Consider the following 144,179-nt stretch of genomic DNA (forward strand, 5'->3'; position numbering starts at 1 on the left):
CAACCACCTTGTATTCAGCAGTATACTGTCTCAACTGATGATGGATGGGCACCACACAAACATTTTAGATGATGTCAAATAGGGTATAAGCTACAATATTTGTCAAATGAGAGGTGACCATAACACTTCTTACCGTTTCCCCTGTAATGATCCAATATGCCTTATCATCTTGAGTGTAGGTTATACAGCTGGAGACTACAATTGACCATTTGGTTGACTTGGGTGTTGAGAGTTCGTACCACTGCGTAAGAGGAGTATGTGGTGCAATTTGTCCTCCAATACAAATTCCGGTGAATCAAGAGTTGGGCTGTTTCTATGTGCTCTTAAATGGTTTACACTTTTATATTGAAATGTGATCTCTACATATACACAGATCTTTCCTTTCAATGAAGCCCTAGACAACCAGGAATTGGAAGTTCCTTACTAATTAGTGACCTTAATTCATCAATCAAGTACAAGGGTGAAGCGAAACTCCCAGGGTCTCTGTGGAATGAGTTTGAAACCTTTGCAGTATATGTTCCAAATAAATGTCCCTTGGAAACAGCTGAAGCAAATGCGGCTACTTTGTTGTTATTCTGACTGCACTTTTTGACTGTAAATTAGCCGTAGTTGGTTAGCTAGCAAGGAAGGCATAAGAACGTTGCCAGCAAGAATGGCAATGGTACATTTAGAACAAACGACTGGGTCGCATCCATAGATACAGAAACTGAACGACTGCGTCACGTCTCTCGCAACCGAACCTATAGAATGAACAACCAGCCGGCTTGGTTAGCAACCCTAGATTTGTGTCGGGACTATATATTGTGGAAGGATGAAATAGTATGAATAAATTCATCAAAATAACGTTTTTAACGAAAATATGTCAATTATTTGAATATGTTTGTAACCCGTGGTATAAAAGTGCTTAATGCCCTCGAAGCCGATGTTGGAGGGTATATTGGCATGGTTTGGCAAATATTGGCCAAAATATCCTCCAAACACTGGCTTCGAGGGTATAATTGAGCAATAAGGCACGAGGATGTGTGATATATGGCCAAAATACATACCACGGCTAAGGGCTGTTATAACATTGGGAGAGGAATGTACGACCACATTGCCAAATTGGGCTCCATAAATCACCCTGTTTTATAAATCCAACTGAGATGCAGGGGAGTAGGTGTGTCCAAACGTTTGACTGGTAATGTACCAGTCAAAAGATTGGACACACCTACTCATTTTTACATTGTAGAATAATAGTGAATATATCAAACTATGAAATAACACATGGAATCATGTAGTAACCAAAAAGTGTTCAACAAATCAAATCGATTTTATATTTGAGATTCTCAACCAGCTTCATGAGGTAGTCACCTGGAATGGGTTTCAAATAACAGGTGTGTTTTGTTAAAAGTTCATTTGTGGAATTAATTTATTTCCTTATTAATGCGTTTGAGCCAATCATTTGTGTTGTGACGAGATAGGGGTAGTATACAGAAGATAGCCATATTTGGTGAAAGACCAAGTCCATATTATTGCAAGAACAGCTAAAATAAGCAAAGAGAAACGACAGTCACTACTTTAATAAGACATGAAGTTCAGTCAATGCGGAAAATGTCAAGAACCTTGAACGTTTCTTCAAGTGCGGTCGCAAAAACTATCAAGCTCTATGATGAAACTGGCTCTCATGAGGACCACCACAGGAAAGGAAATGCGGCTACTTTGTTGTTATTCTGACTGCACTTTTTGACTGTAAATTAGCCGTAGTTGGTTAGCTAGCAAGTAAGGCATAAGAACGTTGCCAGCAAGTATGGCAATGGTACATTTAGAACAAACGACTGGGTCGAATCCATAGATACAGAAACTGAACGACTGCGTCACGTCTCTCGCAACCGAACCTATAGAATGATCAACCAGCCGGCTTGGTTAGCAACCCTAGATTTGTGTCCGGACTATATATTGTGGAAGGATGAAATAGTATGAATAAATTCATCAAAATAACGTTTTTAACGAAAATATGTCAATTATTTGAATATGTTTGTAACCCGTGGTATAAAAGTGCTAATGCCCTCGAAGCCGATGTTGGAGGGTATATTGGCATGGTTTGGCAAATATTGGCCAAAATATCCTCCAAACAGTGGCTTCGAGGGCATAATTGAGCAATAAGGCACGAGGATGTGTGATATATGGCCAAAATACATACCACGGCTAAGGGCTGTTATAACGCAGGACGCAACGTGGAGTGCCTGGATACAGCCCTTAGCCGTGGTATATTGGCCATACTTTATACCACAAACCTCATAGGTGCCTTATTGCTAGTATACGCTGGTTATCAACGTAATTATAGCAGTAAAAATAAATATTTTGTCATACCCATGGTATAGGTCTGATGTACCACGGCTGTCAGCCAATCTGCATCCAGTGCTTGAAACACCCAGTTTATAATCATTTAAATAGATCTATGCAACTTCAAATACAAGTTCAAAACGAACATAGGCCATTAGATTTTCGATAGAAAGTGTGTATATAATAAATATTGTCTATTTAGCCATGGATATCTCTTGATTAGTGTCTGGAAGAAACATGAGGATACAGTACTGTTCCAAAACTGGTTGAATCAACGGTGTTTCCACGTCATTTCGACCACAAAAATCTATGTGGTGACGTTGAATTAACGTGTAAAACTAACTGGATTTGAGAAGTCATCAATGCAATGACATTTCGTATTTTTTTCAATAAACTTTTAAACTAAATCCAATGACATTGTGAAATGTTTTGCTGATTCACCTTTAATTCAACAACTCAAACAAATGTAAATCAAATATAGAGGTCGAACTGATGTCTGTGCCCAGCAGGGCGCTTTTTAATTTACCCAGCTATCATATCAATTAAAATAATTGGATTGCATAATTTTATTTTCCAAGTAGACTTTATTGAAAAAATACACAAAAGTTAACAGTGCACGATGAAAATAAATGAAGAAAAAAGTTAGTTACAATCCAAAATGGTGAGCATCACAAGCGTACCTGGGCACAGGGTACTTCAAATAACAGTGAGGCGGTGGGTCGGCAAAACGAGGAGCAGCGTTGGGTCTGGAGTATTTCAAGATGGATTCGATGGAGAAAGGACTGCTAAAGTTCACCTCATTATTATTCTGCATTTGAGGGCTGGCGAGGGTTGGTTTTGGTGAGAAGACCGCGGCAGAGCGTTCTGATATCTGTTCTGCCTCCATTCGCACTTTGGTGGCCAACTCGGGGAACAAGTCCAGTATGCCCTTGAAGTGGCGTCTTGCCATCTTCGCTGTTATTTGCCTCTCGTCGAATTTCCAGAAGTTCTTTTTTGAGTTTGACATATATGGACTGACTGGAACCTGAAATAGATAAACACGATCAACAAATGAATGTCTGTTGATCTCAGGGTGGTTGAATAAAAGATACAATAAGTACGGTCTGATACAGTTGATATAATTATTGTGGACATACCTTGACAAAACAATCGTTGGATGATAAGCAGACCCTGATGTTGTTCTCGATGCCTTTTCTGTCTCCTGAGAGGAAAGCTCCCAACTTGTCCATCAACTACAAATGATAACACTCCATATTAGCACTCGTCATTAATTAAGGACCAGTAATTCCTTTTCAGAACACAATTGAAATTACACCCTGGGTGATCAAATATATTGGTTTTACCTGAGTAAATGTGAGCATCTTGTCTGGAGAGTCCTGTATGACATAAGCAATCAGTCCCAGATAGGTTGTGCTCTTCCTCTTGCCATAACGTTGGTTCTTACTTCGCTGAACAACGTTGGACGGAGCCTGTGGAGGTAGGAGAGTTCCCATGATGTTCTCTGTTACGTTCTGCATCTTTTTCGTTGTAGAGTTCTTCTCACACCAAGTGTCACACAGAGCACTGATATCAGGACCTTGCTCAGTGGAACTGTTAACCTGGGCTGACCTCTGGATATATGTCCTGCTAGAACAATAGGACAAAAATTCTACATTAACTAGGCCTATAGGACCTTTTCATACTGAGAGAAGGTGTTAAGGGGCGGGGCGCTGAGGGGGGACATGTACAGTTTGTCCTTCTCTTTAGGATTTTCTTATTTTTATTTGACCAGGGTTCGACTATAATGTTCGTTATTATTAAGTAATCAGTTATATGACAAACGTGCAGCCTGTTTACTCAAAATGCTGATATTGTCCAGTACTAGTTCATGCGTTTTGTATGCTTTATTGTTCCCCATTATAAGTCGGTAGAGTCCCACTGTTGCCCTGGCATGATTTAAGACTTTTAACCCCTTGTAAACATTGTGTGGTTGAGCTACATACTTCTGGGTTGTACCACTGGATTCGTCTAGTGTGTCTGGGTCAACCATGTGATTAACTGAGCTAGAGCGGTGATGGTGAGACAAGGGGGCTGGGTCTTTTTTGTTGTTGACAAAAACGTATGTAGAGTCAGAATTAAAAGCTATTCAAAGTTATGTAAAGCTGACACTCTCACGAACATGCATGCAGCATGCTTTGGTCAATTAGGCTCACAAGCTACAGAAGAGTAATTAGTAGATACGAGGTTCTTCATAGAAGATCCTAGGAAATCCTAGAACATAGTTTCGATAATATTGTAATATTATAAATAGTTGCTATCACAAACCCTTAACTCCCAACAACAAAACTCCACAGAGTTGTCACTGACTATATTCATCTCTGTCTGAGCAAACCATTTCTGTACTTACAGCATTCGGGAAAAAATCATTTGAATCAGATTTTTACTGTGGCTGACCTTTTTTAAATGTATTGACATTTGTCAATGAAACTGATGAATGCAATTATTTATGTCTGTGTAGTTGTAGCTAACTGGTGGTGAAGGCATATGAGTATTTCCTTTGATAACAAATTCTTTGAAAGTGGCCCATGTAGCAGTACCTTAATAAATCTTCCACTAAGACTTTAACCTTCTTTGACATATAACTATACTCTACCAGCCCTGGCTATGTGTCTATTGTGTATTGATTCTGTAACATTCCTGTGTGATTTTATTGGGCTTTTAAAATACATAACCAAGCAATTTATTGGTCAGTCACACTCAGAAAACTATCTAAATGAATCAAATCTATAAAATCCATTCTTCTTAGAGTAATATGTACACTCCAACATCCACAGTCACAGCACTCACCACCATGTGCCCCTTCTAACCTTGAAGACAATGTGATGGGGAAAGAGAAAGACTACTATTAGCCAGAAATTGAACACTGAGGCCTTTAATCATAGGACATATTAAATATATGCATGGGTGTTTAATATATATTTGACATATACAATAGTAGTAGGCCTAAGTAATGATATTATGTTTAAATATACAGTATATTAAGCTACATATGTTTAGTAACATGATGTAAATGTAAACCCAGGATAGCCCTCTCCTTTGCTGAACAGCTCTGATTCACAAACTGTCTCACTGTATAGACTCCACTGTCCTGTAGTTCTCAGTGTTAAGTGATTCTGAGTGTTAACATTGGGAGAGGAATGTACGACCACATTGCCAAGTTGGGCTCCATAACAGGCTCACCCTGTTTTATAAATCCATCTGAGATGCAGGGGAGTAGGTGTATCCAAACGTTTGACTGGTAATGTACCAGTCAAAAGATTGGACACACCTACTCATTTTTACATTGTAGAATAATAGTGAATATATCAAACTATGAAATAACACATGGAATCATGTCGTTAACCAAAAATTGTTTAACAAATCAAATCGATGTTATATTTGAGATTCTCAAACAGCTTCATGAGGTAGTCACCTGGAATGGGTTTCAAATAAATGTACTAACATTTTAAATGGTACCACAAAGATGTTTTTAGGTCCACACATCAGAGAATGTTGACTTGAGTGGGGATATCCATTGTTATAAATTCAACTGTCAATCTTCCATAGGAAACGGATTGAAATAATAGAAATATAGACAATAGAATAAACATTCCCATTCAAATTGACATTTGAAAATGGGTGGACCAGCCGCCATCTTTCTGGTAGTAATTGGAAGTTACAGTTTTAATTCAATTTAAATGTCAATGGTTTACCAGCTAAATTTCAGGCGTCTGAAAGGATAGGCCAATTCTATGAATTCGATGTCTATGATTTAACTGACAACCACCTTGTATTCAGCAGTATACTGTCTCAACTGATGATGGATGGGCACCACACAAACATTTTAGATGATGTCAAATAGGGTATAAGCTACAATATTTGTCAAATGAGAGGTGACCATAACACTTCTTACCGTTTCCCCTGTAATGATCCAATATGCCTTATCATCTTGAGTGTAGGTTATACAGCTGGAGACTACAATTGACCATTTGGTTGACTTGGGTGTTGAGAGTTCGTACCACTGCGTAAGAGGAGTATGTGGTGCAATTTGTCCTCCAATACAAATTCCGGTGAATCAAGAGTTGGGCTGTTTCTATGTGCTCTTAAATGGTTTACACTTTTATATTGAAAAAGATTGGACACACCTACTCATTTTTTTTGTAGAATAATAGTGAATATATCAAACTATGAAATAACACATGGAATCATGTAGTAACCAAAAAGTGTTCAACAAATCAAATCGATTTTATATTTGAGATTCTCAACCAGCTTCATGAGGTGGAATGGGTTTCAAATAACAGGTGTGTTTTGTTAAAAGTTCATTTGTGGAATTAATTTATTTCCTTATTAATGCGTTTGAGCCAATCATTTGTGTTGTGACGAGATAGGGGTAGTATGCAGAAGATAGCCATATTTGGTGAAAGACCAAGTCCATATTATTGCAAGAACAGCTAAAATAAGCAAAGAGAAACGACAGTCACTACTTTAAGACATGAAGTTCAGTCAATGCGGAAAATGTCAAGAACCTTGAACGTTTCTTCAAGTGCGGTCGCAAGAACTATCAAGCTCTATGATGAAACTGGCTCTCATGAGGACCACCACAGGAACGGAAGACCCAGAGTTACCTCTGCTGCAGAGGACAAGTTCATTAGTCACCTGCCTCAGAAATTGCAGGGTATTAAATGCGGAAATCTGTCCTTTGGTCTGATGAGTCCAAATTCGCAATTTTTGGTTCCAAGTGCCATGTCTTTGTGAGACGCAGAGGAGGAGAACAGATTACCTCTGCATGTATGGTTCCCACCATGAAGCATGGAGGAGGAGGTGTGAAGGTGTGGGGGTGCTTTGCTTGTGACACTATCAATGATATATTCAGAATTCAAGGCACACTTAACCAGCACGACTACCAAAGCATTCTGCAGTGATACGCCATCCCATCTGGTTTGTGCATAGTGGGACTATGCATTCCAAGTGACTACCTCATGAAGCTGGTTGAGAGAACACTTTTTTTGGTTACTGCATGATTCCATGTGTTATTTCATAGTTTAGATGTCTTCACTATTCTACAATATAGAAAATAGTAAAAACAAAGAAAACCTTGAATGAGTAGATGTGTCCAAACCTTTGACTGGTACTGTATGTTGATGTTAGGAAAGGTAGGACACTGTAGAACAGGTAGGACACTGTCATTGTAAATACGGGTAGGACACTGTAGGACAATGTAGGACACTGTCATTGTAAATACGAATTTGTTCTTAACTGACTTGCCTAGATTAAATAAAGGTTAAATTTAAGAAAAATAAATCAATATTATCAGGTAGAACAGAAAAACAGCAGGTTCCTGACCTCGTGGGAGAAGAGTTGAGTACCCCTGGTTTAGACCCCTGTCCCTAAAGACAGACAAACTGTGAACAAAAATGTAAATAATCTGTGGATGGGTCAGGGCGAAGTCAAAACTGTGATTTGCAAACGTTCCAATGTTATGGCCCTGTGATAAACGATTTGCTGCATGTGAATGGTACAGGTGGCCTCATCAGTAAGCCTTTTGCCCCTGGACAATGGAACTGATAGATCTAAATGGGGGAGACTATTTGGACTATAGGTAGGGCCTTCAGACTCCAGTTTTGTAGAAAGTAGTAGTCTAGCCACATTAGATAATTAATCCCTTGGATAAATATTTAGTAGACTGGATACGTAAGTACGTTTACATTTTATTCCGTATAGGATTACATATTAAATTAACTTCAAATGTATATTATTTTCAAACGATTTAGACTACTGGCTATATGTAGAAGGAAGGTTTTAAAAAACAGCGTCGTTAATCTCATGTAAGGCTTATCTATTTAAAGTCTAACACAGTTATTTGAGTAGAATGAATGAAAATAAATAGTCTATTTGAGCCAACAATATTGAAAGCCTACTCGATGATTACAAAACAACGTGGACTGCACTGACTGTTTTATCAAATGACGTGTGAATTATAAGACGTGTTTACGAAGATGTCCTGAACTTCAGGGATAGATCTTGCATTGATAATTTCGACCATTATTGTTTTAAAATAACCATATAATGAATCAATGAAACCAAGTTAAGTCTGAGGGACATTTTCTCAGGGCCCCGCCCGCTGTTTACCACCTTATCCTGGTATGAAAAGGTCCTATAGGCCTCGTTAACCTGGAATGCACACCTGTACGTGTAGTAGTAACCTGTGCCTACATATGCTTATGATGATCACCATTTTACATGGAGAAAAAAACGTTTTTCACTTCACAATATGCACCTTTAAGCCGTTTTTGCCTCATTAAAGTTTATAACAACTTAATAAGCTACTTTTACGCATTCATATGCTCCCATCCCTGATTAAATTGGTAACATTTGTGTATACATTGTTAATCTATAACCTAGACAATGTCAATGTATGCTTTTATAAATGTCTGTTGATACAGTTGGAACCTCTCATTTAAAGAAAACATTTTTGTTATTTAAATTTCGTTGTATACAAAGGGCCTGACCTCATTGAAATTATGTTCACCTCACTCATCTCTTCCATTGTCCCAGCTAATGCGTTCTGTATAACAAGGAATTCTGTGGCATTTGCATCCACTAAATATGTATTAGACATTCATTGATTGACTCCGCCAGGACAGCGGAGTCAATCACCACCTTCCGGAGACACCTGAAACCCCACCTCTTTAAGGAATACCTAGGATAGGATAAGTAATCCCTCTCACCCCCCCCCCTCCTTAAGTTTTAGATGCACTATTGTAAAGTGACTGTTCCACTGGATGTCATAGGGTGAATGCACCAATTTGTAAGTCGCTCTGGATAAGAGCGTCTGCTAAATGACTTAAATGTAAATGTAATGAATGCTGTGAAGTGCTGCCTTGCCACTCACAGTTTTAGCCTATGTTTGAAAAGCAGATAAACAGGGGACTGTTTTCTAAATGTTTTTTTTCTTGCCTGTGTATAGTTTAGGCAATCCTGCTTTGTATAGCGTTCTCCATCCTAACATTCGATTGGATGTGATTCAACAATTCTTCACTAGATGGAAATGTTGGACAGGAAATGAACTACTGTTCAGCGAAAAGTAACCTCAAATCTAGGACTACACTGAGATATTTTGTAGGCTGATTGATAGGCCAGGGCTGCCAATGCAGTTTCAATACAGCGTGCTACTTTAGGTTAACCCTGCAGTGATGTCCAGTCTATAAATAATTTACATTGTTTTTTTTATTATTTTTTTCACGACTATGAAGATTGTGTTTTTGGAAAGCTCTCGGTAATATTAAATGGGCTCGGCCTAAATGGGCTTGAACCGGCTTGAACTCATCACATTAGTAGGCTATAATAGGGCTTCAGAGAAATATCCATTGTCATCTCCAAGTCCTGTGCATTTGACATTTTAAAAATATTTATTTAACTGAGCAAGTTTTTTTTTTTTATCTAAGCAAGTCGGTTAAGAACTAATTCTTATTTACAATGAAGGTCTACCCCAGCCAAACCCTAGCTATGCTGGGCCAATTGTGCGCCACCCTATGGGACTCCTAATCACGCCGGTTGTGATACAGCCTGGAATCTAACCAGGGTCTGTAGTGACGCCTCTAGCACTGAGATGCAGTGCCTTAGACCGATGCGCCACTCGGGAGCCCATCTGATGGTCCACAGCATAGAGTTTGTGTAGCCCAGTCCAGCCGGCGATTCGAATTCCCGCTATAACGACTTCATGCTTTTCCCATTTGTCCCGAAATCATGCATTCAGAATCTTGACTGACGCACGTAGTTAGTGGGATGAACGTCAGTGCACATGAACCCAATACTCCACCTTGGACCTACCGGTAGTATCAGCAAGAAAACGACTGGTGAGTAAACGACTCATCACAAACCGACACCAGTAGGCTAATAACTTGTTTAGACACCACTCTATTGACAAATAGTCTATTGCCGGCCAGACTGCTGCACATAGCTCGAAATATAACGTTATGACAATTTCCAACAGCCATGCGCTGAGATCGCTATGCAATTCATGCGTTCTGCCTGCGACAGTGCTGGGTGTCTTCCTGCTTCTTGGTCAGGGTAGCTTGGCAACATTAGCTATAGCCTATTAAATTAGTGGCAAGCCAGTTTGAAATGATAACGATTGATTCAAACAGTCTAAACATGATTCCACGTCTCTTGTTCTGTTATCTCTTTTTTTTGTTGTCGAAGTAGCAACAATGCGATACAATGTAACATTTGAGTGGAAGGATCGTGTAATGTCTTGCTACTTTGTAACCACCATATAGACTACATTATGTCCAAATGTATAGTGGGCGATGGACATTTGCAGCATTGTTGCAATCATTGAAGGCAGAAGTAGGGCAGTTCTTGCAGGTTATTTTATTCTTCAATCATGAAACTAACGTCGATAGTAAGTAAGGTCATTCCATATGATTTCAATCACTTTCTGACTGCTTCCCTTTGACTTTAACGAAACCTTCCGTAGGCCTACATGTTTGCCCCATAGTAGAAGTGGTGGACCTGAATGCCAAAACATTCCTGAGATAGAGGTGCTCAAATTGACCCATTTTCAATACCCCATCCATGTCTTCATCACTGGAAAATATAAAGGGTTGATATCATTTGAAAGCTGACAAACAGGCTTCTTAAACTGTTTTATGATTTATATTTAAACATTTACATTACATTACATTTAAGTCATTTAGCAGACGCTCTTATCCAGAGCGACTTACAAATTGGTGCATTCACCTTATGACATCCAGTGGAACAACCACTTTACAATAACAAATACTTGTGTCTTTTTAAAAACTTTAACAGCAAATATAAAAAAAAGTGTACAAAACATTTTTTTAAACCCGCTCTTTCCATCACAAATTGACCAGGTGAAAGTTATGACCCCTTATTGATTCCACTGATTAAATCCAGAATGGTCCACCACCCAAAGGACATCCAGCCAACTTGACACAACTGTGGGAAGCCTTGGAGTGAACTTGGGCCAGCATCCCTGTGGAATGCTTTCGACACCTTGGACTATTCCCTGATTTATTGAGGCTATTCTGAGGGTCAAGGGGGGGTGGGGTGGGGGTGTATGTTGTAACTTGGACCCTATTTTACATAAATTGAAGTGTTTGTTGTGCCTGCCACCACCATAAAGAGTGCCCCAAAGAGAAAAATGATGCCAGCTGTGCCAACTGTGGCGGTGCCCACCCATCGGTCTCCAGACAATGCCCCACCTACCTAGCCCTCACCACCACCAAGCCCACCAGGACTACTACCACCATCAGCACAGCCACTACCAACCATCTCGCAACACCAAGCCTCTCCGGCTCCCAGCCTCTCACCAGCACCACTCACCTGCAGGAGGATCTGAAAGGAATATGCGGAGATGAAGAAATGGTAAAGAGAGTTATGGACAGCATAAGGAAACACATAGATGGCCCCCCCTCTTAAGGCTGTAGAAGGCGATTCCAAGTTAAATCCACTCCAAACCAAATGGCTACTCCAATAAATGTTCTACATATCAACATCAGAGGGTTAAGGAAAAACGAGCAGGAGCTGAAGCAACTTCTTCTAGAAAAGCAAACCAGCATTGCCTCTATCAAAGAAACCTTCCTAAGTACTAATGCAAGACTCCGTATTCCTAGCTTTAACATTCTAAGGAAGGAGCGACTAGAGGGATGCAGGGGGGGGGGGTGTGGCACTGCTTTTAAAAGAAGGAATAGAGTACTCCCACCTCTTTAAGGAATACCTAGGATAGGTTAAGTAATCCCTCTCACCCCACCCCCCCTAAGTTTTAGATGCACTATTGTTAAGTGACTGTCCCACTGGATGTTTAAATGCACCAATTTGAATAAGAGCGTCTGCTAAATGACTTAAATGTAATGTAAATGTTAAATGTAAATGTACTCTGAAGCTGTTTTCAACCTCACCAAAGAAGAACTCAACAACAACGAGTACACTGCAGTGAAAATACTCCTAAATGCACAAACAACTCTTGTGGTAGCCACCATATACTGTCCACCCGCAACAACACCCTCTGAAAAATTGATCGCCACCCTTGCAGACAACAACTGCCACACCATCATAATGGGAGATTTTAATGCCAAACACATCGACTTCAACTGTAATACTACAAACACATCGGGAAGAGTACTAAGGGATATCCTCGACAGCACAAACCTGGCCATCCTCAACACCAACGAGCCTACACACATCCATTCTGCAAACTCCACGGTAGACATCCTTGATCTTGTCCTCTGCTCCCCGGACTTGGCTGCTAAACTTCTTAGCTTCTCGGTCAGCCACGACGTGGGAAGTGACCACCAACAAGCACCCAACAAGCACCTGAAAAGCAAAGATACAACTACAAGAAAGCTGACTGGGAAAAATACAGAAATTGCATTACAGACAAGATAACAAATATTGCAGTACCAACACAGAACCCCAAAGATCTGGACCAGCTGACTGAGAGAATAGGGAGTATCCTCATCCAGGCCCGGGAAGAGACCATCCCACTTACCACCACCAGACCACCACAACAACTCCCACCACACATTCTCAGTCTCATCAAGCAGAAAAGAAAGATCCGGAGAGACTTTATCAGAACAAGAGCACCCAACCTGAAAACAGAAGTTAATCGGTTGCAGAATCACATCAGACACCAACTCACCCTCCACAAACAGAAACAGTGGACTGCCTTCTATCACCAGCTAGATACAGACACCAACCCCCGGACCTTCTGGCAAAAAAATCAAAACAATCAACGGAGACAAAACCAATAACATCATACCTGTGCTAAAGTCCCAAAACCAACTCATCGAAGACAACAAAACAAAAGCAACACTATTCAGAAACCACCTACAAAATGTTAATTCTTGTCTCAACGATCCTCTCTTTGACAAAGACTGGAAAACCATCGTCGACAGAGAAATGCAGAAAACAGTGTACACCTCAAATCCGACACCAGTAGACCATCCCCTCACCCGCTCTGTGAGCATTGAAGAAATCAAGACCCACCTGAAAAAAAAAAAACAAAGCACCAGGGGAAGACAACATTGACAGCACACTCATCAAACAAGCACCTGATGAATACCTGCACCTTCTTTCCAACCTCTTCACAGCATGTCTCACGGAAGGCTACTTTCCCCTACCCTGGAAATCTGCAGTTGTCACAATGATTCACAAACCTAGCAAAGACCCATACAACATCACAAGTTACAGACCAATCAGCCTCCTCAGCCATGTCGGGAAGCTGTTTGAGCGAGTACTCACCCAAAGACTGAGCGGCCACACCGAGGAAATGGGCCTCCTTGGAATCCACCAAGCTGGCTTCAGGAAAGCAAGATCAACCACCGATAACATTCTAAGACTGTCAGAGGACATCCTTCGGAACTTCAAGAAAAAAGAACTTACCCTGGCTGGCGGCTTTCTTTGACATAGAGAAAGCATTTGACAAGATGTGGCACAACGGACTATGTTACCGGCTTGCAGATTCTAATCTCAAATTACCGCTCTCCATCAGAAACCTCATCACCAGCTTTCTCCACAACCGTACAATTAAAGTGAAGGTCTCCACAGCAATATCATCACCTTTCACCCCGGAGGCAGGTGTCCCACAGGGGGCAGTTCTAAGCCCGCTACTTTTTCTACTCTACATATCAGATATCTACTACCCTCCACCCACCGTAGGACAAGTCTCACAGTTTGCCGATGACCTCTGCTACTGGTCCAGCTCCAAATGTCCTCAACTTGCTGCAAAAAACTCCAGAAGTCTATTGAAATGATCGAGTCGTGGTCCAACATGTGGCGAGTAAAATTGAACCCACAAAAGACCCAATGTGTCCTCTTCACAAAAAGCACAGGGAAAAAAAATAGGAAACCCATAGATCTCAAACTCAACGGGAAACAATAAAAGTAGGAAAAGAAGCAAAATTCCTTGGAGTCACCTTCCAGAAGAACATGAGCTGGACAACCCATAAAGCGAACATAGAGAGAGGGGGACGAAAAAGACGAAACCACCTAAAAACGCTGTGCGGAAGAAAATATGGAGCCTCACCTCAGACAGTGCTGAAAGTCTACATCAGCTACATCCGTCCCCTCTTTGAATACGCCCTGCCAGCCTGAATAACAGCTTCACTGCAGCAGATGAATCAGCTACAGATAGTCCAAAACATGGCAGCAAAAATGGCTTACAGACTACCAAGATACATCAGCAACCACTACGATCATCAACAGAGCCACTCACAACCCATCATTGAAGGAAGCCGTGGGACAGGCAAAATGGTACACAGATACACCCATGTCCATAATGCTAAAGCTGACCTAGAAGAGAGGAAAAAAAATAATAATAATACAAAAAAAAAATACAAAATACAAAAAAATATATAAAAAAATAAAAGTGTGTGTATGAAAATGTGTATATATATGTGAATGCACTCCTTAGCACCCTGACCCCTCTCCCCATGCTCAGCTGTGAGCTACAATTTTAATGAAGTCCTTTTATCCCCCTTTTATTCCACTTTTTTTCCCCTTTTATTTTTTACCTCTATTTTTAAAACAAAACACCACGAACTAATGCCGGGAAAAGCAAAAAGGTGAAACTAACCGTTCTGATAAAAACCTTAGGGCATTCAGCCTCGGGGGATGCCCTGCTGACCATACCCTTCTTCCTTGTTCCTGGCCTGCCCTGCCTCTTCCACTAATCCAATTGTTTCCTATGGACAGAAAAGAACAGAGGCTCTGAGCTGTCCGATCAGTTCCATTGTCTACTTGTCCTGCCATCAGTTGAGACATGGCATACTCTTGAATACAGGGTGGGTGTCATGTTTTGGCTAATAAATGTACTAACATTTTAAATGGTACCACAAATATGTTTTTAGGTCCACACATCAGAGAATGTTGACTTGAGTGGGGATATCCATTGTTATAAATTCAACTGTCAATCTTCCATAGGAAACTGATTGAAATAATAGAAATATAGACAATAGAATTTTCGTTACCACTGCGTAAGATGAGTATGTGGTGCAATTTGTCCTCCAATACAAATTCCGGTGAATCAAGAGTTGGGCTGTTTCTATGTGCTCTTAGACATATCAGTGTGGATGACGGATCACCACCTCAAGCTGAACCTCGGCAAGACGGAGCTGCTCTTCCTCCCGGGGAAGGACTGCCCGTTCCATGATCTCGCCATCACGGTCGACAACTCCATTGTGTCCTCCTCCCAGAGCGCCAAGAACCTTGGCGTGATCCTGGACAACACCCTGTCGTTCTCAACTAACATCAAGGCGGTGGCCCGTTCCTGTAGGTTCATGCTCTACAACATCCGCAGAGTACGACCCTGCCTCACACAGGAAGCGGCGCAGGTCCTAATCCAGGCACTTGTCATCTCCCGTCTGGATTACTGCAACTCGCTGTTGGCTGGGCTCCCTGCCTGTGCCATTAAACCCCTTCAACTCATCCAGAACGCCGCAGCCCGTCTGGTGTTCAACCTTCCCAAGTTCTCTCACGTCACCCCGCTCCTCCGTTCTCTCCACTGGCTTCCAGTTGAAGCTCGCATCCGCTACAAGACCATGGTGCTTGCCTACGGAGCTGTGAGGGGAACGGCACCTCAGTACCTCCAGGCTCTGATCAGGCCCTACACCCAAACAAGGGCACTGCGTTCATCCACCTCTGGCCTGCTCGCCTCCCTACCACTGAGGAAGTACAGCTCCCGCTCAGCCCAGTCAAAACTGTTCGCTGCCCTGGCCCCCCAATGGTGGAACAAACTCCCTCACGACGCCAGGACAGCGGAGTCAATCACCACCTTCCGGAGACACCTGAAACCCCACCTCTTTAAGGAATACCTAGGATAGGTTAAGTAATCCCTCTCACCCCACCCCCCCTAAGTTTTAGATGCACTATTGTTGAGTGACTGTCCCACTGGATGTCATAAGGTGAATGCACCAATTTGTAAGTCGCTCTGGATAAGAGCGTCTGCTAAATGACTTAAATGTAAATGTAAATGTAAATGGTTTACACTTTTATATTGAAATGTGATCTCTACATATACACCTTGCTGCATTTCTTTGGGATTCCAGTGAGAATTGCTTGGCCACAAAGCTCTTCTACACATCCACCACGAGAGAGACCTCACAAGGAAGCTATACCAAGTGCTTTGGTCCTACCTGTAGAGCCACTGAGAATTCCCGAAAGGGTCCACATGACCCCCTGTCCCCATGCCAGAGACAGGAGCAGTGGTTTTCTCCACTCAGTCGAAATGACATTCGAGATGCTTCCAGACGTCTAGTTATGGTTGTTTTTGAGGTCTGGTCTTGGCCAGATGCCTGCTGCTCCGTTTAGGACGGGGTCGTATTCAGTAGACGCATAATGGTATAAAATAATGTGAAACAGGGAGATACTACCTTCAACTTTACAATGAGAAACACTTGTTTTTGTTTTCTCTTGTGCCCTAATGGAGCGTTTCCCAAACTCGGTCCTCGAACTTGATGATGAGTTGGCTATTTGAATCAGCTGTGTAGTGCGAGGGCAAAAAACAAACTGTGAGGGAGGCCCCAGGACCCAATTTTGGAAACCCTGCCCTAATGAACACAACCCTGTTATTTTAGCCTAATTTAGCCTGTTTCTGCATTTGTACTCTACATTCAGCTCTGTACCTTTCCAATGAGAAACACGTGTTTTCTTTCTCTTAGTCCCTAATGAACACAACCCCGTATTTAGCCCAGTTGTGAAGTTGCTGCTCAACATCTCGTCTTTCAGAAAATAAACAGCCACTTCCACAAAATCAGTGGGTCGTTCCACCTCAAAGCACAGGAGGATTTTGACTCAGATTGTGTTGGAATTGATTTGTTCGTCAGAAACAGATAAGATTAGTGTTCCTGAAACATTATTTTGTAGAAATATAATTTGATCGGGGAGATTAAGCTAGTTGATTGCACCCAAATGAGTTATTTTAATTTATAGGATTCATATAGTATTAATTAAATCTAGTACCTAACATCTAATTCGGACCAAACTTCTTCCTATCATTAAGTAAGACATGGGGAATTCAATAAACTGATCAAAAGCCACCCACAGACCTCCGTGCTAATCCAACCAGAACAACTAGTATATAGTATCAGTTCTCTATGTCTGACAAGTAGTATGTAGCTGTGGCTTGGAGTATTGCTTCTTTATACTATGTCATGTATTCCCTGTGAATCTGGTCATTCAGAGAAATTAGCCATTGAAGTCACATGCATTATTTATTATTTACCATAGTAAATTAGTTTGAAATGAACAGAATGTGCCCCCTAGATGCTGCTGTACCTGCCACTCCCTTTTATCGATGTTGTCTTTTGTGTTTATTATATAGATCACAACATTTTCTTTGCAACTTTGGGTAGAAAACCAATAGCTTTTGTTCATGATGACAATAAATTGTGTGTTCAACCTCACAATTTAAGCCAGTCCTCCATGAAAGCAATTCAGTTTGTCCTTCTCTGAGGCTAAATCTGTGTCCAGGAAACGTCCCCTGTGTGTGTGGTTTATTCCCTTCAAAAAAGTTCTCTCTCTCTCCCCCTGTCTCTCTTTCTCTCTCTCCCCTTGTCTCTCTCTCTCTCCCCCTGTCTCTTCTCCCTGTCTCTCTCTTCTCTCTCTCTCTCACTCTCTCTCTCTCCCCTGTCTCTCTCTCTCCCCCTGTCTCTCTCTCTCCCCCTGTCTCTCTCTCTCCCCCCTGTCTCTCTCTCTCCCCTGTCTCTCTCTCTCCCCTGTCCCTCTGTCTCTCTCTCCTCTCTCTCCCCTGTCTCTCTCTCTCTCTCTCTCTCTCTCTCTCTCTCTCTCTCTCTCTCTCTCTCCCTGTCTCTCTCTCTCCCCTGTCTCTCTCTCTCCCTCTCTCTCTCTCTCTTCTCTCTCTCTCTCTCTCTCTCTCTCTCTCTCTCTCTCTCTCTCTCTCTCTCTCTCTCTCTCTCTCCCTGTCTCTCCTCTGTCTCTCCCTCTCTCTCTCTCTCCTGTCTCTCTCTCTCTCTCTCTCTCTCCCCCCTGTCTCTCTCTCTCTCTCTCTCCCTCTCTCTCTCTCCCTCTCTCTCTCTCTCTCTCTCTCTCTCCCCTCTCTCTCTCTCTCTCCCCCTCTCCCTCTCTCTCCCCCCTGTCTCTCTCTCTCTCTCTCCCCTGTCTCCTCTCTCCCTCTCTCCCCCTGTCTCTCTCTCTCCCCCTGTCTCTCTCTCTCTCCCCCCTGTCTCTCTCTCTCCCCCTCTCTCTGTCTCTCTCATTCAAATTCAAGCTGCTTTATTGGCATGAAAAACATTGTGTCAATATTGCCAAAGCAACAATGTATACAATATACATTGTAACAAAATGATAAATGATAGCAAATAATAATATAAAATGGTAGTAAATAATAATACAAAATTAAATACAAAAATAATAACAATAAAATGGTAACAGTCAATAGTAGAAATGTAATAAATATAAAATCAAATAAAAATGAAACTATAACTAACTTATAACTAAATAACGGTCATCTTCTTCTTTATATCAATACTACAACTACAATCATCATTACTACGACTACTACTACCATCACTAAACTGTTATCACTATAATACTGTTATCACCATATTTGGAATGATAAACATTAATAATTATAGTAATAACAATAATAGTAATAATAAGTAAGTTACTGTTTACTATGCAGATGTTATTATTCAGTGTCCCTCAGGCTATGGCAGGAAAATACATATTTGGCTGCAAGAGGAGCCATTGCTCCTTCACCCATGAGTATTCTTAGTTTTTCCTCTGGGTTCAATTTGTAAAAATTTGGAATATATGTAGTCATTTCTGTGAATAATGAATCTCTTTGTGAGGAATATATCTCACAGTAAAGGAGAAAGTGCATCTCTGTCTCTACCTCCCCTGTCATGCAGTGACCACATACACGCTCCTCTTTGGGTAGCCATGTCTTTTTATGTCTGCCGGTTTCTATTGCCAATCGGTGGTCACTCAGCCTGTACTTGGTAAGGATCTGTCTCTGCTTCGTATCTCTGACTGAGTAGAGATAATCAGAAAATTCATATTCTCTGTTTAGGGTCAGATAGCAATTTAGTCGGCTTTGGGATTTTGTTTCGTTTTTCCAGTATTGTAAATATGATTCCTTTGATTGGTTCATGATTTTGCTTATTGGAATTCTTTCTTTTGAAGCAGTGCTGGTGTCTGCTTGGTTGGTGAGGTCCAACAACAGCTGACTGAGAGGACTCGTTTCTGGGCTCAGCTCTTGGGCTTGAAGTGCTTTAAATTGCAGACTCGAATTTGGACTTGAATTTAGATGTAGCCAAAATTTTAATGATCTTTTCTGTATCTTCATTATTACTGGAAAACGGCCCAATTCTGCCCTACATGCATTCGTTGGTGTATTTCTCTGGACTTGTAGAATTTTCCGACAGAATTCTGCATGTAGGGCTTCAATTGGATGTTTGTCCCACATTTTAAAATCCATTTTATTGAGTGGCCCCCAAACCTCACTTCCATAAAGTGCTATTGGTAGGATTACACTGTCAAATATTTTATTCCAAATTTTCATTGGGATGTTGATTTTGAATAATTTCATTTTTATTGCATACATTGCTCTGCGGGCTTTTTCTTTGAGTGCATTCACTGCCATATTAAAGTTTCCCGATGCAGATATGGTCAGACCAAGGTAGATGTCATTTTTTGTGTGTTCAATTAAGGTATTGTTCAGGGTGAATTTACATTTGTGTTTCTGACATCTCGGTTTTTTTTGGAAAATCATGATTTTAGTTTTTTGGAAATTTACTGCCAGGGCCCAATTATGGCAATATTGCTCCAGAATATTAATGTTTTGTTGAAGACCTTCTTTGGTTGGTGATAGAAGTACCAAGTCATCAGCATATAGCAGGTATTTCACCTCTGTGTCAAATAGTGTGAGTCCTGGGGCTGGAGATTGGTCCAACATGTCTGCTAATTCATTGATGTAAATGTTGAAAAGATTTGGACTCAAATTGCAGCCTTGTCTCACACCTCGACATTGTGAAAAAAATTATGTTCTTTGGTTTTTGATTTTTATTGCACACTTGTTTTCTGTGTACATACATTTTATTAAGTCATACACCTTACCACCAAGCCCACTTTGTAGAATTTTGTAGAATAGCCCTTCGTGCCAAATCGAATCAAATGCTTTTTTAAAGTCAATAAAGCAAGCAAAGATTTTGCCCTCTTTTTTTTGGTGGACGTTTTTTATTAATTAGTGTGTGTAAGGTGTATATATGATCAGTAGTGTGGTGGTGTTTATTAATTAGTGTGTGTAAGGTGTATATATGGTCAGTAGTGTGGTGGTGTTTATTAATTAGTGTGTGTAAGGTGTATATATGGTCAGTAGTGTGGTGGTGTTTATTAATTAGTGTGTGTAAGGTGTATATATGGTCAGTAGTGTGGTGGTGTTTATTAATTAGTGTGTGTAAGGTGTATATATGATCAGTAGTGTGGTGGTGTTTATTAATTAGTGTGTGTAAGGTGTATATATGATCAGTAGTGTGATGGTGTTTATTAATTAGTGTGTGTAAGGTGTATATATGATCAGTAGTGTGGTGGTGTTTATTAATTAGTGTGTGTAAGGTGTATATATGGTCAGTAGTGTGGTGGTGTTTATTAATTAGTGTGTGTAAGGTGTATATATGGTCAGTAGTGTGGTGGTGTTTATTAATTAGTGTGTGTAAGGTGTATATATGATCAGTAGTGTGGTGGTGTTTATTAATTAGTGTGTGTAAGGTGTATATATGATCAGTAGTGTGGTGGTGTTTATTAATTAGTGTGTGTAAGGTGTATGTATATATGGTCAGTAGTGTGGTGGTGTTTATTAATTAGTGTGTGTAAGGTGTATATGGTCAGTAGTGTGAGGTGTATATATGATGTAAGTAGTGTGGTGGTGTTTATTAATTAGTGTGTGTAATTAATTAGTGTGTGTATATATATATGTCAGTAGTGTGGTGGTGTTTATTAATTAGTGTGTGTAATATGGTCAGGTGTATATATGGTCAGTAGTGTGGTGGTGTTTATTAATTAGTGTGTGTAAGGTGTATATATGGTCAGTAGTGTGGTGGTGTTTATTAATTAGTGTGTGTAAGGTGTATATATGGTCAGTAGTGAGATGGTGTTTATTAATTAGTGTGATGGTGTAAATTAGGTGTATATATGGTCAGTAGTGTGATGGTGTTTATTAATTAGTGTGTGTGTTTATTAGGTGTATATATGGTCAGTAGTGTGATGGTGTTTATTAATTAGTGTGTGTAAGGTGTATATATGGTCAGTAAGTGCGGTGGTGTTTATTAATTAGTGTGTGTAAGGTGTATATATGGTCAGTAGTGAGATGGTGTTTATTAATTAGTGTGTGTAAGGTGTATATATGGTCAGTAGTGTGATGGTGTTTATTAATTAGTGTGTGTAAGGGTGTATATATGGTCAGTAGTGTGGTGGTGTTTATTAATTAGTGTGTTAATTAGTAAGGTGTATATATGGTCAGTAGTGTGGTGTTTATTAATTAGTGTGTGTAAGGTGTATATATGGTCAGTAGTGTGATGGTGTTTATTAATTAGTGTGTGTAAGGTGTATATATGGTCAGTAGTGTGGTGGTGTTTATTAATTAGTGTGTGTAAGGTGTATATATGGTCAGTAGTGTGATGGTGTTTATTAATTAGTGTGTGTAAGGTGTATATATGGTCAGTAGTGAGATGGTGTTTATTAATTAGTGTGTGTAAGGTGTATATATGGTCAGTAGTGAGATGGTGTTTATTAATTAGTGTGTGTAAGGTGTATATATGGTCAGTAGTGTGATGGTGTTTATTAATTAGTGTGTGTAAGGTGTATATATGGTCAGTAGTGTGATGGTGTTTATTAATTAGTGTGTGTAAGGTGTATATATGGTCAGTAGTGCGATGGTGTTTATTAATTAGTGTGTGTATATATGGTCAAGGTGTATATATGGTCAGTAGTGTGGTGTTTATTAATTTATTAATTAGTGTGTGTAAGGTGTATATATGGTCAGTAGTGTGGTGGTGTTTATTAATTAGTGTGTGTAAGGTGTATATATGGTCAGTAGTGTGATGGTGTTTATTAATTAGTGTGTGTAAGGTGTATATATGGTCAGTAGTGTGATGGTGTTTATTAATTAGTGTGTGTATTAATTAGGTGTATATATGGTCAGTAGTGTGGTGGTGTTTATTAATTAGTGTGTGTAAGGTGTATATATGGTCAGTAGTGTGATGGTGTTTATTAATTAGTGTGTGTAAGGTGTATATATGGTCAGTAGTGTGATGGTGTTTATTAATTAGTGTGTGTAAGGTGTATATATGGTCAGTAGTGTGGTGGTGTTTATTAATTAGTGTGTGTAAGGTGTATATATGGTCAGTAGTGTGGTGGTGTTTATTAATTAGTGTGTGTAAGGTGTATATATGGTCAGTAGTGTGGTGGTGTTTATTAATTAGTGTGTGTAAGGTGTATATATGGTCAGTAGTGTGATGGTGTTTATTAATTAGTGTGTGTGGTGTTTATTAATTAGTGTGTATGTATATGGTCAGTAGTGTGGTGGTGTTTATTAATTAGTGTGTGTAAGGTGTATATATGGTCAGTAGTGTGATGGTGTTTATTAATTAGTGTTTATATAAGTTGATGGTGTTTATTAATTAGTGTGTGTAAGGTGTATATATGGTCAGTAGTGTGATGGTGTTTATTAATTAGTGTGTGTAAGGTGTATATATGGTCAGTAGTGTGATGGTGTTTATTAATTAGTGTGTGTAAGGTGTATATATGGTCAGTAGTGTGATGGTGTTTATTAATTAGTGTGTGTAAGGTGTATATATGGTCAGTAGTGTGATGGTGTTTATTAATTAGTGTGTGTAAGGTGTATATATGGTCAGTAGTGTGATGGTGTTTATTAATTAGTGTGTGTAAGGTGTATATATGATCAGTAGTGTGGTGGTGTTTATTAATTAGTGTGTGTAAGGTGTATATATGGTCAGTAGTGTGGTGGTGTTTATTAATTAGTGTGTGTAAGGTGTATATATGGTCAGTAGTGTGATGGTGTTTATTAATTAGTGTGTGTAAGGTGTATATATGGTCAGTAGTGTGATGGTGTTTATTAATTAGTGTGTGGTGTTTATTAATTAGTGGTGTATATATGGTCAGTAGTGTGATGGTGTTTATTAATTAGTGTGTGTGGTGTTTAAATTAGGTGTATATATGGTCAGTAGTGTGATGGTGTTTATTAATTAGTGTGTGTAAGGTGTATATATGGTCAGTAGTGTGATGGTGTTTATTAATTAGTGTGTGTAAGGTGTATATATGGTCAGTAGTGTGATGGTGTTTATTAATTAGTGTGTAAGGTGTATATATGGTCAGTAGTGTGGTGGTGTTTATTAATTAGTGTGTAAGGTGTATATATGGTCAGTAGTGTGATGGTGTTTATTAATTAGTGTGTGTAAGGTGTATATATGGTCAGTAGTGTGATGGTGTTTATTAATTAGTGTGTAAGGTGTATATATGGTCAGTAGTGTGATGGTTAGGAAGAAAGCCAATTTGACATTTACTTATTACATTTTTTTCTTGAAGAAAGGTTTGAATTCTTGAATTCAAAATACTACAGAAAATCTTTCCCAAGTTACTGTTGACGCAAATTCCCCTGTAATTATTGGGGTCTGATTTGTCTCCACTTTTGTGGATAGGGGAGATGAGCCCCTGGTTCCAGACATCAGGGAAGCAGCCAGAAGTTAAAACCATGTTGAACAATTTAAGCACAGCATTTTGCAACTCAGGTGTGCTGTTTTTCAGCATTTCATTTCTGATGTTGTCTAGACCACAAGCCTTTTTTGATTTAATAGATTTTAGCTTTTCATTTAGTTCTTGTTGGGTTATTGGGTCATCTAATGGATTTTGGTTGTTTTTAATGACTGATTCAATGATGTTCAATTTTTCTTTAATTTCTAATTGGTTCTGTTGTAAGTCGTTTTGTGGGATGTTTTTGTATAGATTATCAAAATAAGTTTTCCAAATTCCTACATCTTGTATGACTAATTATTGTGGCTTTGTTGTGCTTAAATTGTTCCACATGTCCCAGAACTGATTTTGGTCAATTGCGTTTTCAATTTCATCAAGTGTCTTGTTGGTATAATTCAATTTCTTGCATTTCAGTGTTTGTTTCTAGTGTTTCAGAGTTTCACAGTATTCATATCGTAGCTCTGGGTTGTTTTGCTGCTTATGTTTTTTGTTTTGACATTTGTCTTAGGTGTTTTCTAATTGTTTTACATTCATTATCAAACCATTTGTCAGAAACATTTTGATTTTTGCTTCTGATGTTGCATTGCTTTGGTTTTCTCAAATATGCAGTTGATGTTTTGGGTAGCTGAATTGACACCATCTTTATTGTTGTGGTACTGTGAGTTATTGAAAAACTGTATAGAGTTCATCATTTCATTTGAGTTCAATGTTTCAATGAATGTCTCTGCACTGTTTGGAGCCCATCTGTATGATTGGTTTATGTTGTAAAGTTTATTGGGCTGTTTTTTTGAATGAATATTGCCGGTTAATTTCTTCAGAACCACGTTGATCTGACTGTGATCTGACAATGGTGTCTGTGGTCTGACAGTGAATGCACTAATGGAGGAGGGGTCAATGTCAGTGATGGCATAATCGACTACACTTGTCCCAAGAGCTGAGCAGTAAGTAAACTGACCTAAAGAGTCCCCTCTGATTCTACCATTAAGCATGTACAGGCCTAAGGCTCTCTCTCTCTCTCTCTCTCTCTCTCTCTCTCTCTCTCTCTCTCTCTCTCTCTCTCTCTCTCTCTCTCTCTCTCTCTCTCTCTCTCTCTCTCTCTCTCTCTCTCTCTCTCTCTCTCTCTCTCTCTCTCTCTCTCTCTCTCTCTCTCTCTCTCTCTCTCTCTCTCTCTCTCTCTCTCTCTCTCAATTCAATTCAATTCAATTCAAGGGCTTTATTGGCATGGGAAACATGTGTTAACATTGCCAAAGCAAGTGAGATAGACAACATACAAAGTGAATATATAAAGTGAAAAACAACAAAAATTAACAGTAAACATTACACATACAGAAGTTTAAAAACAGTAAAGACATTACAAATGTCATATTATATATATATATATATACACAATGTACAAATAGTTAAAGGACACAAGATAAAATGAATAAGCATAAATATGGGTTGTATTTACAATGGTGTTTGTTCTTCACTGGTTGCCCTTTTCTCGTGGCAACAGGTCACACATCTTGCTGCTGTGATGGCACACTGTGGAATTTCACCCAAAAGATATGGGAGTTTTTCAAAATTGGATTTGTTTTCGAATTCTTTGTGGATCTGTGTAATCTGGGGTAAATATGTCTCTCTAATATGGTCATACATTGGGCAGGAGGTTAGGAAGTGCAGCTCAGTTTCCACCTCATTTTGTGGGCAGTGAGCACATAGCCTGTCTTCTCTTGAGAGCCATGTCTGCCTACGGCGGCCTTTCTCAATAGCAAGGCTATGCTCACTGAGTCTGTACATAGTCAAAGCTTTCCTTAATTTTGGGTCAGTCACAGTGGTCAGGTATTCTGCCGCTGTGTACTCTCTGTGTAGGGCCAAATAGCATTCTAGTTTGCTCTGTTTTTTTGTTAATTCTTTCCAATGTGTTAAGTAATTATCTTTTTGTTTTCTCATGATTTGGTTGGGTCTAATTGTGCTGTTGTCCTGGGGCTCTGTAGGGTGTGTTTGTGTTTGTGAACAGAGCCCCAGGACCAGCTTGCTTAGGGGACTCTTCTCCAGGTTCATCTCTCTGTAGGTGATTGCTTTGTTATGGAAGGTTTGTGAATCGCTTCCTTTTAGGTGGTTGTAGAATTTAACGGCTCTTTTCTGGATTTTGATAATTAGTGGGTATCGGCCTAATTCTGCTCTGCATGCATTATTTGGTGTTACACGGAGGATATTTTTGCAGAATTCTGCGTGCAGAGTCTCAATTTGGTGTTTGTCCCATTTTGTGAAATCTTGGTTGGTGAGCGGACCCCAGACCTCACAACCATAAAGGGCAATGGGCTCTATGACTGATTCAAGTATTTTTTAGCCAAATCCTAATTGGTATGTTGAAATTTATGTTTCTTTTGATGGCATAGAATGCCCTTCTTGCCTTGTCTCTCAGATCGTTCACAGCTTTGTGGAAGTTACCTGTGGCGCTGATGTTTAGGCCAAGGTATGTATAGTTTTCTGTGTGCTCTAGGGCAACAGTGTCTAGATGGAATTTGTATTTGTGGTCCTGGTGACTGGACCTTTTTTGGAACACCATTATTTTGGTCTTACTGAGATTTACTGTCAGGGCCCAGGTCTGACAGAATCTGTGCATAAGATCTAAGATCTTATATCATAAGATATAAGATCTCTCTCTCTCTCTCTCTCTCTCTCTCTCTCTCTCTCTCTCTCTCTCTCTCTCTCTCTCTCTCTCTCTCTCTCTCTCCTCCTCTCTCTCTCTCTCTCCTGTCTCTCTCTCTCTCTCTCCTCCTGTCTCTCTCTCTCTCTCTCCTCCTGTCTCTCTCTCTCTCTCTCCTCCTGTCTCTCTCTCTCTCCTGTCTCTCTCTCTCTCTCTCCTCTCCCCATCTCTCTCTCTCCTCTCCCCATGTCTCTCTCTCTCTCTCCCCTCTCCTCTCTGTCTCTCTCTCTCTCTCTCTCTCTGTCTCTCTCTCTCTCTCTCTCTTTCTCCCTGTCTCTCCCTCTGTCTCTCTCTCCTCCCTGTCTCTCTATCTCTCTCCCTCTCCTCCCCCTGTCTCTCTCCCTCTCTCTCCTCTCTCTCTCTCTCTCTCTCTCCCCATGTCTCTCTCTCTCTCCCCTGTCTCTCTATCTCTCTCTCTCTCCCTCCCCTGTCTCTCTCTCTCTCTCTCTCTCTCTCTCTCTCTCTCTCTCTCTCCCCTGTCTGTCTCTCTCTCTCTCCCCTGTTCCCCTCCCTCTCCCTCTCTCTCTCTCTCTCTTCTCTCTCCCCCTGTCTCTCTCCCTGTCTCTTCTCTCTCTCTCTGCCCCTGTCTCTTCGCTCTCTCTCTGTCCCCTCCCCCTCCCCCTTCTGTCTCTCTCTCTCTCTCTCTCTCTCTCTCTCTCTCTCTCTCTCTCTCTCTCTCTCTCTCTCACTCTCTCTTTGAAAAGTAGTTCAAATTTGGTCAGTACAAATCTAAACTTATCATAGAAGTTTGGATAGTACAGTAGAGCACAGTAAAGTAGAGTATAGGTCAGTACAATACAGTACTGTAGAGTTTAGTACAATATAATTTGCTGTATTGTACTTTACCTTACTGTACCTAACTGTACTTTAATGTACTGCACTGAACTCCAACTTTAAGGAAGCAGAATACATACTTATTTGTATGGCAGAGAAGTGGGGTGAGGATGGGGGTAGGTTTACTCTCCCTGGTCTTTCCTCTCTCTCATATTGCGCATCCCATATGTCACCCTATTCCCTATATAGTGCACTACATTTGACCAGTGCCCTATGAGCCCTCGTAGGGAATAGTGTTACATTTGAAATGCAGACATGGTGTTTTCTTTGCAGATTGGGGCACCGGCTGTGACTATCTGAAACAGGAAGCTCCGTGACATTAGCCTAGCTTTGTGTGTGTCATTTGAAATCATCCAGCTGCAGGGAATGGGAATATCCCTTTGAACACACAGCCAGAATGTGAGCCGCTTCCTTTGGTTTCTGAATCAAAGCTGTGGTGTTGCCCAAAGCCGGAGCAAGTGAGTGGAGTAGGACAATTTTGGATGTGTGATGAGGCGATCCCTCTGCGATGGTGTGTGACGAGGCGATCCCAGAGAAGCCTGAGCAGCTCTTAGTGTAGCTTGACCACTTGAGCCAAGTAGTTCAACTACCAGGACTTTCCTTAGCGCACAGTTGACCCATTACTGACAACATGGGGGGGGACTCACCAAAACCACGATGGGATAGTCCTGACCTACTGATAGCTGTGGGAATTCTGACTCCCAGAGCAACTAGGGGAAAAAGAGATTTTATAATGTCAAATAAAAATACATACAGAGAGAGAGAAATCTCTTGTTGCCAAATCCCCAGCCCTTTCATTCTAGCCTACATTTAGCTCATCTCTTTCACTGTCTTTCCTTTCTCTGATCCCTCTCTCTCTCGCTCCCTCTCAATTTCTTTCATATTCTGGAATGATCTCACTCTCAATCAGTCTCTTTCTCCCTCTTCCTATAATCTATTTTCCATCCTCCTTGCTTTCAGTTCACCTACCTACCTACCTACCTACCTACCTACCTACCTACCTACCTACCTACCTACCTACCTACCTACCTACCTACCTACCTACCTACCTACCTATCTAAAGCTAGGGGAAGTGGTGCTCTGCTGTTGTTGAGTATAGTGTGTGTGTCTGCCTGTAACTCTGGACCTGTTCTTCTGCATCAATAGCCTTGGCTTTGACACAGTTCACAGTCAAGTGAACACAAGGTTAAAAACAATCTTGATTCAAAACAATGACTGGAATCGGGTCAGATTTATCTGTGGAGAACAACAGTTAGTGACTGTGATGGACGTTCAACATGTACACTACATGTAAATTTGCTCATTTAAAGGCCTATAGCCAATGTTTACTTAACCAAAAGGCACGGCCAGGCTGGTAGGCACCTCTGTTCAAGTGCCAGCACTAATTTGCAAACCGATTCTATATGTAGAAACGGGCACAAATGATGTCTGTCTGTTTCCCCCTGGCGGTCACTATAACACACCGCGCAGACAGCAAGCGAACAGACAGCAAACGGACTGACTTTTAATGTGGTGTGTTTTCTCCATAACATAGCATCTGCATTCAGTATGTTGTGATAAATGAGTGGTCTTTAAACACCCATCCTCTAATTTTAGTTTGATTTGAATTCCCTCTTCTCAGAGCCCTCAAATGGTTTAGGTTACGATTGGAGGAGGGGAAGCTGATCCTAGATCTGTACATAGGGGAAACTTCAACAGAATTGGTTCAGGGCTGTAAAGATGCACTGCTTGCGGCTGTGATTGGACCCAGAGGAGCTGCTGTGAGGGTTGTCGTGAGCACTGTCAGAGAAATCTGTTTGACAGACAATTCTGTAATAGCTGACTAAATTACAATTCAGGGAAACGAGAGCGAGATTGGTAGAGGGAGGGAACGGGAGGGACTCCTGGTGTCTGTGTTTAGTCACGACTCAGCCTGACTGACCTGTTTTCCTCAGACTCTACGTAACGCAGGAATTACACACACACACACACACAGAATGATTCACTGTGCCACCTAGACACCCAAAGCCCCCCTGCTTAACAGTAACACACACCTAGTCATTGTGGGGTGTTCTGTCTGAAAACGCCCGGCTGGCATTGGTGACAAATGCCAAGTAGTGGTTTTAATATGTGGTCCTGTGGCGTCTGAGGCACTTGGAAAAAACAGAAAGCCACTAGGCTATAGCTGCTAAGAAGATGGCGCTGACAGACATGGCAGCTCTGCTTCTAGCTCCTAAGCAACTTTGCAGTATTACATTATTAGCTCAGAATGTTTTTTATGTTATTACATAGACTACTGTTCAAAAGTTTTAGAACACCTACTCTTTCAAGAGCTATCCCTCCCCCACTTCACTTTTTTTGGTGACTACATGATTCCATATGTGTGATTTCATAGTTTTGATGTCTAGTAAAAATAAAGAAAAACCCTTGAATGAGTAGGTGTTCTAAAACCTTTGACCAGTAGTGTACAGCCGGAAATAACTTTTGGATATCACCAGCAGTACGACCAGAAATACAACTTTCCCCAATTGGATCCTTTGTTCGTACCCCTCCAGGGCAATTGGACTTATCCCAGAGGCTGCTCCAAGATATGGAGAAGAGGTATTCGGAATGGATGTCACGTGTGCTCCCTCCCCGGCCTCTAGGGCATCAGGCTGCTCATTACGGTGCACACCTGTCACCATCGTTACTTACGCGCACCTGCGCGTAATCAGACTCACCTGGACTCCATCACTTCCCTGATCACCTTCCCTATATATGTCCCTCCCTTTAGTTCCTTCCCCAGGTGTTATTGTTTCTGTTTCATGTCTGTGCGTTGTTCGTGTTTCTTGTTTTGTATTATGTTGCGTTTATTTATTAAAACACTCACTCTCTGAACTTGCTTCCCGACTCTCAGCGCACATCGTCACAGAATAACGCCTCTTGAATGTCATCCTCCATGGCCTGGGTCTCAGCCACAGACAGAGGGTAGATATGTCTGCTCGGAGGTGTAGCACTGGAAAACAGGCCGATGGCACAGTCCCAGGGGCGATGAGGACGGAGACCGGTAGCGCTTGGAGAATCTTGATCCTGAGAATTGTTTGCTGTTTGGGGTTTTACTGGGTTTCTGTACAGCACTTTGAGATCAGCTGATGTACGAAGGGCTGATTTGATTCCTCCGGGATGTTGGGCTGGAGGGCAACCACAGGACTCTCAACAAACGTGGAACCACAGGGGACAGGAAAGCAGGTCTTCCGGCATTCAGGTGACCAGTCAGTGATTCTCATCCTCGACCATGAGATGGTAGGGTCATGCCGCTGAAACCAAGGTAGGCTGAGGATGATCTTGTGAACGGGTGTACTGGAGATGAAGAAGAGGATGTTTTCCTGGTGATTTGGCTCCACGGTGAGGGTCAGTGGTTGGGTGATGTGTGATGGTTCTTGATCCTAGAGGCTGACAGTCGAGACCTTGAACTGGAAAAGGAGAGGAGAGCGGGTAGGTAGTAATATTGAGAGAGGAGGCAAGGGTCTGTTCCCCGCGACGTCAGAATCCACTACATCTGTGTACACAGGGCATGAGGGACAGTCAGTCAGAGTGATGGGTACTAAAGAGTTTAACAGGAAGAGCAGAAGAGGGAATATTCACTCCTGGTCCAGGTGATGTAACATCACGTGACCATCCCTCTGTTCTAGTGGACCCCTGATTCTGAAGTAACGGACATGGCTGGCGCTTGTGTCCTCCCTGGCCACAGTACAGATAACGCCCCATCTGTATCCGTTTGCGTCGTTCCATTGCGGGAAGGCGCGTAACCGCTACCCCCATGGGTTCAGGCTCTGATCCCGAACATCCGCCGAAGGAGGGAGAAGTTATGTAGATGCCGACGCTCCCGGAGGAGATTATCCAGACAGAGGGCCATCCCAATGAGTGTGTCCAGGGTGAGGTTGTCATCCCAAGGAGTGCGTCCAGGGCGAGGTTGTCATCCCAAGGAGTGCATCCAGGGTGAGGTTGTCATCCCAACGAGTGCGTCCAGGGTGAGGTTGTCATCCCAACGAGTGCGTCCAGGGTGAGGTTGTCATCCCAACGAGTGCGTCCAGGGTGAGGTTGTCATCCCAAGGAGTGCGTCCAGGGTGAGGTTGTCATCCCAAGGAGTGCGTCCAGGGTGAGGTTGTCATCCCAAGGAGTGCGTCCAGGGTGAGGTTGTCATCCCAAGGAGTGCGTCCAGGGTGAGGTTGTCATCCCAAGGAGTGCGTCCAGGGTGAGGTTGTCATCCCAAGGAGTGCGTCCAGGGTGAGGTTGCCATCCCAAGGAGTGCGTCCAGGGTGAGGTTGTCATCCCAAGGAGTGCATCCAGGGTGAGGTTGTCATCCCAAGGAGTACGTCCAGGGTGAGGTTGTCATCCCAAGGAGTGCGTCCAGGGTGAGGTTGTTATCCCAACGAGTGTGTCCAGGGTGAGATTGTCATCCCAAGGAGTGCGTCCAGGGTGAGGTTGTCATCCCAAGGAGTGCGTCCAGGGTGAGGTTGTCATCCCAAGGAGTGCGTCCAGGGTGAGGTTGTCATCCCAAGGAGTGCGTCCAGGGTGAGGTTGTCATCCCAAGGAGTGCATCCCAAGGAGTCCAGGGTGAGGTTGTCATCCCAAGGAGTGCGTCCAGGGTGAGGTTGTCATCCCAAGGAGTGCGTCCAGGGTGAGGTTGTCATCCCAAGGAGTGCGTCCAGGGTGAGGTTGTCATCCCAAGGAGTGCGTCCAGGGTGAGGTTGTCATCCCAACGAGTGCGTCCAGGGTGAGGTTGTCATCTCGGCAGGCCAGTTCCATCTTGACCCCTTCGGGCAGACCTTTTCTAAATAACGTGCTGAACGCCAGCTCATTCCATCCACTGGAAGGTAAGCACATACTCAGCAGCCATCTGATTCCGCTGCTAGAGCTGAAGCAGACGCTCACCTCCAACTCTGCCCTCCGAAGGATGATCGAAAATACATTTAAACAGAGCCACGAACCCCTCATAAGACTCGAGCTCCTCCTCTCTTCCAGACGGCCGTAGCCCATTCCAATGCCCGCCCGGTCAGCAGAGAAAAAAGCCATGGCAACCTTAGACCTCTCGGGGGTTGGGGCTCCCATCTGATGTGCGAAATAGAGGGAGCACTGATGGAGGAAGCCACGGCATTTGGATGGTGTCTTGTCATATTTCTCCGGGAGGGATAAACAGGCATCGCCGACCTGAGCAGGTTGCTGAATGGGCTGGTGTGCTGACTCGTTGGGTTGACTGGTTCTAGAATATCCTTCGCTGACTCTTTGGGTAGACTGGCTCTAGAATATCCTCCGCTGACTCTTTGGGTAGACTGGCTCTAGAATATCCTCCGCTGTTGAGACGTTGTAGACTGTGAAGAACCTCTTTCATGGCCGTCCCCAGTTGAGCCAGCTGATCATGGTGTTGACGAAGAAGGTCACCTTGTTCATTGATCGTCTGGGAGATGTCCGGTTGTCCTCCCCGCGCAGACCCCTTCTAAATAACGTGCTGAGTGCCAGCTCATTCCATCCACTGGAAGGTAAGCGCATACTCAGCAGCTGCCTGGTTCCCATGGATCATCCCTTGGGTTGGCGTCCTGCGGCTGGAGCCGAACGCACCGGGGAGGGGGTAACGTCAGGTATGCTCTGTCTCCGGCGCTCTAGGTCGCCATGCTCCTGCGTCTCAGCCAGATTGACAGGTTTCCAGCGCCTCTGCAGAGGTGTCTGCTCCTGATCCCCGGGGTCGTCATTTTGGTCGACTTCCTGCGGCTGGAGCTGCGTGTCGGGGAGGGGGTACTGTCACTTGTGCTCCCTCTCTGGCCTTTTGGTCACCAGGCTGCTCATTATGGCACACACTTGTCACCATCGTTACGAGCACCTGCGCGTCATCAGACTCACCTGGACTCCATCCCTTCCCTGATTACTTTCCTTATATATTTCACTCCTTTTGGTTCCTTCCCCAGGCATTACTGTTTCTGTTTCATGTCTGTTCGTGTTTCTGTTTCATATCTGTTAGTGTTTCTTGTTTTGTATTATGTTGCGTTTTATTTATTAAAACACTCACTCCCTGAACTTGCTTCCCGACTCTCAACGCACATCGTCACAGTGGACTTCTAGTCCAACTCGAGGCGTGCACACCATCCACTGCTTCAGAGTATATGCATCCCGACTCTCAGCGCACATCGTCACAGTGGACTTCTAGTCCAACTCGAGGCGTGCACACCATCCACTGCTTCAGAGTATATGCTTCCCGACTCTCAGCGCACATCGTCACAGTGGACTTCTAGTCCAACTCGAGGCGTGCACACCATCCACTGCTTCAGAGTATATGCTTCCCGACTCTCAGCGCACATCGTCACAGTGGACTTCTAGTCCAACTCGAGATGTGCACACCATCCACTGCTTCAGAGTATATGCTTCCCGACTCTCAGCGCACATCGTCACAGTGGACTTCTAGTCCAACTCGAGATGTGCACACCATCCACTGCTTCAGAGTATATGCATCCCGACTCTCAGCGCACATCGTCACAGTGGACTTCTAGTCCAACTCGAGGCGTGCACACCATCCACTGCTTCAGAGTATATGCTTCCCGACTCTCAGCGCACATCGTCACAGTGGACTTCTAGTCCAACTCGAGGCGTGCACACCATCCACTGCTTCAGAGTATATGCTTCCCGACTCTCAGCGCACATCGTCACAGTGGACTTCTAGTCCAACTCGAGATGTGCACACCATCCACTGCTTCAGAGTATATGCTTCCCGACTCTCAGCGCACATCGTCACAGTGGACTTCTAGTCCAACTCGAGATGTGCACACCATCCACTGCTTCAGAGTATATGCTTCCCGAGCGCACATGGTGGACTTCTAGTCCAACTCGAGATGTGCACACCATCCACTGCTTCAGAGTATATGCTTCCCGACTCTCAGCGCACATCGTCACAGTGGACTTCTAGTCCAACTCGAGATGTGCACACCATCCACTGCTTCAGAGTATATTACTCGCTAATGTTCCATTTTTAAACATTTCTTTTTAACCTTCATTTAACTAGGCAAGTCAATTAAGAACAAAATCTTATTTACAATGACAGCCTACTGAGGAACAGTAGTTTAACTGCCTTGTTCAGGGGCATAACGACAGATTCTTACCTTGTCGGCTCGGGGATTCGATCCAGAAACCTTTTGGTTACTGGCCCAACGCTCTAACCACTAGGCCAGTGGTCACCAACCTTTTCTGAGTCGAGATCACTTTCTGAGTCAAAATGCAGGCCGAGATCTACTGCTCAGATTTTTTATTAATATGACTTTAAAAAATGTTAGCCGTTGCAACATTAACCAATTAAAAACAGTACTGTAGCAATGAGGTTTGTGCAGTAAGCTATAGGCCCAATACATTACCATCGCACACTGGTTGAATTTACCTGCCAATGCATTGTTGTTTCAAAATTTGAGGTAGGCTATATGATCACACTGGTGATAGATCCATTGTTGTATTACTTGTGAGGCACAGCTGAGTGAACATATATTTTAAATAATTCGCTTTTTATTTACTGGGCTGATGGTGCCTGCATCTGGTCAGTCTCAGTGGAGGGGGAGAGCAGCAGACTGAGGGTCCATCTCTCAACATCCCTCTGCTCTCCCATTCCTCCACTGACACTGACCAAAAAGGACACCTGATGGCGAAACTCGTGTCGCACCGCATTATTTCTGCTGCATGCGAAAATTGTTGTTGTTACTCCTATCACCAGAGAGAATGAAAGATTCCTTGCTATTAAAATAGACCCAAGCTGCTAATAATAACAACGCAAGCCAACAGATACACTTTCCTACTCGTTCATTACTGCTGCACTGCTTCTTGTAGCGCTGAGTGGAAATAGGACAAACACACATTTGATGGGTTATAAGTGTTGAATACAAAGTGTTGACAGTGCTGAGTAAGAACTGAAACACGAACTCACTCAGAAACAGCATCTCTTTGCTGTATTTGTTGACAGTCTCTCTAGTCATGGTTTTAAAATCTCAGGGTTACTCAACCTTGCACCTTAGAGGCTGATGCCTTATGTACATAGACATGGCATCACTGGTCACTTTAATAATGTTTACTCATGCCATATAATTGAAGTCGGAAGTTTACATACACCTTAGCCAAATACATTTAAACTAAGTTTTTCACAATTCCTGACATTTAATTCTAGTAAAAATTCCCTGTCTTAGGTCAGTTAGGATCACCATTTTATTTTAATGTGAAATGTCAGAATAATGGTCGAGAGTGATTTATTTCTTCACATTCCCAGTGGGTCAGAAGTTTACATACACTTAATTAGTATTTGGTAGCATTGCCTTTAAATTGTTTAACTTGGATCCAACGTTTCGGGTAGCCTTCCACAAGCTTCCCACAATAGGTTGGATAAATTTGGGCCCATTCCTCCTGACAGAGCTGGTGTAACTGACTCAGGTTTGTAGGCCTCCTTGCTCACACACACTTTTCCAGTTCCGCCCACACATTTTCTATAGGACTGAGGTCAGGGCTTTGTGATGGCCACTCCAATACCTTGACTTTGTTGTCCTTAAGCCATTTTGCCACAACTTTGGATGTATGCTTGGGGTCATTGTCCATTTGGAAGACCCATTTGCGACCAAGCTTTAACTTCCTGACTGATGTCTTGAGATGTTGCTTCAATACATCCACATAATTTTCCCTCACCATGATGCCATCTATTTTGTGAAGGGCACTAGTCCCTCCTGAAGCAAAGCACCCCCACAATATGATGCTGCCACCCCCTTGCTTCATGGATGGGATGGTGTTCTTCGGCTTGCACGCTTCCCCCTTTTTCCTCCAAACATAACGATGGTCATTATGGTCAAACAGTTCTATTTTTGTTTCATCAGACCAGAGGACATTTCTCCAAAAAGTACGATCAATTGTTGGAAAAATTACTTGTCATGCACAAAGTAGATGTCCTAACCGACTTGCAAAACTATAGTTTGTTAACAAAAATGTGTGGAGTGGTTGAAAAATGAGTTTTAATGACTCCAACCTAAGTGTATGTAAACTTCCAACTTCAACTGTATGTAAATTCTGTATTCTACTGTATTTTAGTCAATGCCATTCCGACATTGCTCATCCTAGTATTTATATATATACTTAATTCCATTCTTTTACTTTTAGATTTGTGAATTTGTGCGATATTGCTGCGCTGTTGGAGCTAGGAAATCAAGCATTTAGCTACGCCTGCAATAACATCTGCTAAATATGTGACCAATAACATCTTATTTTTTTTATTTTTTTATCCTCCTAAAAATATGAATGCTTAGCGTTGTGTAATATCAGTCACCTTTGAATTATGTCTAGTTACTCACATTAGGATGTTTTGGGTGGAAGGAGTAGATTGGCCTAGACTGTGGTAGTATATTTTTTCCCCCTTGACTGCTGGGATGCAGTGTCAGAAGTGAAATGATAAATGAGGTTAAATTAGGTTAAGTGGATCCTTGCTGTAAAGTAGTGGTTTCTAAAAACTCACTCCTGTCTGCAGAAGCCACTAACACCCACACAACAGGGGTGCGTAGAAATGATCTTTCTCCTGAAGTGTGCACTTGTTCACTTCCCTTCATGGATTTAAAAGGAAATGACTGGTATATGGAAACTCCCTCTAGCCCATTCTAACACCAATCCAATGCTTTTACATTTGTGGGGATCAGTGAACGAGTGCACACTTCAGGAGGAAGGAGAGATTATTTGGACACACCCATTGCCTCCCTCGCAGCAGGTCACAGACAATCTCCATAAAGGGCCTTAGCTTTGGGACACAACATCTGGAGTGTGTGCATTGGTCGAACTCCCAGTGTTGTGCATCGTTCTGGTGGTTAGCAACGGAAAATAACCATATCTCAATATAGCCGGCTTCACCTAAAACATTTTTTTTCCTGTCAACAAAAGCATATGTATATTCTCTAGGAACTGTATTTACCAGAAAAAGTGAAATATTTTATTTTCCCTTGCCAACCACCAGAATGATGAACAATACAGGGATACCACAGTAGGCAACCAAGCTGAGCCAGCCCAGACACACTGGTCCTAGGGCCTGTCTCCTGTCCTTTCTCCCTTCCTCATGTGTGTGTCACAGTAGACCCAGGGTCTGGTTCATTGATTGTGAGAATGGGGGAGGATGGAAATCATGATGAATCCATTTCCTCACAATAATACAGAGCTGATCAGAGAGCGAAGCAGAACATTGAACCCCAGACACTAGCAGTCTATCATTAGGTTGGGGTACAGATTATTTTATGCACAGAGTTTACCCCTCATATCAACCAGCAACAGGTTCCTGTACACTGAGTATACCAGACATTAGGAATACCTTCCTAATATTGAGTTGCACCCCCACTTTTGCCCTCAGAACTGCTTTAATTTGGACTCTACAAGGTGTCGAAACTGTTCAACAGGGATGCTGGCCCATGTTGACTCCAATGCTTTCCACAGTTGTCAAGTTGGCTGGATGTCCTTTGGGTGGTGGCACATTCTTGAATAAAAAGAAAATGTATCTTGGCCATTCACCCTCTGAATGGCACACATACACAATTTGTGTCTCAGGGCTTAAACATCCTTCTTTAACCTGTCTCCTCCCCTTCATCTATAATGATTGAAGTGGATTTAACAAGTGACATCAATAAGGGATCATAGCTTTCACCTGGATTCACCTGCTCAGTCCATATCATGGAAAGAGCAGGTGTTCCTAATGTTTTCTACATTTGGTGTATGTTGTGTATAGGCTAAGTGAAGTGTCTTGTGATTTATTTTATTTTGATTTATTAGGATCAGGTGCCAATAACGCCAATGGTGATAGCTAGTCTTACTGGGGTCCGATGTGATATGTATGTCTGGAACAAATGCATGTAAGGTTGCCAAGCAAATGTACCTATGGGACGATAAAGGATTCATTCATTAAAATCCCATACTTTGTGAAATCACGATGTAATGCAGCGGATGACGTTGGTATTGAGAATTCCAAAACCATATGGAATTAAATGACAAAAGCAGCTTCATTTTGATTGGATGTTGCATGCCATTGAAATAGTGCTTCAGTTCCTTCATGTATCAGCACAGTTGCTTGAGATGTCACTTGCAACCTGCAACTGCAACAAAAGTTGTGTGAAAGTTGCTTTGTTGCCTAACCATAACCATTAGCTGGGGGAATGCAAAACTGACTGAAGATCAGTGTTTGGAGCCATCATTACATTGATAATGTATTCAGTCATGATGGCTAATGTTTTTCACCGTGGGTTGCTTGCTGACCTACTCAGTTTCGCATGGAGGAAATGTTGTGTTCATGTGTTCAGGACATGGACATACCATTCCTGGAGTTTTGCTCCAGTTCTGTGTGCTGTTGATCGATGACAGATGTCTCTTTTGTTGCCCTCGTGATGACAGCCAGTGGAGGCCCAGCCTCGGTCGGGAAAGGTTCCACTCAAAGGTCAGGGATCAAGTTATGTAAATGTCGCACGAGGGACTTCAGGAGCCATGTTGAGGCAATGAAAATCAAAGCTCCCGCACTCCCCCAACTGGTAAATACGACTCAAAATGCTAACCCCTAATATGTGCCTGGCTGCATAAAGAGTTTTATGGTGTAGTTCACCTCAGTTCAGGGTCGTGTTCAGCAGGGCACACCGTAGCGGAACATTTTGCAACAGAACTGGAAAATGTGTGTGTTCATACTGGATAAATTCAGGTAGTCTACCTCCAGTTTCAAAACGTTCTCTCCCCTCTGGACACGACCCAAACAAGTCACACTCTGTACATGGAGCTCCCAGGTCGGTTGTAAACTTTCACACGTATGCTGACGTTTCAGGCCTATAGATGTGACGCTGGTTTGAAATGGTTTAGAGGCCACCTGCATTCCTCTAGGTGGATGTGTGAAATATTTCTGCTAATGACATCTGGGAGGGGGGGTGGCATTGACACCTTCTGAAGCACTGACTTCTGGGTAAGGGCTCTCAGCTGCTGCTCTACTGCTTCTTCTGTTTGGGTACCTCCGGTTGCGACCTTTAACCCTTAGTGGAATGGTGCTGCTTTGAAGTTGGATGTATAGGATATTCTCACCCCATTGCTGTGTTGTGTGTTACCCTGCTACCATGACAACAGTGTTACAATGTGAAGCTTGTTGTAGCAGACCTATTTAATGCATTTGAAGTTTGATTGTTACTCTTATTGGAACGATTGATATGCTGTGATTCTTGTTTTGGTAGTCTGTGTTGGTTACTGTAGGACATTAGTTAGGTATTTTGATAAATCAAGTTGTTGCAACTAATTTAATTTCCCCCTCCATATCAGTACCCATTTCCATGCCAATCATTTTTATTTCCTAATTTAGTATGGCCTGCCTTCTTAATTTTCAAATGGCAGTGGTCAGTGGATGGCCCAAAATTCATGAAGCACGTCTTTGATTTCAACACACACACACACACACACACACACACACACACACACACACACACACACACACACACACACACACACACACACACACACACACACACACACACACACACACACACACACACACACACACACACACACACACACACACACACACACACACACACACACGCAGCCTCTCTCCCCAACTCTCCCATGTTATGTCATACTGTGCAGCCCTCGGTTCTCTGTACCCACTGGCCTAAATGCATCAGAAAGCAGCTGGCAGGTTTATTTTTAGTTCAGTTTCAGTCGAGAAAGCATCAGGTCCCCACTCAGGGAAATCGCTTCACTGAAGTGCCTGGTGTCAAAACAGCCCTGTTGGACATGGAGGTTACACACTGAGACACACACACACACACACACACACACACACACACACACACACACACACACACACACACTGAGACAAAACACACTGAGACACACACACACACACACTGAGACAAAACACACTGAGACACATACACACACACTGAGACAAAACACACTGAGACACACACACACACACACACACACACACACACACACACACACACACACACACACACACACACACACACACACACACACACACACACACACACACACACACACACACACACACACACACACACACACACACACACACACGGAGACACATACACACACACTGAGACACATACACGGACACTGAGACAAAACACACTGAGACACATACACGGAGACAAAACACACTGAGACACACACACACACACTGAGACAAAACACACTGAGACACACACACACACACTGAAACAAAACACACTGAGACACACACACACACACACACACACACTGAGACACATACACACACACTGAGACACATACACGGACACTGAGACAAAACACACTGAGACACACACACGGACACTGAGACAAAACACACTGAGACACATACATGGAGAAAACTCCCACATAAACACACACACAGGCCACATTCAGTCACAACCATCGCCCCGCTGCATGATGCTACACTCACTTGACCTCTCAAATTGTGTCTCCACAACGATTAAACCATAATTCTTTGAAGAGGTCACCGCCATAATAATAAACGGAAGAATTTTAAGGAGGCCACCATCTTGGCACAGTGAAATGACTTGGCATTTCCCGAATGGCGCAGCGGTCTAAGGCACTGCTAGCGGCATCACTACAGACCCTGGTTTGATCCTGGGCTGTATCACAACAGGCCATGATCGGGAGTCCCATAGAGCGGCGCACAATTGGCCCAGCGCCGTCTGGGTTAGGGGAGGGTTTGGCCAGGGTAGGCCGTCATTGTAAATAAGAATTTGTTCTTAACTGTCATGCCTAGTTAAATAAAGGTTAAATATTTTTGTACATTTTTTTTCTTCTTCAAAATAGCAACTCGACCTACTTGATCATCCATGCACCAAGTCTGAGTCTCCTCAAACTTCTGAGAACCAAGCCTGAACCGAGGCCTCCAGGCAGGCCCCTCTATGACCACAGCCAAGGTGCAGAAATAAATATCTCCAAATTCCAAGGGGACACGTTGCAACAACGTGACATGGGTGCTGAGTGCACGGCCACTAGGGATGCACATGAAACCCCCAATGTTGATCCGGGGTGGGCTGTTGGGCCCGGTGGCGGTGGCATCTTGAGGATGGATAGCAAATAGGCTCTCATCTCAAACCTTGTTGGTCCTGAAAGGTGTGCAGTCGACCCTCCACTCCCTGGTTTCCAGTTTATTTTTAAGTTCCATCATACCCAAGCCCCAGATGCCCACAGCTGCTCAAAAAATTGACAGTGTAAAAAAGAGCTGGGTAATTGTTCTGAAGAGACAGCCACTCCATATTATAATGGCATATAGACATCCGCTGGGCACAGATGTTAATTCAACATCTATTCCATTGAATGACGTGGGAACAAAGTTGATTCAACCAGTGTTGGGGGGGGGGGGGGGGCATTTCCGTCAAAAAGTACCCATGAGAACCAACATGTACCAACAAAAACTAGTTCAGAAGAGCATTTCAAATTGGGCTATTTTAAAAACAAAAAAATATGTTTTAAGTGAGAAGTAGGCATTGGTCTGAAGCTGAAAAAGAAAGGAAGAATTAACAAGTAAATGATTAGGATTAACATTATTAATGATAGACCTGACTATTAGTTAGTGATTTTACTGATATACATTTTGTGATTAAAATTTGAATTGGTAGCGGAATTATCAAAATCTCAAACTGAATTACTGCAACTGAAAAAGGCTATAATGGGAAATCATAATAGTCACAAACCACAATTGGGTCACCTGCTACTGTCCTCCCTTGCACTCGCATAATGTTATGTTCAGCAAAGCAATCTCTCTCTCTCTCGCAGTACAGTACATTGTAATGCACTGTACTGCACTCTACACTACTGCACTGTATGGAACTCTACCCTACTGCACTGTACTCACATTTACATTTACATTTAAGTCATTTAGCAGACGCTCTTATCCAGAGCGACTTACAAATTGGTGCATTCACCTTATGACATCCAGTGGAACAGTCACTTTACAATAGTGCATCTAAATCTTAAAGGGGGGGGTGAGAGGGAATACTTATCCTATCCTAGGTATTCCTTAAAGAGGTGGGGTTTCAGGTGTCTTCGGAAGGTGGTGAACTCTACCGTACTCTACTGCACTCTGCTGAACTCTACTGTACTGAACTCTATCCTACTGTGCTGTACTGTACAGAACTCTACTCTACTGCACTGTACTGAACTCTACCCTAATCTACTGTTCTGTGCTGTATTTTACTGCAATGTACTTTACTGTGTCTACTGTGCTGCGCTGTGATGTCCAAACTTGTGAAATGTGGAATTGCCCTTGGTGTGTCAACCATAGTAATAGAATGAAAACAAACTCATTCTAGTATAGCGGTGTCAAAAGTCCTTGATCCATTCGATCGGATCCTTACATTTTTCCAGTCAGTTCACGTGTTGTGTATGTGTGCATCCATCAACCTTGTACCTCCTGAGATTTACTGATCTCAACATCCCTGCCTCTCGCTTTCTCTCCTGTTGATTTCATGTGACCCTTGAGTCTAACCGGCACAAACACACAGCACAACACCACACAATTAAGCTCCACCATAGCTCCCACTTGTACTGACTTCTGGGAATTGGACCCTCAGGGACCTCAGCCTGTAATTGTGTGTTTCTGTTTGTTTAACTGCTGAGTCAATGCCCTGTGCTGCTCACCCACCTAGAATCTGTTTGTCACTTCACTTTAAGATTATGGGGTTGGACTTTACTGTTTTGATTGTCAGGGTGGTATAGAATAGGTTTGCAATTTACTTGCCTTTTTTTTAGATAAAAAAAAATCTGTATTTAACCAGGAAGGGCTCATTGAGATTTAAATATATTTTTCAAGAGCGCCCTGGCCAAGATAGGCAGCACCAAGTCATTACAAAAAAAATACAGACAGACAACATGAAAAACTACAAGTAATCTAGTAAAACCCATTGAATTCACAAGAGTATAAAACAGCAAATTAAAAACATTGACAGGTCAGTGAATCAGCCTCAAAATCCTTCATCAGTGATTTAAAAACACCAATCGGGACAAGTTCTTCCAGTTTAAAAGTATTTTGTAAGGTGTTCCAAGACGATGGTGCAGAGTACATAAAAGCCCTTTTACCAAATTCAGTTCGGACATTTGGAACAGTTAGCAGGATTAAGTCCAGCGAACGAAGAGAGTACCCACCACATGTCTGAACAATAAAAATGCACAAATAAAAAGGTAGTAAACCCAAAATGGCTTTGTAAATAAAAGTATACCAGTGACTGAGCCTACGAGTGACTAGAGAAGGCCAGCCAACCCTGGTATACAAAGTGCAGTGGTGCGTAAGGGTTTTGCAGTTTAAAATAAATCTCAAAGTGCCATGGTAAAGAGTATCAATTGATCTCAAACACTGAGCGGAAGCATTCATATATAAAATATCCCCATAGAGTCTAGTAAAGGCATAAATGTAGCTGATACTAGCCTCCTTCTGGCTTCAAAAGAAAATAGGCCTTATTCCTAAAATAAAATCCCAATTTCAGCTTCAATTCTTCTGCAAGTTGATGAATATGCAATTTAAAAGAGAGGCCGTCATCAATTAAAATTCCAATATATTTATATGAGGTTACAACCTCAATTTCCTTGCCCTGACAGGTAGTAATAGGTGAAAGTTTCAGATTTCTTGCATTAGAAAACACCTTTAGTTTTGTCAGTATTGAGGATAAGCTTCAATTGACACAAGGTATGTTGAACTGTATAAAAAGCAGTTTGCATGTTCTGGAAAGCTTTTGTTAGAGACGCAGGACAACAGTAAATAACAGTAGCATCAGCATAAAAATGAAGTTGTGCATTTGGGACATTTTTTGTCTAAATCATTTATATAAATAGTGTGTAAGAGGGGACCAAGTACAGAGCTTTGGGGCACACCATTCAAGACAGATTATTTAACAGACATAAGCCAATCAAATTGAGTGCATTGAGTTCTATCAGACAGATAGTTAGCAAACCATGCAACTGCATGCTCCGAAAGACCTACACTCGACAATATCTGCCTTAGAATAGCATGATCAACTGTATTAAAAGCCTTAAAGAGATCAATAAAAAGTGAGACACAGTGCTGTTTTTTGTCAATGGCTTCAGTGATATCATTTAAAACCTTCATGGCTGCTGTAATTGTGCTATGCTTCTTCCTGAAGCCTGATTGGTACATTGATAAAATAGAGTTAGTAAATAAAAACTATTTTAGCTGTTCACTTACAAGGGTTTCAAGTATTTTCACCAGGGGTGACAGCTTTGAGATTGGCCTATAAAAGTGGTAGGACAAATGCTGATTTCCAGATCTTTGGAATTTCATTACATTCCTGGGTTAGATTGAACAGAGATGTAAGTGGTTCAGCTATGAAATCAGCTGCCAGATTTAAAAAGCAGGGATCCAAAAGATCAGGACCTGCAGGTTTTCTCTGATCTAAGGATTTCAGGGCTTTATGTACCACCTGCACTGAGAATGGCAAAAAGCTAAAAGTAGTTGCTTGGGCATGCAAGGCAGGGAAAGGCTAGACCTAAGAGCTGTATGGCTATTGTTTAGAAAGGGGGGCTCGGGGGAAAGGGAGACCTGCTGGACAGACAAGGTAATGAATGGTGGCAATTAAAGCAAGATTGTGCCAAGCCAACTTGCCAGTATTTAAAAATAAATAAAACAAATTTTTCAATGTATTACATTATTAACTACAGCCGGAAATAACTTTTGGATATTAGATCGGCGGTCACTGAACAGCATTTCCACCAGAAATTCAACTTCCCTGAGTTGGATCCTTTGTTTGAATTCTAGGCCCGTTACAATTTGCATACAGCCCCAACAGATCCACGGAGGATTTGATCGCTATCACACTGCCCTCTCCCATCTGGACAAGAGAAATACACACACTGCCCTCTCCCATCTGGACAAGAGAAATACACACACTGCCCTCTCCCATCTGGACAAGAGAAATACACACACTGCCCTCTCCCATCTGGACAAGAGAAATACACACACTGCCCTCTCCCATCTGGACAAGAGAAATACACACACTGCCCTCTCCCATCTGGACAAGAGAAATACACACACTGCCCTCTCCCATCTGGACAAGAGAAATACACACACTGCCCTCTCCCATCTGGACAAGAGAAATACACACACTGCCCTCTCCCATCTGGACAAGAGAAATACATACACTGCCCTCTCCCATCTGGACAAGAGAAATACACACACTGCCCTCTCCCATCTGGACAAGAGAAATACACACACTGCCCTCTCCCATCTGGACAAGAGAAATACATACACTGCCCTCTCCCATCTGGACAAGAGAAATACACACACTGCCCTCTCCCATCTGGGCAAGAGAAATACATACACTGCCCTCTCCCATCTGGACAAGAGAAATACACACACTGCCCTCTCCCATCTGGACAAGAGAAATACACACACTGCCCTCTGCCATCTGGACAAGAGAAATACACACACTGCCCTCTGCCATCTGGACAAGAGAAATACACACACTGCCCTCACCCATCTGGACAAGAGAAATACACACACTGCCCTCTCCCATCTGGACAAGAGAAATACACACACTGCCCTCTGCCATCTGGACAAGAGAAATACACACACTGCCCTCTCCCATCTGGACAAGAGAAATACACACACTGCCCTCTCCCATCTGGACAAGAGACATACACACACTGCCCTCTCCCATCTGGACAAGAGAAATACACACACTGCCCTCTCCCATCTGGACAAGAGAAATACACACACTGCCCTCTCCCATCTGGACAAGAGAAATACACACACTGCCCTCTCCCATCTGGACAAGAGAAATACACACACTGCCCTCTCCCATCTGGACAAGAGAAATACACACACTGCCCTCTCCCATCTGGACAAGAGAAATACACACACTGCTCTCTCCATCTGGACAAGAGAAATACACACACTGCCCTCTCCCATCTGGACAAGAGAAATACACACACTGCCCTCTCCCATCTGGACAAGAGAAATACATACACTGCCCTCTCCCATCTGGACAAGAGAAATACACACACTGCCCTCTCCCATCTGGACAAGAGAAATACACACACTGCCCTCTGCCATCTGGACAAGAGAAATACACACACTGCCCTCTGCCATCTGGACAAGAGAAATACACACACTGCCCTCTGCCATCTGGACAAGAGAAATACACACACTGCCCTCTCCCATCTGGACAAGAGAAATACACACAGTGAGTGAGCTCCAATAGTATTGGGACAGTGAAATTTTGTTTGTCTCTTTACTCCAGCATTTTGGATTTGAAATTATACAATGACTATGAGGTTAAAATGCAGACTGTCAGCTTTAATTTGAAGGTATTATTTGAAGGTATTCGTCCATATTGGTTGAACCGTTTAGAGATTATATAACTTTTTGTACATAGTCCCCCCATTTTAGGGGACCAAATGTATTGGGACAAATTGACTTGTATGTGAATTAAAGTGGAACAGGCACTGTTTTAACTGCTTTGCAAATGTGAAACAAACAATCATATGTCAAAAATATCAAATTTATGTTTATGCCAGTTTATGCTACAAAACAGTTTATGCTACAAAACAGTTTATGCTACAAAACCAACTTTATAAAAATGTTCTAAAAATTGGTTCTATTTGTCTCAACATTCCATGACGTACACTAAGGCATTTTGGCAGAATAGATGCAGTTCAATGCATGATTAATAGAATTCACCAATACATTTCTTGGTAGTCTGCTAAATATTGATATCAGGTTGTAAATCACTGCTGGCTTGGTACATTGTTTGCTACCGCCATTGAGGATGCACTGTTTGTTTCAATTAAACATTTTGGGGGACAAAAACGGACAAATGTAACGAAGGCTGGGAATGTCAATACAATCAAACTAGTAAGGACAATGATCACAAGTCAGTCATAACGTGGTTAATATGCTACCGTATCTATTTATGTAGCAAGATAAAAACACAGCGCCTAACACTAGCTAGCTAGCTAACTAGATTGCTGCTAGGAGGACGTTATGTCATTGGAGGAGTGGGTGAGTGACTGACTTTTCCCCGTATCGTTTTTTGGCAGTTACACAGCTAGAGATTGGGGTGTCATTTGTTTAGCTAGCAATCTAGGCAAAAAAGTAATTGTTAGTCATGAACGCTCTGTAAAACATGTAAACAGCCTAACCAGCTCTGCTAAGACCAGTAAAATGGTCAGAATGAGATGTTCTCTCATGTGTTTCTGTAAGTAGCAAGCTAGCCAACTTTAGCCAGTTAGCTTGGGTGCTTGATTGGGACAACACATGCTGCAGAGGACGAGCAGGCTAGTCCCCATCATTTATCGGTGCAATTTTTTGTTGTTGTTGATCCAATTGGTAGTTACAGTCTTGTCCCATCGCTGTAACTCCCATACGGACTCTGGAGAGCCATGAGTCCTCTGAAACACGACCCCGCCAAGCTACACTGCTTCTTGACACACTGCTTGCTTAACCCGGAAGCCAGCTGCACCAATGTGTCTGAGGAAACACTGTACAGCTGTAGAACGTACAACTGGCGCCCAAGTGCCCAGCCGCCACAAGGAGTCGCTAGAGCTCGATGGGATAAGGACATCCCAGCCGGCCAAACTTTCCCCTAACCCTGACGATGCTGGGCCAATTGTGCGCCGCCTCATGGGTCTCCTGGTCGCGGCCGGCTGCAACACAGCCGGGAACAATCCCAGATCTGTAGTGATGTCTCTAGCAATGCAGTGGCGTAGACCGCTGGGCCACCCTATCAGTGAAATTGACGGCCAACTAGCTGTGTCACGCCTTGGTCATTGTATTTTGTGTTTTCGTTATATATTTGGTCAGGCCAGGGTGTGACATGGGGTTTTGTTGTTGTATTTCGTATTGGGGTTTTTGTATTATTGGGATTGCGGCTGATTAGGGGTGTTGTATAGGCTTGGCTGCCTGAGGCGATTCTCAATTAGAGTCAGGTGATTCTCGTTGTCTCTGATTGGGAACCTTATTTAGGTAGCCTGAGTTTCGCTTTGTATTTCGTGGGTGATTGTTCCTGTCTCTGTGTAGTGTTCACCACATAGGCTGTATTAGGTTTCACGTTCCGTTTGTTGTTTTTGTATTGAGTTATTTCATGTATCGTTTCGTTTTCATTCATTAAAGATCATGAGTAACAAACACGCTGCATTTCGGTCCGACTCTCTTCCTTCAACAGACGAACGCCGTTACAAGCTGAGAAAGCTTGAGAGGGTTTATCTAATGTTCCTTCATTAGATTTGAGCTAATCGTGCTCTAAGCTGGCATTAGTTGTTGATCTTGTTGTTGTTAATGTCCATATAGGGAAAGAGAGCTACAAATTTGCAGAAATCTATTCAAGTGTATTTTGTGGCTTTTGCTGAATGTGTTCTAATGATCTGAAGTTATGCTGTTGCAACTGCCTGTAAACACAGTCCAGTTCAAAGTGAATGATGGCAGGCCCTTGTAGCAAATTGCATTGTTTGCATAAAGGCCTACGGTACCTCTGACTGGCTATGGCGCACCGGTCTGCGTAGCTCCAGTCCTGCACAAGACAGATGTTTTTATTCACTTTTATTTCTTGCAGTGTCTATTAATTGTCCAAATGCACGGCCGCTTTCCCACTTTGTATTGCTATAGAAGTTTTACAAATACCTTAGTATACGCAATTCCCAAACATTCTAAGACTTTATGAAAACGTGAAAATGACTATATCTTAGTGCTCACTTGTCAGAAAATGTTTTAAAAATAATATAAAGTGTCGTTCTTCCTGGGGGTGTATATGAACAGATTTTAATAAGATAAAATGTTGCTAAAATGCTGGCGGTTCAATTTTAAAAGTAGTAATAAGTTAAGTAGCAAAAAGCAAATGCATCCAACAAATGTTTTGCCTTGCGTGCTATGAATATGTGACTGAAATGTAACTTTTTATTACTTTAATACACATATAAGTGAATTGGTCCCAATACTTTTGATCGCCAAAAATTGGGCGACTATGTACTTTCTAAACAGTTCACCCGATATGAATAAAAAATGTCCCTTAAAACAAAGCTGACAGTCTCCACTTTAAACTCATTTTCATTGTATCATTTCAAACCCAAAGTGATGAAGTACAGAGCAAAAAAAAAAAAAAAATGTGCCACTGTCCCAATACTTTTGGAGCTCACTGTATGTAAGAATGTTGTTCATCGACTACAGCTCAGTCTTCAACCCCATAGAGCCCCCCAAGCTCATCACTAAGCTCTGGACCCTGGGTCTGAACCCCGCCTTGTGCAACTGGGTCCTGGACTTCTTGATGGGTCGACCCCAGGTGGTGAAGGTGGGCAGCATGCTAATTGGTAAACTTGATGGCCACACACGTCTCCAACTCAATCATCAAGTTTGCCAACAACACAACAGTGGTAGGTCTGATGACCAACAACAACAAGACAGCCTACAGGAAAGGAGGTGAGGGCCCTGGCGGAGTCATGCCAGGAAAATAACTTCTCCCTCAATGTTAACAAAACAAAGGAGCTGATCATGAACTGCAGGAGACAGCTTAGGGCGCATGCACCCATCCACATTGATGGGGTCGCAGTGGAGAGGGTGAAAAGCTTCAAGATCCTCTGCGTGCAAATCGCTGACAACCGGAAATGGTCCATCCACACAGACGGTGTGGTGAAGATGGTGCAACAGTGCCCATTCAACCTCAGGAGACTGAAGACATTTGGCTTGGCCCCTCAGCCACCCGAGCCACGGCCTGTTCACTCTGCTACCATCTAGAAGGTGGAGACTGTACAGGTGCATCAACGCTGGGACTGCAAGACAGAAGCTGTTTCTCAATATTCAGGCCTTCAGACTGATAAATAGCCACCGCCAGGTGGCGTCTGCCCAGTAGCATCTGTTGGTCACAGATACCTTAAGTATAAAATGGGCCTCACAATAGGCCCCAGGATCTCGTCACAGTATTTCTGTGTATTGAAATTGACATTGATAAAATGCAATTGTGTTCGTTGTCCATAGTTTATGCCTGCCCATACCATAACCCCACCACCACCATGGGGCACTTTGTCCACAACGTTGACAACCGCAAACCGCTCGCCCACACGACACCATACATGTCGTCTACGGTTGTGAGGCCAGTTGGACGTACTTCCACATTCTCTAAAACAACGTTGGAGGCGGCTTATGGTAGAGAAATTCAAATCTAATTATCTGGCAACAGCTCTGGTGGACATTCCTGCAGTCAGCATGCCAATTGCACGGCTCCCTCAACTAGAATAATTTGTGGCATTGTTGTGTGACAAAACTGCGCATTTTAGAGTGCCCTTTTATTGTCCCCAGCCCAAGGTGCACCTGTGTAATTATCATGCTGTTTAATCAGCTTCTTGATATGCCACCCCTGTCAGGTCGATGGGTTATCTTGGCAATGGAGAAATGCCCACTTAACGGATGCAAACAAATTTGTGCACAACATTTGAGGTATACAGTGGGGCAAAAGTATTTAGTCAGCCACCAATTGTGCAAGTTCTCCCACTTAAAAAGATGAGAGGCCTGTAATTTTCATCATAGGTACACTTCAACTATGACAGACAAAATGATAAAAAAATCCAGAAAATTACATTGTACGATTTTTTAAATGAATTTATTTGCAAATTTATGGTGGAAAATAAGTATTTGGTCACCTTCAAACAAGCAAGATTTCTGGCTCTCACAGACCTGTAACTTCTTCTTTACGAGGCTCCTCTGTCCTCCCCTCGTTACCTGTATTAATGGCACCTGTTTGAACTTGTTATCAGTATAAAAGACACCTGTCCACAACCTCAAACAGTCACACTCCAAACTCCACTATGGCCAATACCAAAGAGCTGTCAAAGGACACCAGAAACAAAATTGTAGACCTGCATCAGGCTGGGAAGACTGAATCTGCAATCGGTAAGCAGCTTGGTTTGAAGAAATCAACTGTGGGAGCAATTATTAGGAAATGGAAGACATACAAGACCACTGATAATCTCCCTCGATCTGGGGCTCCACGCAAGATCTCACCCCGTGGGGTCAAAATGATCACAAGAACGGTGAGCAAAAATCCCAGAACCACACGGGGGGACCTAGTGAATGACCTGCAGAGAGCTGGGACCAAAGTAACAAAGCCTACCATCAGTAACACACTATGCCGCCAGGGACTCAAATCTGAACCCAATAAAATGTGATTTGATTTGAAAACAACAAATGGGAACATTAGATCACTTTACTCTCATTTGTTTATTTAGAGTGAAAATGACTGGCCAAACTTCATGGATTTATATGGTGCACTTTAAAAAGTAAAGGTTCCTTTAGGAGTTCTTCAAATTGAAAGTGTGGGTAACCCCTATAAATTCTTCGAAGAAGAACCACTTAATGGATCCTCAAACCTCTTGAAGAACCTATTGGGGTTAATTTTTGAACACCCGCACCCTCCACCATATTATGATTATGATTAATAATAATACACATAACAATAACACAATATTTGAGTTGTTAGTGTTTATTATGATTTTAATGGCAAAGCAGAATACAAAAATCTAAATAGGAGGTTAACCCCCAGCAGGGCCCCAAGTCCAGTGGGTATATCCTCTGGCATGTTGATGTTAATGTGTTGATGTTCTCCGTATCCATAGCCAGAATGATTTTTCAGTGCATGGTGATCCAACAGGTTTCCTGTTATACTCATCAGAGGTGTAGGAACGGTCTGTGAATCTAAAAAAAATATGTACAGATGATTAAGAAAACATACACATGAGAGTATTTATACTCTGGTTCTTGTGGTAAATGTGAATGAAAAACCAGTTGATAATGGTTTTCATACACATGCCTTGTCCATAATGTAGAGGTCTATGGGATTTTCATTGAAGAGGTGAGGGAGGAGGATAATACAAGTGGTCTGCATAACACACCAATACCAATTGACATACCTGTGTATACCTCCGTCTGTATCTGCACCCAATACAGCGAGCCTTCAACATATTCTTATAGCATACATATTCTTATAGCATACATATTCTTAACTATTTGTTGATTGATATCCAATGAATTGTGTACATTTTCTGTTTGAGAAAGATTTTCACAAATATTAAAAGATAGATGGTATCATCATAAAACAATATATATTTAGATCATACAAGGGACAAACCTTTCCTTAAATTGAGGAGATCTTTAAAATGTTCATTTAAGTGCCTGCACCTGCTGTCCTAACTGTCCAAATATTTCAGTTGGGCAGTTAGGTTCCTGCAAGAACCCCTACCAACGAAGGAGGTTCCTCGATGAACCCCACCTCCTATGATGTTCTTGGAATAACCTTTTTGGGGGCAATTTTCAATGCCAAGAACCATAAGTTTCTTCAAAGAACTTTGAGGATCTTAGAAGAACCCTTGTTGAACAGCACAAGCTGTTCTGGATGACTGTGTGATAACACTCTCGGTAGCTGATGTGAGCAAGACCTTTAAACAGGTCAACTTTCACAAAGCTGTCGGGCCAGACTGATTACCAGGATGTATACTCAAAGCATGCACGGACTAACTGGCAAGTGTCTTTACTGACATGTTCAACCTCTCCCTGACTGAGTCTGTAATATCTACATGTTTCAAGCAGACCACCATAGTCCCTGTACCCAAGAACGCGAAGGTAACCTGCCTAAATGATTACTGCATCGTAGCACTCACGTTGGTAGCCATGAAGTGCTTTGAAAGGCTGGTCATGGCTCACATCAATAGCATCGTCTCGGATACCCTAGACCCACTCCAACTCGCATACCACCCCAACAGATCCACAGATGACGCAATCTCAATCGCACTCCACACTGCCCTTTCCCACCTGGACAAAAAGAACACCTATATGAGAATGCTGTTCATTGACTACAGCTCAGCGTTCACAAAGCTCATCACTAAGCTAACGACCCTAGGACTAAACACCTACCTCTGCAACTGGATCCTGGACCTCCTGATGGGCCTCCCCCAGGTGGTAAGGGTAGGCAACAACACATCTGCCACGCTGATCCTCAACACTGGGGCCCCTCAGGGGTGTGTACTTTTCTCTGTTACCGCACGGCAAGTGATACCGGAGCACCAAGTCTAGGACCAAAATGCTCCTTAACCGCTTCTACCCCCAAGCCATAAGACTGCCAGACTATTTACATTGACCCCCCCCTACAATGCATAGTCACTTCATCCCTACCTTCATCCCATACCTATCCCTACCTATGTACACATTAACTCAACTAACTTGTACCCCGCACACTGACTAGCCTCGTTTATTGTTATTTTATTGTGTTACTTTTTAGAATTTTTTACTTTAGTTTATTTGGCAATTTTTCTCTAACCAACAATGCAGTTAAAGAGTTAAGGGCTTGTAAGTAAGCATTTCACGGTACTTATTGTATCCAGAGCATGTGACAAATACAATTTGATTTGAACCCCTAATTTTTAGAGTGTGGGGGACCTGAGCCTTTATTCATTTTAATAAATTAAGAAACATTCAAGGATCTCTACACAAAATATAAAAAATGTATGGAACATTGGCACAAATATTTCCATTGCTACGAAGTAAGGGGAGCAATTCTCCTTCATTTCACTCCTAATCTCAATTACATTGATTATCCTACATTGGGGATAAATTAAAGATTTAGTGGAAGACGGTTGTACACTTCCCTGACCATGTTTATTTCTTCCTGCAAGTGAGAGACACTTTTGGTGGGTTCAGCAGCATTTACTGAGATGAGAACTGAAGAATGAAGATGGGTGGGATTGACCGTTGTGGGCGGCTCTCTCTCCACTCTTATGAGCAGAGGCTCTGTCTGCTTTGCTATGATATGAGCGGCAGACCCGACCTAGTGTAGCCGAGTAGGCTACGTGCCATAAATAAATCAAGTCTTAACCGAGTCAGAGAAAATGGTATTTTGTGTCGGCTATTAACCTCCAGTGATTCTCTTGGGAATAACAGAACAGGCTGAATTATTCCGAGCAGGGAGCTAGCTGCGCAAGGTAGGCTAAAGCAGCACAGGGAGGGGCAAGAGAGCGGTAGAGACGGGCGCACAAACTAATTTGGCCACGTCTGTTCTCTCATAACCAGCGCTCTACAAGCTGAAAGCCGTTCTGCAAGAGATGTTTGGTCTGTCTTTTTCGTAGGGTTTACTCATAATTCCGAGGAGCGGTAAGAGGATTCGATGTACGTGGACCAGTGCCATACATTTAGATACATATATGGATCTGATGTGGATTGAATGTGTTTTTTACACCGGCAGTTTTAGATCGTCGGAGTGAACCGAGGTGCGTCTTTGCGCGGCTGAGGGGTCTACCGTCGGTCAGTGTCTGTCAAACAGCGGCTCACTGGGGGCAGTCTTATTGGCTTTTTATGGCACTGATTGAATTGGATTTTGAGGTTATAAAGTTTACCTGTATTAGTGTGTGTCAGTGTAATGCTCCACAATTCTTCAATATTGTAGACTAGGCTAATAATGATATAATTGAATCTGGAGCAGAACTAATATGGGCAATTGTAAACTATTCCTGAAATCGTATTTTTTTATTGAACACTTATAGTATGTAGGTTGTAAAGCAGATAAATTCTGTTCTCTGTGAAAATTTTCTCATAAATGTAATGTTTTTATTGTTATTTTGACCCTTAGAAAATCATTTCCAGCACATCTAATGTGGAAAATTGGTTGGGGAAATTAAAACAGTGATGGAAGGTGAATTGAATGCCTTTTTGTTGCTCATTTAATAAACAAACCATTATTTTATGTTGCACACCATCTTGAATTATAATTTACATACAGGGCTGGCCCTAGCCTTTTGGAGGCCCTAAGCGAGATTTGGTTGCAGTCCCCACCCACCCACCTTACAGGCAAAACATTTTAGTGGCCCCCCTCTTGATGATGAGGAGAAAAATGTCTGTTTTAAAGTTGATTTCCTTTTTACACATTTTGCCTTGGGGAGTAGAGAAAATGTTGTACATTTAAAGCAAGCTTTCTGCAATTCTACACATTTTGCCATTGGATGGAGAGACATTTAGAGTTTTTATAGCTAATTTCAAGAAATTCCACAAATGTTATCAAGAATATTGCCATCAAACTGGGCAAAACCTGGTTGAATCAATGCTGTTTCCATGTCATTTCAACGACAAAAAAGTCAATACGAAAAACTGATTGGATTTGCAAAAAGTCATCAATGTAAAGGAAGAGTCCCCCCCCCCCACCTTTGAACCTAAATTCAATGACGTGATTTTTGTTGTTGAATTCACATTAGTTGACAACTCAACCAAATGTAAATTAAGAATAGACGTTGAACTGACGTCTGCGCCCTGTGGGATGTTAATGATATCTGAGTGAGAGTGGCAAACAAATTAAATTGGTGCCCCTGGAGGCATATCCTGCATGCCCGGTCAGTATTCGGCCATGATTACTACAAGTTTAGATATCTGGCTAGAGTAATTTACCAATCTCAGAATTGTTGTCAGTAGCTATGAAATATGTGCATTTACCCACCAGTGGTGTGTTCCCACCAAACTGACTTGTTGCGAAACTCTACAGATAGTTGGTAACAAACTGTGGCGTTAAATTGCGAATGTGTTCTTGACACATGTGTTCTAGCCAACAGCGAGGCTACGTGATGAGATTATTATGGATAAGGACAAGAATATATTTTTTTGTCCAACGGCAGTCAAGCATTGCTCATCATGTCACCAGAATAATATCACTCTACATTTATTGGAAAGGAGCGTCAAGCTCATCCCTGTGCCCTTTCAGGACCCTGGGAAGTTCATCACACTTGATTTAATCTGTAGCTCAACAAACTGCATGGTTTCCCGTGTCTTCGCCGGAGGACCACACACCATATCATCACGTGAGCCCAAGTTTACTTCGATGTGATGGTTATTATTTGGTTATTATATCGCTATTTACACCTCCATTTCTCGCATAATACATTTTACAGACACAAAAAGATCCCACCATGTCAAATGATGATCTGTTGGCATTTATAAAATGATGCTGAAACGTCCTGTGTCCCTCACAGCTGTCGTAATATATATATATTTTTTTTTACACGTTTCGACTTTACTTGCATGGGATGGGAACTGACTGACATAAAAAGAGAAACTGCTGATGCACAACCAAATTTTGAAATTGCACGTTGTGTAGTCTACTATTCTAACTCTCAACAGTAAATTGAGACCTCTACTGAGTCCGCCCCCACCATAAGAAAGTCTGTGTATATACAGTCGTGGCCAAAAGTTTTGAGAATGACACAAATATTCATTTCCATAAAGTTTGTTGCTTCAGTGTCTTTAGATATTTTTGTCAGATGTTACTATGGAATACTAAAGTATAATTACAAGCATTTCATAAGTGTCAAAGGCTTTTATTGACAATTACATGAAGTTGATGCAGAGAGTCAATATTGCAGTGTTGACCCTTCTTTTTCAAGACCCCTGCAATCCGCCCTGGCATGCTGCCTCTTGAGGATTGACCACAAGTTCTCAATGGAATTAAGGTCTGGGGAGTTTCCTGGCCATGGACCCAAAATATCAATGTTTTGTTCCATCATGCTGGAAAAGGCATAGTTCGTCACCAAACAGTTCCTGGGTGGTTGGGAGAAGTTGCTCTCAGGGTGTGTTGGTACCATTCTTTATTCATGGCTGTGTTCTTAGGCAAAATTGTGAGTGAGCCCACTCCCTTGGCTGAGAAGCAACCCCACACATGAATGGTCTCAGGATGCTTTACTGTTGGCATGACGCAGGACTGATGGCAGCGCTCACCTTGTCTTCTCCGGACAAGCTTTTTCCCGGATGCCCCAAACAATCGGAAAGGGGATTCATCAGAGAAAATGACTTTACCCCAGTCCTCAACAGTCCAATCCCTGTACCTTTTGCAGAATATCAGTCTGTCCCTGATGTTTTTCCTGGAGAGAAGTGGCTTCTTTGCTGCCCTTTTTGACACCAGGCAATCCTCCAAAAGTCTTCGCCTCACTGTGTGTGCAGATGCACTCACACCTGCCTGCTGCTGGCGCTTGCTGGACTTTCTTGGGTGCCCTGAAGTCTTCTTCACAACAATTGAACCGCTCTCTTTGAAGTTCTTGATGATCCGATAAATGGTTGATTTAGGTACAATCTTACTGGCAGCAATATCCTTGCCTGTGAAGCCCTTTTTGTGCAAAGCAATGAAGATGGCAAATGTTTCCTTCCAGGTAACCATGATTGATAGAGGAAGAACAATGATTTCAAGCACCACCCTCCTTTTTGAAGCTTCCAGTCTGTTCTTGGAACTCAATCAGCATGACAGAGTGATCTCCAGCCTTGTCCTCGTCAACACTCACACCTGTGTTAACGAGAGAATCACTGACATGTCAGCTGGTCCTTTTGTGACAGGGCTAAAATGCAGTGGAAATATTTTTGGGGGGATTCAGTTCATTTGCATGGCAAAGAGGGACTTTGCAATTAATTGCAATTCATCTGATCACTCTTCATAACATTCTGGAGTATATTCAAATTGCCATCATACAATCTGAGGCAGCAGACTTTGAAAATTAATATTTGTGTCATTTCTCAAAACTTCTGGCCACGGCTGTACAGTGCCTTTGGGAAAATATTTTGACCCCTTTTTCCACATTTTGTTAGGTTACAGCCTTATTCTAAAATGTATTTAAATGTACCTTTTTCTGTGTCAGTCTACACACAATACCCCACAATGACAAAGCAATGTATTCAGACCCTTTACTCAGTACTTTGTTGGAGCACCTTACAGCAATTACAGCCTTGAGTCTTCTTGGGTATGACACTACACGCTTGGCACACCTCTTTGGTGAGTTTCTCCCATTCTTCTCTGCAGATCCTCAAGCTCTGTCAGGTTGGATGGGGAGCGTTGCTGCACAACTATTTTCAGATCTCTCCAGAAATGTTTGATCAGGTTGAAGTCCAGGCTCTGGCTGGGCCACTCAAGGACATTCAGAGACTTGTCCTGAAGCCACTCCTGCGTTGACTTGGCTGTGTGCTTAGGGTTGTTGTCCTTGTTGGAAGGGGAACCTTTGCCCCAGTCTGAGGTCCTAAGCGCTCTGGAGCAGGTTTTCATAAAGGATCTCTCTGTACTATGGTGCCAGGTTTCCTCCAGACGTGATGCTTGGCATTTAGGCCAAAGAGTTCAATCTTGGTTTCATCAGATGAGGGAATCAAGCGGGGGAGATGGGCCTTGGTCAAGGAAGTGACCAAGAACCCGATGGTCACTCTGACAAAGCTCCAGAGTTCCTCTGTGGAGATGGTTGTCCTTCTGGAAGATTGTCCCATCTCTGTAGCACCACCAATCAGGCCTTTATGGAAGAGTGGCCAGACAGACGCCACTCTTCAGTAAAAGGCACATGACAGCCTGCTTTGAGTTTGCCAAAAGAGACCTAAAGACTCTCAGACCATGAGAGACAAGATTCTCTAGTCTGATGAAACCAATGCCAAGCGTCACTTCTGGAAGAAACCTGGCACCATCCCTACGGTGAAGCATGGTCGAGGAAGCATCATGCTGTGGGGATGTTCTTCAGCGGCAGGGACTGGGAGACGAGTCAGGATTGAGAGAAGATGAACGGGGCAAAGTACAGAAAGATATTTGATGAAAACCTACTCCAGACCTCTCAGGACCTCAGACTGGGGCGAAGGTTTTCCTTCCAACAGGACAACGACCCTAAGCACACGGCCAAGACAACGCAGGAATGCCTAAGGGACAAGTCTCTGAATGTCCTCTCTGGAGAGACCTGAAAATGACTGTGCAGTGATGCTCCCCATTAACTTGACAGAGCTTGAGAGGATATTTCCGTTTTTTAAAATGAAGGCCTCATTCACACAGTCTCCTCTGAACAGTTGATGTTGAGATGTGTCTGTTACTTTAGCATTTATTTGGGCTGCAATTTCTGAGGCAGGTAACTCGAAGGAACTTTTCCTTTTCTGTGGCTGTCCGATTGAGAGACAGTTTCATCATAGCACCTGAGTAAAGTGTATGTTAACCTGTTTTTGCTTTGTCATTATAGGGTATTGTGTGTAAATTGATGAGGCAGTAAAAATAAAATAAAAAACATTTAAAAATAAGGATGTAACGTAACAAAATGTGGAAAAAGGCAAGATGTCTGAATAATTACAGAATTGTGTGCGTGTGTGTGTGTGTGTGTGTGAACAAAAAGGTTATTTCAGCTCTTGAAACATGGGACCAACACTTTACATGTTGCATTTATATTTTTGTTCAGTGTGTGTGTATACTGTGTATATATACCAATCAAAAGTTTGGACACAACTACTCATTCCATGGTTTTTCTTAAATTTTACCATTTTTACATTATAGAATAATAGTGAAGAACTTCTGAGACCTTTGAAGTTTCTTCAAGTGAGGACAAGTTCATTAGAATTACCAGCCTCAGAAATTGCAGCCCAAATAAAAGTTTCAGAGTTCAAGTCGCAGACACACCTCAACATCAACTGTTCAGAGGAGACTGCGTGAATCAGGCCTTCATGGTCAAACTGCTGCAAAGAAACCACTACTAAAGGACACTAATAATAAGAAGAGACTTGTTTGGGCCAAGAAACACAAGTAATGGATGCTAGACCAGCGGAAATCTGTCCTTTGTTCTGATGAGTCCAAATGTTAGATTTTTAGTTCCAACCGCCGTGGCTTTGTGAGAAGCAGAGTAGGTGAACGGATGATCTCCACACATGTGGTTCCCACTGTGAAGCATGGAGGAGGTGTGATGGTGCTGTGCTGGTGACATTGTTGGTGATTTATTTAGAATTGAAGGCACACTTAGTCAGCATGGCTACGCAGCATTCTGCAGTGATACGCCATCCCAACTGGTTTGCGCTTAGTGAGACTATCATTTGTTTTTCAACGGGACAATGACCCAACACACCTCCAGACTGTATATATCCAGTTATTCATCTATTTATATCGCTCTCTCCTATCTATTTATCTATTAATGAATTATTATTATTAAAATATTTTTTTCTCCATTATTTTTGGGTTCGGGGGCCCCCTAGCGGCCCCCTGATGTCGCTTATGCTTGGAGCCGACCCTGTTTACATAGTGCCAGTCATGTGGGAGGGGAGAGACGAGAGGGGGAGAGTGAAAGAGAGGGAAATATCATTAATCTGTTCTCCAGTCAGCTGTTCCCGAGGATGCAGCCAGTGTTTCGTGTTTGTTTCTCAGATTTATCTTGCTTGTGGTTAACTATCTCTTCTGTCTTTCTTTGCCTCCCCCCTTTCCTCCCTGTTGGCGCCGCACAGTTTTACACCCTTGGCGCTGTGCTTTTGATGGCGTTCTTGCAGAGGACTGGAGACTACTGCCACGCTCAACATCCCAGAGCATAGGCTGATCCAGGGGAGGATGCCCACTGCTCTGCCTTGTCCGCCTAATACCCTGCACTGATCCCTGGGTACCAACGCATCGAGGGCTCCCTGCCTCCCAGGACTCTGCACACCCTAGGTCTGTCACTCTAAGACCCTCTCTCAGGAACCCTAATGGGATGATTGGACTAACTATTCCACGACTCTTCAGTGAAAGCCCAAGACCTCATCTAAACCAACCACAGTGACCCTCCCAAGGATCGACCAACCCGAGGACAGACTTGTATTTTCTATTGTCTTAAAGGAGGGACAGGACTGAGAACGTCTGCAGGAGTTTAGCCCACCAGCGACCGTGGCCACCGTGGACAACCAGTTTGTGGTCCCCTTGCGTCCCTGTCCGTGTTGCGTTCGCCCCCCCAGCTGGGTAAGGGTTGTCAACATGGCCCGTATGAACCGTCCGGCGCCGGCCGAGGTGTGCTACAAGAACATGCGGCTGCTCATCACGCACAACCCCACCAACTCCACCCTCAACAGCTTCATCGAGGTGAGGACCATTCTATCCCCGCTCGTTTAAACCTGCTAATATTTTTTTTCTCATGATTCTCTCTCCATACATCCCTCTCTTTCTCTCTAGTTCTTTTCTCCCATTTCTCTTTCCCTCTCATCCTCCCTATTTTTTCCCTCTCTTCATGTCGTTATTCTCTCTGTCCTTCCTTGTCTTTCTGTCTTTCTCCTTGTTTCCACTGACACATCTTCTTGACACTGCTCCAAGGCCCTATCTTAAGAAAGGTGTTTCTATGACACTGAGAAAAAATCAGACTATAGAGCGGGTCTGCCGATGACAACGCTGCGCTGGCTGCTCCCTCTTCAACAATGCCTCAGTTTCCATGGCGATGTGTCCCGCTGCCACGTCGGTCGCATGGCACGGGCAGTGAGAGGAGCGTGCCTCGCAGTCAGACAATCTTAAAGAGTGCCACTATCTTAAAGAGTACCACAATGTCACGGACAGGCAGGCAGACAGACAAACAAACAGTCAAACCGGCAGACAGACCGCCCCAGGCAGGCAGGCAGACGGTCCCAGGCAGGCAGGCAGACGGTCCCAGGCAGGTAGGCAGACCGTCCCAGGCAGGCAGGCAGACCGTCCCAGGCAGGCAGGCAGACCGTCCCAAGCAGGTAGGCAGACCGCCCCAGGCAGGCAGGCAGACCGTCCCAGGCAGGCAGGCAGACGGTCCCAGGCAGGTAGGCAGACCGTCCCAGGCAGGCAGGCAGACCGTCCCAGGCAGGCAGGCAGACCGTCCCAGGCAGGTAGGCAGACGGTCCCAGGCAGGCAGGCAGACGGTCCCAGGCAGGCAGGCAGACGGTCCCAGGCAGGCAGGCAGACGGTCCCAGGCAGGCAGGCAGACGGTCCCAGGCAGGCAGGCAGACCGTCCCAGGCAGGCAGGCAGACCGTCCCAGGCAGGCAGGCAGACCGTCCCAGGAAGACAGGCAGACCGTCCCAGGCAGACACAGTCCCAGGCAGCCAGGCAGACAGATACAGTCCCAGGCAGACAGACACAGTCCCAGGCAGACAGGCACAGTCCCAGGCAGGCAGGCAGACCGTCCCAGGCAGACACAGTCCCAGGCAGGCAGGCAGACACAGTCCCAGGCAGACACAGTCCCAGGCAGACACAGTCCCAGGCAGACACAGTCCCAGGCAGGCAGACACAGTCCCAGGCAGACAGACACAGTCCCAGGCAGGCAGACACAGTCCCAGGCAGGCAGACACAGTCCCAGGCAGGCAGACACAGTCCCAGGCAGGCAGACACAGTCCCAGGCAGGCAGACACAGTCCCAGGCAGGCAGACACAGTCCCAGGCAGGCAGGCAGACCGTCTCAGGCAGACACAGTCCCAGGCAGGCAGGCAGACACAGTCCCAGGCAGACGGACACAGTCCCAGGCAGACGGACACAGTCCCAGGCAGACGGACACAGGCCCAGGCAGGCGGACACAGTCCCAGGCAGGCGGACACAGTCCCAGGCAGGCAGACACAGTCCCAGGCAGACAGACACAGTCCCAGGCAGACAGACACAGTCCCAGGCAGACAGACACAGTCCCAGGCAGACAGACACAGTCCCAGGCAGACAGACACAGTCCCAGGCAGGCAGACACAGTCCCAGGCAGGCAGACACAGTCCCAGGCAGGCAGACACAGTCCCAGGCAGACAGACACAGTCCCAGGCAGACAGACACAGTCCCAGGCAGGCAGACACAGTCCCAGGCAGGCAGACACAGTCCCAGGCAGACAGACACAGTCCCAGGCAGACTGACACAGTCCCAGGCAGACAGACACAGTCCCAGGCAGACAGACACAGTCCCAGGCAGACAGACGCAGTCCCAGGCAGACAGACGCAGTCCCAGGCAGACAGACGCAGTCCCAGGCAGACAGACGCAGTCCCAGGCAGACAGACGCAGTCCCAGGCAGAAAGACGCAGTCCCAGGCAGACAGACGCAGTCACAGGCAGACAGACGCAGTCCCAGGCAGGCAGACACAGTCCCAGGCAGACAGACACAGTCCCAGGCAGACAGACACAGTCCCAGGCAGGCAGACACAGTCCCAGGCAGGCAGACACAGTCCCAGGCAGACAGACACAGTCCCAGGCAGACACAGTCCCAGGCAGACAGACACAGTCCCAGGCAGACAGACACAGTCCCAGGCAGACAGACAAAGTCCCAGACAGACACAGTCCCAGACAGACACAGTCCCAGGCAGACAGACACAGTCCCAGGCAGACAGACGCAGTCCCAGGCAGACAGACGCAGTCCCAGGCAGACAGACACAGTCCCAGACAGACACAGTCCCAGGCAGACACAGTCCCAGACAGACACAGTCCCAGGCAGGCAGACACAGTCCCAGGCAGGCAGACACAGTCCCAGGCAGACAGACACAGTCCCAGGCAGACAGACACAGTCCCAGGCAGGCAGACACAGTCCCAGGCATACAGACACAGTCCCAGGCAGACAGACACAGTCCCAGGCAGACAGACACAGTCCCAGACAGACACAGTCCCAGGCAGACAGACACAGTCCCAGGCAGACAGACACAGTCCCAGGCAGACAGACACAGTCCCAGGCAGAGGCAGACAGACACAGTCCCAGGCAGACAGACACAGTCCCAGGCAGACAGACACAGTCCCAGGCAGACAGACACAGTCCCAGGCAGACACAGTCCCAGGCAGACAGACACAGTCCCAGGCAGACAGACACAGTCCCAGGCAGACAGACACAGTCCCAGGCAGACAGACACAGTCCCAGGCAGACAGACACAGTCCCAGGCAGACAGACACAGTCCCAGGCAGACAGACACAGTCCCAGGCAGACAGACACAGTCCCAGGCAGACAGACACAGTCCCAGGCAGACAGACACAGTCCCAGGCAGACAGACACAGTCCCAGGCAGACAGACACAGTCCCAGGCAGACAGACACAGTCCCAGGCAGACAGACACAATCCCAGGCAGACAGACACAGTCCCAGGCAGACAGACACAGTCCCAGGCAGACAGACACAGTCCCAGGCAGACAGACACAGTCCCAGGCAGACAGACACAGTCCCAGGCAGACAGACACAGTCCCAGGCAGACAGACACAGTCCCAGGCAGACAGACACAGTCCCAGGCAGACAGACACAGTCCCAGGCAGACAGACACAGTCCCAGGCAGACAGACACAGTCCCAGGCAGACAGACACAGTCCCAGGCAGACAGACACAGTCCCAGGCAGACAGACACAGTCCCAGGCAGACAGACACAGTCCCAGACAGACAGACACAGTCCCAGGCAGACAGACACAGTCCCAGGCAGACAGACACAGTCCCAGGCAGACAGACACAGTCCCAGGCAGACAGACACAGTCCCAGGCAGACAGACAGAACCCTTAAGGTAAGTAAATCCGCCTGCTGTACTACTATGAGTATGGGTCCATATATAGGCTATATATTTGTACACGCATGTCAACCGCCCCCCAAAACACACACACAGTGTTGAGTTATTTTTCAATGGAACTCCTTCCCTCCTTCCTCCACCGTAGGACCTTAAGAAGTACGGAGCCACGACGGTAGTGAGAGTGTGTGAGGTCACCTATGATAAGGCTCCATTGGAGAAGGATGGCATCACCGTGGTGGTGAGTACAGACCAGTGTCACGTCCCTCACACTTCATTGTGAAGTGGACACACAAACACACATGCACTGTGAAGAGAAGAGCAGGGTAGAGCGGAGTGTTTCGGTCTTGGACAGGACTTCCAGTACTGATTCCAGGGGTTTCAGTTGAGTATGGTAGGGTATTGTCATTGGTTGCACTGATTGCGCTATTTGTCTACATAACCTGGTTAAAGCATTCATGACATTACCCTGAAGAAGACACAGTGAGGTGTTTTACCCAATAAATGACTGGGAGTTTACACACATGGAGTGTGTGACTCTCTTTGTTTAATGGTAGGGTATGGTAGTTGCCATACCCTAGCTCAAAACCCCACATTTTAAGTAGTCACATTTTTTCTTTGGGGGGGAGGTTAGGGTTAGGGGGGGGGGGTTGAATTAATTCCAATCCCGATTTAAAATTCAACTGCTGTTTATAGTATTAAATGGCTGACTTTAAGACCATGTCAGCCTGCGTACCTTTTTCTGTCACTTTTAGAAGGCAGGGAGCAGAGATGGGGCCATCTGCTTTGCTGGTCAGCTGTTTAGCTCGACCGCTCTGCCACTCTGGCTCCTGAGTGGTGCAGCGGTCTACAGCACTGCATCTCAGTGCGAGAGGTGTCACTGCAGTGACCCTGGTTTGAATCCAGGCTGTATCACATCCGGCCGTGATTGGGGGTCCCATAGGGTGGCGCACAATTGGCCCAGCATCGTCTGGGTCCGGCCGGGTTAGGCCGTCATTGTAAATAAGAATAGGTTCTTAAATGACTGTCCTACTTAAATAAAGGCTACATTATGCAGTGCGCCGATTGCTTTGAATATGATTTTGGCATTTAAACTCAACAATGCTTCAATATTCGCAGAATGTTTCCTTTCCCTGGCGAATAATGCAGACAGGCAAATGCAGAAATGAGCTGCTATTCATATCTGGATGCAACGCAATGAGACAGTGTTGGTGGGAAGCGCAGGAGAGCAGTTCAACAAGGATGGCTTCATATAGCCTATAGCAGGGGGTCAGCAACCTTTTTTTCATGTGGAGTGCCAATTTACCATTTCTAAAGATCTGTGTGCCAGTTCTGATTTTCATATACACATTGTAGGCTACCTGACTGTGACCCCAAAAATGTGTCACCGCACACAAATGGAATAATGTTATAGCTGGCTACTATACGGAGGTGCTGTCCATTCAGTGCCATGCCACAGAGCTCCAGTATAGACAGGTTAGCTGAGAACACCTTGAAAATGATGTGAACGCTTCAATGGGGCAGAAGCCAGTGTGTTGTTGTGACTCTGGATGGCCAGATAGCTAGCAACAATGACAAGAAACTGCCATGTGAGGAATCGTAGGTGGCTCGTTTCAGTTCGTTTTATCTTGTTCTTGATACCATGTCTTGTTTTGAGGTGTTTTGACTGATGTCATCTCAATGCCAATATGGCAGAAATGTATTTATGGTAGTAGGGTTAAGCCCGGGAATTTGGGGAATTCTGCCGAAATTCATCAAAAAAGTTAGTTTATAACAGTGAACCTTTTTTGTGGGATACACATAAGGCAATTTTAGGGCTTGTGGGATATTTTGGTGAAACTATCACCAATTCAATGGAATTGCAACCTTCTGCATGCACTTCCATCACATGTGCAGTTGCACTCTTCCATCAGAATCACAGCTGATTCTCAAGATCTTGCACACTAATGAGATGCTATCGAGCTCACTCTACTATACTGTCTTAGCCAAGCACTACATGCTTTCTGGTAAGTTTTGATTACAATACTGAGTGGGTGAATTTATTTAATGACATGCATGATTTTTTGTTAACTAGTAAATAGTAGCCTACAGCAAAGTGTGTTTAACCTTTCTGCGCACCGAACCCGTTAGCGGGATTAAATTCTACAACGTAGGTGATCGCTACATAAATGCAAGGCCTTCTCTGCTGGCCTAAACCTCATCAGAATATAATTTTTTTTAAAATATATTTTCCCACAAATATGTATTAAATGATTCCCCAGAGTAAGAGTTACACTCTTCATTTCATAGCGTTCCTCTTGGTTGCACTGCTTCCAGCCCCAGGTTGAGATTTGGAGCGCTGGTCTTTATGTTAGATCTTTTATCCAATCATATTCAGCCATCATGTGTTGCCAGGGGTCTAAAATCTGCCCTCAGGCCTTCAGAATCAACAGTGCGGGCGCTTGTAGCTTAGAGTGAATGGAAATTAAAATTTAGTGTCAACCAATCAGCTTTAGAGTTGGCTATTGTACGCCTGCTGGCTGGCTCCAGTGTTACACAGGAGCCAGCTAGCAGGCGTAGTGCGTGCACGTCTTTGGATTGGATTACCAATATTGAGAGGCAGGTCCTATATGAGCAGGTCTCAGAACTAGGAAACTGAAATTGATCAACGAATTAATTTGCGTACTACTAAGCTGTTATTTCAACCCACAATGGCGGAAGGAGAAGATATCGATTTGGTCGAGGATATAATTATAACGCCATTCTCAAGACAAACTTTTAAAGAAAAGTTAGACATTGTCAGGAGAGGTAGACGCTGACGCTACAAAGCCTGTCACGGGCGGGAAAGGGGTTCGTTCGCCACTTTCAACTATGGGCGCTATCAATGACTCACAGGCTCCGAGAAGCACTGCAAACTGTACTGCTGGGAATGCCTATTATTTGCAAGTGATCGATTTGGTGTTTGGAGCCACACTGGCTTTGCAAACCTGAGTTGTCTAACCAAGGCAGCAACGAGACACCAAAGTACGGCTGGGCACTTACAAGCAATGGTGCTTTTGAAAACTTTTGGGGACACCCGAGTGGATCTACAGCTCAACAAACAAGCGCGCAGGGCAACGAAGCTGCACAATGAAAAGGTATTGTACTCTTCCCCTGCAATTCTCTGAATAAAAATGTAAATTTCAAGGTGACGCAACGCCTGGTTATACTGCGTTTCTATCTAAATGTATAGTGTCTAGAGCCATGGCATCATAATGATGGTAATAAGAGGTGGATTAATTCGGGTGGGACTGTGTAGGACTTCACTGAAGGCCCAGGCCCCAGAACCGCGGCATGCTACTGTTAAATAGTCATATTAAACATGAATGAAAATACAAGTGTCTCAAATGGTTCGAAAGCCTAGAATCTTGCCAATCCAACTGCATTGTCAGATTTTAAAAATGATTTATTGCGAAAGAATACGCTGCGATTATCTGAGCACAGACCCCCATATCAAACTACTTATTCAGCCAGCACTTGCGTAACGAAATCAGATTGCATTGAAATAAATAATTTACCTTTGAAGATCTTGCTCTGGTTGCAATCCCATGGCTCATTGTTACACAAAGAATGGTCTTTTTTCGGTTAAATCCATTTTGTATAGCCTAACACAGCATTTTGTGAACGCTTATCTCGTTGAATTTGTGTCATTCAATTTTCGACGTAACATCCAACGTAAAATAGACAGACTTTCCCTGACTTTATCCAGTCATGTTTGGTTTCCTTGCAATCAACAGTTTGTTTGTAACACAACCAAACATAATGGGTCATTTTGCGGGACGTATTGACCCGGAAAAAGCGATTAGAAGACAACAAGTGACGAGTCCATTGTGCACAAATTATATGACCACTGTCTCGTTGATTGACTGTCTTTTAACCCAATGACCACTGATCATCTTGAAATCCAGCTGGTTAGATGGCCAATGAGCATAGGTAAACGGCAATATCCCATGATTCTTTGTTGTAAGACAAACCTTTCCATTGAACGCTGGCGTAAGGACCGTTCTTTCGGCATTGCCAATTCTACCGCAAAGGAGCGACGCTTATTACGCACAGCAGTATTTCAGTGACTTGCATCTTCAGCTGTTTATTTATCCAACATCATGGCGAATAAGTCAATCCCAGCCCCTGTCCCAGCAGGAGGCCTTTTGGTAGGCCGTCATTGTAAATAAGAATTTGTTCTGAACTGACTTGCCTAGTTAAATAAAGGTTAAATAAATAAAAATAAATATAGTTTACATGTCAACATTCTAAACCACCAGTCTGTTTTGCCCCATAGTTGGACACGTGTCGGTTTTGTTGCTAAACAACCTACCTGTGCAAACACGCTGTCCATTTAGCAGTGCTGAATCTTCGGCGCCGCCATAATGTGTACGTTTTCCTTTCATATTTCATGATTTTCGTCATTCTTTGGTCGAGTTTGTTTGACGCCACTGACTATTTCCACTAAGGCCATGACCATGTAGGGAAGGAGGAGGCAGAGTGTCATCAAACAGACGGTTCTGTGTTCAGAGGAGGGCAATGGGGTTGGGGCCCAGTTCCTGGAAGAGCACGCTCCGTCCTTATATGCTCGTAAACAAACACACATACACACATCAATACTGATATACACCCAACAACTTGAAAGCAGCCAAAACCCTTTCAAAGACTCATCTGGGTCACTCCTAAACAAACACACGCACACGCACACGCACATAACTCAGACCAGTATCTGTAACTGAACTTGAAGGCACGTGTTTCTGATTACCAGTACATCAACGTTCCTTTGTTGCCATGGCAGCTGCAGAGCCTGGTTACCCCGCGTGGCCTCCTCTATTAAATTTGTTCCTTTTTCTATTTTCTCTCTCTCACTCTCTCTTTAATCTCTTTCTATCTTTCTCTCCCTCTTTCTCTCAGTGAATAGTGTGGATATGAAAGGAGAGATTTACAGGGTATGCTGTTACGTAAGCACAACACCATGGGCTGCTATTTATGTGAAGGCTGTACTTCGCTTTCTGCCAGAGCACTGGAAAACATTGAGGATCATGGCAATTGGTACTCGCTCTCCAGAGTCTTGAAAAACAGGGCATGGGAAGGAGTTGCCTACCTCTCCCCTCCCCTTCCTCTGTCTCCGTAGTGATATAGGGGAAATCTGGAGAGATCTAGTTAAAGGCTTGAACACGATCAAGCCATCAGCTTGGGGTCAATTCCATTTCAATTCCAGTCAATTCCGAAACGTAAACCCAATTCCACATTTTCCTTATTGAAAATCATTTAGGATAATTGGAATTTCAGTATACTTATTGAATTTACTGGAATTAAATTGGAATTGACCCCAATCCTGCTGTCCAGTGACATAAAATATCAACAACCAGGAAGCTATAGGACCAGACAGACAGATAGAGCTGTACTCTGTTATCATAGCCCTGGGAGGATGGCTGTTATTACTAATGGCTGCTTCAACTGTTGAATAACTGTTGTCATGTAAAATGGGGGATGTTCGTGGCGCTTTTCAGCTGAAGACATGTAAAACTGGGTGGGGATATCACTTTAACTAGGAATTGATTGGAAATCTGTAGTGATTTGTTTATCCGGTGTCTCCTCTCCACTGTCGCTCTGATGCAGTGAGTTGCTTTGGCTACAGGCTTTCAAAGCTAGGGCCTCATACTGGTATAGCTAATGAGTGAACAGTGTTGTATATCGTGTGTGTTCGGGGCATGGAATTGTCGCAGGTCATCTTGATGTTCTAAAAATCTTTCCAAGGTCACGTTGAATGGAACAGTGCGAGGAAAGCGTATATGTGTGTGCCCATGCCTCGTCCCCAAAGTAGGCCAGTGCTGCTGTGGTTCCTGCCCTGTTGACATATCCCACATTACCTCAGCCAACATCATGCAGTAGCTTACAACATGTACTACACTGCAAATATTGAACCTTCAGGAGCTTATGCTAATACCCCAGGAAAACAGTGTAAGACACAGCTCAGGCAAATAAATAGTCTAACCCTCAAATGAGAACTGGTCTGTTGTGGTGGTGCTTGATTCCATGTCTGTGTTTGTGCCTGCGTCCATCTGTGTGCCTGTATGTATTTGTGGGCAATCCTGAGTCCAGTCATGTGATGAGGCTATCTCCTCTCTCAGAAGGTTTTACTGTGGTAATTCCACACTGTTTACTGTAAACGACAGACACCAGCTGAAACCAAATTGTGTGTGTGTGTACTGTTTTGTTCTAATACCTGTTTGTTCTTCTACATGGCTCTCTGTGTGTGTGTGTGTGTGTGTGTGTGTGTGTGTGTGTGTGTGTGTGTGTACTGTTTTGTTCTAATACCTGTTTGTTCTTCTACATGGCTCTCTGTGTGTGTGTGTGTGTACTGTTTTGTTCTAATACCTGTTTGTTCTTCTACATGGCTCTGTGTGTGTGTGTGCATGTAATACTACCCTGCATGTGTGTCTGTGTGTGGTTGCATTGTGTATTTGTTGTAGCTATGTGGGACTATTGTTAAGATGTATGAGTCAGTGGTGCATTATAAAATCTCCCCAGACAGCCAGGTGTGTCCCTCCCTTCCTGGAGATACTGTGTGACCGACAGGCCCTGGGTCCAGACCTCTATGGCTGATACTGTGTGGCCGGAGATCAACAGGCCCTGGGTCCAGACCTCTATGGCTGATACTGTGGGGCCGACAGGCCCTGGGTCCAGACCGCTATGGCTGATACTGTGTGGCCGGAGATCAACAGGCCCTGGGTCCAGACCGCTATGGCTGATACTGTGTGGCCGGAGATCAACAGGCCCTGGGTCCAGACCTCTATGGCTGATACTGTGTGGCCGGAGATCAACAGACCCTGGGTCCAGACCTCTATGGCTGATACTGTGTGGCCGGAGATCAACAGACCCTGGGTCCAGACCTCTATGGCTGATACTGTGTGGCCGACAGGCCCTGGGTCCAGACCTCTATGGCTGATACTGTGTGGCCGGAGATCAACAGACCCTGGGTCCAGACCTCTATGGCTGATACTGTGTGGCCGGAGATCAACAGACCCTGGGTCCAGACCTCTATGGCTGATACTGTGTGGCCGAGATCAGGACCCTGGGTCCAGACCTCTATGGCTGATACTGTGTGGCCGGAGATCAACAGACCCTGGGTCCAGACCTCTATGGCTGATACTGTGTGGCCGGAGATCAACAGACCTTGGGTCCAGACCTCTATGGCTGATACTGTGTGGCCGGAGATCAACAGACCCTGGGTCCAGACCTCTATGGCTGATACTGTGTGGCCGACAGGCCCTGGGTCCAGACCTCTATGGCTGATACTGTGTGGCCGGAGATCAACAGACCCTGGGTCCAGACCTCTATGGCTGATACTGTGTGGCCGGAGATCAACAGACCCTGTGTCCAGACCTCTATGGCTGATACTGTGTGGCCGGAGATCAACAGACCCTGGGTCCAGACCTCTATGGCTGATACTGTGTGGCCGACAGGCCCTGGGTCCAGACCTCTATGGCTGATACTGTGTGGCCGGAGATCAACAGACCCTGGGTCCAGACCTCTATGGCTGATACTGTGTGGCCGACAGGCCCTGGGTCCAGACCTCTATGGCTGATACTGTGTGGCCGGAGATCAACAGACCCTGGGTCCAGACCTCTATGGCTGATACTGTGTGGCCAACAGGCCCTGGGTCCAGACCTCTATGGCTGATACTGTGTGGCGGACAGGCCCTGGGTCCAGACCTCTATGGCTGATACTGTGTGGCCGGAGATCAACAGACCCTGGGTCCAGACCGCTATGGCTGATACTGTGTGGCCAGAGATCAACAGACCCTGGGTCCAGACCGCTATGGCTGATACTGTGTGGCCGACAGGCCCTGGGTCCAGACCTCTATGGCTGATACTGTGTGGCCGGAGATCAACAGACCCTGGGTCCAGACCTCTATGGCTGATACTGTGTGGCCGGAGATCAACAGGCCCTGGATCCAGACCTCTATGGCTGATACTGTGTGGCCGGAGATCAACAGACCCTGGGTCCAGACCGTTATGGCTGATACTGTGTGGCCGGAGATCAACAGGCCCTGGATCCAGACATCTATGGCTGATACTGTGTGGCCGGTGATCAACAGACCCTGGGTCCAGACCGTTATGGCTGATACTGTGTGGCCGACAGGCCCTGGGTCCAGACCTCTATGGCTGATACTGTGTGGCCGGAGATCAACAGAGCCCGGGTCCAGACCGTTATGGCTGATACTGTGTGGCCGACAGGCCCTGGGTCCAGACCGTTATGGCTGATACTGCGTGGCCGGAGATCAACAGACCCTGGGTCCAGACCTCTATGGCTGATACTGTGTGGCCAGAGATCAACAGACCCTGGGTCCAGACCTCTATGGCTGATACTGTGTGGCCGGAGATCAACAGACCCTGGGTCCAGACCGTTATGGCTGATACTGTGTGGCCGGAGATCAACAGGCCCTGGATCCAGACCTCTATGGCTGATACTGTGTGGCCGGAGATCAACAGACCCTGGGTCCAGACCGTTATGGCTGATACTGTGTGGCCGACAGGCCCTGGGTCCAGACCTCTATGGCTGATACTGTGTGGCCGGAGATCAACAGACCCTGGGTCCAGACCGTTATGGCTGATACTGTGTGGCCGACAGGCCCTGGGTCCAGACCTCTATGGCTGATACTGTGTGGCCGGAGATCAACAGACCCTGGGTCCAGACCGTTATGGCTGATACTGTGTGGCCGACAGGCCCTGGGTCCAGACCTCTATGGCTGATACTGTGTGGCCGGAGATCAACAGACCCTGGGTCCAGACCGCTATGGCTGATACTGTGTGGCCAGAGATCAACAGACCCTGGGTCCAGACCGCTATGGCTGATACTGTGTGGCCGACAGGCCCTGGGTCCAGACCTCTATGGCTGATACTGTGTGGCCCGAGATCAACAGACCCTGGGTCCAGACCTCTATGGCTGATACTGTGTGGCCGGAGATCAACAGACCCTGGGTCCAGACCTCTATGGCTGATACTGTGTGGCCGGAGATCAACAGGCCCTGGATCCAGACCTCTATGGCTGATACTGTGTGGCCGGAGATCAACAGACCCTGGATCCAGACCTCTATGGCTGATACTGTGTGGCCGGAGATCAACAGACCCTGGGTCCAGACCGTTATGGCTGATACTGTGTGGCCGACAGGCCCTGGGTCCAGACCTCTATGGCTGATACTGTGTGGCCGGAGATCAACAGACCCTGGGTCCAGACCTCTATGGCTGATACTGTGTGGCCGACAGGCCCTGGGTCCAGACCTCTATGGCTGATACTGTGTGGCCGGAGATCAACAGACCCTGGGTCCAGACCGTTATGGCTGATACTGTGTGGCCGACAGGCCCTGGGTCCAGACCTCTATGGCTGATACTGTGTGGCCGGAGATCAACAGACCCTGGGTCCAGACCGCTATGGCTGATACTGTGTGGCCAGAGATCAACAGACCCTGGGTCCAGACCGCTATGGCTGATACTGTGTGGCCGACAGGCCCTGGGTCCAGACCTCTATGGCTGATACTGTGTGGCCGGAGATCAACAGACGCTGGGTCCAGACCTCTATGGCTGATACTGTGTGGCCGGAGATCAACAGACCATGGGTCCAGACCTCTATGGCTGATACTGTGTGGCCGGAGATCAACAGACCCTGGGTCCAGACCACTATGGCTGATACTGTGTGGCCGGAGATCAACAGACCCTGGGTCCAGAACGTTATGGCTGATACTGTGTGGCCGGAGATCAACAGGCCCTGGATCCAGACCTCTATGGCTGATACTGTGTGGCCGGAGATCAACAGACCCTGGGTCCAGACCGTTATGGCTGATACTGTGTGGCCGACAGGCCCTGGGTCCAGACCTCTATGGCTGATACTGTGTGGCCGGAGATCAACAGACCCTGGGTCCAGACCGTTATGGCTGATACTGTGTGGCCGACAGGCCCTGGGTCCAGACCTCTATGGCTGATACTGTGTGGCCGGAGATCAACAGACCCTGGGTCCAGACCGTTATGGCTGATACTGTGTGGCCGACAGGCCCTGGGTCCAGACCTCTATGGCTGATACTGTGTGGCCGGAGATCAACAGACCCTGGGTCCAGACCGCTATGGCTGATACTGTGTGGCCAGAGATCAACAGACCCTGGGTCCAGACCGCTATGGCTGATACTGTGTGGCCGACAGGCCCTGGGTCCAGACCTCTATGGCTGATACTGTGTGGCCGGAGATCAACAGACCCTGGGTCCAGACCTCTATGGCTGATACTGTGTGGCCGGAGATCAACAGACCCTGGGTCCAGACCTCTATGGCTGATACTGTGTGGCCGGAGATCAACAGACCATGGGTCCAGACCTCTATGGCTGATACTGTGTGGCCGGAGATCAACAGACCCTGGGTCCAGACATCTATGGCTGATACTGTGTGGCCGGAGATCAACAGACCCTGGGTCCAGACCTCTATGGCTGATACTGTGTGGCCGGAGATCAACAGGCTTTGGGTCCAGACCTCTATGGCTGATCAGTATCTATGGTTCATCCCTGGGCTGCTGTGAGAAAGCCTCTCTCTAATCACTGACTGACTGGCACTCACCTATCTCGTCACTACCCTCCTGACTCCTGCGTCCTGTCTGTCTGTGTGTGTTTCTATCTGCTTTGTATCTGCGTCTGTATTGTACCCCTCTGTCCCCAGGCAGCTGTGTTAAATCAAATATGTACCATAAACCATGTGTGTCTTAGACTGGAGGCTGCTGATAGGGTGAACTGTCTCTAACATATATATATCTATAGAGGGGCTATGGCTCACTCGCACAACCTCAAAATGAGGTCACCCTACCCTGTGTTGAATCAAAAGATGGAAGGATGCCTGCTCCTTCTGTTTACTGATAGGTGTGCTGTGCTTGGCATTGCAGTGGCATACAAACCAATGTTTCCACCACTGTGGTCATCGGTCATTTCATTTCAACTTTATTCGTATATGAAGCTTTGAAAATCACAACAAAGAACACTTACAGTGCAGTCAACACAACATTACAAAACAATATGCATAAGATTCCAAAACATACTAGTTCCCAGGAACATCATTTTAAATGTTTTTTAAAACTGAACCTTTATTTAACTAGCCAAGTTAGTTAAGAACAAATTCTTACTTACAATGATGGCCTACCCCGGCCAAACCCTAACGATGCTGGGCCAATTGTGCACCGCACTATGGGACTCCCAATCATGGCCGGCTGTGATACAGCCTGGAATCGAACCAGGGTCTGCAGTGCCTTAGACCTCTGCGCCACTCGTGCGTTGTTGAAACCCAAGGTCTCAGTCTAACACTATTTCTCCATCTCTCCCCAGGACTGGCAGTTTGACGACGGTGCGCCCCCTCCCTCTAAGGTGGTGGAGGACTGGCTGAGTCTGCTACGGTCTCGTTTCCTGGAAGACCCAGGCTGCTGCGTGGCCGTGCACTGTGTGGCTGGACTGGGCAGGTGAGGGGACCAGCTCAGTTGGTAGAGCATGGTGCTTGCAACGCCAGGATATTGGGTTTCCCGGGACGACCATACGTAAAAATGTATGCACGCATGACTGTAAATCGCTTTGGATTAAAAAAGGCATATTCACATTACAGATACTCTGTAGGGAACCAGTATGATACTTTGTAGGGGTCCAGGTAGGATACTTGGTAGGGGTCCAGGTAGGATACTCTGTAGGGGTCAAGTAGGATGCTTGGTAGGGGACCAGCAGGATGCTCTGTAGGGGTCCAGCAGGATGCTCTGTAGGGGACCAGCAGGATGCTCTGTAGGGGTCCAGCAGGATGCTCTCTAGGGGTCCAGCAGGATGCTCTGTAGGGGACCAGCAGGATGCTCTGTAGGGGACCAGCAGGATGCTCTGTAGGGGACCAGCAGGATGCTCTGTAGGGGACCAGCAGGATGCTCTGTAGGGGACCAGCAGGATGCTCTGTAGGTAACCAGCAGGATGCTCTGTAGGTAACCAGCAGGATGCTCTGTAGGGGTCCAGCAGGATGCTCTGTAGGGGTCCAGTAGGATGCTCTGTAGGGGTCCAGTAGGATGCTCTGTAGGTAACCAGCAGGATGCTCTGTAGGGGTCCAGCAGGATGCTCTGTAGGTAACCAGCAGGATGCTCTGTAGGGGTCCAGCAGGATGCTCTGTAGGGGTCCAGCAGGATGCTCTGTAGGGGACCAGCAGGATGCTCTATAGGGGTCCAGCAGGATGCTCTGTAGGGGTCCAGTAGGATGCTCTGTTGGGGTTCAGTAGGATGCTCTGTTGGGGTTCAGTAGGATGCTCTGTAGGGGTCCAGCAGGATGCTCTGTAGGGGTTCAGTAGGATGCTCTGTAGGGGTCCAGTAGGATGCTCTGTAGGGGTTCAGTAGGATGCTCTGTAGGGGTTCAGTAGGATGCTCTGTAGGGGTTCAGTAGGATGCTCTGTAGGGGTTCAGTAGGATGCTCTGTAGGGGTTCAGTAGGATGCTCTGTAGGGGTTCAGTAGGATGCTCTGTAGGGGTTCAGTAGGATGCTCTGTAGGGGTTCAGTAGGATGCTCTGTAGGGGACCAGCAGGATGCTCTGTTGGGGTTCAGTAGGATGCTCTGTAGGGGACCAGCAGGATGCTCTGTAGGGGTTCAGTAGGATGCTCTGTAGGGGTTCAATAGGATGCTCTGTAGGGGTTCAGTAGGATGCACCGTGTGGCTGGACTGGGCATGTAAGGGATACTTTGTTTACTTACATCTGAAAATGACTACTGAACAGATTCACAAATCCACAGACTGTACCTTTACGCCTGGGACATATAGGGGAGACAGTCAGTGAAAAATAAAGTAGTTCATTTAGTTTGATGTAAATACAGTGCCTTGCGAAAGTATTCGGCCCCCTTGAACTTTGCGACCTTTTGCCACATTTCAGGCTTTAAACATAAAGATATTAAACTATTTTTTTGTGAAGAATCAACAACAAGTGGGACACAATCATGAAGTGGAACGACATTTATTGGATATTTAAAACTTTTTTAACAAATCAAAAACTGAAAAATTGGGCGTGCAAAATTATTCAGCCCCCTTAAGGTAACACTTTGTAGTGCCACCTTTTGCGGCGATTACAGCTGTAAGTCGCTTGGGGTATGTCTCTATCAGTTTTGCACATCGAGAGACTGAAATTTTTTCCCATTCCTCCTTGCAAAACAGCTCGAGCTCAGTGAGGTTGGATGGAGAGCATTTGTGAACAGCAGTTTTCAGTTCTTTCCACAGATTCTCGATTGGATTCAGGTCTGGACTTTGACTTGGCCATTCTAACACCTGGATATGTTTATTTTTGAACCATTCCATTGTAGATTTTGCTTTATGTTTTGGATCATTGTCTTGTTCGAAGACAAATCTCCGTCCCAGTCTCAGGTCTTTTGCAGACTCCATCAGGTTTTCTTCCAGAATGGTCCTGTATTTGGCTCCATCCATCTTCCCATCAATTTTAACCATCTTCCCTGTCCCTGCTGAAGAAAAGCAGGCCCAAACCATGATGCTGCCACCACCATGTTTGACAGTGGGGATAGGGTGTTCAGGGTGATGAGCTGTGTTGCTTTTACGCCAAACATAACGTTTTGCATTGTTGCCAAAAAGTTCAATTTTGGTTTCATCTGACCAGAGCACCTTCTTCCACATGTTTGGTCCCCCCAGGTGGCTTGTAGCAAACTTTAAACAACACTTTTTATGGATATCTTTAAGAAATGGCTTTCTTCTTGCCACTCTTCCATAAAGGCCAGATTTGTGCAATATATGACTGATTGTTGTCCTATGGACAGAGTCTCCCACCTCAGCTGCAGATCTCTGCAGTTCATCCAGAGTGATCATGGGCCTCTTGGCTGCATCTCTGATCAGTCTTCTCCTTGTATGAGCTGAAAGTTTAGAGGGACGGCCAGGTCTTGGTAGATTTGCAGTGGTCTGATACTCCTTCCATTTCAATATTATCGCTTGCACAGTGCGCCTTGGGATGTTTAAAGCTTGGGAAATCTTTATGTATCCAAATCCGGCTTTAAACTTCTTCACAACAGTATCTCGGACCTGCCTGGTGTGTTCCTTGTTCTTCATGATGCTCTCTGTGCTTTTAACGGACCTCTGAGACTATCACAGTGCAGGTGCATTTATACGGAGACTTGATTACACACAGGTGGATTGTATTTATCATCATTAGTCATTTAGATCAACATTGGATCATTCAGAGATCCTCACTGAACTTCTGGAGAGAGTTTGCTGCACTGAAAGTAAAGGGGCTGAATAATTTTGCACGCCCAATTTTTCAGTTTTTGATTTGTTAAAAAAGTTTTAAATATCCAATAAATGTCGTTCCACTTCATGATTGTGTCCCACTTGTTGTTGATTCTTCACAAAAAATACAGTTTTACATCTTTATGTTTGAAGCCTGAAATGTGGCAAAAGGTCGCAAAGTTCAAGGGGGCTGAATACTTTCGCAAGGCACTGTAGACAACAGTGTTTGAGTCATCATGCCTGTCATTGCTTATAATCAGATCAAGGGGGCCATTGTTGACCAAGGTATCACGGGAAACAGGACCCAAGAGGTTGTGTCGACTGTCACTGCAAAGACTGAGTTTGCACAGTGTTAACCATGTTAATCTGACAGTCAGTTGGTTAAACCTGGGTTAACTGTACCCAACACCCAGTGGCAGTCGGTGCTGTTTAAGATCATGAAGGATGATTATTTATTTTTTATGAGCACGTCCTTATTTTTATTAGAGCATATTGGATGACTGTCATTCATATTCCATTCACCCAGTTCAATGTAACATCAATAGGTTTAGGCTACTACATGATACTCTAATTTTCCCTATACCCATCATGAGGTTGTTACAACCTAGTCTACGAATGAAAGTTTACAACATACAGTGGGGAGAACAAGTATCTGTTTTCCTACTTTCAAAGCATGTAGAGGTCTGTAAGTTTTATCATAGGTACACTTCAACTGTGAGAGACGGAATCTAAAACAAAAAAACAGAATTACATTGTATGATTTTTAAGTAATTAATTTGCATGACATCAGTATTTGATCACCTACCAACCAGTTAGAATTCTGGCTCTCACAGACCTGTTATTTTTTCTTTAAGAGGCCCTCCTGTTCCCCACTCATTACCTGTATTAACTGCATCTGTTTGAACTCATTACTTGTATAAAAGACACCTGTCCACATACTCAATCAAACAGACTCCAACCTTTCCACAATGGCCAAGACCAGAGAGCTGTGTAAGGACATCAGGGCTAAAATTGTAGACTTGCACAAGGCTGGGATGGGCTACAGGACAATAGGCAAGCAGCTTGGTGAGAAGGCAACAACTGTTGGTGCAATTATTAGAAAATGGAAGAAGTTCAAGATGACGGTCAATCACCCTCGGTCTGGGGCTCCATGCAAGATCTCACCTCGTGGGGCATCAATAATTATGAGGAAGGTGAGGGATCAGCCCAGAACTACACGGCAGGACCTGGTCAATGACCTGAAGAGAGCTGAGACCACAGTCTCAAAGAAAACCATTAGTAACACACTACGCCGTCATGGATTAAAATCCTGCAGCGCACGCAAGGTCCCCCTTCAAGCCAGTGCATGTCCAGGCCCGTTTGAAGTTTGCTAATGACCATCTGGATGATCCAGAGGAGGAATAGGAGGAGGTTATGTGGTCTGATTAGACCAAAAAGCTCTATTTTTGTCTCAACTCCACACGCTGTGTTTGGAGGAAGAAGAAGGATGAGTACAACCCCAAGAACACCATCCCAACCTCCTTCCCTCAGTAAGAGCATTGAAGATGGGTCGTGGCTGGAAACACACAGCCAGGGCAACTAAGGAGTGGCTCCGTAAGAAGCATCTCATGGTCCTAGAGTGGCCTAGCCAGTCTCCAGACCTGAACCCAATAGAAAATCTTTGGAGGGAGCTGAAAGTCCGTATTTCCCAGTGACAGCCCCGAAACCTGAAGGATCTGGAGAAGGTCTGTATGGAGGAGTGGGCCAAAATCCCTGCGGCAGTGTGTGCAAACCTGGTCAAGAACTACAGGAAACGTATGATCTCTGTAATTGCAATCAAAGGTTTCTGTACCAAATATTAAGTTATGCTTTTCTGATGTATCAAATACTTATGTCATGCAATAAAATGCTAATTATTTACTTAAAAATCATACAATGTGATTTTCTGGATTTTGTTTTAGATTCCATCTCTCACAGTTGAAGTGTACCTGTGATTTTTTTTTAAATACAGACCTCTACATGCTTTGTAAGTAGGAAAACATGCAAAATCGGCAGTGTATCAAATATTTGTTCTCCCCACTGTAGGTGCACAAGTCGAGAGAAATTAGAGTAATTAAGGTGACACATTAAATACAGCCTTGCACAATCTTGCCTGCATCAATCTGAACTAAGCTGTAATCATCAGTCCAAACAGTTGCAAAATAGTTTCTATTGGAGAAATGCATAAAGGTTTATCCCTGTTTCGTTCTGTTTGCTTCCATTTAAGAAACATTTTTCACTAGAATAGGCAGAATGAATACATCATTCTTTGAGGATGATCACCTGCACACAAGTTGACTTTCATAGCAGTCACATACGAACGGCATCATCACTTTGCTCGTTGTATAATTCCTTCTCGCTGCCTTCATAACATAACCGCTACACACACCCTACATCGTTGTCACCATATTAGCTAATGTCATAGCCAACATAGTTACTATATCTCACACATTAGTAATCCCGCTACAATCCCGCAGTGCAGTGTACAGCAAGCAGTTTAGCAATTACACCAGCGTGCCCCAGTGGCAATACATTTATAAAACCAAAAGCTTACCTTGACTTTGAGGAGTTCCAGTGCTGGATAACCTTAGCCAGCTTGCTAAAATAAAGACAATTCCTCTCTGTTTGAGCTGTAGGTTGAGTATGCTAAATTAGCAACAATAGCTGCAAGTAAGTGAAAAAAATTGAACGAAGTATAGCTAGTTCGCTATCTCTCTGCTGCTTCTTAATTTTTGAAGAAATTAATTTGTTCAAAACTGTTCAACTCTCGTCTTTCTCTCTCTTTTATGCACTGCAGTGCTCGCTATCTGTAGCTTATGCTTTCAGTACTAGATTCATTCTATGATCCTTTGATTGGGTGGACTTGTCAGTTCATGCTGCAATTACATGAATCACTGTGTTAAGTCTATAGAAAGGGGTGAGAACTATGAGCCTACTACTTATTATACTAAAGTAAATGTAACCAGAAAAGGACGGAAAATAGCTGTCCTTCGGCTTACACCATCGTGCTACCCCAGAGAGTGCTGTTGATGCTACTGTAGACCTTTGTTTCAAAGCAGTGTATTTTAATCAGTTATTTGGTGATGTGAATATATTTAGTATAGTCTTATCTAAAAAAGTATGTTTCACAAAAACAAAACAAAAATTTACTGAGTAGGATTGTCCTCCCCTTCCTCTTCTGAGGACCCTCTGCTGACACCTCTACCGGTTCAAGAATAGGATGGGCAGCTCTTTGGTTGCATCTCAAATGCCCTCTATTCCCTGTACACTATATATGGAATAGACTGCCATTGGGGACACACACATCTCCAGGGAAAGGAGAGTAGCCTTCTGAGAAAGCCAGATAATGGAACCAAGTATCCTTCCAGCTCAGAACTTCCCTCTACACAGCCACAGTGAGGTAGCCTGGTCCCAGATCGGTTTGTGCTGATGTAACATGTCCAAAGGAGTGGACAAGAAATCACAAACAGATCTGGGACCAGGCGAACCGTGAGGTGCCCACCACAACTGAACCCTCTTTCTAGACCCATGTCTGTAGACCCAGCCCCCCCCCCCCCCCCCCTCTAGCCTAGCACTGGGCCAAAGTCAACACCAACCGTCCCCTTGGTGCCGCAGTAAGGCAGTAATCCCACAGTATTATTAGAGGCACTGGGGGAGTCTGAAGACGAAACAGGAAGGAAGCTTTTTGGAGACATTTGTTTTTACGGTTCTCGCTATAACATGCAAACGCTGGGCTCTTTCCATTACCTTTTTTGCTGGGATCAGGACCGGCCCCAGTCGGAGAGGAGCGGGGGCTAATACCCTATAATTGAATCTACTGTTCCTTTGAGTGATTATATCAGGCCCAAGCCCAGCTCTCAGCAAAGGATAACTAGAGATGACCCTGGATCCACCCCTCAGTGTCTGCAGCAGGGATAGTCTAACTTTCCCTCCATTCTCTCAGAAGCTGTGAAGGGAGAAAGTGACTTGTAGCTAACAACCTACGTTTTTGAACAATACGACAGTATTATACTGATCAGTCTTTCTATCAACACATACACACTGTGTGGCTGCTGCCATCCTTCATCTTTGAGTGTGTGGCGGCGCATGTACACACACATACACACTCACAGTGTAGCTGCTTGAAGTGTATGCTGTAGGAGACGTACACCCGAACACCAGAAACAAACGGCTCAACAGAATGTAGTGGGGGGTAAAGTCATAAAACACAGTGACGTGGGGGGGGGAGGGGCCACCGCCCCTGGCGGTCTGGTTTGGGGGCGGTGAATCCCCATCTCTGACGCACGTCTCTTCCTCCCCAAGGAGCTGGCCTCGGCTTTTGAAAGGGTGCCAATGTTTTCTTGGACCAACTTTTTTTTTTTTCATGAGTTTCAGATGGGGAAACACTTTTTCAGCACTTGTACCCTTTCTCTATGAGGGGAGGCTCACTAAAAGGGGGTTGCAGGCTTCAGTTTAGGTAAAGTCTTTTGGATTTGTGTGTCTAACAGTAAAACCTTGATGGCCGCAGATTGATCTGTTAGTCTGCCCCTGGTTATGTTGAGAACTGAACTGCCATGTTTTTGTGGCCACTTAGAAATCTCTATCCTCCCTCGTCATTAAAAAGAACACAAAATTCAGAGTTTATAGCGGACGAGCCCCCTTCCCTTCACCTTATTAGGAAGCAGTGTTGAGCTAAAGCTTTTGTGGATTAAAGTGGAAGTGGAAGATTGTCTGGCTTAAAGCACGTGGCTCTGTCCGTGCCTTGCAAGGATTGTGCTGTTTGAAAAGGTTGTGAATGGGACAGTGTACACACACACAGCCAACTACAGGCACATACGTATTGTTTCAAACATGGAGTAGCCTTTCTATGTCCCACCCTCAGCACCCCCTACTTCCCAAGGCTATACTTAAGGACCCTTTGCATCCCATCTGGAACGTAATCAAAGAAAGAGAGATCTTTTTCTATCAGTTTGTGCAGGTAATCAGCAAGTGGTAGTTTCTGACTGGGACTGCTGTGCTTGTTCCGTCTTGGCAGAGCCCCGGTGCTGGTGGCGTTGGCACTGATCGAGAGTGGGATGAAGTATGAGGATGCCATCCAGTTCATCAGACAGTGAGTATCCCCCCCTCTCTTCCTTCTTTCCCTCCCTCCCTTCTTCCTTCCCTCCAGTTGTACAACAGACTAGATATCCTTCCCTCCCTCCCTCACACTCCTTTCCTTCCTTGCTTTCTCCCACTCTCCCTCCTTCCCTCCAGTTGTCCACCTGACTAGGTCTCTCTCTCTCTCTCTCTCTCTCTCTCTCTCTCTCTCTCTCTCTCTCTCTCTCTCTCTCTCTCTCTCTCTCTCTCTCTCTCTCTCTCTCTCTCTCTCTCTCTCTCTCTCTCTCTCTCTCTCTCTCTCTCTCTCTCTCTCTCTCTCTCTCTCTCTCTCTCTCTCTCTCTCTCTCTCTCTCTCTCTCTCTCTCTCTCTCTCTCTCTCCTTTTGTTCTATCAAACCATTGCTTGATCATCATCTACTGCAGTAATGTTATGCAACTTCCCACTGGGCACACACTGGTTGAATCAAAGCTGTTTCCACATCATTCAAATTACGTTCAACCAGAGGTGGGACTAAGTCACTATTATTCGAGTCACAAGCAAGTTACAAGTTCCTATTGTTCTGGCAAAGAGAAAATAAAACAAACGCTTTCTGGTTGCTAATCTAGATATATGAGCCAGCCTTTGCTCGCCAATGTTGATCATTGGTCAACAGTCGAGATGCCCAACTTTTTGGTTCTGAGGCACAGATTGTTTTTGAAACAAGAATTTAGTGCAATGCCATAGGCCTATATTAGTGACCAGATCGAAGAAGCAAAGGTAAAGATATCAAATACAAATGGTAGGCTATATGTATTTTTCACATTCAGTTTCACACCCCCCCCAAAATCTTCTCACTGTGCAAGCTCACCCGACCTGTGTTGATTGACAGTTTACTTGTCAAATCAATGTCCCGAGTATGCGTTTCACTAGCCAATTAGGTTTTTTGCAAGTGCGATGGAGTAGCTTAATCCACAGAGTTTGTGCCACAAAAATGAGCGACAAAACGTTACAGAACCTGGCCATAGAATTTCAAACTATCAGTCTCAAGTCAAAGTCGAGTCCCGAGTCTTGAGGCTCCAAATCAAGTCTCAGTTATTTTATTTTCTACCAAGTCGAGTCTCAAGTCCATGTCATGGGACTCAAATCCACACCTCTGTGTTGAACCAATGTGGAATAGACATTGAATTGACGTCAGTGCCCAGTGGGTTGTTGCTCTTGAGTAATATTACATTCATTGTCATGGCCGTCAGACAAACTATTCTTTGACTATGATTAAATTACTTATGTATCTGTATTTGTTTAATTAAATGGCCCTATTATGAGAGGATTTCAACCTCTTCAGAATCAGATTAGTTTTTTTTAAATCTAGGGCTGGGCAATGGCCTAAAAATCATTTTTTTCAAATTTATGGGCAATTCATGATATTTATCAATTCAATTGGCATGGGAAACATATGTTTACATTGCCAAAACAAGTGAAATGGATGAACAAATGCGAAATAAATGATTTAAAAATTACTTGATTTTCTCAAATTAAGCTTTGTTGCACAAATAAAGGTTGATACACTACATTTCCAACAGTCAGGAATAATATAAAATTATACCTAGGCTAAATATACTGAACAAAAATATAAAATGCAACAATTTCGCTCTCGCTCTCTTTTTATACACAGTTGAAGTCGGAAGTTTACATACACTTAGGTTGGAGTCATTAAAACTTGTTTTTCAACCATTCCACAAATTTCTTGTTAACAAAATATAGTTTTGGCAAGTCGGTTAGGACATCTACTTTGTGCATGACTCAAGTCATTTTTCCAACAATTGTTTACAAACAGATTATTTAACTTATAATTCACTGTATCACAATTCCAGTGGGTCAGAAGTTTACATACACTAAGTTGACTGTGCCTTTAAACGGCTTGGAAAATTCCAGAAAAGCATTTCATGGCTTTAGAAGCTTCTGATAGGCTAATTGACATAATTTGAGTCAATTGAAGGTGTATCTGTGGATGTATTTCAAGGCCTACCTTCAAACTCAGTACCTCTTTGCTTGAAATCATGGGACAATCTAAAGAAATCAGCCAAGATCTCAGAAAAAAAATTGTAGACCACCACAAGTCTGGTTCATCCTTGGGAGCAATTTCCAAAATGCCTGAAAGTACCATGTTCATCTGTACAAACAATAGTACGCAAGTATAAACACCATGGGACCACGCAGCCGTCATACCGCTCAGGAAGGAGACGTGTTCTGTCTCCTAGAGATGAACGTACTTTGGTGCGAAAAGTGCAAATCAATCCTAGAACAACAGCAAAGGACCTTGTGAAGATACTGGAGGAAACGGGTACAAAAGTATCTATATCCACAGTAAAACCAGTCCTATATCGACATAACCTGAAAGGCAGCTCAGCGAGGAAGAAGCCACTGCTCCAAAACCCCCATAAAAAAGCCAGACTACGGTTTGCAACTGCACATGGGGACAAAGATTGTACTTTTTGGAGAAATGTCCTCTGGTCTGATGAAACAAAAATAGAACTGTTTGGCCATAATGACCATCATTATGTTTGGCGGAAAAAGAGGGAGGCTTACAAGCCGAAGAACACCATCCCAACCGTGAAGCATGGGGGTGGCAGCATCATGTTGTGGGGGTGCTTTGCTGCAGGAGGGAGTGGTGCACTTCACAAAATAGATGGCATCATGAGGTAGGAAAATGTAGATATATTGAAGCAACATCTCAAGAAATCAATTAAAGCTTGGTCGCAAATGGGTCTTCCAAATGGACAATGATCCCAAGCATATTTCCAAAGTTGTGGCAAAATGGCTTAAGGACAACAAAGTCGAGGTATTGGATTGGCCATCATAAAGTCCTGACCTCAGTCCTATAGACAACTTGTGGGCAGAACTGGAAAAGCGTGTGCGAGCGAGGAGGCCTACAAACCTGACTCAGTTACACCAGCTCTGTCAGGAGGAATGGGCCAAAATTCACCCAAATTATTGTGGGAAGCTTGTGGAAGGCTACCCAAAACTTTTGACCTAAGTTAAACAATTTAAAGGCAATGCTACCAAATACGAAAGAAATAAAAGCTGAAATAAATAATTCTCTCTACTATTATTCTGACATTTCACATTCTTAAAATAAAGTGATGATCCTGACTGACCTAAGACAGCAATTATTTTGCCAGAATTAAATGTCAGGAATTGTGAAACTCTGAGTTTAAATGTATTTGGCTAAGGTGTAAAATAGAAACGCAACATGCAGCATTTTCAAAGAGGTTACAGTTCATGTAAGGAAATCAGTCAATTGAAATAAATAAATTAGGACCTCATTTCACATGACTGGAAATATAGATATGCATCTGTTGTTCACAGATACTTTAAAAAATGTAGGGCCGTGGATCAGAAAATCTGTCAGTATCTGGTGGGACCACCATTTGCCTCATGCAGCACGACATCTCCTTCGCATAGAGATGATCAGGCTGTTGATAGTGGCCTGTGGAATGTTATAACACTCCTCTTCAAAGTTGCTGAATATTGACGGAAACTGGGACACTTTGACGTACACGTTGATCCAGAGCATCCTAAATATGTCTGGTGAGTATGCAGGCCATGGAAGAGCTGGGACATTTTCAGCTTCCAGGAATTGTGAACATGTCCTTATGGCATGGAGCTGTGCATTATCATGTTAAAACATGAAGTGATGAACATTAAATTCTCTGGCAACAGCTCTGGTGGACATTCCTGTAGTCAGCATGCCAATTGCACACTCCCTCAAAACTATAGACATCTGTGGCATTGTGTTGTGTGACAAAGCTGCACATTTTAGAGTGGCCTGTTATTGTTCCCAGTACAAGGTGCACCTGTGTAATGATCATGCTGTTTAATCAGCTTCTTGATATGCCACAACTGTCAGGTGGATGGATTATCTTGGCAAAGGAGAAATGCTCGCTAACAGGGATGTAATAAAATTTGCACAACATTTTACAGAAATAAGATTTGTGTGCATATGACACATTTCTGGGATCTTTTATTTCAGCTCATGAAACATGGGACCAACACTTTACATGTATATTTTTGTTTAGTGTATAAGCCTTCCACAACTATAATAATTTTAAAAATTACCAAAATAGTTTAACCTGCTTTTTGTTTAATTATACACGATCTGGCTTTCATGTCAGTCTATGAAAATGCAATTTTTCTGACACATTTTACCAGAACCATGCACATCCACTAATAATGACAAACTTGTGGTAGCAGGCATTATAGAAAATGAACACAGGTCTCATAAACAATCTATCAAGCACAAGCCCACGTGCTAGTGAGTAGCCAGCTAATCTGTATATTTAAAGTCTGGCCAACTTGGATGTAGGTAGAATCTTTGAACCGTATAGACGGGTTGGTTGTTTAGCAACAAAACCAATGTGTGCGCAACTGTGGGGCAAAACAGGCGGGTTGGCATGTTGAATGTTGAACATATAAACTATATTTTGTCTCCAATATTTATTGAAACATAAAAATACATTTGTCTCTCACGTGCATCCTTACAGTTGTTGGTTAGCTAGCGAATTTCTGTCATATTAGCATTGACATGACATCAGTCAAAACGCCTCAAAACAAGACATGGTATTAAGAACAAGATGAAACCTTCTGAAATCAGCCACTTATGATTCCCCACATGGAAGTTTCTTGCCGTTGTTGCCAGCCATCTGACCATCCAGAATCACAACAATTCATGGACTTCCACCACATTGAAGTGTGCACATTGTTTTTGTGATGTTACCAGCTAACCCATGTATGTACACACCCTCCTGTCCATCACCAACTGTTTGAACAACATAGCCTGCTCACTATGTTTAGATGTTGAACTCAAGTGGCCTACCTGGATAGAAGATTTCTCAGAATGAGAACAGGTTGCCATTTCGTTATATAAATGTGACTTCTTTTTTTACAGGAAGCGCAGAGGGGCGATCAACAGCAAGCAACTGACCTACCTGGAGAAGTACCGCCCCAAACAGAGACTGCGCTACAAAGACCCACACATCTTCAAGAACAAGTGCTGCATCATGTGACCCCCATTTCCACCCTCAGCCAATCAACTGCCTGCCACCTGATCGATCTGACCCGAATGGATAACGACGATGGACGAGTCCACAGCCAATGCACTTTGTGACTGAACTATGAGAACTATGAATCATGGAGTGAGCTAAGCAGCTCCACCAGGGGAAGGGTGTGATGAGTCTCCCTGGTGCCTAAAGATGGCTCTTACTGAGGGGGCCGATGGATCAAGCCCTCCTTGAATCTGACTTTTTATCCAAGAGCCAGCCGGAGGTAGTTTGGAATGGATGGTGGATGTGGCACAGGACGTTGACACTCGCCACATTGAACACCGTCATCACCATGAGGTTGTGCCTCGCTGCAAAGTATTTGACTTGCAGTTGACTTTGTCATTGTACCTCCAACGCCCCCTTGCTACCAAATGGTGGTAACGCCTCAAATCATTGTCTGAAAGAGAGACAGCTTTAGCTGTATGAATATGAAACCAATGTGAATCATGGGGGAGGGGGAATGTTTGCCTGGTTGCCCTTTCTCTCTCTGCCTACAGTAGGGGGACTGAGCTGTTTTCTGTTCACTCCTTGTTCCAAGGTTAATGCTATCCGGAATCCTTGGGCCATCCTTAACCCCAACCATAACCCTTACCTAACCCCAACCATAACCCTTACCTAACCCCAACCATAACCCTTACCTAACCCCAACCATAACCCTTAGCATTTTAAATTTAAACTTGAATAGAGAGAAATAGTAATGGTCTTTTTGTAGCCACTAACTCTGCCGTGGTTCGTTGGACAAAGCCTATGGGGAAATTAATGCCATTTTGTTGGGTTTTTGGATTTGGATTTTGAAGCATTTATGTAATCAAAAATGTGCAAAACGGCTTCATCTATAAAGGTCATGTTAACTGACTGATATTATCTCATAGAACAAAACATAAAATCTCCTAAACCTGTGTTAACCTTGACCTTATTTTAGGCTTTTATCTCAAAACCTTATTCTTTCCCCATTTTATTTTCCACATAGGCTATGGCTGAACGAACCTAAGGTAGCTCATTTTCGTTTTTTAGGACTACAACCTGGCGAGCTCTATGGGGTGACGTCGGAGTTGGACGTCCCAAGGATACCGGATAGCAAAGACCCTTGTTCCAATGCCCTGATAATGTGTTTACTGTAATATATTTTTGTCATGATGCTTCTTTCTAGCTTTAATATTCAGTGGTGTTGCAGATGAGAACAGGTGGGAAGGTTATAGGAATAAGGTGGGGTGCACTTGGATAATAACCAACAGGTTTATTTATACTGTACCTACACTATGTAATTGATGTTAGGACAGGTAGGACTATTCACTTACACTGGCTCGTGTGGCAAATGGGTGTATGGGACAAAGTAGGGTGACGTTGCCCCTAGATGCTGATCTTGGGTCAGTTTAGCATTTTCCCCACTAATGGTTAAGGTTAGGATTGGTTGAGGGTAAGCTGATCCCAGATCTGTACCTAAGGGACACACCACCCCAGAGTGTATGGGACACTGTGAGTGGAGCACACCTGGGTGGCTCTATGTTCATATCTTGTACTGAAACGTGGCCCTCTCTTTCTCTGCACCATGCTTTTTGTTACATGGAGGCTGTATGCTGAATCTACCCACATGGAGTAAAATGTTGTTGAAGTTTAGGGTCACAGTGGCCTTTCGAGGGCCCTTTGATTTAACCCACCCGCCCCCATCTGCATAGCTGGTTAGGCCTACACAAAATGAATGCACATCATGAATTGTTGTTTTCTAGTTACTAGCCCAGTTTCACTGATATCAGGTCAACTCTTGTACAGGTGTAGTTAGTTTACACCTCACCAGACAGACACACAGCCTCGTCTCTGTTCTCCGCATTGAAAGTCGCCTTCTTCTGTCAGCCTTTGAAGAAACCACCTTCAGTTGTATAGAAATAATAAAATATTTCAGTCATCCACTGTCCATTCCTGGTGCTGTCTGGTGTGATGAGTAGAGCTGAGTGGGAGTATTGTGTGAGAGACCCGCCAGTAGCAGCCATCCACTGTGTTTTAGTGACTCACTACTTTCATTACTCTCTCTTGAAGCAATGCTACCACCGGCTGGACGCAGTGTGAATTTCAAACAGTTCTTGATGGACTCAATCCAAAATACTATTAATATATTATTCATAAATCAGAGTATGACAAAAGTCTTAATCGTTATGAAAGTGAATATGAATATTTAGTTCTCTGAGCAGTAAAAATACCTGTTTTGCCAAGTAGATAGAAAGATAGAAATGTGATTAGTTAAATGTTGGGTAAGATTGGAAAACAGCCACATTGGGATTCGAACTTGCAACCTTGTGTCATAGCCTACGTTTAACACCCTCCCTCCATTCATCTCCCTTTTCCAAATACAGTACAGTATGCCTTCATTTAGCCTGTAAAAACATTTAAAAAATTGAGGCGCATGCTTCGTAAACTGGTGTGGACTAACAGTGAAATGCTTACTTATGGGCCCTTACCAACACAGACAGAAACGTAAATGCGTAATAAGATACACATTGACTAACGATAAGTTGGCTATATACAAAGGGTACAAGTATAGAGTCTGTGCAAAGTTATGAGGTAATTGATATAGATATGTGTATATATAACTAGGAGTCAAGTGACACGTGGTAAACAGCAGCAGCAGTGTATGTGAAAAAGTTAGCCCAAAAAGGGTCAATGCAGACAGTCAGCATAGCTATTTGTTAACTAACTACAGTACCAGTCAAAGGTTTAGACTCCTACTCATTCAAGAGTTTTTATTTTTGACTATTTTCTACATTGTAGAATAAAAAATAACACACATGGAATCATGCAGAAACCCAGAAGTCAAAAATCCAAATATATTTATATTTGAGATTCTTCAAAGTAGTCCCCCCCTTTTCTTGATGACAGCTTTGCGCATGCTTGGCATTCTCTCAACCAGCTTCATGAGGTAGTAACCTGGAATGCATGTCAATTAACAGGTGTGCCTTGTTAAAAGTGAATTTGTATAATTTATTTCCTTCTTAATGTGTTTGAGCCAATCAATTGTGTTGTGACAAGGTAGGGGTGGTATACAGAAGATAGCCCTATTTGAAAAATACCAAGTCCATATTATTGCAAGAACAGCTCAAATAATCAAAGTGAAATCACAGTCCATCGTTACTTTGACATGTAGGTCAGTCAATACGGAAATTTTCAAGAACTTTGAAAATTACTTAAAGTGCAGTTGCAAAAACCAAGTGCTATGATGAAACTGGCTCTCATGAGGACTGCCACAGGAAAAGAAGACCCAGAGTTACCTCTGCTGCAGAGGATAAGTTAATTAGATACCAGCCTCAGAATTTCAGCCCAAATAAATGCTTCAGAGTTCAAATTAAAGCCACATCTCAACATCAACTGTTCAGAGGAGACTGCGTGAATCAGGCATTCATGGTTGAATTGCTGCAAAGAAACCACTACTAAAGGACCAATAAAAATACTTGCTCGGGCCAAGACACAGCAATGAAAATTAGACCGGTAGAAATCTGTCCTTTGGTCTGATGAGTCCAAATCTGAGATTTTTGGTGCCAACCAGTGTCTTAGTGAGACTTAGAGTACAGTCGTGGCCAAAAGTTTTGAGAATGACACAAATGTTAATTTTCAAAGTCTGCTGCCTCAGTTTGCATATACTCCAGAATGTTATGGAGAGTGATCAGATTAATTCAAAGACCCTCTTTTCCATGCAAGTGAACTGAATCACCCCCAAAATATTTGCACTGCATTTCAGCCCTGCCACAAAAGGACCAGCTGACAACATGTCAGTGATTCTCTCGTTAACACAGGTGTGAGTGTTGACGTGTACAAGGCTGGAGATCACTCTGTCATGCTGACTGAATTCAGATAACAGACTGGAAGCTTCAAAAGGGTGGTGCTTGGAATCATTGTTCTTCCTCTGTCATCCATGATCACCTGCAAGGAATCATTTGCCATCATCATTGCTTTGCACAAAAAGTGCTTCACAGGCAAGGATATTGCTGCCAGTAAGATTGCACCTAAATCAACCATTTATCGGATCATCAAGAACTTCAAGGAGAGCGGTTCAATTGTTGTGAAGAAGGAGAAGAGCAACTTCTCCCAACCATACAGGAACAGTTTGGTGACGAACAATGCCTTTTCCAGCATGATGGAGCACTTTGCCATAAGGCAAAAGTGATAACTAAGTGGCTCAGGGAACAAAATGTCGATATTTTGGGTCCATGACCAGGAAACTCCCCAGACCTTAATCTGAGAATTTGAGATTGTGTCAATCTCAAAACTTTTGGCCACGACTGTAGGTGAACGGATGATCTCCGCCTGTGTGGTTTCCACCGTGACGCATAGAGGTGGTGGTGTGGGGTGCTTTGCTGGTGACACTGATTTATTTTAAAATCAAGGCACACTTGACCAGCATGGCTACCACAGCATTCTGCAGCGCTACGCCATCCCATCTGGTTTACGTTTAGTAGGACTATCATTTGTTTTTTTTAACAGGACAATGACCCAACACACCTCCAGGCTGTGTAGGGGCTATTTGACTAAGGAGAGTGATGGAGTGCTGCATTGGATGACCTGACCTCCACAATCACCCAACATCAACCCAATTGAGATTATTTGGGATGAGTTTGACCACAAAGCTAAGAGCAAGCAGCCAACAAGTCCTTAGCATATGTGAGAACTCCTTCAAGAATGTTTGAAAAGCCTTCCAGGTGAAGCTGGTTGAGAGAATGCCAAGAGTGTGCAAAACTGTCAAGGCGAAGGGTGGCTAACACTTTCTTGGTTACTACATGATTCCATGTTATTTCATAGTTTGTCTTCAATATTATTCCATTTAGAAGACAGAAGTAAGTGAAACCCTTGAATGAGTGGGTGGGTCCAAACTTTGACTGGTTCTGTATTTCGCAGTCTTATGGCTTCGGGGTAGAAGCTGTTCAGGGTCCTGCTGGTTCCAGACTTTCTGCATCGGTACTGCTTGCCATGCAGTAGCAGACATAACAGTCTATGATTTGGGTGGCTGGAGTCTGACAATTTTTAGGGTCTTCCTTTGTGTCACCGCCTGGTATAGAGTTCCTGGTTGGCAGGGAGTGCGATTTATTTAAGTGTCCCGCTCCTTGAAAGCGGCAGCCGTAGCCTATAGCTCAGTGCTGATGTTGCCTGTAATCCATGGCTTCTGGTAGGGATATGTACATACCGTACTGTGGAGACTACGTCGTCGATACACTTATTAATGAAGCCGGTGACTAATGTGTTGAGCTCAATGCTATCGCATGAGTCCCAGAACATATTCAAGTCTGTGCTAGCGAAACGGTCCAGTATGTAGCATCCGAGTCATCAGACCACTTCCCTGAGTGAGTCACTGGTATTTCCTGTTTGATTGTAAGCAGGAATCAGGAAGATAGAATTATGGTTAGATTCTCCAAAATGGAGGGCGAGCTTTGTATGAGTGTGTGGAGTAAAGGTTCAAGTTTTTTGCGCCTCTAGTTGCACAGGTGACATCCTGTAAACTGCTCCCACAGACCTTTCACCCAATCAATCAATTCGTCCCCAACTTCCTCTGGCTGTGTCATCACTAGTTACCACAGCCACAAAGTCAAATCCAGCCTATTTCTACATTTTCTTAAAATTAGATTTATCCACACTGGTAAACTTATGGCTAACCCTCTTAAGGTGTTAGAATTTTTACAATGGCCAATTGACTTCATGGCTATGCTATTTAGTGGAAATTCATTAGTTATTTTGCTCAAAAATGTGGGCAATTTGAACGTGGATAGATGAGACATTAGCACCAGTTATAAACAGAGCTCTTGAAAGCCCGTTACCTCAGGTCAACCCCCTCAAGTCTACTACGAGGTCAACACACAAGTCCCCCCCCAAAAACACTCACTTGTCTGTTTAGGGGCTCACACTTCAGCCCTCCATGTCACCCCCATGGTTCCTGTGCTGTTTTTCCCTTCCTAACCTTCCCCAGGTAGTAGGGAGCCTCTGGTCTAGCATGGGAAGACTACTTTGAATTTAGATTGCCAGGCTGTGTCCCAAATGCCAACTTGATCCCTATAGGCCCTGGTCAATTGTAGAACACTATATAGGTAATTAGGTCACGGCTACCCGTGGACCCAGTACTGACCCAGGACTCCATGAGATCTAGGTGGGTGCTCTGCTCCAGTAAAGGTTGCCTGTATCAAATTAACCAGAAGACTGACTTTGTAACACGATCCTCCTTGTGACTCACTCACAGCAGGGAAAACCCCGTCAGCAGTACTCAATCTAATAGATAAGATGTACTGCTGTTGAATGTACCCACTGTTAGGGAGACTGCATTGCATGAGGGCCGGGTCTTTTTCACTTGACATTACCAAATCTACAGGTGTCCACCTCTAATGTTCAGTAGGGCACACAAAGCACATCCTTAGTCCTACCTGACAGATGCTGCAGCTCAGTGTTCAGTCATTGTTTACAGTAAGGGCTTTATTCAACCTGAATCGCTGAAGTGTTAACAATATAAATTAAGGTCATTTCCGATTGAGACGATATATGCAATCTCAGGAAGGTTGCATAATCACATTAACAGATTTAATAGAGCCCTAACTCACCTGGTTCTGAATCTATTCAACCAAATTGAATCTCAGAATACCCCTTTTAGCTACAGAGTTAGAGATTCCATTCCTGGTCTCATTGATGTATCTACTTACATGGTTGTTTAATTATTTAATTGTACAAAAAAATAAAAATAATTCTTGGTGCTTTTTCCTTGCCTGAGTTTTCTGTAAGGCAACAAACTCAGCAGGCAGATTTAGAGAAAAAGTAAGCCTCTAATCAAGCCAACTGGACTTTCTCCATGGTCTCAGCTTCAAACACAAGTGAACGAAACAGGTCAATGAAGTCTCTTAAACTACTAGGAACTACACACTGTGCACTGGATGTAGTGAAAACAACATGGGCTTATTGAATACATTTTATAAACACAGTCATATGTCAGCGTAACTCAAGTACAAAAAGTTAGTTCAATGAGCCTGAAATAGCCACAACCAAATAACAAGCATAATCATTGTGACACTGCCTCGTGATAAAAACATTAGGGATGACACTGAAATAACTAAATCTGGGGTGCCGTTCTATTGAGAGAAATTCAATGACGAAAATATGACCAACAGAAAACGTAATTAACAAAGTGTTACAAGCAGCCCATGAGTCATTTGATGTGAAAAAAAGAAAATCAACAACCTCTGACCCATAGAAAACAAACATGTACTTTAGGGACATATAAAATCATTTTTATTGTCCATTTTGCTTACTTTCTACGTAGTTGCATTTCTAGACACCGTCATCATGAAAGGACGCAGCTACGGTTTTTATCCAGACAGACGCAAGAAATGTTTGTTCTCTTCCCTCTCCCCCAGATCTCAATATATAATTATTGTATGAAAAAAAAGGGGGAACCTAATATCTTTTCCTTTGTCTCTGTTATACTCAACATAAAAATGGTGGTTGGTTGGGTAGGCCAGGCCAGACAGAGAGTCCATCTCAGGCTGAGGGCACCGTTCAGGGCTGGGCAGCGGCTGGGACCTGAGTGGCCAGAGCACTGGGGGAGGAGATCACAGGAGAGCCCGCCACATTAGCCAGGGGCTGCGACGAGGACATGGAGGTGATGCCTGGAGAAGAGAAATTAAAAGATGAAAATGAAAAACGTGCAGTAGCAGACAGAAGATGAAAACCGCATCAGAGGAAGTGGCTGGGGACTTCAACCATTATCAAATTATCACACAAGAACTGATTCTGTTTTTGATCAATAACCATATAACCATCCTCCTTTGCAGACATCATCAGACCCTGTGTTTGTTACCTGTCATCATACTGGAGGAGCTGACTGGGGTAGAACCAGTCGACAGCCCTGATGTAGAGCCCATCCTCGCCTGATCTTTCACAATGGGGTCTGACAGAGAGACAAACTCAATTACAATCACACAAGCAAACATAGCACATCATTGAATACACAAATGGCGTGCAGAGATGCATGACAGTCCAATATATTCCAGTGTAGACTGGAAAAACTGGACACTGAAACTATGGATAACAGGGAGGTAACGTTAAAGCTCACAGAAGTAGGGCTGGTCCATGGTGAGTGGGTGTGAGAGATGGATAATGAGGTGCAGCTCAGAAGTAGGGCTGGTCCATGGTGAGTGGGTGTGAGAGATGGATAATGAGGTGCAGCTCACAGAAGTAGGGCTGGTCCATGGTGAGTGGGTGTGAGAATTGGATAATGAGGTGCAGCTCACAGAAGTAGGGCTGGTCCATGGTGAGTGGGTGTGAGAGATGGATAATGAGGTGCAGCTCACAGAAGTAGGGCTGGTCCATGGCCTCCCGGGCTGTAAGGCGGGCGTGGTGGTCGTAGCGCAGCAGCTTGTCCAGGAAGTCCAGAGCCTCGGTGCTCACCAGGTGCTGATTCTCACTGTGCACAAACCTCTCCCACCGTTTACGGGAATGTCTGGGTAACAAAAAGAGACTAAACGATCAGCAACAATACAACATGGACACAGCCTCTCCTCAAACCTCTCCAACCACTTGAGAGCATAAATGGTCACACGGTAAGTGTTGGTGTGTTGCAGTTGGGGGTATGTGCTGAATCGCTGATCGACAAATCACCTTCCATCCCACATAATTACTCATGTGATTCTATGCCTCGCCTTGCTCAAACTGACAGATAGACGCAACACTAACACAACATCGAGATTTGAGATCAACCTACCTGCCCAGAATGTCGTTGAACCGTGGGTCTAGCTCGATGTTGTATTTATCGATGTAGTCATAAAGGTCTTCTGTGCCCAGGACTTTTGCGATTCGTACAAGCTGCAAAACAAACGAGACTGACATGCATTAAACACTGGGGGGCAGCACCTGCTGTCTGAACATCACTAGATATAGAGAGGGGTTAGGATAAAGCAGTACACACATTAACATTGGACATGTGTGTGCGTCTCTTTGGGGGTTAAGGCCAGGTTACTATTAAAACACTGACACTTCAGTTAAAAGCACTATACAGATACAATGTAATTGATTGATATATAGTTTGGTTGATTTGACACGGTGGCTGAGCTCTCACCTGGTCGTAGTTGTCGTGTCCATGGAAGAAAGGCTCCTTCCTGAAGATCATACTGGCCAGCATGCAGCCCAAGCTCCACATGTCTAAACTGTAGTCGTACATCTATAGTCAACAGGGAACGGCATCAGGGCACAGTCAACAGCACTGGGATAAATGTTCTAAAAAACCAGAGAACTGCCTGACCTGGTAGTCGACTAGCAGCTCTGGACCCTTGAAGTATCGGGACGCCACTCGTACGTTGTACTCCTGCGCAGGGTGGTAGAACTCTGCCAAACCCCAGTCTATAAGGCGAAGCTAGAAACAACCAATCAACAGCTACATCACTAGAACCAAACAGCCAGGACTTTATAGTCAGAGAAAGATCAAACCAACACTCAGGACATTTTGTTTGAAACTTAACAGATATGCATGTGGGTGGAATACATGAGTGGTTAATTGTGTATAGAGTATCAGATGTCTACACTTTCAAGACGCAATGGAGGACAAAACCTTAAAAATTATAGATTACAAAAATAAACCAAAGACTATCTCTGAAATGTGTCTTACCTCAGGAGGCAACATGAAATATCCTACCAACTGAATGAAAAGGTTAAAAAAAAGTGTATTGTCACACACACCGGATGGGTGCAGTGATGGTTTGTTTTACAGGGTCAGGGAAAGTAGTACGGCACCTCTGGAGCTAATCAGGGTTAAGTGCCTTGATCAACAAATTGGCTTAAATGCCTTGTGTCACAATTGGACCAATCACAGATGAGACCGGGTGCTTTGTGAACCAACTAAACAAGTCTCACACTGTGGGGCAATACTCCACCCATACGTTGGTCTTTGGTGGAGTAAGTTAGCCAATCAGGGAAAGAAGGGAGGGAAAAGGGAGAAATAGGCCAGTACCTTTCTGTGTTCGTGGTCAATCATAACGTTGTGTGGCTTGACGTCTCGGTGCATGATGCCCATACTGTGACAGTAGTCCAGGGCCTGTGGGTGGGAACAGAGAGGAGAGATGAGAGCAGAAACAGCTGGGAACTGGCTCAGGTGAACTAGGACACAGAGGCAGAAAGTTGTGCAAAGGGAAAAAAATGCCACGGTGTTCAGATGAATAACCGGTCTCATGTATTCCAGCCAATTAAGCAGGGACAGTGGCCTTGTCAGTCATCTTTATGGCTGCATTAAGTCCTACTGATGTAAACATAATGGAAAATACTTGGCCAACACCCATTGAGTATCATCGGTGGTGATGGTGTAATGATTCATTTGCTTTCCCACTGTCAGCATATAGCCCTACACAGCACTTAAACGGACTTAATAAGTCCGTTTTAAATACAATAATCATATTGAAAAGCACAGATGACACTATAGGCCACTGATCCTCATAAACCCTTCTCCCGGAGAGCTGCAGGTTTTTGTCCCATGATCTGAGATCACTACTAATCTATAGGCTAACAACCATGGATAGAGATTCCGATCCGTAATTCCAGATCTCTGACAGCTACTTTAGCTGATGTTTCACCAGCAGCAGTGAGGCCAGGGAGAGCGCATCAGATATGCGAGAAGGCCAAGTCTGTGGGATAAGAACAGGAGCAGATGCTTTACCGTGCTTGTGGGCTGGGGAGAGCTTTCCGTGATCCATCTTAACACACCTTAGCTTGGCAGCACGTATCAACAAGGCTGCCATAGAGCAGAAAACCATGGTGAACCTTGTGACAGACCATTGTACTGTAATCCACCACCAGCCATTTATAGAGAAAAAGATGAAGACAAAAGTACAGCATCTTCCCATTGTCCTCAGTCATATTTGGTATATGCTTAATTTTTATTAAAATAAATATAAAACCTGCTGGTTTTCATCCATCCATACAGGCTACATAATAAACTGATGAAGTCTCAGGCATAGTAGTTTTCCTGTAGCACCAGCGTGAGGAGCAACTGTGGTAGAAATACTATAGCTGAGCAGGGGTTGGGCTGCGAGTACAGAAAGGCACAATGTGTCAGGCCTGTCCACTCATAAATCGTCATGCTTTTAACACGTCTCCTACATATGGGTTGCCTCTTCTTCGCCTGCTCTGCTCAGAGTTTCTGCTTGCCACAGTAGAGATTCCCTCAGCAGCGGCGGCGGCTCAGTTCATTTAGTCAAGAACTACAACGAAATACACTTGTCAACTACCTATTTTTCCTGACAAAAACGAATGACTATAACAAGACGCCCTGGGGAAAAAACGATTTACTAAATTACTATTTAAAATAACTTTTCATTTTAGTTCACGAAAACGCCACAAATCTCCTTTTCAACCGTTTTGTCCAATCATAAGGATGCATGGCTTCTCAGAATATTTAATGCAATCCTCTCAATGGCTGATAACTTCTTTCAGTTGCCCGGGCTGCTTGAGCAAAGCAGGCTCTTCCACACACACAGTTCCAGGGAGGTCATTCAATCACTTGCCTCTTGAACTGCCACGAAGCCAGGGCACTTCAATTGCAACTTCCCTCAATTAGAAACAATATCTTTGCTTTCGTATAGGCAATTTTTGTTCTGATCACATAAGATCCATTTAGCCACATACGCCGTTATTCACCTGTTTTGCCACACCTTTATCCAATTGGAAAAACAAAATGCTATTTGCTGAATTTTAAGTGTACAGTAATACTTCAAACATTGTTGGAAAGCTCAGATTCTACACCTTAATGAAATCACTGTTATTTACCCCCCTCAAACAGTTATGTAAATTGTTTAGCCTGTAGCAAAGGCTTTATAGCCTGCATGGTTACTATGGCTGGCATTGGTTACAATCTGCCACAATATCAATGTTGCCAGTTAAGGTATAAGAGTGGACAGTAGGCCTAGTTGGACAAGGTTATCTGATTATGCCAATGATGAACGTTAACGGCAAATATTCATTATTTAAAAATCGGAAGAAAATGCACTGTGACTAAAACTAGACAAATTGTCCAGCTTTTTAGTCGAACTAAAAACTAATGAAGGATAAAGTTGCTAAAACGTGACCAAGACTAAAACAATCTAACACAGCTGCCAAAATTAACACTGTAGCAGCTAGGGTAAATCCCCTCCCCTGTGGGAGAGAGACTGACTAGATGCTCCCCACCCTATCCTCCCTAAAGCTCTATAACATGTCCTAAATACAGTACAGGAACGTGCATCAGAATGTAGGCTAATCTCAGAGGTGAATGCAAGGTACTGGCCTATACCCTACCGATGTCAGGCCATAAATGTCATTGATGCAGCCTGACTCAACATAACAGTCCAGTACCAGGTGGATAATATGCTTGTGCCATTTAATGTAAGTGGCAGGTGTCGTTTACATCCCTGTTAGTGAGCATTTCTCCTTTGCCAAGATAATCCATCCACCTGACCGGAAGCTGATTAAACGGCATGATCATTACAGGGCCACCTTGTGCTGGGGACAATATAAGGCTACTAAAATGTGCAGTTGTGTCACAACACAGTGCCACAGTTTTGCCAAACCTCAAATCCAATATTGGTGGCCAATATTGAGATGTATCGTGAGGCTACCCTGACGTATCTGAAATGACATGATCAATTGATTTTAACTGATCGTGAAACACATGCAGTTACTTGCTGTATAACTATAGAAATGTCCTTGTTTTTGAAAGAAAAGCACATTTTTTTGTCCATGAAAATAATTAGTGTCTAGTTTGAGAAACAGATGCCTCAAGTCCTCAACTGGCAGCTTCATTCAATTGTACCCACAAAACACCCGTCTCAAAGTCAACAGTGAAGAGGCGACTCCGGGATGGTGGCCTTCTAGGCAGAGTTCCTCTGTCCAGTGTCTGTGTTCTTTTGCCCATCTAAATCTTCTCTTTTTATTGGCCAGTCTGAGATGTGGCTTTTTCATTGCAACTCTGCCTAGAAGGCCAGCATCCCAGAGTCACCTCTTCACTGTTGACATTGAAACTGGTGTTTTACACTTACTATTTAATGAAGCTGCTAGTTGAAGACTTGTGAGGCGTCTGTTTCTCAAATTAGACATTCTAATGTGCGGCTCCTCTTGCTCAGTTGTGCACCGGGGCCTCCCACTCTTTCTATTCTGGTTAGTGACAGTTTGCGCTGTTCTGGCAAGGGAGTAGTACACTGTGTTGTACGAGATCTTCAGTGTCTTGGCAATTTCTCACATGGAATAACATTCATTTCTCAGAACAAGGACAGACTGACGAGTGACTGACGAGAGTGAAAGGTCATTTTGAGCCTGTAATTGAACCCACAAATGCTAATGATCCAGATCTAGTCTAAAGAAGGCCAGTTATATTGCTTCTTTAATCAGTACAACAGTTTTCAGCTGTGCTAACATAATTGCAAAAGCATTTTCTAATGATCCATTAGCCTTTTAAAATGGTAAACTTGGATTAGCTAACACAACGTGCCACGAACACAGGAGTGATGGTTGTTGATAATGGGCCTCTTAATGGAATATCTACATAGGCATACAAAGTCAGCCATTACCAGCTGCATTAGTCATTTACAACATGAACAATGTCTACACTGTATTTGATACATTTTATGTTATTTTAAATGGACAAAAAATGTACTTCTCTTTCAAAAACAAGGACATTCCTAAGTGACCAAAATTTTGAACGATAGTGTATATATAGACACACTTATGGACAGCCATTCGCCGTCTACCCCCCATAATTAGGTCTTACCTTTAAGATCTCGTACATGTAGAACCGTATGTCGTAGTCTGATAGCGTTTGATATAATTGCTACAAGAAAAAGAAAAAAAACAGTTCACTAGAATGACACACAGTTCAAGCGAAGGCCTCCATTCTGAATGGAAACAAATGAGTGATGCTACTTACCTTGAAGTCTGTGTTGTTAACATGTTCAAAAACCAGGGCTGGAGTCCGGGACTGCAATCATAAGACAAAATGTATTTTTTTAAATGTTCATAAACACAGACCAAATATGTTGAGTAAAATCATCACATAGCGGATGCATACCAGAGTCTGCTGGATTTTCAGCGAGAGTGGTGCCCTAAATGTCATATGATATGTACCGGGCAGCATGACTGCATACATTATTAGTAGGTGGAGAAACTGACCACTGGATCCTTGACGATGTCTAGAAGTGTGATGATGTTGGGGCCACCTCGCAGGTTTTCTAGAATCTTGATTTCTCGTTTGATTTTCTTCTTCTTTACTGGCTGTTAGGCACAAGAGAAGAACATGCAGGAGATTGAAAGGAAAATAAAGTTGGACAGTGCTTCTGTGAAATACCATGCTGTGAGCAGTATCTAGAAAGCCTTACCCAGAACATGTACTTAATTTTTTATTTAATTGGGTAAGTCAGTTAAGAACAAATTTTTATTTACAACGACGGCCTACCCCGGCCAAAACCTAACGATGCTGGGCCAATTATATGCCGCCCTATGGGACTCCCAATCACAGCCGGCTGTGATTCAGCCTGGAATCGAACCAGGGTCTGTAGTGACACCTCTAGCACAGATGCAGTGCAATAGGCCGCTGTGCCACTCGGGAGCCCATTGTACAGTCTATAGGCCAAATTATAAACAAAAGGCTAGCTGCCAGGCCCTTACTGAAGCCCATCCACAGCGTGAGTAACTTTGGGTCTGAGATGCAGAGCCCGTAGTCTAGTGGTAACATGTCTCGCTCAACTGGAGACTGGGGTTCAATCCTAGTCTCCACCGTTCCTACTGTTATTCCCACTTGCCTGTCTCCTACTGTTTCCAACTGTCTAAATAACACGAAAAGAAACGTCTCACTGTCAACTGCGTTTATTTTCAGCAAATATAACATGCGTAAATATTTGTATGAACATAACAAGATTCAACAACTGAGACAAACTGAACAAGTTCCACAGACATGTGACTAACAGAAATGGAGTAATGTGTCCCTGAACAAAGGGGGGGGGGGGGCAAAAGTAACAGTCAGTATCTGATGTGGCCACCAGTTGCATTAAGTACTGAAGTGCATCTCCTCCTCATGGACTGCACCAGATTTGACAGTTCTTGCTGTGAGATGTTACAACACTCTTCCAACAAGGCACCTGCAAGTTCCCAGACATTTCTGGGGGGGGCCTAGCCCTCACTTTGAGATCCAGATTCTTCGCTGGCCATGGCAGAGCTCTGACATTCCTGTCTTGCAGGAAATCACACACAGAACGAGCAGTATGGCTGGTGGCATTGTCATGCTGGAGGGTCATGTCAAGATGAGCCTGCAGGAAGGGTACCACACGAGGGAGGAAGATGTCTCCCCTGTAACACAGCTTTGAGATTGCCTGCAATGATAACAAGCTCAGTCCGATGATGCTGTGACACACCGCCCCAGACCATGACGGACCCTCCACCTCCAAATCGATCCCGCTCCAGAGTACAGGCCTCAGTGTAACACTCATTCCTTCGACGATAAATGCGAAACCGACCATCACCCCCGGTGAGACACTAGTTAGTGAAGAGCACTTCTTGCCAGTCCTGTCTGGTCCAGTGACGGTGGGTTTGTGCCCGTAGGTGAAGTTGTTGAGGCCTATAGGCATACAAGCCCTCAGTCCAGCCTTTCTCAGCCTATTGCAGACAGTCTGAGCACTGATGGAGGGATTGTGCATTCCTGGTGTAACTCGAGCAGTTGTTGTTGCCACCCTGTACCCGTCCCACAGGTGTGATGTTCAGATGTACCGATCCTGTGCCGGTGTTACACGTGGTCTGCCACTGTGAGGACGATCAGCTGTATGGCCTGTCTCCCTGTAGTGCTGTCTCAGGCGTCTCACAGTACGGGCATTACAGTTTATTGCCCTGGAGTCCTCATGCCTCCTTGCTGCATGCTTAAGGCACGTTCACGCAGATGAGCAGGGACCCTTGGCATCTTTCTTTTGGTGTTTTTCAGAGTCAGTAGAAAGGCCTCTTCAGTGTCCTAAGTTTTCAGAACTGTGACTAATTGCCTACCGTCTGTAAGCTGTTAGTGTCTTAACGATTGTTCCACAGGTGCATGTTCAATAAAAGTTTATGGTTTATTTAACAGGCATGGGAAACGGTGTTTAAACCCTTTACATTGAAGATCTGTGGAGTTATTTGGATTTTTACAAATTATCTTTGAAAGACACGGTCCTGAAAAAAGGACATGTATATATATATATATATATGAAAGAAACACTGGTCTCAGTAACTGTTCAATGGAGTGAAATAGAAGTCCATAGCCAGTACCTTGAGTATTTTGACTACTACTTTCTCGTTGTTTGTGATGTTGATGGCTTCAAACACTTCGCTGTATTTGCCTCGGCCGAGCTTTCGCACCAGCTGGTAATCATCTTGATTCCTGAGGAAAAAATCAATGAGTAATATTCACAACAATGTTAAGACGGATAAGCCCACGATTCCCCCAACAGAGTTAACGGGATGATAAAGCTGGCACATTCCAAGTTCTTAATTAGAGTTGCAACGCACCAGGGCCATGTTGTAGGTGGAATGTGATGAATAGAGCCGATGCGAGTCCTTACACTACACAAGGCATGTTTGTTCTACTTCATATATTTCTATGTGAACGCTCCATTTCCACACAAGTTGTGCTGTGCTCTGCTGAACATGGCCCAGATAGGAGCACACCATAGATAAATCTCATAGGGAGAATCTAAATTGCATACTCCTCACGTCTTTTCTCCTATCCTCTTTCTCAAAACCCATTGCATGAAAAAGCCAGAAGGAAGAGAGGATGAGGGTAGTACGCCAGTATGTCTGACACGGAAATGGGTAAGGGTGTTGTGCTGCCGTGGACAATCACATGGCTTGATGGCTTAGCTCAGCTCACCCCCACTCCACAACGTGTGACTCGTAGTCCCAGTACTCCCGGGGTCTCTGTGTGTTCACGTCGGGGTAAACCCGGGATCGACTGGTGACCGGGCCAGACATGTTCAGGTGGACGCAAAGGCTGCCTCAGGACCTGTGGGTCAAGGCAGAGAAGAAGACCATAGAAATGCATTAAACAGAGAGAAACACACACAGATGGACCGGAGCTGTGAAGCCACTGTGCTCCCATGATGCATTTCACTGGCTTAATTGGACCTTTATTTAACTAGGCAAGTCAGTTAAGAACAAATTATTGTTTTCAATGACTGCCTAGGAACTGCCTTGTTCAGGGGCAGAATGACAGATCTTTACCTTGTCAGCTCGGGGATTCGATCTTGCAACCTTTCGGTTACTAGTCCAATGCTTGAGTATTTTGACTACTACTTTCTTGTTGTTTGTGATGTTGATGGCATCAGACACGTCGCTGTATTTTGAATCCTTTGGCCTAATTTGAGTCCAGACACCTTTATCAACTATAGGTTGAGCTATAGTGTGGAACCATATGAAATGGGTGTTTTTGTCATCACGGCCCATTGTAGAATCTTAGCCTATCCATTCCAAATGGTCATCATGTGGGCGCTGATTTTTATTTTATTTAGCAGGATAACTTCATTAAATTTGGTGCAAATTGGATTTCTGCTACTGAATCAACAGGGAAAAACATGGCCTCAAGCTAAATGTAAAAAAGGCTAAATAAAAGACAACACTACAAGTTTAGTTAATTCAAGATGTTTTTCCAACAACTTTAGCATTTCATCTCAGTTCACTGGTCACGATGGCAACACCCACCCGTAGCACGCGCTCCAGCAGGTGTATCTCAATGATCAAACCTAAAGCCATCACCTCATTTGGCCGCCTTTCGTTCCAGTTCTCTGCTGCCTGTGACTGGAACGAATTGCAAAAATCGCTGAAGTTGGAGACTTTTATCTCCCTCACCAATTTCAAACATCTGCTATCTGAGCAGCTAACCGATCGCTGCAGCTGTACGTAGTCTGTGGGCTATTTGCCCACCCAATTTTACCTACCTCATCCCCATACTGTTTATATTTATTTACTTTTCTGCTCTTTTGCACACTAATATCTCTACCTGTACATGACCATCTGATCATTTATCACTCCAGTGTTAATCTGCAAAATTGTAATTATTCGCCTACCTCCTCATGCCTTTTGCACACAATGTATATAGACTTTTTTTCTACTGTGTTATTGACTTGTTAATTGTTTACTCCATGTGTAACTCTGTTGTCTGTTCACACTGCTATGCTTTATCTTGGCCAGGTCGCAGTTGCAAATGAGAATTTGTTCTCAACTAGCCTACCTGGTTAAATAAAGGTGAAATAAAAAAATAAAGAAAATTTGGTGACATTTTTTATATATGAAAAGGTATTGCCAGCGACAAAGCCTCTACTTTTATTTTTGGCTACCAACCTATGTGGTAAAGTTCACGTGGTGCATTGGCAGCAATACTTTAAGCCCTTGATGATTGCTAAGCAGCACCCGTTACTACTATCCTCCTGGCAGTTCTAAACTTTGCGAGCCATGTCATTTCACATATCTCTTCACATAGCCCACCACAAGCACAATTTTCTTAACCACAACTGGACATTTTTTTTTTTTAATTGTACCTTTATTTAACCAGGCAAGTCAGTTAAGAACACATTCTTATTTTCAATGACGGCCTGGGAACAGTGGGTTAACTGCCTGTTCAGGGGCAGAACGACAGATTTGTACCTTGTCAGCTCGGGGGTTTGAACTCACAACATTTTGGTTACTAGTCCAACGCTCTAACCACTAGGCTACCCTGCATAGCGAATTACTGTGGGAATAAATAATAACCAAATTACTAAAATATTGGAATAAAAGTAGACCAGTGCAATGAAGGCATCAACTTGTTGCTTTTACTGATCCAATTGTTATAGAACATTTAAAAACACTAGCCTACCCATGTGTGGTCAACTACTTCAGCACCGTTTCGCTCTGCTTTGAGAGATGTGTGGGGTCTTGATAAAAATCAATAAAGGTCCAATTTTCCTTCTCACTGAATCAACATATTTAGTTTACAACTAGGCTCTGGAAATGTTAGTTAAAATTGACCTGAATGGGGTCACCAGAGTGGCGAAGTGGTCTAAGTAGCTGTGCCACTGGAGAACATAGTTAGAGTCCAGGCTCTGTAACAGCCTGCTGCGACCGGGAGACCCATGGGGCGGCGCACAATTGGCCCAGTGTCGTCCAGGACCATCGCGCACTTGCGACTCCTGTGGCGGGCCGAGCGTAACGCACGCTGACTCAGTCGCCAGGATTATGGTGTTGTTTCCTCCAACACATTGGTGCAGCTGGCTTCTGGGTTAAGCGGGAGTTGTGTCAAGAAACAGTGCGGCTTGGCTGTTTCGGGGGACGCACAGCTCTCGACCGTCGCCTCTCCCGAGTACTACGGGAGTTGCAGTGATGGGACAGGTCTGTAACTACCAATTGGATACCATGAAATTGGGGAGAAAAGGGGTTAAAAAATCATTTTTAATTTGATGCGAGTGCTGTTCATGATGATCTTGTCTTGTTGGATCATTTATTAGGACTGACATTTTGTCAGCATGTTATGTAGTTTAACAAGGGTATTATTTTACTCTTCACTCGTAGTCGCTCAGTAGCCTAGGCCTATTCACAACCAAAAAGCCTGTGACTCGTCTTAATGTGATTTTGTTGTTTCACTGAATCTCCATCTGTATATTTGGTTAATTCTCTGGCTGGGCAGATAATCTAGTCATTTCCTCATCTACCACTGATCAGAAACATGGAGCCCATTATTTTGCATATAGGCAACTCCAAAAGTAAGAAACCAGATACCTGCCAAAAAGGTTGAACGTACGTATCATTAGGACCATGAGAAAAGCCATGTGGGAATCAAGAAACGTTAAACTAGATGTGTAAACGTACCAACCGCGTTACGACTATGAATGAACAGTTACACCTTCAATTCCTACTTAACGGTTAGATCTGTTTTATACAAACTTGTTAGTAACATGGCATCTGCAAAGGACATGAACCGTAGTCAGCTTGTCAATCAAGCAACTCTAGCCCAGATGTTAGAGTTGCTTTGCAGCTTCCAAGTTCATCTCCAAAATAAAAGTCTGTTTTAGAATTGCATTCAATAAGGGCATTATACCAGTAGATGAAGTAGTATAGGCTTGGGCCTTCTGCAAATTACTTGTGTGAGAATGATAAAGACACAAACGAGCCTCATTTAGAATAACCGCCTGGGCTGCAAAATAGAAAGTAATTATGGTTTAGGTTAAGCCTATTCCACTATCTAAATATGCCATGCTGTTGTTTTTTAAAATGGCCATATAATTTCATAATTGATTTTTATAGCCGCATGGGGCTACTGTGGTGAGTAGTGAATCACACTTTTTCCAGTATTTGGGAGAACAGACTATTGGTCTTATATTAGGCATTTTGACTGTTGTATTAGTGAATTCCATTCCGTATGTAGGCTTGTTATAGCCATTTGCATTGCACAACCCCATCCCACAGAGGCTATAGCCATATAAATACATGAGAAAACAAAATATTGATTTTCTTGGCTATAACCTGTCCTGATTGAAATAGCCAAGTGGTCCCAAATGGTCAAGACTATCTATAGCCTATTCTTATGGCCAGATCTGTTTTCCCCATCAGCCACTGCACGTGCTTCAACAACTTTGTTGAAAATGTATTTAGAGGCGTGTGAGCTAGGGTTTCTTTTTAAACACAGAGTATTACAACTATTCCACAAAGCAGTACCCAAAATTTGCCTAAATTGCAATGCCTACAAGTTGAAATACATGTTTTGTAATTTATCTAAATTCTCAAGTTCTTTAGCCTAATTTTGAATACACACATGGATTTCAATAAACATATGGATAAGCGTTCTATTTTCTTTGATTTAGTTCCTATTGCAACTCAGACAAAATGACAATGGATGACATAATGACTGAACTGAATGAAGGATTAATTCAAATGTTCAAATATGTTGCACCCATCATGCATGCCCTCCACTTAATTTGGCTAGTAGGCAAATAGACCTACAGTCGGGTATAATGACAATGGTTTCATTCCTCCAGAAGGGCATCTTCTGAGGCCGAGGTGTGCTTTTCCCAAGGCGCTGCATGGAGATCACAAGCTCTTCAACTAGGCAGCAGTGTTGCGATGGAGAGAATATCCTATACGGAGACTACCTAAGACCACTGCAACAGAGATATTGTAAAGAGTTGGAATAAGCTTATAACAGACTTAACCTACATTTAACCTCTACATTGTTCATTTCACAGTACATAAGTTCATGACCCAATTCATATAAATCATGTCAAATTATTTCAAATTCATATTAACCCTACAGAATATGCATGGGCAAGAATGAGAGATGAAATAAATAATCAAAATATTGAGTTGCAAAGGCTCCAGTGGTCATACATATTTCATAGATTCACCAAACATCTACTATTCTGTTTAATTATTCCTGTTAGATACTACTGGTTGTGATTGCAGACAGAGCCCAGAGAATGGGATGGTGCAATATTGAATTACTCATATTTTGATAAGGTGCATGAATGGCAATGTTCACGTCACCCAGAGATATGTCCATGCTGTAGAGGTACACCTAGCGGACTCAAACTTCACTGTTGTAGGCATAACACAGCTAATGCTATCTAGACTTGGGCTGGCAAAAAATCCATGACATTAGCCACCTTATTGTGAAGTCAACTCAACTGAGTAATTGAGACTTAACTTGAAAACATGCAGGATAACTCATTCCAGTTTCCATATATATAAAATAACTCAGCAAAAAAAGAAACGTCCCATTTTCAGGACACTGTCTTTCAAAGATGATTCGTAAAAATCCAAATAACTTCACAGAACCATAAACAATTCATGAAAATGCACCTGTGGAACAGTCGTTAAGACACTAACAGCTTACAGAAGGTAGGCAATTAAAGTCAGTTCTGAAAACTTAGGACACTGAAAAGGCCTTTCTACTGACTCTGAAAAACACCAAAAGAAAGATGCCAAGGGCCCCTGCTCATCTGCGTGAACGTGCCTTAAGCATGCAGCAAGGAGGCATGAGGAATGTAGATGTGGCCAGGGCAATAAATTGCAATGTCTGTACTGTGAGACACCTAAGACAGCACTACAGGGAGACAGGACAGAGAGCTGATCATCCTCACAGTGGCAGACCACGTGTAACAACACGTGCACAGGATCGGTACATCCGAACATCACACCTGTAGGACGGGGACAGGATGGCAACAACAACTGCACGAGGTACACCAGGAACGCACAATCCCTCCATCAGTGCTCCGACTGTACGCTACAGGCTGAGAGGCTGGACTGGGGGCTTGTAGGCCTGTTGTAAGGCAGATCCTCACCAGATATCAACAACATCGCCTACGGGCACAAACCCACAGTCGCTGGACCAGACGGACTGGCAAAAAGTTTTCACTAACGAGTCGCGGTTTTGTCTCACCAGGGGTGATGGTCGGATTCGCATTTATCGTCGAAGGAATATGGGTTACACCGAGGCCTGTACTCTGGAGCGGGATCGATTTGGAGGTGGAGGGTCTGTCATGGTCTGGGGCGGTGTGTCACAGCATCATCGGACTGAGCCGCCCTGTGCAACTGGGTACTGGACTTCTTGACGGGCCGCCCCCAGGTGGTGAGCGTAGGCAACAACATCTCCACCCCGCTGATATTCAACACTGGGGCCCCACAAGGGTGCGTTCTGAGCCCTCTCCTGTACTCCCTGTTCACCCACGACTGCGTGGCCACGCACGCCTCCAACTCAATCATCAAGTATGCGGACGACACAACAGTGGTAGGCTTGATTACCAACAACGACGAGACGGCCTACAGGGAGGAGGTGAGGGCCCTCGGAGTGTGGTGTCAGGAAAATAACCTCACACTCAACGTCAACAAAACTAAGGAGATGATTGTGGACTTCAGGAAACAGCAGAGGGAACACCCCCCTATCCACATCGATGGAACAGTAGTGGAGAGGGTAGCAAGTTTTAAGTTCCTCGGCATACACATCACAGACAAACTGAATTGGTCCACTCACACAGACAGCATCGTGAAGAAGGCGCAGCAGCGCCTCTTCAACCTCAGGAGGCTGAACAAATTTGGCTTGTCACCAAAAGCACTCACAAACTTCTACAGATGCACAATCGAGAGCATCCTGGCGGGCTGTATCACCGCCTGGTACGGCAACTGCTCCGCCCTCAACCGTAAGGCTCTCCAGAGGGTAGTGAGGTCTGCACAACGCATCACCGGGTCAAACTACCTGCCCTCCAGGACACCTACACCACACGATGTTACAGGAAGGCCATAAAGATCATCAAGGACAACAACCACCCGAGCCACTGCCTGTTCACCCCGCTATCATCCAGAAGGCGAGGTCAGTACAGGTGCATCAAAGCTGGGACCGAGAGACTGAAAAACAGCTTCTATCTCAAGGCCATCAGACTGTTAAACAGCCACCACTAACATTGAGTGGCTGCTGCCAACACACTGACTCAACTCCAGCCACTTTAATAATGGGAATTGATGGGAAATTATGTAAATATATCACTAGCCACTTTAAAACAATGCTACCTTATATAATGTTACATACCCTACATTATTCATCTCATATGCATACGTATATACTGTACTCTATATCATCGACTGCATCCTTATGTAATACATGTATCACTAGCCACTTTAACTATGCCACTTTGTTTACATACTCATCTCATATGTATATACTGTACTCGATACCATCTACTGTATCTTGCCTATGCTGCTCTGTACCATCACTCATTCATATATCCTTATGTACATATTCTTTATCCCCTTACACTGTGTATAAGACAGTAGTTTTGGAATTGTTAGTTAGATTACTTATTGGTTATTACTGCATTGTCGGAACTAGAAGCACAAGCATTTCACTGCACTCGCATTAACATCTGCTAACCACGTGTATGTGACAAATAAAATTTGATTTGAATTGGTATATGTTTATTTTGTTGGAGAGATGAAACTGCCAAAACTCTGAAAGGTACTATTGCATGTTAGAATTTCAACAAGCCTAAATATTTTGTCTGTAATCGTAACATGGTGTTTGTATGTTCACAGATTAAATTTCACAGTCATGTTTCACGCAAGGATTTTCTTACGATCCTAACGAAACGTACGGTCAACCTTTTGGCAGGTATCTGGCCCCATACAAAAGCATGCATAGGTTGTGAAATATGAACACATGCTTTAGAAAATAATATAAATCTATATTTTCAATGTATCATGAAGTTACTCAATGTAAGACCCTACGCCTGCTCCCTAACAAAGCAGAGTGCTGGTAAGAAAAATATGAAACCTGGATCAATAAAGTATGGGCTTCCCTTTTTGTTTTTATGACAATGGCTCAACATATTGCCATGATGCAAGTTGTGTGGGAAAAACATCCTTTATATTTGATTCTGTTATATTTCATATTATTATTAGCCTCCTATAAAATATGTATTGACTATGATAAGGGTAGCCTAAGTGCGTCTTGTCTGTTTAATGAACAAAATAACTCCTGAGTTCCTGTGCATGGCACAGCCACGTAGCATATAGACTGCACAGACCAGTAACATAATTCAACTCTAAATATGCCATTCTATTCTTTTGAAAATAGATTACCGGTAGTTTTGTTTCTTAGGACCTGCCCATAACCATTTAATAATAATGATTTGTGATGAGATATGTATACATACATACAGTGGACTTCCACCCACATGGACCCACGTCTACTCTCACTCCTAGTTGCCAGCATGTGCACAGAAGATAAAAGGCTTATCTACGCAATGTGGTACAAACGGGACTGTATGAATTGAGCGCTAAATTGTTAATTTTTTTATTTTTCAGATAACATACGGTAAAGTCCGTCTGTAAAAGGCATATGGTAACTGTGTAACATTGCAATTTTAAAATGGCAACAGCATGGGAGGGGAGTATCACTGCCTAACTTCACAAAAACACGAGACAGCCCTCCTGTCCTGTGTGAAGAATGAATTCTGTGCAGCAGACCTAATGGTATAATACCTGCAGCACACTATAAGAACTGTAGGATTGGAATTGTCAGGGACCTCACAATACAATATTATCAGGACACTTAGGTGCCGTTACCATATGCATTGTGATTCATTATCGCGATTCAATTTTCCAAAGCATACTTTTCACTACAGGCCTGTCAGCTGCAGAGAAATAACATTTTCTTGATCAGTCATGCAAATAAAAGTTCTGAAAACGAGTTAATTCATTATTTACAAAGGAGTTGACATAGGTACAGCAGACTAGTGCAACCCAGAAATAAATATATTTATAATCTCTTCAAATAATATTGCAATATTCAACTTCACAGATTCCCCCACCACTAAAGAACAGACCCTTCTGTCCTTTCCTTCAGTGAATGTTGTTGACCCTTATTTCACCCTGTAGGCCTATACAAGCTAAAGATGAAACATCACAAACATAATTGATTAACACGATGATAACAAAAGTCAGTAGTAGTATGCTACAGAAATAATTTAAGGAAACGTAGGTTAGGATAGATCTTTAAAAACATTATTCAGAATTGTTCCATTGTCATTTAACCTGTGGTTACTGCAACAAAGGGAAACACTCAAATCTCACAAACCCATATTGCCTCACAACATGACAATGGCACATAGTATCACAATGGCTTCACATACCAAAACTTGAAACTAGACCCATTCCACTCAAAACAAAAACACCAAAGCGAACACGCATAATAAAAATGTAACAGACACTTGTGCAATGTTAGAGATGAACCGAAGAACAGCTATTGTGTTTTGCAGCATAACTTTTTGGTTAGAATACCATTCCAGAGACTCCACGGACCCCTTTTCCAACACACTACCTTAAAGTGAGCTGTTTTGTTAAACAGTACCATAGCTAAACTAACTTCAGATCACATGCTTCTCTCAAAGTTAGAGCCAGTCACAAGGCCTGTGTGCCAGCACTTAAGGCAGATCTTTGTTCCCCTCAGATAAAAAAAAGTGGAAAATATAAAGATAGAGAGTCGAATCTAAAATACCAGAGACATTCTAAGTAAAAAATAAATAAAAAACAACTATGCAAAGGGATCTTGATCTCAGTATTTGGGAAGGTACCATATGAGACCTAGACTAGATCAAACAGACTACATTAGATTTTCGTTGAAAGACTATCTCAATTAATATCAAATTATTGCATAGGCCTAGATAAGATAGCAGCTGGCTTTCAACAATAACAAGGGCAGAGGGGCATTAGCCTAATGATCATGGGAGACATGATCCCTGAGAGTGCAATATAGGCTAGGTGTACCTGATAAATATAGATGCCCAGGTAACATGGATTCACATTGAATGGTAGGTGGAGGAGCAACCATTGCAAACCAAGATGTGATACATGGCCCAAAAACGTGATGGGGTCTGGGACACAGACATTTTAAAAATGTGGCTACATGAGTCATACCAACATATTACCTACTATTTTGTGAACTCTGGTTCCACTCCCTTAATTTCCCTATCAGAAGTTACTGTCTGTATAGTGCTGGACCTAATTGAACACAGACAGGAAACGGCAAAAGATAGCTAGCTACCTTGTTAGAATTCCCCTGTAATTAGCTGACGAAACTCCATCAGAAACTTCTTTCACCATGCATTTGAGTTTAGTCAGCTACCCTGTAATAGGCTACACATAGCCAGAGCTTGTGTCAGGCTTGTGATCATTCAAGGAATTGATGAGCTGTTAATCATGTGATTTAATTGCTTCTAGATAGAAACAAGTTGTATTATTTTAATTGAATATTAGTCAGACGAGATACATTGAACAAATTAGCTAGGTAGTTGGCTAGCTAGATATTTTGTTGGAAGACAAGTTGTCCTCTTTAGCTTCACACTCAACATCAGAATGTCAGCTGTCAAAATGTAAACCCAACTATCTAGACGAGTTGGTCAAACACCTGTACAAGATACAACACACATTAAAATAGGTAATTCCAGAGACCCCTAAAGATAGCTTTCCAACTAATCTTGGCTAGAATTATAGCTAACGTTAGCTAGCTAGCTGTTGATATATTCATCTAACCGGCAAGCTAACGTTAAATATCTAGCTAACTAACAGTTAACTAGATATTCACTAACGCTTTGCTAGTTCCGGGTAGTATCTATAGTTTTACATTTTAAAAATATATGTAAAAAGGTTCAAACCCATTTAAAGCCATCACTAGCCCCATCAACATTGGTAGTTATACTTGTTACGAAAAGCTAATTTCATTGATTATCACACGGTCATCAGGCCACAAGCATGGTGTTTTCCTAGCTAGATAATCGAGGAGGCAAACTAAAACCGGTGGTTCAGAATGGTTAAAAAAAAAATGTCCACATTGAGATTTTATTAATGTTAAAGCTAGTGTGTGTATTAGCTACTTCAATATTCTTACGTGAGTACAGTGTCTTATTTCTATCTCGGTGCCTTGGTTTACGCCTTGCCACACAACCATAAGAGATAGTTAGCTATAGTAGCTTGCTAACATTAGCCGCTCACCAGCAATCCGTGTCCGGGGAAAAACTCCCAGTAGTTAGCAAGCTATGGTACCGCATTCATTCCACGAGATGATAACATGCGCGCGACAGAACAAGTGTTGAAGGCTACACTACAATCTACACATTCAGGTTTTTCCTACGCAAAAACGGTCAATTAAACGGGGGTAAACTAGATTAAAATAGACAGTATATTACCTCTCAGAGCTTCGGATTGAAAATATGGCGACACCGAACTCCGGCAACCAGTTTGCGATAAAGGAAGGCAGTTCCTCAATACTTCCACTCGTCGGGGTGGCGCTTGCCTGCATTTCATTTGATGGGCACTATTCCGGGTTTCCCAAACACGATCCTGGGGCCCCTCATGGCTGAACGTTTTTGGCCCTAGCACTGCACAGCTGATTCAAATAATTCAAAGCTTGAAAATTAGTTACTTGAATCAGCTGTGTAGTCCTAGGGAAAACAACTAAACGTGCACCCAGGGGGTGCCCCAGAACCGAGTTTGGGAAACCCTGATAGACAAGTAGGCTAGTAATAGCCAAGCATGTCAGAATAGAGCCAGGGACAAAGCAACATCACAAGCCCCACACTGTAATTTTTGGCAGTGAACAAAATGTTACCACAAGCCTGTGTTAGCTTGCCAAGCAAAGTATTCACTCATAAAGCTAATGCACGTCTTCAGATATCAGGCAAGTACAAATCAAATCAAATCCAATTTGATTTGTCACATACACATGGTTAGCAGATGTTAATGTGAGTGTAGCGAAATGCTTGTGCTTCTAGTTCCGACAATGCAGTAATAACCAACAGGTAATCTAACTAACAATTCCAAAACTACTGTCTTATACACAGTGTAAGGGGATAAAGAATTATGTACATAAGGATATATGAATGAGTGATGGTACAGAGCAGCATAGGCAAGATGCAGTAGATGGTATCGAGTACAGTATATACATATGAGATGAGTATGTAAACAAAGTGGCATAGTTAAAGTGGCTAGTGATACATGTATTACATAAGGATGCAGTCGATGATATAGAGTACAGTATATACGTATGCATATGAGATGAATAATGTAGGGTAAGTAACATTATATAAGGTAGCATTGTTTTAAGTGGCTAGTGATATATTTACATAATTTCCCATCAATTCCCATTATTAAAGTGGCTGGAGTTGAGTCAGTGTCAGTGTGTTGGCAGCAGCCACTCAATGTTAGTGGTGGCTGTTTAACAGTCTGATGGCCTTGAGATAGAAGCTGTTTTTCAGTCTCTCGGTCCCAGCTTTGATGCACCTGTACTGACCTCGCCTTCTGGATGATAGCGGGGTGAACAGGCAGTGGCTCGGGTGGTTGTTGTCCTTGATGATCTTTATGGCCTTCCTGTAACATCGGGTGGTGTAGGTGTCCTGGAGGGCAGGTAGTTTGCCCCCGGTGATGCCTTGTGCAGACCTCACTACCCTCTGGAGAGCCTTACGGTTGAGGGCGGAGCAGTTGCCGTACCAGGCGGTGATACAGCCCGCCAGGATGCTCTCGATTGTGCATCTGTAGAAGTTTGTGAGTGCTTTTGGTGACAAGCCGAATTTCTTCAGCCTCCTGAGGTTGAAGAGGCGCTGCTGCGCCTTCTTCACGATGCTGTCTGTGTGAGTGGACCAATTCAGTTTGTCTGTGATGTGTATGCCGAGGAACTTAAAACTTGCTACCCTCTCCACTACTGTTCCATCGATGTGGATAGGGAGGTGTTCCCTCTGCTGTTTCCTGAAGTCCACAATCATCTCCTTAGTTTTGTTGACGTTGAGTGTGAGGTTATTTTCCTGACACCACACTCCGAGGGCCCTCACCTCCTCCCTGTAGGCCGTCTCGTCGTTGTTGGTAATCAAGCCTACCACTGTTGTGTCGTCCGCAAACTTGATGATTGATTGAGTTGAGGCGTGCGTGGCCACGCAGTCGTGGGTGAACAGGGAGTACAGGAGAGGGCTCAGAACGCACCCTTTTGGGCCCCAGTGTTGAGGATCAGCGGGGAGGAGATGTTGTTGCCTACCCTCACCACCTGGGGGCGGCCCGTCAGGAAGTCCAGTACCCAGTTGCACAGGGCGGGGTCGAGACCCAGGGTCTCGAGCTAGATGACGAGCTTGGAGGGTACTATGGTGTTGAATGCCGAGCTGTAGTCGATGAACAGCATTCTCACATAGGTATTCCTCTTGTCCAGATGGGTTAGGGCAGTGTGCAGTGTGGTTGAGATTGCATCGTCTGTGGACCTATTTGGGCGGTAAGCAAATTGGAGTGGGTCTAGGGTGTCAGGTAGGGTGGAGGTGATATGGTCCTTGACTAGTCTCTCAAAGCACTTCATGATGACGGAAGTGAGTGCTACGGGGCGGTAGTCGTTTAGCTCAGTTACCTTAGCTTTCTTGGGAACAGGAACAATGGTGGCCCTCTTGAAGCATGTGGGAACAGCAGACTGGTATAGGGATTGATTGAATATGTCCGTAAACACACCGGCCAGCTGGTCTGCACATGCTCTGAGGGCGCAGCTGGGGATGCCGTCTGGGCCTGCAGCCTTGTGAGGGTTAACACGTTTAAAAGTCTTACTCACCTCGGCTGCAGTGAAGGAGAGACCGCATGTTTTCGTTGCAGGCCGTGTCAGTGGCACTGTATTGTCCTCGACGCGGGCAAAAAAGTTATTTAGTCTGCCTGGGAGCAAGACATCCTGGTCCGTGACGGGGCTGGATTTCTTCCTGTAGTCCGTGATTGACTGTAGACCCTGCCACATGCCTCTTGTGTCTGAGCCGTTGAATTGAGATTCTACTTTGTCTCTGTACTGACGCTTAGCTTGTTTGATAGCCTTGCGGAGGGAATAGCTGCACTGTTTGTATTCGGTCATGTTACCAGACATCTTGCCCTGATTAAAAGCAGTGGTTCGCGCTTTCAGTTTCACGCGAATGCTGCCATCAATCCACGGTTTCTGGTTAGGGAATGTTTTAATCGTTGCTATGGGAACGACATCTTCAACGCACGTTCTATATCAGCGTATTCGTCAATATTGTTAACTGACGCAATACAAAACATATCCCAGTCCACGTGATGGAAGCAGTCTTGGAGTGTGGAGTCAGCTTGGTCGGACCAGCGTTGGACAGACCTCAGCGTGGGAGCCTCTTGTTTTAGTTTCTGTCTGTAGGCAGGGATCAACAAAATGGAATCATTGTTCACTGAACATCACTCTCTTTCTTGGTCAAATAGCCCTTACACAGCCTGGAGGTGTGTTTGGTCATTGTCCTGTTGAAAAACAAATTATAGTCTCACTAAGCGCAAACCAGATGGGATGGAGTATCGCTGCAGAATGCTGGTTAAATGTGCCTTGAATTCTAAATAAATCACAGACAGTGTCACCAGCAAAGCATTCCCACACCTCCTCCTCCATGCTTCACGGTGGTAACCACACATGTGGAGATCATCCATTCGCCTACTCTGCATCTCATAAAGACACAACGGTTGTAACCAAAAATGTACAATTTGGACCATCAAGACCGAAAGACAGATTTCTACCGGTCTAATGTCCATTGCTCATTGCTCGTGTTTCATGGCCCAAGCAAGTCTCTTCATCTTATTGGTGTCTTTTAGTAGTGGTTTCTTTGCAGCAATTCACACAGTCTCCTCTGAACAGTTGATGTTGAGATGTGCCTGTTACTTGAACTCTATTTATTTATCAGCATTTATTTGAGTTGCAATTTCTGAGGCTGGTAACTCTAATGAACTTATCCTCTGCATCAGAGGTGACTCTAGGTCTTCCTTCCCTGTGGCGGTCCTCAAGAGAGTCCGTTTCATCATAGTGCTTGATGGTTTTTGCGACTGCACTTGAAGTAACTTTCAAAGTTCTTGACATTTTCTGGATCAACTGACCTACATGTCTTAAAGTAATGATGGACTGTCATTTGTCTTTGCTGATTTGAGCTGTTCTTGTTATGATATGGACTTGGTCTTTTACCAAATAGGGCCATCCTCTACTTTGTCACAACACAACTGATTGGCTGAAAAATGTTTAGAAGGAAATAAATTCCACAAATGAACTTTTAACAAGGCACACCTGTTAATTGAAACACATTCCAAGTGACTACCTCATGAAGCTGGTTAAGAGAATTCCAAGAGTGTGCAAAGCTATCATCGAGGCAAAGGTTGGCTACTTTGAAGAATCTCAAATATAACATATATTTAGATTTGTTTAACACTTTTTTGATTACTATATGATTCCATGTGTGTTATTTCATAGTTTTGATGTCTTCACTATTATTCTACAATGTAAAAAAAAATCTCTTGAATGATTAGGTGTGTACAAACTTTGACTGGTACTGTAAATCCAGTGCTGTTGTGCAACACAATTTACCAAAAACAAAGTGTTCTCTGTTTGTACCATAAAGGGGACATGAGTACTTCTTAGATAATCTATATAGATATAAATTCTTAACTAGTCTGGAGATATCATATGTTATAGGTATTACCTTCATAAATGGGTGTCGAACATGTCCCTCAGCACAACCCTAAATACAGGTAAGTCTCGATACTGCTCATTAGAGTTGGTGAGTCCACAGATTATAGAGTCCAAAGATTATTCCCCATCACAATAAAGACAATGCATCATGATTCAGGTTAATTCTAGGCCTATGTGTGACACTTTAGATATGCAATACCATCCCCAGTTGAATAAATCCTGTCTGGTATGTGCTGGTCGAAGGGTCTAATTTTTCATGTTGATGGAGAGCTCTGAAAATTGCGGCTGAATTTTTATAGGCAATTTCTAAAGTTGGCACCGAACGATCTTATTCAATAGTATTTGAGAGGACACTGGAGACCCGAGAGTGTTGTGCTCTTGTCTTCTGTCATCACATTGTCTTCAAAACAGATTTTTACAGTAAAAGTAGAGTAAATCAATATGTTGTCTTGAAAAATAATATTGTGGTTTGTAATTAATATCAAGAATATCGTCATTTCTTTCCCCCCACTTTTTTTGTGAGGTAAGACCTTACTAGAGCCCAGTGGTATAAGTATAAGGTTCATACTCAAGGATTCGTATGTTGTTTAATAAACAATACATCAAAAATAGTGAAGGTCAGTGAGTTCCGTATAATGTGTTTACAATCTCATGAACTTTCCCTAAGAGGGGTCACTGCCACTGTCATTGATATACAGTACTGTAGTCTTCTTATTTTCTTACTGTATGACGATCCCTAATTAAAAGTGAAGTTGGGTCCCAGTCCTTTCAGTGCTTGGGATGGAACCCTAGTAGCCATTGCACTCATAGGCTTCCTCCTCCCTATGCACATGTAAATCTGACCTTACCAGCTTTCAAAGGCTTTCCAGGCCAATGTTTGCCTTGAAAAGACAGCTCCCATCAGCCTGATCGGGGGATCCATAATGTGTGAGAGAGAGAAATAGCTAATTATCCTTTTACACTTAAAGAGAGAAATCCTTTTAGTGAGAGCAGACACAGGACTCCTTTGATACCTGGGCCAGAGCAGGCCTAAATACCAAAGCAAGGAGACGTGTGAGATGTAACTGTACTACAGGGAGACTACTTTCTCCCATTATCAGTGCTCTAACCTCTGTTCTGCTCTGGAGAGGAGCCTTCCCATAGAAAGCCAGGAAAGGTAAAACCCAGATGGTTAGACTTCCTGTCTTGTCTGAGGACGGCCAATTCATTTCCATTGGCATTTGTTCCGTCTGATAAAAAGCAAATAACCCCGCAGATCGGATGACGGCGGTGGACGAGATGTGAATGGGGGGGGGGGGGCTTACAAGGGCATTAGTCTTAGCTGCATGAGCTTGTGAAATTGACCATGTCCGCGCAGGTAGTGCTGGATTTCTTTCTCATCTTTTTCAGGTTGTTTTGGATGCACATGGGGCAAACTTTACCGCAGTCTGGGGCTCAAATTTGCCTTTCATTCTCCAGAGAGCAATGTCAGTGTTGCCATTGTATTCAGACTGGGGTAATGAGTTCACACAGCTTCTGTACTCAAATTACTCTTATTCTATACTTATGAAATTGCTATCTGCTGGAGACGGTTTTCATTCATTAATAGCTGGTTTTGTTGAAATAAGTTCCATAATATTTTCACACAACATTGGATTTGTCATTTGTGTATTAAAGGACTGCATATACTACACTCGTAGAAAAAAGGGTTCCAAAAGGGTTCTTGAAGGAGGGATAGAGTTCTACCAATAGCTGTTTTGATCAAAATATGGGTTCTTTGTAAGTCAAAGGGTTCTACCTAGAACCTTTAACATTCTAAGAACTGTTTTTGGAATTAAGGGTTCTTTGATGATTCTTTGAAAGGCAGCATGCTCTATTACAGGGGGATTTCAGAATTGTTTGTTTTACTGTAATAAATGTGTTTTTGCATGCACATTGGTTGGTTGATTCATTTTATGCTACACAAAGATACATACCATCTAAACTAATCCAATCTGATTGTAATTGGATTTATTGCACCCATTACTGAGATGGTTGTTCCAGTTTAGATGATTAAGTTAGTCTCAGTATTCTAGCTTCCCTACCCTGGCAGTCATTCTGACTGAAGTCAGGATCCAGATGATTAACAATTCCACTTGTTGGATATCCTAACTTTAGCTGGATTCCAAAAGGAATCACACATCACTTTGCAACCCAGCATAATGTGACTTGCAGGCCTGATTTTGTATATTTATTTATTAGGGATCACCATTAGCTGTTGCCAAGGCAACACCTACTCTTCCTGGGGTCCAAACACATTAAAGCACTTACATTACATATAAAACAAAAGATTAAACAGTATCATATAACATTATTACACCACTACATATCTACAATACAAAATGTATAATACCACCATACAACAATATTACAATGGATGAGTATGTCTGTACCTTTGTGTGTCTCTTCACAGTCCCTGCTGTTCCATAATGTGTATTTCTACAAAACTACAGAACTGATGTGGCCTGTAAACCAGGAGATTCCTAACACCAGTGTGTTAGGGTATAACTAGGCCTTATGATACATGCAATGTATTGTCATAAAGAATTACATTTTAAAGGCTAATAAGGCTAGTCGAACCATTCATAGAGGATTCTAGGAAGAACCTTTAGATGTTAAAATGGTTCTCAGTGGAACCCTTCGTAGAGGGTTCTAGGTAGAACCATATGCAGTAGTTTTTAAAAAGAAACCTCATAGTGGTTCTAGATCCCTCTGCAAAGGGTTCTACCCAGCACCAAAAATGATTCCCCTATGAGGATAAACCAAAGAACCCTGTATGGTTCTACTTAGCACCTTTTTTTCTAAGAGTATATCCTTAGGTCAGTCAGGGCCTGAGGCCTTCTCCATAACTCTACATACAATAGTAACTATATGCTGTAGGCTACCCTGAGATCACGAAGTCTGCATTGTAAGGCGAGATCCCACTTCCACGTCCACTGCACTTAAAAAGTGCATTCTTAGAAAACAGGGTTCCAAAAAGGTTCTTCGGAATGTCCCATCGGAGAACCCCTTTTGGTTGCAAGTAAAACCCTTTTTGGTTCCAGATGGAACACTTTTGGGTTCCATGTAGACCTATCTGTGGAGAGGTTCTACATAGAAACCAAAACAGTTCTACTTGGATTTCTAACTGGAACCAAAAAGGGTTCTCCTATGGGGGCAGCCGAAGATCCCTTTTCGGTTCTAGATAGCACCTTTTTTCTAAGAGTGTAGTATAAGCTACTGTACGTAGAGAGTTTGAAGTGGAATACCACAGGATAAGATCTGCCTGTGCCAAGCTAAGACTATTGTTAAGTTTGATACAATCTTGGTTAAGTCTATCAAGCCCACCTCTAGAAACTAGGTCCTTGGGATTATGTTTGAATGAAACAGACCCTTGTAACCTTATTTCACCAACTTTTTGGACCAAAATCAGACTGTTCCTCCTGACCTTCACCTAGTCCGGGTTTGCCTTACTTAATTACTTACTTACTTACTTCAATTTCAGTCTAGGATCCCTATTTGGGACCAGGGAATTCCCCTTATCGAGATGCTGCCGCCCACTAGCCTGAAATGCAGGAAGTACACACATTTCTCAGGAGAAGCAGTGTGTGTAATCCTGGCCAGGTAGTCTGGTCTGGACAGAGGCTGTTCGAAGCTTCCCATCATCAGGGCTACGTCCCAAATGGCACCCTATTACCTAATTAGTGCAGTACTTTTGACCAGAGCCCTATGGGCCCTAAGCTCATTCTGGTTTCCACCTTAACCTTGCTTCTTGGCACAGGTTCCCAACACCCCCTCAGACAGCAACTGTAGCGTAGAGGCTGAACTTTACAGAGACTGTAGTGCAACGTCTCCTTCAGATAAAAAAAACACACACAGAAAAGAGAGGGAAATATGATGTTAGAAACACCCTCATATAACAAAAGGTTTTCTGTGATATTTAGATGTGCCTTTGGGGGAATAAGATTCCTTTGAGAGAATACATGTAGGTAGGAAACCTATGAATCTGTACATTAAGCCACGCAACTAATGAAATCTAATAGGTATGACACCGTTTTTTTCTCCTTTCACAGGTTTTCCACAATAAGCAGGCCCCTCCTCCTTCCATCTCCAAGGGGCTTTGGGAAAGGTATAAAAACGCACCACCATCCTCTGCGTCAGGACCAGTTGAAGTGCAATATTGAAGCCTGTACTGTACGATTCAGGATCCAGACTCTAACCTCAAGGCATGTTGACCAGGTAAGTGTATTATTGTTAATATTATTTTTTTAAAGGTTAAGTGTATGATGCAGAATGTGACATGTCATCATGGACCCTAAGGCTGCATTTACACAGACAGCCCAATTATGATATTTTCTCCAATTATTGGCAAAATATTTGTTCTGATTGGTCAAAAGATCAATAATTTGGCAAAATATCAGAATTGAGCAGACTTAGTGCTGTTTTTTTTAGTTTACATCTTTAATTTGATTGTCACATAACCGGGGCAGCAGGTAGCCTAGTGGTTAGATGGTTGGGCCAGTAACCGAAAGGTTGCTAGATCAAATCCCCGAGCGGACAAGGTAAATATGTGTTGTTCTGCCCCTGAACAAGGCATAGGAACCAACTGTTCCTATGCCTTCATTGTAAATAAGAATTTGTTCTTAACTGACTTGCCTAGTTAAATAAAAAATAAAAGAAGATTTTTTTTACACACTTTACCTCTTTTTGATACCACTATACCTTCACAATTTAGATGTTTCTTTTGTTGGTTCCAGGGTTTTCAATAGAAAGTGGATTTAAAACACCACATAAGGATGGTTTAGGTATTTTACAATGGCCATGCCATACACTTGTTAAATAACACGTCTGCCCTCAGGTCAATGGGAATAAGTTGTGGATTTCAGAGATCCTTCGTTTGGCACCTTAACTAAAATATTCCCAAAGCAGCCTGTTGATTACAAGGATTTGGTGTGTGATTGGAAATTAGAATTCAGAATAACAGATGGTCATAAAATCACTGAGACGGGCATAAAGTCAAAAGAGCCTGAAACAGAGAAGGCAGCTGTGTCGAGGCCATTGCTTCTTTAACTAGTCTGCAATTAGCATTGGTTTTTAAATTCCAATTTTGAATTTCTGTTTCCAGGAATTTTCTCATCTTCTGCTCTCTGGCAGTTCTGCTAGTACAAGCTGACTTCGATACTAATAACGGTAAGTGTTGGCAATTGTGTTTGAATACAGAAAAACAGATGCTGAATCAAACAGCATGTACAGTAGAATCAGCATAAAGTAGTTATTAACTGTTATTAATGAGTTACTAACAGTATCTGTGAATGGTGGTTACAATGTGTGTCTCTGTGTGACACTTTCAGATCACGCTGCCCAAGCCATGTCCACAGGTATTCTGAGAAATGTTCTGATTTTGCCTAACTCCTATGTTGACCTTTATGTGACTTTGAAAATCATTTTTATTCAGTCATTTGTATATTGAAATTACACTGCACTTACCCAGCCAACTTGCTTGTAAATATCCATTGCTATTTTGATCTTGTTGTTTTTGTGACTTTGACTTTGTCTGTATGTATCGTGATTGCTGCTAAATGAATTGCCTATTTAAGGACATTAAAGTTGTCTGGATCTAAATTCTATGAATAGACTACGTAAAGAAAGGCCCATTGGTGCCTGATTCTGAACCATACTCCCTTTTCTCACAAACAGATAAGGACTCAACCTCGGAGGAAGCTCCAACTGGTAAGAGCATCATAACCTCATTGGCTAACTCTTTACAACCAGTGCTCAATATGCCTGTAGTTTAATCCATAATCTGTGGTCTATATGTGTTCCATATACCCATTCACAATCTGTGGTCTATATACCCGTTCATAATGGCAATCTCTGCTTTTTCCACAGAGAGCATAAATGCCATCTCCTCGGATCAGCCTAACGGTGAGCACGTGAGCACAGGAGAAAGGGGGGGTTTATGCTGTCCTACCTATGGGAGAGGGGAAGGTCTAGGCATGGGGCAAACTCTGGAAGGGAGATTGCGAGTGCACACTTTAGGAAGAGAGTGGATTACTGGTACGAAGCCTCTGATTCTCTCTAAATAAAAGTGGGTCTTGTAGTCTTGACCAACACAGGTCAGATGGTTGTTTGTCTGCTGAACAAATTCTGAGATTATATATCAGATTGCACTTCAGAAAAGTCAGCAGAGCCCTTTCCGTGACTCATTAGAACCGCCCAAAACAGGAGAGATCCTGGAACCTTTTGTCCTGCATCGCCATCTAGTGGTACTTCTTGTAATCCTGAAACATTTCCTCAGTATAGTGAAGCTTGATGGCAGACAATAACGCAATCCATAAATGTTGAATCCATATATGAGACAATATAGCTGGTGATACTGTTTTTTATGATGCAATTTTCTGCAATTTCTTTATAGATATGCCACAGTATTACAATGAGGGATTGCTGGTAGGGGCTTTTTTAACGATCTGATGCAGTATAATTACAGTTTGTCAAAAACCACAAGATTAAACACAATAAAATATGATGTATTTAAAGGAAACAAAACATTATTTAGACAGAAAATGTATGCCTTGCTCTGTAACATGTCAACACGTTTCATCTTAGATGTAAAGCAGCACAAGTGTAGAGGTTAGACAAGATGATGAGTTTATGTCATTCTGTATTCACAATAAAACCATTGAAAGAATACTGGTATAATAACAATTATGAATTAAGAAATAAACATAATTATGTGGATATCTAAAGTATCTGTTCATAATTTCTCTCCCTACAGCTCCTAAACCTAATGGGGTCACTGGACCTGGTAGGTATCCTTCTGTTATGTGTAGGAATATAACCCGTAGACCTATGGGTTCCATTTAGTCACAAATGTATTTTTATTGTTTATTTAGCCAGGACACCTGGCTGGGGGAGAGAAAAAATAATATTTATATGAATGTGCTTTAATTCCTTATTGTAGGTGTTGCAGCAAACAGTGTTGAGGACCAGGAGGGTAAGAGACCATATACAAACAGGGAAGCACCACATTTACATTTACATTTAAGTCATTTAGCAGACGCTCTTCCAGACACACACACATTTTTTAAATGGTTTATTTTAAGTAATTTAGCAGACGCTCTTATCCAGAGCAGTTAGTGCAGTTAGTGCAGTTAGTGCATTCATCTTAAGATAGCTAGGTGGTCACAACCACTTATCACAGGCATAGTAAGTACACTTTTCCTCAATAAAGTAGTTATTAGCAAAGACAGAGCTAGTAAGGGGGAAAAAGTCAAATGGGAGTCTTAGTGGGTTGGGCGTGAGGTGCGGGGGGGGATGTGGGATTATTTAAAATACTATTTGAAGAGGGGTGAGAGGGCCAAAAGACCAGAGGTGGCACACACACACACACACACACACACGTTTGATTTGTTATCCTTGTGGGGCTCAAATAATTGATTCCCATTCAAAATCCTCATTTCCCTAACCCATATAACCATAAACCTAACCCTTACCCTAAACCTGACCCCTAAGTCTAAAATAGCCCTTTTCCTTGTTTTGATATCCTTGTGGGGACGAGAAACACACTCACACACACTCACACACACACACCTTTTCAACACAAATATTGAACCAATCAAATGTGTTTAATGTTCCACAATTAAGTTGAACATTTCCTTATCTTTCAGAGGATGAAAGCTCAGATGAAGGTCTGAAAAAAAAGAATGTTCCTCCTCCTCCTCCTCCTCCTACTCCTGCTCCACAACAAAACTCAGGAAAGTTAGTTGGGCCAGCAGGTGGGAACCGGAGAAAGGCCCCAGCCCCACAACAAAAGAGGAGATCACGACCCTCCCGCCGTCAGCAGTGAAATGCCAAAAAGACACAGAGGCAAACATTTACTTTTAGTTAATTGCATAGAAGAAGAAACATATTGTATCCTATTACTGTATATGCCATAACATGAACGTGTACAGAACCGTACTTGCATGACATGACATATTGTTTACTGTAACGTCTGTGGAAAACACTCAGTTCAATACAAACTCATGGGCATTTCTCTGTGAATAAAAATGTAGGATTAAATTAACAATGTATTGTGATGACATAAAACCAGGCCAAATTATTATAACTGACCTTGACCTTAAGAGCCACTGAAACGGCTCTAAATTCACCAACCTGTTTCAAAATAGCAAGGACCTCACTCCCATGAAAATACCTCCATTTCTAAATGAGCGCACACACCGCACTAAATGTCGATCGCCGTTCATTCGGCGTGGTGTGTTTTCTGGACCACTTGCCTGTGGGCGTCTGACTGCCAACATTTTCGCGTGGTTTGCACTCGGTTTGCAAATTACAGCTGGCACTCTGTTCAGAGGTGCTAAGTACTCTCGGCTGGCAAACGCTACCGGTGTGTCAGTGACTTTAGAGAGACTTGCTATTTTGATCATGAGCCAGTTGGTGGAAATATGGAGTTACGAACTAGCAATACAATATTGTTAGCTAAAGTGAAAAGACTAGATATTCTTTACAGAAAAAGGCTAAAGAAATCCCATAATTTCTCTCAGTTGACGAGGATACCTTTTACTGTTGCTGCCTACCCAAAGACTGTTATACTGTCCTCAGTCAGCATATCTTTTAGTGCATAATCTTTCAAAACAACCCTGCTCTCGAACACAAAACCAGTGTTGCAATCAAAAATGTTTCTTTCTTTTTTTCTAATCATCATTTTATACCCACAGTATTCAACACATTATGTATGAAACATGTTTGATGAATATCAATTTCAAAACATGTTTAAGTGTGAACCTCTGTATCTTACATCATATCATTCCAAATAAACTTCTTTGAGCAAAGTGATATTTCTGACTGTTTTCCATCCTTGAACCATGCCAGATTGTTAAAAATGAATAATAATAATTTACATTTACATTTAAGTCATTTAGCAGACGCTCTGAATTGACAATACATTCCTAAATAACAAAATTATTTTTTTTAATTGTCCTTTGTTTAGAATGAATGGCCTTGATTTGCTGGCATTTCAAAATGTATTATTCTGGTTAACTTGTAAAACCTATTAAAACTTGTAAAAGAGCTTCCCCACAGAAAGGTTAGGATAATCAGAAAACCTACCATACTAAAGGTTTGTTTTGTTTCCTCTCAAAATATCAACATTTCCTGTCTTTTTCTCCTCACTTTGAAAACATCTACACTCCTATTGATCTGATTGGTTACTGATCTGATTGGTTACTAATAATATAATTTAAAATCTCTCAAATTGTGTCCCATATGAGTTTAGACACGGCGACCATTTACGGTTAATGCTGTGTTCTACTTTAAATAATTTCTAATTGTTTCAAGAAAGGTTATCTGTAATTGTAATTCAACATGCAAATATGAGGATGAAAGAAGACCTAAGTACAAAAAAATAATAGGTTATTAGTGTTATTACCATTTTCCATGTAACATCTTATTATATACAGTAAGTAGTACTATTGGTGTTTACAATGGGGCTGTGCACACTGCTCTCTGTTTCTGACCTGAAGCTCCCTGTGTTCTGAATACCAATCCTGGAGTCTTGGTGCCAACATGAGCCTTGTGCTTCTCTCCAGCGTAGTATTTCTCGAGCACACACTTTTTTCAAGGTAACCACTAATGAATACATTTGACAATTTCTTATTTTATTAGGATCCCCATCAGGTACTGCTAAAGCAGCAGCTACTCTTCCTGGGGTCCACACAAAACATAAAACATGACATAATGCATAACATGAATAGACAAGTACAGCACAAGGACAGAACTACATACATGTTTAATAAGAATACACACTTTCATACATATATGCCTTAGCATTCCATGCATCATGTACTCATTATAACAGCAATACTGCTGCCATTCATTTTCCCATATATTGCAATTCCTTTGCTCTGCTGTTACAATTGCTTTGTCTAAGCAGGTCCTGATATCCTAATCTCACAGCACCAGCTGTTCTGTAAACACCAGAAAGAATCTCACAACATCAGAAACCATCCGTGTCCTTGGTTCTTCCGTTTGACGTCAGTACTGTGCATAACATGTGATTCATAGATGCTACTGAATGCAAGTGCAACACACCAATGAAAATGGAAATGCAATACTCATGTGTAGTTTCACTGAAGTCTTTAACTCCTGCTCCGTTCCACTGGCGTGAACACAACCACATACACTACATGAGTAAAAGTATGTGGACACCTGCTCGTCAAACATCTCATTCCAAAATCATGGGTTTTAATATTGAGTTGGTCCCCTTTTGCTGTTATAACAGCCACCATTCTTCTGGGAAGGCTTTCCACTAGATGTTAAAACATTGCTGCGGGGACTTGCCTCAAGGCAAGGCCAGTCAAGTTCTTCCACACCGATCTTGACAAACCATTTATGTATGGACCTCGCTTTGTGCACGGGGGCACTGTCATGCTGAAACAGGAAAGGGCCTTCCCAAAACTGTTGCAACAAAGTTAGAAGCATAGAATCGTCTAGAATGTCATTCATTGTATGATGTAGCATTAAGATTTCCCTTCACTGGAACTAAGGGGCCTAGCCCGAACCATGAAAAACAGTCCCAGACCATTATTCCTCCTACACCAAACTGTACAGTTGATACTATGCATTTGGGCAGGTAGCATTATCCTGGCATCCGCCAAACCCAGATTCGTCCATCGGACTGCCAGATGGTGAAGCGTGAATCATCACTCCAGAGAACAAGTTTCCACTGCTCCAGAGTCCAATGGCAGTGAGCTTTACATCACTTCAGCCGACGCTTGGTATTGTGCATGGTGATCTTAGGCTTGTATGCGGCTGTTCGGCCATGGAAACCCATTTCATGAAGCTCCCGACGAACAGTTATTGTGCTGACGTTGCTTCCAGAGTAAGTTTTTGAACTCAGTCGTGAGTGTTGCAACCGAGGACATATTTTTACACGTTACGCGTTTCAGTACTCGGCAGTCCCGTTCTGTGAGCTTGTGTGGCCCACCACTTCATGGCTGAGCCGTTGTTGCTCCTAGACATTTCCACTTCACAATAACAGGACTTACAGATGACCGGTGCAGCTCTAGAAGGTCGACGACATCCGATCCTCGTTTGCTAAGTCAAACGACACCGCTGGTTCTGCTCACACTGCCCTGTGCTCTGACCTCTTTCTCCCCTCTCTCTCCAGATGAAATCTCGCGTCTTGTGACGGCCGGCCGCCCAACAACCTGCCCGCTTGACCCTATCCCCTCCTCTCTTCTCCAGACCATTTCCGGAGACCTTCTCCCTTACCTCACCTCGCTCATCAACTCATCCCTGACCGCTGGCTACGTCCCTTCCGTCTTCAAGAGAGCGAGAGTTGCACCCCTTCTGAAAAAACCTACACTCGATCCCTCCGATGTCAACAATTACAGACCAGTATCCCTTCTTTCTTTTCTCTCCAAAACTCTTGAACGTGCCGTCCTTGGCCAGCTCTCCCGCTATCTCTCTCTGAATGACCTTCTTGATCCAAATCAGTCAGGTTTCAAGACTAGTCATTCAACCGAGACTGCTCTCCTCTGTATCACGGAGGCGCTCCGCACTGCTAAAGCTAACTCTCTCTCCTCTGCTCTCATCCTTCTAGATCTATCGGCTGCCTTCGATACTGTGAACCATCAGATCCTCCTCTCCACCCTCTCCGAGTTGGGCATCTCCGGCGTGGCCCACGCTTGGATTGCGTCCTACCTGACAGGTCGCTCCTACCAGGTGGCGTGGCGAGAATCTGTCTCCTCACCACGCGCTCTCACCACTGATGTCCCCCAGGGCTCTGTTCTTGGCCCTCTCCTATTCTCGCTATACACCAAGTCACTTGGCTCTGTCATAACCTCACATGGTCTCTCTTATCATTGCTATGCAGACGACACACAATTAATCTTCTCCTTTCCCCCTTCTGATGACCAGGTGGCGAATCGCATCTCTGCATGTCTGGCAGACATATCAGTGTGGATGACGGATCACCACCTCAAGCTGAACCTCGGCAAGACGGAGCTGCTCTTCCTCCCGGGGAAGGACTGCCCGTTCCATGATCTCGCCATCACGGTTGACAACTCCATTGTGTCCTCCTCCCAGAGCGCCAAGAACCTTGGCGTGATCCTGGACAACACCCTGTCGTTCTCAACCAACATCAAGGCGGTGGCCCGTTCCTGTAGGTTCATGCTCTACAACATCCGGCAGTCATCTCCCGTCTGTATTACGACCCTGCCTCACACAGGAAGCGGCGCAGGTCCTAATCCAGGCACTTGTCATCTCCCGTCTGTATTACTGCAACTCAGGGATAAGCTGTTGGCTGGGCTCCCTGCCTGTGCCATTAAACCCCTTCAACTCATCCAGAACGCCGCAGCCCGTCTGGTGTTCAACCTTCCCAAGTTCTCTCACGTCACCCCGCTCCTCCGTTCTCTCCACTGGCTTCCAGTTGAAAGCTCGCATCCGCTACAAGACCATGGTGCTTGCCTACGGAGCTGTGAGGGGAACGGCCTCAGTTGTTGACGGTCATCTGCAGAGAGGGAGGAGGAGGGAGGGGGGGAGGAGGATACCTCCAGGCTCTGATCAGGCCCTACACCCAAACAAGGGCACTGCGTTCATCCACCTCTGGCCTGCTCGCCTCCCTACCACTGAGGAAGTACAGCTCCCGCTCAGCCCAGTCAAAACTGTTCAAAGCTGCCCTGGCCCCCACCACCCCGCTGAATGGTGGAACAAACTCCCATCACGACTGCCAGGACAGCGGAGTTCAATCACCACCTTCCGGAGACACCTGAAACCCCACCTCTTTAAGGAATACCTAGGATAGGATAAGTAATCCCTCTCACCCCTGCGTTGTTGACTTTGTAGGCTTAAGTTTTAGATGCACTATTGTAAAGTGACTGTTCCACTGGATGTCATAAGGTGAATGCACAAATCAATTTGTAAGAAATGAAATGAAAAATGTGATACGCTCTGGATAAGAGCGTCTGCTAAATGACTTAAATGTAAATGTAAATGTAGTAGGGCAGAAATTTGACGAACTGACTTGTTGGAAGGTGGCATCCTATGACAGTGCCACAATGAAAGTCAATGAGCTCTTCAGTATGCCCATTCCACTGCCAATGTGTCTATAATAGAAGTGCAAGTGCTGACTGTTTCACTTTGTTGTCCTCTTTCTTTTCCTTTTTCTTCTGTCCTTCTTTTGTCCTTATTTTGTCTTCCTTTCTTCTGTTAACTAGGAGATTGCATGGCGGTGTGCTCGATTTTATACACCTGTCAGCAATGGGTGTGGCTGAAATAGCCGCATCTACAAATTTGAATGGGTGTCCACATACTTTTATATATAGTTGAAGTCGGACATTTACATACACTTAGGTTGGAGTCATTAAAATTTGTTTTTCAACCAATCCACAAATTTCTTGTTAACAAAATATAGTTTTGGCAAGTCGGTTAGGACATCTACTTTGTGCATGACACAAGTCATTTTTCCAACAATTGTTTACAGACAGGTTATTTCACTTATAATTCACTGTACCACAATTCCAGTGGGTCAGAAGTTTACATACACTAAGTTGACTGTGCCTTTAAACAACCTGGAAAATTCCAGAATATTATGTCATGGCTTTAGAAGCTTCTGATAGGCTAATTGATATCATTTGAGTCAATTGGAGGTGTACCTGTGGATGTATTTCAAGGTCTACCTTCAAATTCAGTGCCTCTTTGCTTGACATCATGGTAAAATCTAAATAAATCAGCCAAGACCTTACAAAAATAATTGTAGACCTCCACAAGTCTGGTTCATCCTTGGGAGCAATTTCCAAACGCCTGAAGGTACCACGTTCATCTGTACAAACAATAGTACGCAAGTATAAACACCATGGGACCACACAACCGTCATACCACTCAGGAAGGAGACGTGTTCTGTCTCCTAGAGATGAACGTACTTTGGTGTGAAAAGTGCAAATCAATCCCAGAACAAAAGCAAAGGACCTTGTGAAGATGCTGGAGGAATCAGGTACAAAAGTATCTATATCCACAGTAAAATGAGTCCTATATTGACTTAACCTGAAAGGCCGCTCAGCAAGGAAGAAGCCACTGCTCCAAAATCGCCATAATAAAAAAGGCAGACTACGGTTTGCAACTGCACATGGGGACAAAGATCGTACTTTTTAGAGAAATGTTCTCTGGTCTGATGAAACAAAAATAGAACTGTTTGGCCATAATGACCATCGTTATGTTTGGAGGAAAAAGGGGGATGCTTGCAAGCCAAAGAACACCATCCCAACCATGAAGCACGGGGTTGGCAGCATCATGTTGTGGGGGGGCTTTGCTACAGGAGGTGCACTTCACAAAATAGATGGCATCACGAGGCAGGAAAATTGCATGGATATATTGAAGCAACCTCTCAAGAAATCAGTCAGGAAGTTAAAGCTTGGTCGCAAATGTGTTTTCCAAATGGACAATGACCCCAAGCATACTTCCAAAGTTGTGGCAAAATGGCTTGAGGACAACAAAATCAAGGCATTGTTGGAGTGGCCACCACAAAGCTCTGACCTCAGTCCTATAGAAAATGTGTGGGCAGAACCGAAAAAGCGTGTGCGAGCAAGGAGGCCTACAAAGACTCAGTTACACCAGCTCTGTCAGGAGGAATGGGCCAAAATTCACCCAACTAATTGTGGGAAACTTGTGGAAGGCTACCCAAAACGTTTTACCCAAGTTAAACAATTTAAAGGTAATGCTACCAAATACTAATTGAGTGTATGTTAACTTCTGACACACTGGGAATATGATGAAATAAAAGCTGAAATAAATAATTATCTCTACCATTCTTCTGACATTTCACATTCTTAAAATAAAGTGGTGATCCTAAGTGACCTAAGACAGGGAATTTTTACTAGGATTAAATGTCTGGAATTGTGAAAAATGGAGTTTAAATGTATTTGGCTAAGGTGTATGTAAATTTCCGACTTCAACTGTATATAGTGTATCATATAGTATGGAGTTGCAACTAAGTTTCACTCCTGCTATGTTCCCCTGATATAACCTTGAATCATATGGGCTGTACATACACATGAAATCCATTATTATAACTGTTAAGACTCAATCATAAATCAAAGAGATTATTACACATACCAATTAACCATCACATTGAGGAGGATAAGGACAGAACATACGGTATGTCCTAATATACACTTAGTGTACAAAACATTAGGAACACCTTTCTTATATTGAGTTGCACCACCTTTTGCCCTCAGAACAGCCTCAATACTTTGGGGCATGGACTCTACAAGGTGTCAAAAGCTTTCCACAGGGATCCTGGGCCATGTGTACTCCAATGCTTCCCACAGTTTTGTCAAGATGGCTGGATGTCCTTTGGGTGGTGGACCATTCTTGATACACACAGGAAACTGTTGAGCGTGGAATACCCAGCAGTGTTGCAGTTCTTGACACACTCAATCCAGTTCGCCTGGCACCTACTACCATATCCTGTTCAAAGGCACTTACATATTTTGTCTTGCCTATTCAACCTCTGAATTGCGGACATAAACCTTGTCGCAACAGTCTCAAGGCATACAACCTGACCTCTTACCTTCATCGACACTGATTGAAGTGGATTTAACAAGTGACATCAATAAGGGCTCATAGCTTATACCTGGATTCACCTGGTCAGTCTGTGTTATGGAAAGAGCAGGTGTTCCTAAAGTTTGTACACTCAGTGTACATCAGAATAACATTTCCCAAACTACCCTCTTGGTGTATACTTGACTTTAGTAACCCCATTACCTGTGTGAATGCGCAGACAGAGGGTAACCCTGCTCAAGGTCCCTTCTAGTGTAAAAGGTTTTTTCAGCAACATGAAATATTGTCCCACTTCCAATCCCCACACTAAACCATCAGAGTTATGAACCATCAATACAACAACAGCATTACCTGTTCTATTCCCCCATAATGGTCAGACCACTCTTAGTCTTACACTGAAGTGGATACCCACCAGGTTACTGGACACCCCTGCAGCCCAATACATTAAACGTCTGGGGCCTGCAAGAGCCCTTATCGGATGGATAAGCCCCTGGATCCGGCCCGGCCCCAGGCAGCCGTCCTCAGAGAGAGGCAACCAGGGTCTATTTTCTCTCTCAGCTGAATCCCACACCACCATGCAAGAAGGTTATAGAGCTCAACCCTCCAAGCCTATCCTATGAGGCATTAAGGCTACCTCCCCTCCCCATAATCCTCCACTCCATCCTCCCTCTTATATTTTCTGTGAGGGGTTTTGACTTCTAGAGTGACACCCACACACCGGTAAGACAAAACAACACTCAGCCCAGTTCCTCTAGATTCTATCGACCTTTTATGGTTCACTGGTCTCCGGTGTCACCTTCCTTTGCTGGGTTCCCCCCCCCCACTTCCCTACAACCACAAAACGCCCTCTGTTGCAGGTATAACTCAGTGAAGCGAAAGCTCTATGTTAATCATGCTGTACTACCTCAGTGTGTTTCTTAGTTGTGTTTTAATGTTTCATGAACTGTTGTAAAGGTTTACAATATTTGAAAGATGTTAACGACAAACCTAGCATATACTGCCTAAGGTCAATATGGGGAACAATTCAACGTACTTTGCATCTTTGAACGCATCTTTGCTATGACTTGGATTGGCTGCATCCCGAAACGGCTTTAAAGGTGAACCGACTAGCTAAAGTTACAGCAGCATCACTTAAACTCAGTACAGACTCTGAACACAACCACTTTAAAGCAGTTTAAGGTCTGTCTGTTGTCTCTGATGTGCTGCATCATTCAAAGGCCTCCCTCGTGCCAGAAAGACAAAAGACGCTCGGTTGCTCACAGCAACAGTCTTTCACATCACTTACATGAAAAAGGATCACGTGAAATATGCTATCTAAAATATCAGTCACGTGTCAAACTGACACAGGACCATCTCCTGCATATTGTATTGTCCAGGTTTTTGTAGGGACCCAATTCTGAACTGAATTTAGAAAAGGATGTGGCTACTATAAAGTTCTGCTAGGGTTACGTCCTGTCTATGAGCTAGTGCACAGTTCATCAGGTGGAGGCATCAGTGCTGCTCCCTGCTGCTCCTGAGAAGGATTGCAGACAAGTGAGATATTACCAGAAGTGATTTTTCCCACTCGTGTTAGTAAGACGGTGTCTGTTGTACTTATTTTCACAAGACTAAACACAGTGAAAGGATGAAGAACTAAAATCATAATCACACACATAATACATTTTCTTTTGTATTAGGCCTGTTTAAAAAAAAGTGTAACCTTTATCTAGGCAAGTTAGTTAAGAACAAATTCTTACAATGACGGCCTAGCAAAATGCAAAAAGGCCTCCTGCGGGGACAGGGGCCTGGGATTAAGAATAAAAAAATAAATACAATATAATTATAGGACAAAACACACATCACAACAAGGGAGACAACACAACACTACATAAAGAGAGACCTAAGACAACAACATAGCAAGGCAGCAACCCATGACAACAAGGCATGGTAGCAACTCAACATAACAACAACAACTGTTTGATATCCTTTTAGAGACCAGGCCAAACACAAACTTCAGAAAGGTCTATCACTCACTGAGGACCTTAAAATATAAATAGGCTAACCAGTTGCTCTCTGTGTGACTTCACCATCATTAAACACAGACACTGAGGTAAGTACTATTAGGCCTAGTGCTTGGGAGAAGAGGAGGGCATTAGTCAGAAAACCGGCACCTTATTTTCTCTCAGGCTAGAGGCATGCTTCAACCACCCAACACGGTTGCTATTGACACTCAACAACACAGACAGTGGTAAGAAGTTGTAGTAGAGTAGTGGGTTCTCCACCATCACCTAGTCAGCTAAGTGTATTAGTTAGGCCTATAAAGATGTGGGATTCTTGTTAACCAATACTATGTACAGTATATTAGGGGAACTGTAGCCTGTATATTCTGTCAATTATATACAGGGTTTGGGTTTTACCAAGTTCGGAGTAATCTCTCGCTCTCTCTTTCTCTTTCTCTCTCATTAAGAGCAGTTTGTATGCATACCACCAGCTTCCAACTGTGAAGAAAAAAGTTGAAGAAACACAGAGCAATGGAAAGAGTTTGGCTGGTTACCATGCTTGCACTTCCACTGAATGGCCTCCATCTTTTAACAGAGGTGTCTGTCTTCAAGATTTACCTTTCTCTTTTGTTGGATCCATCAACCCCAGTTTCCTGAGACCTCACTTTGTCCTCTGTTTTCCGGGTTTTCTGTCCAGGCCTGTTGTGACTGCAGCTGTATAGAGCACGGCTACTGAAGGGCAGCCTAACAAGTCTTTCCTTAACGAAGCTGCACATTCACAGGTAAGTCGTCTGTTTACAAAGAGGAACTAGCTCTACATGACTTGAGTTGAAAAGAGGGATTTGTACTTCCCACATATACGCACATGTATCATTTGTTCCTGATATCAGCCGTAACCAAATGAAGAGCCATGAGGAATACATTATGATTTTCCATAAAAACAACTCCATCCTCCATAGGCCACGATGTTCTTTTTAAATGTGATGAAAAATACATATGGCCTTTCCCACTGGGCACAAACTGGCTGATTCAACGTTGTTTCATGTTTGACAAGTGAATAAAATGTAAATCAAAACTAGACGTTGAACTGACGTCTAGGTCTCCCAATATGGTATCATTGGTAATACAAAGAAAGACCATGACGCATAAGTCAATACATTACGGTGAAGATGTGCAACCGCACCTCTTCAACCTCAGGAGGCTGAAGGAATTCGGCAAGGCCCCTAAGACCCTTACAAACTTCTATGAGAGCATTCTGTCGTGCTGCATCACCACATGGTACGGAAACTGTACCACCCTCAACAACATGGCTCTCCAGAGGGTGGTGCGGTCAGCCCAAAGCATCACAGGGGACATGCTTCCTGCCCTCCAGGACATCTACAGCACCACGTGTCAAGGCCAAGAAGATCATGAAGGACCTCCGGCACCCGAGCCAGGGCCTGTTCACCCTGCTACCATCTAGAAGGCAGAGACTGTACAGGTGCATCAAAGCTGGGACCGAAAGACTGAGAAACGACTTTTATCTTAATGCGATCAGACTGTTGAACAGCCATCAGTAGTGGGCTACCTGCCCAGTACTCAGCCCTGCTCCTTGAGACTAATGCCCCATGTATATATATATAGACTCATTGAATGCTGGTCACCTCATATTCTGTTTCTGTTGTTTACTCACTGTGTATGTACATACTGTATTCTTGACATTTCTCATCCTCATCCTAATGTACGTACCAATTTCCTTCCAAATCATATCCTATCCATACACACCACATATTTATATTCTGGATTCTGAGACATGCTCACTCTAACATATCTACTTTTGTTAATTGGATTCGTTCTGTCATATCTTGATTTCTTGTTTTGATTTCGGTATTTGTATTGTATTGGGAGACACACTGTTGCCGCTAGTAACATAAGCATTTCACTGCACCTGCTATAATTCCTTCAAATCTGTGTACCCAACTAATAAACTTTGATTGGATTTGAAAAGATATGCATCAACAGTATTGAAACATAAGTCAATACGTTGCATTCAATGCAAAGAGATAAGCGTCAAGAGTGTTGACGCATAAATCAATACATTGCATTCATTGCAAAGAACTTGTCGATAAAGCTGCAATGAGTAAATTGATTTCCTTCTCTCCTTTGGCTGTGATGACATTACAATGTCATATTTGAAAATGTCATAAAAGCTCCCTTTGGGAAAAAAAGGAGACAACATCTGGAACGTTCCCCTATATTTTTAATCAACCTTTACCTAACCATGAAGTTCCTTGACCTAAGGAATGTATTTTCTGACAAAGACGTGGCCAGCAGCAGCACATGCATTTCCTTAGCATGGTCTTTTTTAAAGATGGCACAGTTGAGGAATTAAGTCTATTGCTTTTCACAATGTACACTACAGTATGGAGTAATTAATGCAGAAGGGATGGGTTGGGATTGAGCTAGAAAACAAGTGCTTGCTTCTAAATAAGTGTTAGGCTAAAAATTAACAGGCCTCTCATTTAGTGTTACAGAGCTAACATCCAGGTAAAAGGAGATTTGATTTGAGAAGGAGATTTGATTTGAGAAGATAAGAGCCACCCTACCAAAAGCTCTCATCAGAGGAATGAGGAGGTGTTTGTTCCCTGTTAATACTGAGTGGGTATACAAATGGGCATAGGTGCGCCAGCTCAAACACCACTGACTGTGAAGACTTCACTTTCAAAGCATTGATATGATTGGTCAGTTGTACTACTACTGTACATCCGTTATGATACAATAAACTACCCAACTCTGAATAAAGGGAGAAGGAGAGAGATAATACCATTTTAATTTCAGTTCATTCAGTAATAACACTGGACAGATAGATTTGGAATCATATCATATCAAATGGCAGAAATTGTGATAGAGGTGACCTCAGTCCAGGTGTTTAGCGTGCCCAGGACCAGAAACAGTGTTCTAGAACGTGCCATGAGAGTGATACGGTTGGAGCAAGATACATCAGTATACTAGAAAGGACAACAGCAGGCAGGGGGAAAGACCAGGCACTGATTTCTAACTCTCTATCCCTAAAACCTTGGACTTGAATCTGTATTAACTAATGGGTCAGTAGTTTTCAGTTGGCAGGTTGTTAGGTCATGCCTCACTTGTAAGGTCATGCCTCACACTTGATAGTCCACAGCCATGTTGGGAAGGAAGTGAACTATTTTTTAATACTGTAGTGTTGAGGCCAACTAGTGAACCACTGAATATGGCAAATATGGCAAAAGATGTGATTTGAGACCATTGACACTGAAACCCAATTTAATCCATTACACCACACTATCTTCATTGTTCAATCACAAGCCTCATCATTACACAACAGTATACCTCCTCAACAGATTTCAGGAACTATTTTCATTCAAAAACTGCACAGTAAACAGAGACGTTTCATCAGTGGTCAGCATTTGGCACTGAAATCTCCCTTATTTACATTAAAGCCTTTTTCCGAGAGATTTCAATAGAATTAAATCTGATACGATACAGTTTGTTTTGATAATGCCAAGCTAGCAACCAGGTCAGCAAAAACCTGAGTTCACTCACAGGTTCATCCACTGAAATGTTGTGTAACTTAAAAAGAACAAGGAAAGACTATCAAGGTGTTCTGGAAATCTACCGGGGGTTAGACATCAGAGGCAGGAAGAAGCTAAGATGAAAGAGAAAGATATCAAATGCTTATCTGTTGCACAGGCTGACTGATTGTTGCTCTGTTGAATGGTCTAAAGCTTAGTCCTACTGCTATTATAGGGTGGGAAGCCCCTTCTGAAGTTAGCATCTGTACAAAATGTATTAATGGTACCGAGTCATTTCAATTAGCCTCTACCATCTGACAAAATCAAATCAAAGGTTGCATACACAGTTTAGCTGATGTTATCGCGGGTACAGCGAAATGCTTATGTTACTAGCTACTAACATGGTCTGTAGTTTAGTCCCACTAGTCGAGGGTGGAAAGCCCCTTAGTTCTGGTCCTTCTGTAGCTCAGTTGGTAGAGCATGGCGCTTGTAACGCCAGGATAGTGGGTTCGATTCCCGGGACCACCCATACGTAGAATGTATGCACACATGACTGTAAGTCGCTTTGGATAAAAGCGTCTGCTAAATGGCATATATTATTATTATATTATTCTATGTAAACTGTGGGGGGCTGATGGTGAACCTCTACCACTACAATGCTAAAATGACAACCCAACGAAGTTAGCAACAGGGAGTTGATAGGAGTAGAAGCTAACTAATGATCTTCTATTCTGTTATACTAACCAGCTATTGGCTTTCGTCAGTGATCACCTATTCACCTACTTACCATACAAGCGGTTAGCATTAGCATCAGATTAACATCTGAAACAGTCAATCCCCAGCAGTTGAATCTGACCTATAAGAGACAGAGCAGACAAAGACCCATTATAATCCTGCCAGTGGGGTATCTTGCATGTGAAAACATCTTAATGAATGTTTTCATCAGGTTAGTAGAAGAGTTACAGTGGGGCAAAAAAGTATTTAGTCAGCCACTAATTGTTCTCCCACTTAAAAAGATGAGAGAGGCCTGTAATTTTCATCATAGGTACACTTCAACTATGACAGACAAAATGAAAAAAAGAATTCCAGAAAATCACATTGTAGGATTTTTTAATGAATTTATTTGCAAATTATGGTGGAAAATAAGTATTTGGTCAATAACAAAAGTTTATTACATTTACATTTACATTTAAGTCATTTAGCAGACGCTCTTATCCAGAGCGACTTACAAATTGGTGCATTCACCTTTATCTCAATACTTTGTTATATACCCTTTGTTGGCAATAACAGAGGTCAAACGTTTTCTGTAAGTCTTCACAAGGTTTTCACACATTGTTGCTGGTATTTTGGCCCATTCCTCCATGCAGATCTCCTCTAGAGCAGTGATGTTTTGGGGCTGTTGCTGGGCAACACAGACTTTCAACTCCCTCCAAAGATTTTCTATGGGGTTGAGATCTGGAGACTGGCTAGGCCACTCCAGGACCTTGAAATGCTTCTTACGAAGCCACTCCTTCGTTGCCTGGGTGGTGTGTTTGGGATCATTGTCATGCTGAAAGACCCAGCCACATTTCATCTTCAATACCCTTGCTGATGGGAGGAGGTTTTCACTCAAAATCTCACAATACATGGCCTCATTCATTCATTCTTTCCTTTACACGGATCAGTCGTCCTGGTCCTTTTGCAGAAAAACAGCCCCAAAGCATGATGTTTCCACCCTCATGCTTCACAGTAGATATGGTGTTCTTTGGATGCAACTCAGCATTCTTTGTCCTCCAAACACGACGAGTTGAGTTTTTACCAAAAAGTTATATTTTGGTTTCATCTGACCATATGACATTCTCCCAATCTTCTTCTGGATCATCCAAATGCTCTCTAGCAAACTTC

At 43.4% G+C, this 144,179-nt stretch overlaps 5 protein-coding genes across 14 annotated transcripts in view; 3 read left to right on the plus strand and 2 right to left on the minus strand.

Moving 5' to 3' along the window:
- Positions 1 to 2,968: 2,968 nt before the first annotated feature.
- LOC124044329 (forkhead box protein H1-like) lies at positions 2,969 to 3,973 on the minus strand. Its single transcript, XM_046363989.1, has 3 exons — positions 3,666 to 3,973; positions 3,459 to 3,554; positions 2,969 to 3,346 (listed from the first exon to the last, which is right to left on the minus strand). Exons 1-3 carry the CDS (start codon positions 3,837 to 3,839, stop codon positions 2,969 to 2,971), a joined length of 648 nt encoding a protein of 215 aa, XP_046219945.1. The 5' UTR covers positions 3,840 to 3,973.
- Positions 3,974 to 9,990: 6,017 nt separating this feature from the next.
- Positions 9,991 to 91,174, plus strand: LOC124043272 (protein tyrosine phosphatase type IVA 3). Of its 8 annotated transcripts, none has more exons than XM_046361671.1 (7): positions 54,419 to 54,586; positions 56,350 to 56,446; positions 60,852 to 61,455; positions 64,971 to 65,063; positions 76,182 to 76,312; positions 84,123 to 84,197; positions 89,109 to 91,174. In XM_046361671.1, exons 3-7 carry the CDS (start codon positions 61,351 to 61,353, stop codon positions 89,224 to 89,226), a joined length of 522 nt encoding a protein of 173 aa, XP_046217627.1. In that variant the 5' UTR covers positions 54,419 to 54,586; positions 56,350 to 56,446; positions 60,852 to 61,350; the 3' UTR covers positions 89,227 to 91,174. The 8 variants fall into 8 exon arrangements, with proteins under 8 accessions (XP_046217624.1, XP_046217627.1, XP_046217628.1 ...); XM_046361667.1 differs by lacking the exon at positions 54,419 to 54,586 and adding an exon at positions 54,608 to 54,770; XM_046361668.1 differs by lacking the exons at positions 54,419 to 54,586; positions 56,350 to 56,446 and adding an exon at positions 9,991 to 10,196.
- A 5,002-nt stretch (positions 91,175 to 96,176) lies between these two features.
- LOC124043273 (casein kinase II subunit alpha-like) lies at positions 96,177 to 117,126 on the minus strand. 2 transcript variants are annotated; one of them, XM_046361675.1, is made up of 13 exons: positions 116,952 to 117,126; positions 106,121 to 106,252; positions 105,520 to 105,631; positions 103,405 to 103,506; positions 103,163 to 103,213; positions 103,007 to 103,066; positions 99,224 to 99,307; positions 98,519 to 98,629; positions 98,336 to 98,437; positions 97,982 to 98,082; positions 97,572 to 97,720; positions 97,079 to 97,168; positions 96,177 to 96,887 (listed from the first exon to the last, which is right to left on the minus strand). In XM_046361675.1, the coding sequence occupies exons 2-13, from the start codon at positions 106,219 to 106,221 to the stop codon at positions 96,778 to 96,780; spliced, it is 1,173 nt and encodes a 390-aa protein (XP_046217631.1). In that variant the 5' UTR covers positions 106,222 to 106,252; positions 116,952 to 117,126; the 3' UTR covers positions 96,177 to 96,777. The 2 variants fall into 2 exon arrangements, with proteins under 2 accessions (XP_046217631.1, XP_046217632.1); XM_046361676.1 differs by lacking the exon at positions 116,952 to 117,126 and adding an exon at positions 116,758 to 116,930.
- An 8,186-nt stretch (positions 117,127 to 125,312) lies between these two features.
- On the plus strand, positions 125,313 to 130,047 carry si:ch211-133n4.6 (uncharacterized protein LOC797776 homolog). The gene is made up of 8 exons (XM_046360826.1): positions 125,313 to 125,467; positions 126,354 to 126,418; positions 126,580 to 126,606; positions 126,926 to 126,958; positions 127,118 to 127,153; positions 128,004 to 128,033; positions 128,190 to 128,222; positions 128,896 to 130,047. Exons 1-8 carry the CDS (start codon positions 125,457 to 125,459, stop codon positions 129,072 to 129,074), a joined length of 414 nt encoding a protein of 137 aa, XP_046216782.1. The 5' UTR covers positions 125,313 to 125,456; the 3' UTR covers positions 129,075 to 130,047.
- A 9,251-nt stretch (positions 130,048 to 139,298) lies between these two features.
- Positions 139,299 to 144,179, plus strand: part of LOC124042726 (otolith matrix protein OMM-64) — a 21,822-nt gene continuing 16,941 nt past the window's right edge. Inside the window, exons 1-2 of one of the 2 annotated variants that reach the window (XM_046360827.1) lie at positions 139,312 to 139,362; positions 139,463 to 139,547. The gene's annotated coding sequence lies outside the window, so the exon portion shown is untranslated. Of the gene's footprint in view, positions 139,548 to 144,179 lie in introns of both variants that reach the window. The other variant, XM_046360828.1, reaches the window with a different exon arrangement.

Source organism: Oncorhynchus gorbuscha, linkage group LG09 (genome assembly GCF_021184085.1).
Source record: "Oncorhynchus gorbuscha isolate QuinsamMale2020 ecotype Even-year linkage group LG09, OgorEven_v1.0, whole genome shotgun sequence".
Lineage (NCBI taxonomy): Eukaryota > Metazoa > Chordata > Actinopteri > Salmoniformes > Salmonidae > Oncorhynchus > Oncorhynchus gorbuscha.

Coding starts and splice junctions, on each gene's coding strand:
- si:ch211-133n4.6 (XM_046360826.1), top strand. Junction 126,959..127,117: donor CTCGGAGGAAGCTCCAACTG/GTAAGAGCATCA, acceptor CTTTTTCCACAG/AGAGCATAAATGCCATCTCC. Junction 128,223..128,895: donor CAGTGTTGAGGACCAGGAGG/GTAAGAGACCAT, acceptor CTTATCTTTCAG/AGGATGAAAGCTCAGATGAA.
- LOC124043272 (XM_046361668.1), top strand. CDS start 61,351: ATGGCCCGTATGAACCGTCCGGCGCCGGCCGAGGTGTGCTACAAGAAC. Junction 76,313..84,122: donor TGTGTGGCTGGACTGGGCAG/GTGAGGGGACCA, acceptor CCGTCTTGGCAG/AGCCCCGGTGCTGGTGGCGT. Junction 84,198..89,108: donor GCCATCCAGTTCATCAGACA/GTGAGTATCCCC, acceptor CTTTTTTTACAG/GAAGCGCAGAGGGGCGATCA.
- LOC124043273 (XM_046361675.1), bottom strand. CDS start 106,221: ATGTCTGGCCCGGTCACCAGTCGATCCCGGGTTTACCCCGACGTGAAC. Junction 105,632..106,120: donor TCACACGTTGTGGAGTGGGG/GTGAGCTGAGCT, acceptor TTTTTTCCTCAG/GAATCAAGATGATTACCAGC. Junction 98,438..98,518: donor AGCTGCTAGTCGACTACCAG/GTCAGGCAGTTC, acceptor TGTTGACTATAG/ATGTACGACTACAGTTTAGA.
- LOC124044329 (XM_046363989.1), bottom strand. CDS start 3,839: ATGCAGAACGTAACAGAGAACATCATGGGAACTCTCCTACCTCCACAG. Junction 3,555..3,665: donor AGATGCTCACATTTACTCAG/GTAAAACCAATA, acceptor TATCATTTGTAG/TTGATGGACAAGTTGGGAGC. Junction 3,347..3,458: donor CCAACGATTGTTTTGTCAAG/GTATGTCCACAA, acceptor TATCTATTTCAG/GTTCCAGTCAGTCCATATAT.